Source organism: Chelmon rostratus, chromosome 3 (assembly GCF_017976325.1).
Source record: "Chelmon rostratus isolate fCheRos1 chromosome 3, fCheRos1.pri, whole genome shotgun sequence".
NCBI lineage: Eukaryota > Metazoa > Chordata > Actinopteri > Chaetodontiformes > Chaetodontidae > Chelmon > Chelmon rostratus.
In genome coordinates this window covers 23,161,098-23,305,276 of record NC_055660.1, presented here as the reverse complement: position 1 = coordinate 23,305,276, position 144,179 = coordinate 23,161,098, and the positions used below count along the sequence as shown (strand labels likewise).

General features: G+C 43.2%; 5 protein-coding genes across 6 annotated transcripts in view; 2 read left to right on the top strand and 3 right to left on the bottom strand.

Moving 5' to 3' along the window:
* Positions 1-65,206: 65,206 nt before the first annotated feature.
* nomo (nodal modulator) lies at positions 65,207-104,913 on the bottom strand. The gene is given in 48 exon segments (XM_041933166.1): positions 65,207-66,814; positions 67,116-67,208; positions 67,330-67,449; positions 67,604-67,705; positions 67,832-67,942; positions 69,056-69,139; positions 69,340-69,481; positions 69,603-69,730; positions 69,895-70,008; positions 70,694-70,820; positions 72,062-72,221; positions 72,443-72,525; positions 73,221-73,442; positions 73,575-73,670; positions 73,771-73,834; positions 74,023-74,110; positions 74,234-74,370; positions 75,041-75,172; positions 75,285-75,426; positions 75,751-75,928; positions 76,087-76,237; positions 76,390-76,495; positions 76,623-76,712; positions 77,636-77,773; positions 78,003-78,155; positions 95,545-95,617; positions 95,713-95,819; positions 96,191-96,291; positions 96,444-96,489; positions 96,573-96,662; positions 97,278-97,448; positions 97,450-97,506; positions 98,778-98,969; positions 99,075-99,153; positions 99,256-99,411; positions 99,654-99,784; positions 99,874-100,057; positions 100,351-100,448; positions 100,719-100,833; positions 101,135-101,280; positions 101,423-101,605; positions 102,146-102,293; positions 102,366-102,511; positions 102,599-102,684; positions 102,762-102,917; positions 103,047-103,195; positions 103,355-103,619; positions 104,772-104,913. Coding segments are annotated over 48 exon segments (5,988 nt in total). The 5' UTR covers positions 104,788-104,913; the 3' UTR covers positions 65,207-66,682.
* A 1,922-nt stretch (positions 104,914-106,835) lies between these two features.
* Positions 106,836-116,466, top strand: tmc5 (transmembrane channel like 5). The gene is made up of 20 exons (XM_041934153.1): positions 106,836-106,909; positions 107,366-107,589; positions 107,745-107,816; positions 109,045-109,158; positions 109,289-109,391; positions 109,694-109,775; positions 109,902-110,162; positions 110,376-110,518; positions 110,670-110,814; positions 111,118-111,270; positions 111,539-111,705; positions 112,411-112,486; positions 112,597-112,694; positions 112,790-112,885; positions 113,018-113,093; positions 113,649-113,782; positions 113,979-114,152; positions 115,223-115,301; positions 115,461-115,547; positions 115,630-116,466. The coding sequence occupies exons 1-20, from the start codon at positions 106,836-106,838 to the stop codon at positions 116,098-116,100; spliced, it is 2,829 nt and encodes a 942-aa protein (XP_041790087.1). The 3' UTR covers positions 116,101-116,466.
* Positions 116,467-118,175: 1,709 nt separating this feature from the next.
* Positions 118,176-123,319, bottom strand: LOC121604411 (germ cell-specific gene 1-like protein). Its single transcript, XM_041933916.1, has 5 exons — positions 123,031-123,319; positions 120,474-120,521; positions 119,624-119,776; positions 119,081-119,192; positions 118,176-118,470 (listed from the first exon to the last, which is right to left on the bottom strand). Exons 1-5 carry the CDS (start codon positions 123,317-123,319, stop codon positions 118,176-118,178), a joined length of 897 nt encoding a protein of 298 aa, XP_041789850.1.
* Positions 123,320-129,659: 6,340 nt separating this feature from the next.
* sec23b (SEC23 homolog B, coat complex II component) lies at positions 129,660-140,230 on the bottom strand. 2 transcript variants are annotated; one of them, XM_041933315.1, is made up of 19 exons: positions 140,082-140,230; positions 138,157-138,441; positions 137,663-137,720; positions 137,492-137,578; positions 136,602-136,838; positions 136,117-136,199; positions 135,867-136,011; positions 134,425-134,583; positions 134,196-134,311; positions 133,933-134,056; positions 133,665-133,745; positions 133,468-133,557; positions 133,113-133,219; positions 132,636-132,789; positions 132,377-132,454; positions 132,036-132,197; positions 131,802-131,888; positions 131,413-131,634; positions 129,660-130,712 (listed from the first exon to the last, which is right to left on the bottom strand). In XM_041933315.1, exons 2-19 carry the CDS (start codon positions 138,375-138,377, stop codon positions 130,623-130,625), a joined length of 2,301 nt encoding a protein of 766 aa, XP_041789249.1. In that variant the 5' UTR covers positions 138,378-138,441; positions 140,082-140,230; the 3' UTR covers positions 129,660-130,622. The 2 variants fall into 2 exon arrangements, with proteins under 2 accessions (XP_041789249.1, XP_041789248.1); XM_041933314.1 differs by having other exon boundaries at positions 138,157-138,384.
* Positions 140,231-142,658: 2,428 nt separating this feature from the next.
* The window catches only part of ccdc85al (coiled-coil domain containing 85A, like), a 22,755-nt gene continuing 21,234 nt past the window's right edge, over positions 142,659-144,179 (top strand). Inside the window, exon 1 of the mRNA XM_041933728.1 lies at positions 142,659-143,271. Within this exon, the coding sequence (XP_041789662.1) occupies positions 143,026-143,271 (246 nt within the window). The 5' untranslated portion in view covers positions 142,659-143,025. The remainder of the gene's footprint in view (positions 143,272-144,179) is intronic.

Here is a 144,179-nt window from a genome sequence, read left to right as displayed (position 1 = left end):
GTGAAAGAAACAACTGTAGCAACTGAGAAAAACTTCTCCCCGCTTCAGAAGAGTCTCGATGCACTTAACAACAGCGCACAACACTGTGGACTAATCTGAAGATCAGAAACTGAGAAACACGAATCTGAAATGTCGCTGACTCGGCAGCTGACGTGCCATCTTCAAACAGCGAAACGTCTGTGGGTTTTGTGCGATTAAGCCGCGAGTTATTATTTAATCTTTGCTCATTTGCTGTGAAACACCCACTGCGACATTGTCATTTCAACTTTAAAGTCAGCACTTTCAAGTTGAAAGCTGAAATTCAAATTCACTTTTGCTAAGAAAGTAGTATCTAAAACCTTGTTTGTTTTAAGTTGCATATTTTTATTTTTGTTCCAAATTGTAATTGCAAACAGGAAGACGTTGAAATTCTATATATAGAAATTGTGCACAGTGCACCGTGTTGTGATGTGAATCAGGGGTTAACATGGAGAGCGCCGTGGTCACAGGACTGCCGTTTGCCTATTGCGGTGAGTTTTGACAGCCTGGCCAGTAGCCATCACCACAAGTAACACAACAGAGCCCTGAAAGACAGACAGTTAGCCCACAACACTGAGTATGTGATAACTATGACTAATGACTGAAAGATGACGTCTAATGGGGATCAGTGCTAATGTTAGCAAGCTAGGCTAAGGCTTGGAAAGGCTGTGCAGGCCTCTGAGGCGCTCCAGTCATTAGCGAACCACAGAAGTTAACAGCAGGCTGGATCTCAAATGTCAGTCAACCACTGCTGTGGTCCAATCGGTCTGATGCTCAGATGCTGTTTCAATAAATGTGTCCAAAAATGTTATAAAAAAAAGTGTTATGAAAAATGGAAACATCTGCTCAGTGTCGTTATATTTTCTATTTCTGCACACAGACAGTGAGAACTCAACTTTAATTTAGTGGAGAGGATGCGGGATCAGTATTAAGCGCTGCTGAAAGTGACTCCTGTAACCCTCAGTCTTTAGTTTTCGGTTGAAACCATCCCCGCTCCGATTTGCCAGCTGCGACTTTTAAGGCAGGCTGAGCGCGCGTCGCTAAATTGTTGTTGTTGCTGCTGACTTTGAAGCAAGGTAATGACACAAACATCACTCAAAATGCAATTACACCCCACCCCTTTCTTTTTGAGACTCAATGGAGTGTTAAAGTGAATGAAGGGAAATGTAGTGTGAAACCAGCGAGGCTGCATGGGCCGGGCTAATGGAAGCCACAAATGGTTGGACAGGAACCGGTCTGTCGTCTCTCCTCCACCCTCCTCCTCCGCCTCCCCTTCCTCTTTTAAAAGTCACATCCTGCTGACGGAGTGGGAGAATGATGGAGTGAGGACTCAGTCAAAGTCAGACGGGAAACAGAGAGGAATGGAGGATATTTTACAAGATGACAAGCGCTGTTTATCCGAGCTGGGAGTTGGGGTGAAGTGGTTTGAGAACATCTATCCCGGGGTGTGTTGTTACAAGGGGCGCATGACTTGAATGTGCATGCTTTAAAATGAGTTGTAGAAGACGTGTGTGTGTGTGTTTACCCATCTGCGTGTGTGTTGGGGGCATGTCACTATTAATTTCTTTCACTTTAGTCACCGTTTTAAGTTACAGGCACAAGCAGCCTTCCCTTACATGCTGCAAACCCCTGAGTAAGTGGAGACAGCTTCAGTCGGTTTCTCCAGAGGGACTGAGCGCAGGAGGAGGAGGGATGCAGAGGCAGTGACACGGGAGGAAAGCGTGGAAACGCGGTACGTACAGCGCAGAGGAAAGACGCGCCAGAAAAAGAGACCAAATCAGGAAGGAAATATTAAGAGAAGGCGGCGCATCTCTGCAGAGGAGCCGGCCTCTGAGAACCACCAGGGGAGAGAATGGAGAGAATAGCCTGTATTGTTTTCTCTTCCCTTTGATTTTCTGCCCTCAGCAATAACACCCCCTCCACACACACACACATGCACACACACACACACACACACACACACACACACACACACACATCTACAGTGGCAGAAACACTCAGGGCTTGTTCTTCCTGTAACCAAAGATATTTCCTTGTGATTCTTCTCTCTGTCTCTGGACAGAAATAAAAGAAATGTTTCCCTTCGTGTTTGCTTCTTAAAGTCTGTGATGTCTTCCAGGGATGAAATGAATATCTCTCCGAGCACCATTTAGCGGATAGTATTAAAGACACTAAGGTTTGAGTATGTGACACGGACACTGAAGCTCATCATCCACCGCAGAGCTAAGCATGCCATTAGATTAAATTAAACACATTGTTGTTTTTTTTTTTGAAGAACTCTGAAGGTTGTTCAGCAACACTCAGTGTTGTTCTGGAGGTATTCCAGGAATCCTCACAGACTCCTCTGACCTTCTGGATGAAGAAATATCCAGTCTCTTTTCCCAAACCCAAACAAAGATGGCGGCCAGAAACGTCTCTCCTTGCTCAGTTTGTACAACACGAACCAAAATGAGAGATTTTGCTCTGTATTGATGTTTAACAGGAATAAACACACGTGGTTAACAGCTTGATTCGGTTTAGGCAACAACACTGTTCTGTGAGGCTTTGGTTTGGGTTAAAATAAGATCATTTATGGTGAGTCTGTTAACTTATCGAACTATGTTAAAACTAGTCAACACTAACTTTTGGTTCCACGTGGAACAAGAACAGTCCTGGTTGAAAGTCCTGTGTTTTTCTGAGCCATCAACCCCAACCTTCACCCCCCCACCACCCTATCTGTACTTTCCTGGTCTTTATACTACATACACTGACATTTTGTGGTATTTAGATGCATCTGCTCTCCACAGAGGTTAATGGTAAGGATTGGTGTATCACCTGCATATAAAATTTGACTTTGGGAGTGACTGGGCTGGAAATACAGTCAGAACAGTTAAAACAGACAGACACAATATGCACATGAGTCTTTTCAAAGACATTTAGAAGAAACCTGATATTTATCTCTGTGACTCGAATGTAATGATTACACAAACCGGATCTAATTATCTGTCATTTAAAAACAAAAAAACCAAACAAACATGGTTTCTACTTTGTAGTTTGTTGCAAACTGTTATCCATTCATTTCCCAACTGATGAATGACCAACATCATCCAGGACATGACGTGCAGCAGCATCCTTAAGGCACAAATTTGTCCACCAGCAGCTGACCACATTAAAATCCATCCACATTCTGCATTTTTATGGATTTCCTCCTGCAGACGTGTCAGCTGGATACACCGCAGCACAGAGAAGCTACTTATCAGGGGGATTCTGCAAGTCTTGGAAATTTTGAAGGAAGTTGTGAAAGTGAGTGGAGAAGAAGTGAGTGAGCGTGTGCACCACAACAATAAATAAAGTGAGCAAATACTAAAAACCTTAAATGCAGTAGGGATCAGAAGCTGGTCAAAGTGTAAGTTACTCTGTGGGATAAAAGCTACACAAAGCTACACTGTAATAAATGATTCTGTGGTCATGTAGGTTTTAACTGATGAATTTGGTAAAGTATATTCAATATTAATGTGTCCTTGATTTTGTCGTGATTATTTAAGTAAAATTCAAATAAAAATGTCTTGAATAAAACCAGCGTATTTTGGATTAATTAAATATAAGCTTTCTGTTTATGCAATTCTAAACGGAGAGAAAATTGGATAAATCCAACTTAATTGAACCTGTCAATTTTTAATTGAAAAGCACTTCCTGTTAACTGCGCTTTTTGAATTTGGCAGGCAAAACATGCAGATGGGCAGTTACCCTCCTCCACTTTACTCATCTATGTAATCTGGTTAACTGTGGTAAGTAAACTTATTTTGTCTGTACTGGGATGGTGAAGTCAATACATGTCTATGGTGCATGCTGAATTATAATACAACATGAGCAGAGCATAGCACACAGAGAGAGAGAAACTCAGCAGCAGAAAGCCGGCTTCTGTTAGCTAACTATGTTAACTATGTTAATATAGGCTCGTATTGTGATAGTGTTTCGCTTCCAAAATGGAAACGTTCGTATTGCTGATAAAAGCACAAGCTTTTACTTTGAAAGATGTCGGTTATTATTCCGATATGGTGTTGCCCATGTTGCGTTAGTGTTATTCATATGTCCTCGGCATGTACTTATTAAATCCTGCCGATAATCATGTTGGGGTTTGTGTTGCGATCAGACACTTTTCCATATCGAGAAATGATCAGGATTATCGCGCTAAGTATATTGAGCTTTTATTTCCAAACTCTACTTGCTGCACTTCCGTTAACTTAACTTCCGCGTTGTGTTGGACCGTTTACCACGCAGGTAACGTTATCACTTATCTCTGTTCTTTCGCTGTTTTGTCATAAACGTTAAGTTACCTCGAAAACGCATTAAGTCAGTGTTACGTTTTAGGGCTTCAATTTTATTGAGGTTTACTGTTACTCTTAATTCATAATCTCCCGCCAGCCGCGAAAAGTCGAATCAGGTCGGCGAGCTAACATCACGGTTGCGTCAATAAAATTCTTCTGACAATATGTGAGGAGCAATGTGGTACCATTCGTTTTATGTCCAGCATATGCAGGGTTGATAGTTTAAAAGTTTAGCGAACTTCGTGTGGTGTGTGTGTGTGTGTGTGTGTGGTGGGGGTGGGGTAGGGGGCGTGTCAGGACATGCTGCTGTGATCTGTTTGTTTGTTCTACCTTTGCATAAAACTCAGTAAACATTTAGTCAATCACTTATTATATGATAGTAATTATGTGTTCAAGTGTACAACAATTAGGTTTTGCAATTCATTTAAAATATGAAATATTGAAATAAAGTTAAATTAACAAGGTTTGTTTTTGGAGTAACTCTCACATCTAGAATGTAGGCTATAATTGTTTAAAATTTAATTTCTTGCTAGACTGGATGTCATCAGTGTACATATATGTTGACAATAAAGGGATGCAAATATTGATATACCAACCAGCCCTACAATACACCATATGCATGTGATTGATACATGGATGGTTTTTATTTTATCTGCAATTAAACAGAAAGGCACATTTTGTAATTAACATGACTGTGTTTCTCTTATGTGCCCCCAGATGAGATGGCAGTGTAAAACCTGTGGATACAGAGCAATGACAAGAGGTGATCTTCTGACCCATTACAGGCTACAGCACAGGACATTTGAAACTGGAAATTCGGTACCTTGTCTTGTCCATGATAGGACAGTGTAGCCATGCCCTAATGTTTCTTAGTTCTTCTCGACAGGTACTCTGGCAACTGTACACATTTTTGTTTTCACAAAATAGTGTTCAAGGTCATAATTTGTAAAAGTTTGCAATGAAATGCTATAACTTTTATAATAAAAAATGTTAATTTTGGCAAGCATTTTATGTGTGATTTGTTAATTTCTGAGTTTTATTTCCTCTGTTCTTCCTGGTACCCAGTGTAATCTCACCTTAAAATGTAGATCATGAGATAAACACAATATATCTAAGTAAGAATAATATTTCGATTTAATTAAATCCACTGAGTAAATTCAAATAAATTAACTGATTAAGATATTTCATTATTACTCAATTACATGGTACTTGTATGTAGAATTTAATTATGTTTTATTAATACTTTTTACTAATTTAGACATTTCTCTTTTTGATATATACTCAATATTTTTGTTTAGGTTTTAATTATTGCCTTTTTGTATTTTAATTAAATCTACTCATATCAAATGGTTAACTCCAAAGGGTCTCATTTAATTAAAATTTACTCAATTACAAATCTGATAATATTTAATTAATAATATTGCGTGCAATCTGTTGCCTCAATTTTATTGAGTAAATATGGTATATCTTTCTTTACAGTGTATACACTGATTAAAGCCTCATCTGTACACAAACTGAACTTAACTCAAGTAAACTTGATGCAACACAAAACCAATCATCAATAAACCAAAGAATCATTAGAATTCATAATTCCACTCAGCAGTAACCATTCAACTCATGTCTCAGAGACACCGAGGATATCTGTAAGGATCATTGAAGGACTCTGGTCCATTTCTCAACACCCTGTGAAGGCCTGGTGGACCTCTAAGGGATGCGGGGCACGAGGACTGGAAGCTGTGCTTCTGAATGTCAATCACAGTCTCTGGAGACACCTGATTCCCCCCCCCCCCCCCAAATCCTCCTCTCCCTCTCCTCTCATCTCTCCTTTTTCTCTTGTCAGGCGGAAGCGAACGCTCAGGGCTACATGTGTTAAGCAGATGTGTGGGAATTGGAGAGAACATCAAGGTTAAGACAAAAGGTGCAGAGAAAACCCCAGGCAACTCCGCTACCTGTGTAAGTATTTATGTCTGAGCGTCTCAAGGGGGGACGGATTTATTTGCATATACAGGTATGTGTGTCAGCGAGAAAGGCAGGTGTTTTTATTCACACTGTGTGTGCGCGTGCATTTTTCTGCTTATGCGTGCATATGTTCTGTACGTTCATATGTGTGCACGGGGCTCGTGCATGTGTTATTTTACAGTATGGCTGTTCATATAAATGTGCTGGCATTTTGAATGTGTTTTATCATCAGGCTTGAGTGCCAGGTGGCGCAGTGACAATGGCCTACAGTGATTTTTATATCTGTCTGGTTTCATTTGTACAGCATATTGTAAACATTGTGTTTATGTATAGGTGTTCATCTGTGCTCATGTAATAGTAAATATAATGAATGCATTCACACATGCTTACACAAATACATTAAATATGTGTTTCATATGTAAGCACAGGCTACAGTATATCAATGTGCATGTACGTATCTATTAAGGTAAATATGTAGACAAATAAAGACCAATAATATCTGTCATGCAGATGTACAGCGAGTATACATCTGAAGCCTCCATCATGAGAGCATTTACAGGCTGTTGAGCTGGAGCACTGAGCCATTCATACATCGATCTACCGAAGCAGTGTGAGGCCTGCTTCCCAGCCAGCATTCCTCTGTCTATGTTTCATGAGGATGATGATATGATGATACAACAACTGTGTTCAGCTGTATAATTTTGAACAGCTTCAAAACTTTCCCCACTGTGATGAGACATCCTTTGATGTCTCCACGGCTGCGGGTGGTGGCGAGACGACACGAGGCAGCTGTATGTTCAGTTGTTCTGATTCATGTTGTATTGTCTTCTCTAACTGGCATTTTTTGAATAATTTCCAAGTGCAAAAGTCCCTATGCAAAAATCCTTTTCTTCATCCCAAATCCTGCAAATAATGCAGCCACCGAGGTGGCGCGTAGTGCAGTAGCGTTGGCGGAAACGCTTTGGTGGAACATTTGCATGTGGGGCGACCAGCCATGCAAAAGAAAACGTATCAGCTGCAAGCTTATTTACATTTGTACTGTTTTTCAGCAGGACATTTTCCATGATGACAAGAATTTTGAAACGGTAACAAGCAGATAGTAGAAGAGGAGGAGAATGCTGCCTGAAAATAGGGGAGTCAGATTATTAAGGTTGTAATGACTTTAAATGAAAAGGGTAATCTGTATTCCACAAAGACCCGCCTTACTCTGACTCTGATTGGCTCTGATCTGATCTGATTTTTGATCTGACCAACCAATCTGCCCCTAACCAAGCAATGAACACGATCAGAGGGACATTAGACACTTTTCAGACTGTTGGGATGGTCGGCATCTGGGTGACAGGCATTTCCTGCATTTTTTGGTGAGAGTAACTCTGAAAATGAGGATTAGTGAGGTGAGGAGTTTGTTTTTCCTTCTTTTATCAGATATTTAAAGGCAGAACCAGAGCATGAGAATCAGAGTGCTGGCTAAGACGACATTAGCTTTGAATGGGACAACTGTCAATATACCATCAAAGTAGCAGTCTCAAGAGAAGATAGGAATGATGAGCAAACGTCACACATCTCAACTGCCAGAACTAACAGGACAGCGAGTGTGATGATAAGAGGTTTCATTTGCCACAAGTGGAAAAACCTGTGTGTGTTTACCATTGCTGATTATGGGTTTAATATTCTTACAAATTCATTACAATATTATTCATAATAAATTAGGTATAGATTTAATCTAAAAATGATAATACAAAATACAAATAACCATTCTGAAAAAAGGATTGAAACTCTTCTGGATAATTGGCAGCGCATTTGAATTTCTTCAATTTCAATCCGCAGCAGCATTTTAAGTTGTCATTGTTGTGAAGGGAAATTTTTATTGAAAAGTATGGTGAGCAGGAAACACAACAACTTTTGTGCAAGGGGACATAAAATCCAGTTGAAATCACCTCAATCTGGGCTTAACTGGTTATTAAGAATCTGTGTATTTTCAGTGAGAAAAAGGATTAGTCTATGGTGGCTATAACAACCTTGTAGAAGAAATATATGTCAGGTTTGTTTTGAAGCTCTACTGCCCCCTGGTGGTCACAATCAGTTGACGTAGCTTTAAACTAGATTGCGGTCGGACAGTTCAGCTCATTTCATTATGAGATTTTCAAGCAGAATTTCAGTTTGGAGAACGGAACAAGAGAATAAATCAAAACCTGCGATAAGAACAGGTTTAATTGGTGTCGTAATTTTCAGAGGAGCAATTTTGCAGAGTTTTGACACACACACAAAAACATTTGGGCATGAAAATGTGTGTTTTAAGTAGAACACCTCCTCAAATAACAACTTGAAAATCTAGATCTTATCATCCCTCGCTGTTCTCCTCTTGTTTGCCAGCTTTGACAACAAAATGTTGATTACTGTCGAAATCAATCAATCATGAGGCAGGTACTAAAAGTCTTTTTTGATCATTGCGCCTCACAAATTGGGCAGACGAAAGTGCCTCTGGAACTGGATTACACAGGAAACGTTAGATTAGTTGTAGTACGGTGTTTGCAGTGTTGGGCTTTATCAGTGCAGTTTTTGTTAATTACCAATGCACATTGCCAAGATAATGGCAATTAGTGAATCAGTGAGTCATCGTCAGTCAGGATCAGGAAATGCTTTCATTTTTGGGATATAAAAGTAGAATTTATTATCACATGAACTCAGATAAGATCCCTTTCATTTCCTGACTTAGACTTCCAGATCGAAAATGCATCTCCTTATGTTTTGCTGATTTGGCAGCACCTGCATACACACACACACACACACACACACACACACACAGCATGGGTTATCATGTACTATGTGTATACACAGGAGATGAGATGAGCAATAATTTAAAGCGTTCATATCCTAACACACTCTAAACACACATCTCCTGCCCCTCTTTCCATCCCTTCCTCAAACATACTCCGTCTGATGGCAAATATCCTAGATACACACACACACTTGCAAAGCTAACATCGCTCTCATCCCTTTTGCTGCATTATCAAGCTTGGATGACATATATTCTAGCATAGCATGTAATATTCAGAATTCCTCTAGTGAACATGGTCTACCAAAGGGCATTCATATCTGAGCCATGTGTGAGCCTGACTCCCTTTGCTTCTGTGGAACGCAAAGATGAGTTAAGCCAAAGGAGCCCAACTTTTCATGCCAGACAGACTCACAACCATGCACTGGTCCCAGCTGTCATTCCGCAGTCATGCGTAGCAGAGACAAACAAACAGCGGGGGCTGCTCCGTCTCAGAACGCAACCCATCGATCATAACGCGGCACCGGGCGTTTCCTGGAAGAGGGAGGCAAGATGATGCGGAGCGGGGGGAACGGTGGAGCCGGTGCACTCGTGTGTGTATGTGTGAGCACAGATGCACCAGAGGACTGGGAGACATCCTCTGAGGTACCACCCAGACATCTGCCACCTCCCAGCCCCAGCCTCCTGACGCTTCCTCCAGCCTGTGGTCAGAGCTCTCGTTCCCGCGCCCACCACATCCGGGAGGATGGTGCAGCTTTGGCGAGATGGAGAATAATAGAGTAGGAGGTTCGAATGAGATAGCGGTTGAAATAAATGAAAAATGATGCCAACAGGGAATAAAGACAGGAGGAGACTAAAGGGGGTAAACAATGCAAGAGGGTGGGAAGCGAGGAGGAACAGTGGGATTAGAATTCCAGCTATAAAGCCTTTCTTTTTCTTCTTTCCTCACATCCAGGGGCTATCTTCGCTCTCTGACTCGCCCAGCTCCTCACCTGCCTCTCCTCCCTCCTCACCCACACGCCTCCTGGCTGTCTTTACTCTCATCACCCCACCCTCAGTCCTGGAGAAAAGTTCAATCTTTGCATTTTCATTCTGGTTGCCCACACCAACCCCGTGCCTCATGAAAGTTTCATCCCCCCCCCCCCCACCTCTCCTAGCCTCCTGTCACATATGCATCCGTGGCTGAATCCAGCTCCCCAGGTGAGGAATGATGATGAGAAAATGCGAGGCAACCAGCAGAGATTTGCCATGCTGGGCTGTATGCAGCTCTGCTTGGGGGTGAATGAAAACAGCCTGCATGGAGGAAGACTGGAGCTGCCTTCATATCTGTGCCACATAGCCCAAAGCAAAGGATGCAGCTGGTCTGATTTGAGGCCTTTTTGCTTCACTGGTACAAAGATCTTTTGGGAAAAAGCCTCTAGTGGACAGCGCCGGATGAATCTGCTGTATGCTCGGGAGACATGGCTGAAATAGCTGATATGACTTTGCAGACACAAACAGAGACTATCCGGGTTCCGCCCACACATGCCAAGTGAATGTAATGTATGTATATAAACCTCAGCTGCACAGTCAGCCACACATGCACATGTGCACAATTTATTCATGCTCACGTTATCACAAAACAAACACTGGCATGCCAAGTGCAGGCCGAGGCTGTGGTGTGCCAGCGAGGCTATAAAAAGGCCCCTGCAAGCATGGCAGGCATTCACGTTATGAGAAAAGGTTACAAAGGTGAATAACTCAAGATGCATGATTGTCGGGAAGCCTGACAGAAAAATGCATACTCAGTGAAATCTTTATTCTCTATATTTTCATAAACATTTCTTTTCAGTTCTGCATAGTAAACAGCATTTCCTCCATAGCATAAAACCAGTGTTGATGTCACTGCAGCATATCTTTAACCCAGTGGTTACCAGACTGATCCCACCCTGGGAGATGGAAACTGTCAGGATTCAGATTAGCACTTATTTAGAATATAAAACATGGGAAGAATAAGACTGGCATATTTGTATTAGGGGAAAGAGTAAAAATAGGTGAAACTCATCGAACAAACATCCCAGAACAGGCAAGAAAACAAGACCAAGCTTATCGCTCACTGCCAAAGTAGCACTGCCTTCTGTCTAAAAACTGGGCAAAGTTTAGCTCGCATGTTCAATTTTTACATAAGCAACAATTTAAAGGTGGTCATGCAGATCATGATTCATTTCAGTAAATAAAATGAAGGTTGGCTTGTTTGTTCCTGTTTTAACCGATACTTTTAACATAATGTCGGCATGGTAACATACTGATAATGACAATGCTAACATGGTCAGGTTCAGCATAATGTTTAGTGTAATTACCCTGTTCGCTAGCTTAGGGTAGCATGTTAACATGCTAACATTTACTAATTTACATGAAACAAAATAGAGCTCATGATGATAATGATGGAAATGTTATTATTTTGGCAAGTATTAAGTCATAAATCAAAATATTGTTGGATAAATAAAAAAAGTAATGATGCTGCTAGAATGAAATAAACAAAAGTTTTACAATTTATCCCCCCGTGAGCGTGGATTTTTTTTTCATCCAATACTTCTTGTGACAATTTACTTAAAGCAAAAATGTCAACCTGCAGGTGGCACCAAATGAAACGCCGGGGAGCCATTAAAGTCAGCAGGATTCATCCTCTGGGCAGCATGAATGTTTTTAAACTAACATGGAAATCCATCAAACAGTTGTTTCGGTCTGGACCAACGCTGCCATCCTGAGAGCCACCCTGCTGGTGGTGCTAAAATAGAACTGGTTTGCATCAGGGTGGGGTGGGCATGAATCCGCATCCAGTCCAAAGGGAGGCATATAGGAAAAGTTTGCTGCCTTTTAACCTGACCTCAACTGCAGTCGGTGCTCAAAGCTCACAGACGTCTGAAATAAACACTTAATACTCTCTGTGAGACGTTCACTGACTCCCACACTGGAGTAGCTCCGGCTTCAGAGATCGCTCAAATCGTGCCACCTGTCTGAACAGGCATCGAGATCAGCGGAGCGATTGTCCAGACTGTTGTAGATATTCTTTTGAATCCCTGGAAGCCAGCGTCTGACGCAGCTGCCGGTAGGATCTGATGTCGCTTCACACCCAATAACAGAGAGGCTGCAGCTCAGATACACATACATCCACAGAGACTTTATCTTGCTTATTTACAGTAGCCCCTTAAAGCCAACAGAATGTCAATGTGTAGCTATTACAAGGAGTGGGAGGGAGAAGGAGATGGAGGGAGATAAACATCACTTACTAAATACCAAATTACCGTGGGCTGTCAGAATTTAGGGGGAAACACTGGTATCATATATCAGGGTGACGGCTGAGGTTTGCCCTGTTGAAGCAGGCGCGGTTGCCCGTAATGAATCTTAAATGCCAATGCCTACTGGCGGTACAGCCTTCACTCTTTAACTCAGTGGTGGACTCGGGCTGTCTGAGGGGCAGAAGCAAAAAAATCAGACATAAAAAGGAGTCCAGCTGCATGCAGTGAAGCACCAGCCCATAGAAAGTCGTGATGCATTTATGGTGAAACAGTTCCAAACGCTTGTTAAGATGAAAATTGTTTTATTCTGTAAGTTGGATTTAAAGAGTAAAGCTACAACCTTTGTGTAAAAAAACAAACAAAAAAAGCGTTTTCTCCGTTTTAAGGGAGCCCTTCAGCGCATTGCATCACATTTATCCACTGGAAGGGCGCAATGGAGGGCACTTTGTCACATTTTCTCCACTCGAAGGGCACCCGTGAGAGCTTGTCATCATGTTTTATCTACCATAGGGCATCCAAGAGGGCAACTTTGTGGTGATTTTCAATCATGGGGGTACCAGGGGGTGGGGGTAATTTCCCCCGAGTCTGGCAGTGCCTCGACCCTTCCTTCCTGCCTCTTCGTGTCAGTGTACACTCTCGTTCACATCGTGTCCCACTTCTCCTCGCCCTCAGTTTCTGCGTCTCCCCCTTTAATTATTGTTCAGTTCAGCGTGTCATAGCCGTATCGTCAGACATCCTGTATGACAGCGAGCCGAAGAACTCTGGATGCACCTTTATCTCCCTCCTTGTCTCTTTCACCTCACTTGTTGCTGGTTGCAGTTAAACATTTTTTCTTTCTTCTTTCCATTTGTGAAGTCAAATAGCTATCAAATTGCTTCTTTCTGCATTCCTCAGATCTTTGCCTCCAACCACACTTCAGGGACGGACGTGAGGGGTTGAGACAGAGGGAGAAGGATGAGAGAACTACTGCAGATCCAAATTCCACACGCAATGTTTGGCAAAGCATGAATAATGTGTTTCACACAATATGTATTCCTTTGGCATTTTTTAATGCCCATCATGCTGTACAATGATTTTCATAGTGTTTGATGATTAAAACAAATGGTGACAAGGTGTGTGGAGGTAAAGCTTTTTGTTTGAATTTCCAATTCAGACCAGTATAAAAAATGATAATAAATACAACACAGATAGAATTACTGCAGCTCACAAATCCAGCGAGTTTCCAACAGCCTGGAGTACCTGGTGTTCCTGTGTAGGCTCAGTCAAGGCCATTACCACTACATTTTTTTGTGAATCAGTTAATCGACACAAATTTATACATAAATTCCCTCAGCTCGGCATGAAAGGTGGGAACATTGCTAGTCACAAACGTATGACTTGCACTTGTCCATCTTGGGAGCTTGAGCTAAACTCTAAATGCGTCATTAAATGCGACTGGAAGCCTTTTCGTTTTTGCTTTGCTGTGATTGCACCACAGGTGGGCTGCAGAGAGCGCAGCACAGTGGGCTCTAAAAAGGGCTGCTTTAACATCATTAGTGCACAAATGAAATTGCCGTGCTAGCATATTCGCTTGTGCATCCAGTTTCCAGCACTGGCGCTGCAAATCATCATCATCATTATCATCATCATCATCACGTAGATCATTGCTGATGATGTGACCCAAATATTTTACTTTGTTCACCGCATTTGGAGCTTGGTCAGCCATAAAGAATGAAGGAAAATTTAGCTTCTGATCCTCCTTGAGTTCAGCATTCATGCCCACCCTCGTTTTAGAGTGAAATGTGATGTCATACTGCACACCACAACCTGAGCAGACTCAAGCTGTAAGCCAGCACTCTTCAGCATATCAGATGGTTAATAAGGCTGTCCACCATACATGCAGTTTTACATCCCTTTAACTTTTTAGAAAAATCATCCATATGCAGACTGAAGAGAACAGGTGACAGCACTCCACCGGGTCAGACCCCGTTGGTCAACAGGAAGGGTGCAAATATGCTCTTACCCCATCAGGCTCTTGTCGCTCAGCAAATAATTTACCATGAATAATTCAGTCAAAATCTTTGGACCCATCCAGGAAACACATAAATACTGTAGTGTTATGTCTTCTATACTTTCTAACAATTTCCTTCAGTGCATATATATACATCAATCTGTGCTGTGTTTATTTTTAAAACCAATTATTAGTGGTTATTAAGTGTTCTTGAAGCCTATCCAAGAGAATTTCTTCTTCTAATACCTTGGCGAGGATGCTGGCCAGGACATTTGGTACGTAATTTTCTATGCTGGATATTTTATTGGCTTTGACTTCCACTATACTAATAAGACAGATAACAGAGTCAGGTAGTATGACATGCATTAATAATCCAGAGAAACACACAGCGAGTAGCTCCGAGATCCTGAGGCTAGCAAACTTTCTTAATGGCATCGCGCACTTCACCATAGCCATATTAACTGACGCCATCATTATGAGGAACATCACTTACATGAAATTTGTCACTCTTAAAATTGTCCTTCTGACCCAGAAACCCCATCAATACTGTTTGGCAAGGCCGCCTTACTGTTATTGCTCATCTTCATTTCTTTCCAGAACTCACAAACATGACTCTGCTGAAGCTCTTTGACCTTGGAGTTTGCCCTCATGGCCTGCTCATGTCTTCTAATAAAGCAGACAGCATATTTAAATCTAGCGTTTGCGTGTTTCTTGTGTTGGGCCATGACTCGCTTTTTCAGATAAGACCCAGTTCTTTAAAGCTTCTCTGGCCTCTAAATGGACTTCAGTTGTTTTTTTTAAACAATTCATAAATCTATTTTACATTTAACACATATCTTTATGTCTGATCAGTCAGAGAATTCTAATCCCAAAAGCCATTTTCTGTGAGCCTTGACTTCCCACTTTGTTCATGCTTATCACAACTGGTCGACTCGGATATGCTTTTAATGTCATTTAATGTCATAGAGACACATATGGGATCAGTTGTGGCCAAATCATACAGGATCTCAGCTTTCTCTGGACAACAATGAGCATCAGCTGCACATATAGAGTGATCCAGCCAAGATGTTGTATGCCATGAGTCACTGGTATATTTGTGGCAACAACACTTTACTGGAAAGGACCAACTTGTTATCTTGACAAAACTGAGTGTTGACTAAACGGGGAGTTATTACCTTAAATATGAGTGTTCATATCACCCACAACAAATACACACTAATCTATGTAACATTATTATATAGAAGGTCAATTACTATAAACCAGCTAATAACACTGGTTAGTGGATCAGTTCTTGTGCCAAAGGATGGGCCCTCTCCAGGTCCTCTGCCTCGCACTATTCCTCTGCTTGAATCTGCGGTGGACTCCCCTGCCCCATCAGATCACTGTTAAAACAATGAAGTTTATCGAAATCTTGTTTAGCTGATAAGGTCTCTTGTATATATTACTCTGTCCCAGGCACAAGCCACACGAGTTATATGGTAAGACTTTAATAATGATGAATCCCGATCAGATTTACATTGCAGCAGATGCTCCGGCCTCAGGCACACGCACATTCCCTGCAGCAGCGAGTGTTTTTCCATCCACCATCACAGAAACGACAAAAGTCCCTCCTGGCCCAAACAGTGGCTCATACATCTCGCTCATTCATTACGCTCTGCGGTTCTTTTGGATGAACTGAACCGACTTTGAGCAGCGTCTGTCTTTTGACAAGTTGCATCACGGCACAGTTTGTCTCTGAGGTAATTGGCCAGTGTCTCCGAGTCTAAGTCAGGTGAGATTTTGTTGAAAAACACTCACCAGCTTGGTTAGTTTAACGTGTATTCTTCCCCCGGCACTGGTTCCAACAATGCCGCTTGTCTTCTTCTCTCTGGGAGGATTCAAACAGGGTCTGGGCAGTACAGCAGTATTTCCTGTGACTTGTTTTAAATGGCGGCCCTCTTTTTCTACAAGGCTCCACACAGGTCACTATTCCACCCTTCGTTCAATGCTCCCTCAGCTGCACTCATATCCAGAACCGAGGCTCCGGGCGCCTGCATTACATTCTTCAGATCCATTCTTCAGGGGGAAAGGGCACATCCCCTCTTCCCTTCCCAGGTTGCTCAATCACACACAAGTGTTGGTTTATATCGGCTGTCACCTTATGAAGATCCTTGCAGGCACTCGACTACACAGGCACAACCTGTTTCATGGTAGAAATGTCCACCATGAAAGGCCCTTAGACTTTCAATTTTCCCAAAAGCAGTAGAAATGTCAAGACTGTTGTAATTGACTCGTTTCAAACTGCTTTTACGTTATTTAGGGCTTTTGAGGCTCTTTATGAGCTACAAAGAGTTGAGTGGAACTTGGGCAGAGTTCAAAAAGAACTTTCTTTGAACTCTCAGTGATTCAGTAAAATAATGTCAATCATCATTGACAGATGTGTAGATCTCTGGTTTTATTCCAGATTTCCTTAGAGCAGCAGGATCTCCACCAGCAGCCTCTGCAATCTTTGTAGGAAAACACTTTGAATGCATGAATCAATCAATCAATCAATCAATCAATGGCTGATGCAGAAAAAAAAAATGTTTTCTTGATTTGTTGATGACCAAATATTTTTTTTTTCCTACATGTGGTCTGGTTAACTGATCAGTCAAAAGTGCATATAATGATAGATAAAATAATGTTTTTATTATAGGAATAATATTTCTATTCCTGACACCATGAGGATACAAATATTGTTTTATTTTATTCTGCTTATACAAAAAGAAGAAGATGTTTCTTGCCATGTGTTTATGATGTGGAATAACAGCAATGATGACGAACAATTGAATATCTTGCCATGAAATTTGGTGCGGTTGTTCATGGTCTCCAGTGGAAGACGCCTGATGACTTTCGTGTCACCTTTTATATCTCTAGCACCACCATGTGGTTCACTTTTGTGCTTTTGAGTGAAATGTCTGAGCATCTACAGGATGATGGTAATAACTGTTAAATCCCTTCACTTTTCATCTAGTATCGTCCTCAGGTCAGAGTTCTCATATGAGCTGATTTGAAACTGCACTGCACTGACAGTGTTTGTGCAATAGTGTTTGTAATGTGTCTGTTCAGAACGAGGTGGTTTATGTTGGTAATTGTCACTTCTATTCTGGTTCATATATTTAACCTTCAGTGAGGTGACTGTTAACATTTCTTGACTCCAACATATCATTTACAGATTGATATTACTGAAACCTGCAGCATCCCTGTTTGTTGGATTTAACATATTACTATTACCAGACTTTTATTATCAAATCCCTATGCAACTGTGCTACTTCGTGAAAGTGACATTTATAAAATATTGTTTTTATAGTATATTACCCTTAACTCTGACTACTACAATAAATATAAATTTCTGTCATATGTGTATATTTGATCCAGACTAAAGACTCTTGTGAAGAGCATATCTTTTTTTCTTTTTTTTAATAACTTGTACAGTCGTTCCAAAACGAGTTTCATTTACATGAATCACTGATTAGTACTTTAATGCAAAACCATTTTAAATAATGCATTTTTCCCAAATTTTGCAACCAAGAAATGTATTTTTCAAGCATCTTCTCCATCATCAGTAGTACACACATGTAGCAGACTATAATGTCATAGTTCAGGAAATGAACCTTCTGGCCTGTTCTGACCTGCACACATCACAAACCTGGCAATTTCACACTGTGACATCAATGTAAAGTTAATGATTTCTACTGTTTCAAATGCACAGTGAAATAACATGTGTAGAACAGACTTCAAATGCAGAAGAAGAGCTGAATTCACATAGATTTTTTAAAATGCAACAAGTCCCCTAATCTGCAGTCAGTCTATGTACCCACAGGCGTCTGGATCACAAAGCTACAATCAAATGAAACCTGATAAATAAAGTTGCGATGTCGTGATAAGGTTGAAGACTTTCAGGACTCCAGCTCATAGTTTAGCCTTGCAGCCTCCTGATTTACAGGTTGGTCCTTTTTGACATTCTCCACAAAGTGCTTCATGAACACTGTCCAAGGTCCTGATGCTGCGAGCTCGATGGTGTGGGAGATGTCTGACTGCACTCAGACAGGATGGAGTCCTGACAGCCACCCAAATAGCATCAGTGTTATTTTAGGAAATGTTGCGTTTGAGGTCCTGAGTGTTGTGCTTTTTTTCTTTGGTGCTGTGTAGACTTGTGCTAATCTGAATTTGAGACATTCACATTGCATGTGTTATGACAAAATTTATTAATATAACTGCACCATATTTGTGGTAATTTTCTCCCAAATTGTCCGCAACAGGCCTGTTTATGCAATTCAGGCATCATGTAATTGGTTTATGACATTCAGAAATCTGATCTCATTTGAGCCACAACACAATTTGATGTAATTCATATCAGTTTGTATTATTTGGAATCTGGAGTGGGGCAACAAAAATTGCAAGGCATCTTTGAGTATTTTACTATAATAGTGTCCCTTACAGAGCTTTGTTGTCAAGGTTAATCTCACACCGGATACAGAAGGCATCCAGCAGGCTATGCTTTCTCACAGATTCACCATAGAAACAGTGTTTAGTTGTTGCTGTTGCATTCAGCATCAGCTAATTGTTTCCACAATGCCGTAAGTGATAGCTGCTGCTATGCTGCATCTCATACAAACACTTGTTCCTCTGCAATAATCTTGAGAGGTGTGTTGCATCAAATGACTTCACTTCCATATGGCTATTATGGATACTGAGATATTTTCAGACATTCTTGTGCGGCTCGACAGAAGCTCTTTGTAATCAAATGCTGGAGCCTGAGGCGGAAGGAGGGGGAGGCGAATCAAAACAGCTCCAGTTCCCAATCATTTCAGCCTTTATTGAGAGCAGATATTGACATGCAGTGATGTGTGTGTGTCAATTTGACCAGCGCCCCGTCTCCCACGGCCAGACCGGGAGGCACCCACGGTGAGGGTGAGGAGAATGGGAGGAGAGCTTTGGTCGAGGCGTGGAAGATGGGAGCGGGGTTTAGAGATGGATCAGGATACAGAGAGAAATGCAGCAGCAGGGAGATGGATGAGTATGTAGATATAGGGAAAATGAAACTGTGTGAGATATGAATAGCAGAACTGAAGGAGAGAAAAGAAAATGTGTTTGAGTAACTGAATGGGTGAGGCTGGGAGAGATGGAGAGGGGGGAGATAGCTGGGATGAGATGAGATGAGTCTGTCTGGGCTGGGAGAGATGGATTAGTGTGTCTCCTGCTACCTGTGTGGGGGTCAGTGTTAAACTGCCAGGGCCAGATAAGGGCTTGGCAGTAGCTTGAGTGTGGGCAAGCACGGACTGGTTACCCCATCGATTTAGCCGGGAGTGAGCACAGAGCGATCGCCACAGTTCAGACGTGTACAGCTGTTCATCAATGTGTCAGGGCCCACGGGGCTGCCTCTGCGACCACATTAGACACTGAGGAGGCGCCATGGACCGAAATATGGAGTGTGACATCAACTTTTTTAGCTGGGGAGGCACATGAGAGATATAATGTGTCATCCCAAAACCCCTTCACCCATCATTTTTTAAAATTAGATGCTCACAATTTAACACAGTTTTAGCTTGTGCATGTCTACATCATCCAGCAGTGAGTCGGCTCACTATGAAATCCGATCTTAATTTTATTTATTTAGAGTATTTTTTTATGTCATTTGATATCACTGATTAATGTCTCCTTGCATTCACAAAATCCGACCACTGGGTATTTTTTCAGTCAGTCTTTATTCGCCACAAACAGCCAATGTACCAGCTGTTACAAACGTTAGCTGTAGCCAAGTGCATGTTGCACAGAGGGCACCTGTGGGTGTGTTCACCTCAACTGATCACACAGTTTAGCAGGAAATTTCTGTTATTTTCTTTCCAATTTAGAGGAAATCTTTGCTCAAACGTGCGCGGTTGCTGACGTCCCTCACTGCATCACCAGGGATGACGTCATGGCCTCTTAACTGTGTTTGCATTGACTTTACGTAAAATCATGCATCTACAATTGACTTCAGGATCAGTCTGAACACACCTGAAGAAATGCTGGATGTTCTAGTCTGTTTTTCCTGTTAGAAGTTACTTAAACATGCAGCATGTAAGAATGCGAAGTAATTTACATGTATTAACAGCCAGTGTGTGAGCGGATTATGACATAACTTTTCTGACTCTCTCAGTTGCCTGTAACAGCCTCTGGACTGATGCTCACCAGAAAGCCTCGCTCCTGCACCACTACAGCGATCACCCCCGACTGACGTTAGCTTACTAATGGAGTCTGCCGGCATCAACAAACGAGCGGCACCCACCACAACACAGAGTCCAACACAAAGTCCAAAGTCAGAGCTAACATCACTGCAAAGCATGTGAAATATATTGTGACACTGTGGTTTAGCTAAGGTTTGTGTAATTTATGGGATTTCCTACTACGGCATCAGCATGTTGCAAGACTTTGAGGTACGTGCTGTGAGAAAACAGTCAGGAAGAACAGTGTGTGTTCCCCTTGTTAGCGACACGTTCACGGTGGAATGACTGTGGGGACCTGCAGAGCAGACTGCATTCTGCACCTGTACTCTGTGATGCTACCAGGCCCACTGTGGTGTTGGCTGAGGCAGATACGAGCTTGGAGGGGTCCTGCTGCAGGTGCATGGTGAGGACTGGCCTACTGATCCAGGAGACTCGGGGATGCAGAGACCAGATGTGCCCCAATACAGAACGGGAACAGGACGTGTGTTTGGGCTTGTGAACACTTGAGAAATACATGTTTGGACTTGATCATTGACCACAAACCCCTGGTACCCTTATTGAACAGGAAAGACCATGACAATGTCCCGGTAAGGTGCTAAAGGCTGCTGATAAGACTCATGCTCTTTAATGCAGAAACTGTGTACGCACCACATTAGCAGTAGCCGATGCTACTTTTAAAGCAGTATCTCACAACGTAGGTCCATTACAAGCTTTTATTTCATGCTTTATCTCAGTTTAATCAAACCCAGAAGAAACGAAAATGCAAAATGGCACACACAAAACTCTGCAGGTGCAGACAGTAAACACAGAAAAACACAAGCTGCCCTCACCAAGGAAAAGTCTTTTATTACTTGTTCTTCTTGTTCTGGGCCCAGCGCTGTTCTGACATTTGTTTTGAGCGTGGTGGTGCGGGGTAGGTGGTGGGAGGTGGATGCTGGAAGAGGAACGGTCCAGGGTAGGATGTCTATAATTACATATTGATTTCTCTGGGCCCGCTGTTCAGCTGGTGCTGTGAATGTGTAGAATAAATCACTCGGCCTCTATGATAGCTAAGTATTTATTCTTTTTAATTCTGTTTATGGTGATCTTGATTCATGCCCTGTAACCCCGGCCACGCCTCGGTGGCGCTGCCTCCTTCATGTCAGCGGGAGGTCAGGTATGACTGTGTGCATGCACGAATGTGAGCGTTCAGCAGGGAGAGTGCATCAAGCCCCAGTGAAAATAAAGGCCCTTAGAACAAAGGACATTTTACAGCTACTGATCCTTATCCCAGTCTGGGAGATTATTCGTGGAGGCTTTTCTCTCTTAACTGTGTTTAGTCAAACAGAGTCATCTGCAGAGTGGCACTTCTTCACGAAGAAACCCCCCCCAAAAAAAAAAGAAATCAGAGGGAAAAAGGTTCTCAAGGATAAAACAGGAAGCAAGAACAAAGACAGAGACACAAACAGCATCACTGACCTATTAGACCTGGTTCACACTCAGCATGCAAACATATAAAAACGTGTGCTCCACCTTTAGGGGAGGACTGTGAGTCTGTCAAATAACCCTGATCAGATTTTTCAGAAAAATAGCGTAATCCTGGCGTTTTCAAAATAATGCTATTTATCCCAATTAGGCTGCAAACAGCATGCATGCTGATGATATTTCCGACACAGCAGACTAAATGATGATCAGCTGGAGAAGATTCAACATGATGCATCTCACGGTTTGATTGAAATTACACCAGGACAAATTTCAGGTTCTGTGTTTGTTGTTGATGGACTCGGATGCTGGATCTGCATCACTGGTTGCTGGAGTCATTTTTACTGCTCCGTTGTTGTTAAAGGAAGTAAAGGAGAAGGATGAAATGAACTCTATTGATCCCGGAGGGCGAATTTAGTCATTACTGCAGCAAGAATATGATCTAGATAAAATACAGTATATGCACCGTATTTACTGATCATATTAAAGATTTACGATGCATTTAAAGGATTTCCAGCTAAAAGTAACAATGTACAGATTCAGCGGCTGGTATTTTACAGTGAGCTGCAGCAGCGTGCAGGTTGTGCTGCGTGCAGATGTGTGCCTTAGAAGCTTTGCTGCTGTCTCTGTGAAGACAGCCGTGCAGCGTTGTGAGGGATGAGGTGGAGGCGAACAATGCTTCTTTGGCTCGTCGTCTGACTTCAAATTGACAATTTCATTTTAGCCCGGTCCCTCTAAACTCAAAGGCTGTGGTCGCCGCCACGAGCCTGTGCAGGGAGCAGAGCGGTGAGTAAATGACAGCGTGGGGCATGCAGTCGTGCTTAGACTTATTTCACTGGCTAGTAAAGAGATATGCATTTTATATGTTCATACTATTTTGTAAAGCTGCACTAGTCAGTATTTATTTTGTTTAATGAGAAAAGTGTTGCTCGTAGTCTTGAACAAACAGAGAAATATTACTCATCTCTGTGGTTCCTCTCAGCTCTGCAGAATGTTTTAATGTCCTTCGGCTCATTTTGCTCCCCGCGGCTTTGCTGTTGGCACAGCTCTCATCAACCGTCTTTCCAGCCACAACAGGCAGCTGTCTTCAGAGAAAAAGCCGCCTTATAGCCACAGCATGCTTCCTGCTGTGCACCAAACAGCTGACAGATGAAGCTAGCGACTGGCTGGTGAACATGGGGGAGTATTTAGGAGCCAAAGCCAGATATTTCCCTCTGGAGCTGGTGGAGACCAAAACGAAGCTAAAAGGATAGTCACTATTTGACTTTTGTCAGGGGATGTACACACACCTCCAAATTAATGATAATGTTGCTTAAGGTCTGATGGAATATTTTGGCTAACACATTAGCCATATCAACTGCTGCACCCATCTGGCCAGAAATAATCACTTCATGTGGGTACATATTCGTACATCTGGGTTCTGTAAAAGGAAAGTTAAGATGAGAGGATTTATTTTTCTCATTGCCAGTAGGGGGAAAAGGTTAAATTCTGATTCATTTGAACATTTTAACAGGACATTTTATATTTAGCCTAAGAGTGTCTCATTTTTTAATAAAGCTAAAACACATTAATAATATTTTAAAATGCATTTTTCATTCGCCTCTGTGTTTTTATGCATATCTCTCCTTCAGTCTCAGCATATGAATCTTATACACTGATTGAACAATTATCAGCAACGATGAGAGCACCTGTGAATTTGCTCTTACCACACATGCAGTGATGGGAAGCATCTAAACACAAAGATATTACAGCATTGACAGAAAACCACATGGAACCACCAACTTGTCACCGCGACATGCCGTCATTACTCCTTTTTTTCTGACAGCTCAGGCTGCACTCCGGGCAGGGCCCCGTCATTTTTTCAGCACCTGAATTTGATCAAGATGGAAGCACAATGAGAGGCACCATTAATGTGATTTATAGTTGCCATCAGGGTTGCTGTGGCAACCCAACTTTCAATACTCTCACCTCTGTGAAAGCGGTTTGGATCCCTATTGCTTGGCCACTAATGCACATCAGTGTCTGCGCACATAGAGTACATATGTGGAAACATACAGAGACCATTAACTCCCTCTCACACACATGCACACACACGCCACACACACACACACACACACACAAGGATTGCTCAGTGAAAGCAGCACAGTTCTCCCAAGGCCAAGGAGCTTGTGTAACACACTTCATTTGACGCATTCATCGTGCAGCTTGAGCTAAAAGCATTGCACTCAAATATGAACTGAATTCATTTGCACTAAAATAAGGGAACAAAAACAATTCAATAACCCACTGAAACGACACTCGTCTGCGTCTACCGCGGCTCAGCGGCTGCACGAGCGGAATGAGTTATGGCCGGAAAAAAAGAAGCCGACAAATCCAATCCACCAGAGCTGTCATTGTGCCTGATGAGTATAATGCCACCTCAGCTCATCCCTCAAACTCTCACTTGCTGTTTCTCTGGCAGAGCCACGGCAGCTCATTGCTGTTTTGCTCCTGTTGTGACCCATCAAAGTCAAGGGGGGGTTTCAGTCACGTCTGGCCGTTTTCACCTCGTACGTTTCCGCCAAGGTGAGGTTTAGCAGTCGCCCCCGTTGGCGTTTATCAACTGCATCACGGCAACACAGAGCAGTCAACAGCCCAACGATTTACACATGACGAATAGAGAGATCCAAAGTGGATCGAATGTGAAATCTGTGTGTGTGTGTGTGTGTGTGTGGGTGTGGGTCAAAGCTGACTTTGAGCGTCTCTGAAGAATGAAGGACTATCACGCTTTATGACGGATATCCCGTCAGAGAGAAGGCAGAGCTGCCAGCTGCTTAGAGGCATTACATGTTCCATCTAAACTGATGGCTGATCGACATCACAGTAAACAAAAGGACTCTCCCCTCGCAAAGTTGCTCCCAGCGCCTGTCACACGTCTGTTTTTATGAATCCTTGAGTACGTTCTAATAAAAAAAAGAAACCTGTCAGCTCAAACTCTCAAAACTGAGGCAACTTTTATACGTGTGGAAAAAGTTTATCCCACCATCAGCAGAGGTTGCAGAAACCCCAAGAAATCCAATTAAAACTGTGCAAAACACTATTACAGTTTATTGTTACTTAAAGCAGCAGCCACTTGAACATGAACTCATCCGTGACCTCCTGCCTACAGTTGCAATGGTCATCTTATACAGCTGGTTTTATGCAGCAGAGCAGTGATGTGTACTTGCACTGCAGTGCTGCTAACCTGACTAACGCTGTCTGAAGTAATGGAACATGATAGAAAGCAAATGTTGAATTGATTTAGTGATTTTCATGTCTAATAATACATTAAGTCATTGGAGGTAGCCTGATAATCTGACTGAACTGCCGTTTGGTTTCACTTCGTTTATTCAAACTGACATTCTGTTCGTTAGCTTGGGGGTGGCTTTATTAGCCTCCAGCAAAAGGAAAAATAAAGCAAAAAGTAAAGAAATGTACTTTAAGAGATGTCTTATTTACATGTTGTGTGCTCTTAGCTGGCTTGCTAATGCTGGTAAGCCTGCACTGCACACAGAAATCAGATGGTTTTGTTCAGAGTTGGGGGGGTGTGAGTCAACAGCTCCATTGTGTGGACTTCTTTGGTGCTCCTGCTCACTGTGGCTAATGCCAGGACCTTTTTTTTTTTTTTTTTTGTGTTTTTTGTCTTTGATGATGGTCCCCGTGTCAGATCTAACAATCACAGTGAGTTGCCACAACTCAATGAACTCCTTCTCCTCCTCTTCGTCATATTCGTCCTGACTGCGGAACTGAGGATTTTGAGTTGAGTAACTCAAGTAATTTTGTTGTAATAAATTATAAATTATGAAAGTAATATATTTACTTTTGCTATGAGTAATGTGTAATGAGTGACTACAGTTTCAAGTAACGTACCCAGCCATGGTAGTGACTGATGTACTGTATCACTGAAGAGCAGTGAGCTTAAGCCATAATACAATAAAGAGATGTTGATTTGACTTTTGTTGTTTCTGTGAGTCAACTTACATCAGCCCACAGCTGTGTCATCCCATCCACATTTTTTGGCATTTTTTAATGCCCATTTTTCTGCCGCTTGTTTTCATGGATGTAGATAGTAGCCATGACGATGAGGTCCCCTTTATTAACCTTGCCTAATAAGCTCTAATTGATCATCTGTTTCTCCAGCCAGTGGAAACAGCACCACGGATTGCTGGACAAATCAGACATGTGGCTGGTGATTCAGCGGCGTGGAACCAGGCTGAATCAGAGCTGGATGTGTTCTAACACATAAGCTGGTGATCAACATGCGATGGCAGCCGTAGCAGGTTGCAGTCATGGTTTCTGAGTTTGGCAGTGAGGCAACCCTTTTTCATCAATAGGATAATAAATTGTGTCGTTACATATTCATTTCCCAGCTGCCATGCGTTTATGATTTGAGCAATACAGTATATTAACTAGAGAGCTTTAGACATCTTGAGCATAGTGCACCAGTAGGCATGTTTTTTGGTGATTTGCAGGTCTAAAGAAGACTTCAGTTAGGTTAAATGTTTTAATGACTGTATTTCTATATTGAAGCAAGGTCGGTCTTAATTACAGGCTGAAATGCAACCAAAGAATGGTCATATGGGAAAAAAAAACAAAAAACAAAAATGTAACAGAATTGAGCCCAGTTAGACGGCTAGAGACTGTTTAAAGTGCAGATCACCAAACCTGTGCACAGGACTTGTCTGCATCAGTCAGCTTGAAATGTTTTTTATATGGACATGTCAATGCTCTGGACTCAAATTTTACTCTCAAGAAATAGATTGTTTTCAGGAGAGATGCACATAAACGTGATGATAATTGGGAAATTATTGCTAATAGGTGAATAGAATATTGCTTCAATGTGTAGTGAAGTATACAGGAAATACTGTGCAATAACAGTTTCAGCACTGTAAACCGTATTGTAAAACCTATGCACGTCCACTTTATCTTACAGAAGCCTGGAGTTGCTTGTTGACGAGCTTATGTCCTTCAAAATGTGTGTGTCCTGCACACAAAGATAAAAAAACTTTCAGAACATGGCCGTTCAAATGCTAGAAATTACCATTACAGCTACACATTTTACCATTAAATATAACTAGATATGCTGAGTCGACCACAGCATGTCAGGTTTAGCGTGCTACTGTACCGAGGGAGTGAAACACCCAAAACATCAACTCCAGTGCGGTTTTAAAGGGTGGAGGGCTGATGGTTTAATATTCCTGTAGCAACATTGTGTCTGCCGAGTGATCCATATTATTTAAATGAGTCAACGTTAATGTGAAGATTATTCACTGACACAAGCCCCATGGGCAAACCTGACCTGCCATCGCTCTCCCTCTGCTCTCTGAAGTACGGTCCATCCATCTCACCTCACCCCTCTCCGTCTCTCCCTCCAACTCTATCTCATATCTCGTCTGAAAGTCTGGCTCTGGCCTGTTTTTTACTGTCAGCTTTGGTAGCTTTTGCACCTTTAGCTTCTGGAGTAAAGACAGTGGGTACGCTGTGCAAAAATAGACCAAACATCACAAGCCAATATTAAAAGTAAACAGAAATACAGCTTTTTTTTCCCCATGTGGGGCATCTGACAGCTGTGGGTGTTGACTGGTTGACTGTCACCTCTGGCTTCGCTCTCTCTCTTTGGCCTCTTTCCATATTGGCTTCCTTACCTTTTGTTTTTGCCAGCAGAGTCATTTCACCTCAGCCCACAACTTTATTTACATCTCCCCCGATTCCCTCAACAATAAAGGCCACAGCTCAAGGCAATGGCAAGGACGTACGTCGGGAGTGCGGCCTCGCTTTGCACGTGCATGTGTTTATGCATACCTGTGCGCAGAATGTGTGTGTTGTGAATTCCAAAAAGTCTGCACACACACACACACACACACACACACACACACATGGAATGCAATGTTAAGCGGTGCAGAAATATCTAAAAGGGTGTTTTAGCACATGCAGAAAATTTGGAAAAGCATGCAAAATAAACTCTGCCCTGCACAGACCTTTAGCTGCTCAGTCTGTCTCGTGTCCCTCAACCTCAGCTCTAGGTCAACGCCTCCCCGAAGCCCTATCAGAACTTTACAATTAGTTGATTGAACCTGCCTCCAGTGAGCCATCTGCCTGGGCACACGCTGGAACTGATGTCCTCACCTGCCAGAGGCAATTAACTCTAAATACGACTCTCCCCGCTCATGCACCGCAGTCCTCCTCCCAGCTGAGTATAATAAGGTTGAACTACGTTGAAGTTGAAGAGGGGGCGGGAAACCTGCTCGTGGGCCCCCAGAGGGTGATGGGTAATTACTTCCGTCAGATTTATACTGGCAGTCACGCGGAATGGTGGACGACTGTCTTCAACCCCGGTGGGCAGGGGAAGCAGCAGAGGTTTTTCGGCCGCCTTGGGTCAACGTGGAGGGGGGGTTGGGATCGAGGGAGAAGGGGGGGAGGGAGGGAAGGCGGCTGGTGGCGTGAAGGGAAGGTTAGGTGATTAATTGGAGGAGCAGCTCAGGGTCAGCCTCCATTGTTGGGGTGATGGGTCAAATGAGCGCGGCATTGACGGCGCTACCTGATGCATGGCTCACCCCTGTCCTCGGCTATGGCTGAAAGATGAAGTTGTTACTCCAAGCAGAGAAAGAGACGGAGATGAGGACACCAGAAAAACAAAGACTCTGAGGATCTGGAGTCCCTGTCTCTCCACTGACATTTCAATTAAATTGCTATCACAAGTGCCAAGAGTATTGTTGACTTCATATCTTGTACAGATATTTTTTTTCACCCTGAAGGATTCAAATTACTTTGGAAAGTGTAGCGAACGTCCAACTAAAGCGGGAGAGGATAGAAGTGCCAGAGTCAGTCTCGAGTTTCACTGATAGTAAGATGTATGCCTTTAGAAACGAGCCTGCACAAAGAAAGACAGCTGGGGTGGCTGCCCATTCACAAAAACATCTAAAATCAAAATTAAGGTAATTCCCCTTCATCTAGACACTGACATTTTTTGTTTTTTTTTTGTCTTCTACAAAGTTCTTCTGGGTTTCTGTGATGTGAATGTCACTGCAGCTCCGTCCTCCTGCTAAGCCATTAAAGTCGGCCTGGAACATGACAGATCTTTGAAGCCGCACCCCCACTCTTCCCAGCGATGTTCCTCTCCGCTCCCAGCCTAAAATGACGAGCTGTGCAGTGTTACAGCACTGTATTTCAAACCAATCACGGCAACATTGTTGACAGTGGTCTATTTTTTTTTGGACTATATTCTCTTTATTCCTCCCCCCCTATTGTCCTGCATCTCGCTTTCTATTATTCAGAGACGTCATTTTATATGGTGTTGTATACCCCTGGTGTCCTTGAAGAAAACAGTGAAGATCTACAGAATGCTAAGAGGCACATTGCCGTATCACTGATAGCTGCAGAGAGCTATCAATCTTTGAAACAGATGGCCTATCAGTTGCATGGCTTTGTCCTCGACATGTCTACTACACCGCATAGAGGTGACCTTTCAAAGATAATGCTCGCTGAAGATGACGGTATACGCTTAATTCACTTTACAAATCACTTTTTAAGAAATGCAAATTCCACCTATCTGTCGTACTTCAGTTTTGATAATCATTATTACTGTAGATAATTAACATTATTTCATGCCCTATTTTCAATGGAAGCTAATGAAAGCCGGGATGAAATGTAAAATAAACGATTAGGCTATAACCAGCTGCCCATTGTTCCACCACCACGTCCCGCTTATCAACAGCTCCATGTTGGCTTTCACGGCACAAGAAAGAGCGGCCATGTCAATCCTCATTAATTCTCCCAGTGAATTAGAGGCAAAGTAGATGATAGGAAATTAATGTCTGCAAGGAGATACTTAAATTATTCAACAGTAACAGGATTATGATGAAAGATCACCAGCGTCTTTCTCTCCATCCCCATCCATTCTTCCTCCCCCTCTTCCTCTCTGTACTTCCACCCTCTTTCCTTCTCTTTCTGTCGGATGGCAGCCGTTGCCAGGGATATGTACACATTTTAAACCCTGCCTAATACTTGTGTTATCCCTATTGTTGGTGATGGGGTTGTGCTCACATAATCTGACCATGCATTATGTTAGAATACTTTTGTTTTATTCACCCATCTTCATCTTTTAATCCTTTAAAAAAATCAAGTATATTCGATTTAATGTGTTTAGCGTTCCCTCCGTCAAGAGGATAAAAAAAAAAAAGTGAGCAGCGTTAGTGAAATGTGGTGGAATATACCGTTGGCCATGGGACAAACGTTCAGTTTTTGGTGCTGATCTGGATTCATGTGCTGATCCAGAATATGTCTTGATTGGTGAGATACTATATGTCTGTTGTTTGTATTGTTCGCAATTTTCAAAGATTCTCTGACTGTTAAATTATCTGTATTTTTAAAATGTAGATCAGTTTGCAGCGTAGGGTTTGAATGTTGTCCAGTCAGTTTCTTTGAAGGTTTGACGAGTGTCAATTCTCAGGTCAACCTCCAGACGTTAAGCAAAGAACTCATTTCCAAGAGTTATTTCTGTGGAAAGAGTTTTCACAGGAAAGATGTTTGTGAATGACAGGAATTTGTATCTACAACCAAAACTCTACAACATTTCTACAAGAGCGAGCTGCAGCCTTAGACAACAAGACGATGTCACACAACCGTCAGTAAACTGTATATTATATGCGTTACAGTGAAGGGAGCCACGTACAGCCATTGCTTGATTCTATAGACATGGAAGAACAAAGGTGATTGTGTCTTAATCAGAACTAAAGCTCAAAACCCCCACAATAAAGTGAAACTTAAAGGGAAGCACAGTGACTGGACTGAGAAAGTGAATGAATACACATCTTTTCTGCACTGGCTGTGAAGCGTTTGTGCTTTCTTCTGAGCTGAATGTCACTTTAAATATCACAAGGTGCTTTTAATGAAAGAAACTTCTCGTCTTCTCGCCCAGGGGGGTGTCTGCTACAAATTCCATATTTATTGCCCCGACCTTGAAACTTTAAAGTGCTTCTGATGTTATGCATCCAACAATAACAAAAAAACTTTTGCATAATAAGAAGTTCCTCTAGAAAAACTGGACCCAAATGCTGAACTCAGACACGGAGAGAGGAGTGAGAGTTAAACAACGATCTCATTGGTCCCTGGGTTGAGAGCGAGCAGGACAAACTGGACAAATACTGGACACAGAAAATACTGTGGCAGCAGGTGGGTCTTGACTGCATGAGGGGGCGGGGCAAGCAGAGTGAGCAAAGCTGCCAGCCACGCCCTGCAGTTTCACACACACACATACACATACACACACACACACACTGGGTGAGAGACAGACTGGGGACACATGGGGAGACATGGGAAACATAAAACACACTGCTGATCCCAACATTTTCTGTTATTTCAGCTGAAAATGCACAGAACAAAAGTTGGAGCATTGAAGTTTGGACTTTTTACTATTAACTAGAACAAAGTGTTTTTTACAGCACATTTTATTATTGTAAATATATAGAATAGTTGAAGATTTAAAGGTGTTTAAATTTTTTCACATTTAACAATGAAAAACAACAGCAAAAACTGAAAAGGGAAAGACAGCGGACCAGGACAAAAGAAACATGTGAGCAGACCGGTGAGTGTCGCTCAGGAGGCAACACAGACATGAAAAGTTGACATTTCTTATGATCATTACCTCCTCCAAGTGCATATTTAGAGCAAAGTGTTTGCCATGACACTTATACTTTGAACCTTAGTGGAGCCCCACTACTTGGCGTCCCGTCATATGAGGAGAGAACGAGAGAGAGGAGAGAACACACCAGCCTTGGTTACAAAATCTGGCAATTTAATTGGGCCTGATGGGCAAAACTGGCAGCAGTATATGGTGCCTATTAGAACATGAAGCAAGTCTTTTCATTAGTATTTAGGAGACATTTAACTAGCACACAGTAATCCCCGTCCACTGAGCAGCTCTTTTTGCAATGAATTAGCAATATTTTGTATTTCACCTTATAATTACTGTCACCCAGAGTAAGAGGATGAGTGTAGAAATGAAGGGCAAACAGATTCTTTACAATCAAAAGGTCCTGAGATACAGGATGTGGGATACATACCTGTAACTACAAGGAGAAACATGAAAACTCAAACATGCTATTGGTTGCACTGTACTTAAACTGCACCTTGCTATTACTCAATCTGGAAGAAAGGAGTCCTTAAATGCACCACAGCTGCTTCTGCGGACTGAAGCATGAATTCGTAAAACGTAGCCACAGAGCGTTGCCTTGTCCTCTGCTGGCACTGCAGGATGTCTTCAGAGGAGTAACCTGAGGCAAGGGATGTACAATGACTGTGCACTAATTATCATCTACTTCAGTTAATGGACAATTAATTATTCATCTGTAATGGGTTATAGATACATGACACCAATATGGAACAAATGGTACCCGAGTTTAACCCCCAGTTCTTGACTGGATAAGCAGAACAGTGCGCAGGCTCATGTTTGCTAAAGGACTTGATCACATTCAGCTTTTGCCAAATTTATAGTACCAAGGTACATATTTATTTTTCCCTAAGCCTTCCCCCCACCAATAATTAAACATGATTTTGAGTAATAGCACTTCCATACAGAGTGTGGATTTGGTGTGAATAACTATGAGAACAAAAACAAAAGGTTCTCCTAATGTCAGTGAGCCTGAGGACAGGGTAAATGTGAGGCATTTGATGAATTAGCTCTTTATTCTAAAAAAAAAAAAAGGCAAGTAGAACAAAGGGGCACAGAGCTGTTGATTTTTTTCATTGTCCTTACCGAGGTCAGAGAAAGATGACTGGGGGGAGGGGGGCACAGAGCGGATGTACAATAGGAGGAGTAATTAGACACTAAGAGCGAGGAATCTTTTACAGCGCAGTGAACATGCAGCAAATCATCTCCTCGCCTCAGAGATATCCTGTTTTATTCAACAGTTTTCCTGTTCGTTGACTGAGCGCCGCAGATTGAACTGGAAATAATGTAGGAAGCTGTGAAGGCCGCTTCACGTCAACGAGTGAAAAAGCAGCTTGGTGGCAGTCGAGCCAGGCCGGCACGGTGAAATCATTTTCCCACCGCATCAAACTGCCAGGTAGAGTTGTTTCCCTTGATGAGGTGTTGGAGGTGCGTTAATCACAAACCGTCATGGAGACCGTCACAGGTTGGACATTGGTTGAACCTGCTCCCGAGCAGGAGCACAGCAGTGTGGCTCAGCTGCTGTCGCCTGCTGTGAGGCAGCAGTGGAAATGTCATCTCGGCTTAGTTTGGTAAGGTGCCGCAACCGATGACAGGTGCTCTGCTACATGATAACATGCTGTGGACAGCGAATCAGTAGCAGGGAATCATTATCAGAGCCATATGAAAATATTTGAGTTTAAGTTACATACTGGCATGGACAAACTGGATTTAGGCCTTTTCTTAAACCTGCATTATCTAATAATGATGTTATCCTATAAGAGCAGTGAGAGTGAACCAACACAGAAAACCAAAGCAACAAGCTGAAAGACACTGAAGAGCAGATCATAAGGTCATAATTATCCTTGGATTTGTCAGAATGAGTGAGTCCTAGCACTTCCGCGAAAAGTATTTCTTATCTGAGCTTTAAGCAGAAAAGACTAAAGTTCGTGTGAAAAGAATGTGTGACTGCCATTTGACGCCATGTGTGTGAGTAGACTGCCAGTGAAACATCAGTGTGTGTGTGTGGTGAGTCAGTGTGCAACTGAATGTCTTTTCTGACACAGTTAATGTGTTTTCCATATCTGTTTGTTACCATCATTCCTAGAAGATTTATTCTAGGGTATTATTAGGGGTTATTATCAGAGCACTTTAAAGCTGACACACACCAATAATTAGAATTTATCCACGTCCTTTGTTTTGCACTTCTCTTTTACTATAGTCCTTGTCACTGCTAACTCACTCTGTTGGCCTGGGGAGGGTGAGGAGCAGAGGTTCCCAACACAGGGGATGGGGCTCTGTGATAGTCTCAGTATGATTAAAGGAATAAAACAAAAATGTATGTTTGAAAAGAAACAAAATCTAAAAGTCACTTATGTTGATTTTTCTGACTTTTCTCTAATATTTGCTTTTTTTGTAAACTGCTGGACACAATTATTTCTAGACGACTGAAAACCACTTGAATGAAACAATCTGAAATCGCTCACGTCCACAACGAGGCCACGGCCCGTGACGAGGGGTCGCAAGCAGACTTGGTCGCGAGGCAAAAAGGCTGGGAACCGCCGGCGTGTGTTTGCTCTCATACGCACGGAGGTCATCCGATCTATTTTCATTTGACAGTGAGGCGTTTCACCGGAAAGGCGTGTAAAGGCTCAGCACCCAGGTGACCTGACCAGCCAGAAGGAGCTCCCACTGCAGCAACAAGGACATCATTTCCATTCACTGTTTACAACGCTGTGTGCTTTCACAGGCCACAGCCAAAAACACCACAGCACTTGAAAAAGTGATACGAAAACGGCCACAAATGGCCGCTTATCCATATGCACACATTACACTTTCCGAGCAAATATCACCATCTGAGGCGCTTTTCTTGCATCGTCCCCAGACACTGTGCAGGCAGATGTCTGCCCCCTTAAAGAAAAGAGCGAATGAATGCTTTACCGAGCCAACATCTATTTAAAACCAGCAGATTGAGTAAGCCAGATGTCAGATGTGTTTTCATATTAGTCACAGCTCACTGGCAAAGGGGATAAAGTTGGCTACATCAACAGGACATGCTGGCAAGCAGCCAGAGTTGTCCAGGCATACACAGGCGACAGCCCCATCAACTGAATGACAAAGCTAGGTGGCTAAGATAATGTGATCTAATTCATTGACATCCCATTTTCCCACTGAGCCATTCAAAATGCTATCTACATAAAATGGAGCTACCGGATGCCAGGCGGGAATATTAAGTGGCCCAGAAATGAAACTCTTTGACAGTGTCACATTCATATTGATGTTAAGCTGCATGCATCAGCCCCAAGTTGGGCTATATTCTTTGTTAAACACAGGCCTCTGTTGTGTGAAGAATGAAAACAAAACGGTATCACGCCCGTTTCAAGCCGAAACCTGAAGCAGTTGTCTTCTTCTTCTGCCAGCAGTGCATCACATGTGCTTTCTGCTCTCGCCCTCTTCAGCTTGAGGAGCTTTGAAGAAGTCTGACAGGGTATGTTGAGGGAGTCACCTGACGCAGACCTAAGGGGCTACATGCTAAACTGTCGAGGCATCTCAGCGAAGGTGTGCAGCGCTCTCCTCGTGTTATTTCTGACACGGTCGTGTGCCTGCAGCAACTTGAAAGCGCTCGTTCTGAGAGAACGACGCTACAGCAGAAACATTTGACAACCCGGCGTTTGTTGGCGGGCTTTTGATATCATCTGTGCATCCACGGAGAATCACTGGTCGATGCTGTAAGCTGACAGCCCTTTATTTGTTCTGCGGTAAGCTGCTTATACATACAGCAGGACCTTAATCAACAGTCAAACAAGGTTATCATATTCACACTTAACTCTGTTAGTGTGTTCACCCTGTATTACCTCCTGATACCCAGCGAGGCCATGGAGGAATCTCAAGCCACAGACCAGGCTAAATAATTAAAATGTTCCATGTTTCCACCAGCGGCAGAAGATCCTTCAGCATGTAACCACTCCATGAGAAGGCTGTCAAATTACAGTTAATGCACTTCCATAAAGTCGGGCACTTTGGACAATTTAAAAGAATATGCAAAATCTCAGTAGCAGATGTCGAGACATCCTGGCTGTTAGCCCCTAGCCTGGGTCAAGCTCCAAAAACACTGGATCCTACATTTCCTGTAACTCAGTAGCAGCTGTCATTAGACTTACCTCGCCTGTTAAACGACCTCTTCCTCGAAACTCAACAACCCAAGTTTGCAACACAAGGTTTTTGTCAAAAATCAATGAATTTCGGCGCTGGGGGAGGGGGAGTGAGAGGGCATGCCCCTCGTTTCAACAATAAAAGCCATCCCTTTAGATAGATCCTCTCTCTCACCTTGAGGCTGATCATTTCTGTTGCCTTAACTGAGGCTGTTTAACTTTTAAATGTACACAATGTACATTGTTTCCCATGAAAACCAATGTTCGATTTCTAAGCAGACAAATTAATGCACCACACCCACCCTAACCTCTGTTTCGGCCGCTACAGCCTACTCCTCCAAAGTGCTCAGGTGCAACCACTTCTGGAAAGCAACGTCATATCTGTGTTTGAAGAAAAGGTTCAAAGACACGCCCCACAGCAGTGCCACCATTTTACCAGCAACCATAAAACATAAAAAGAACAAGGAGGAAGAAGAGCGCAACAACATGAATGATCTTGTCGACTGCTGGTGGCTGCTACCTGAACAGGTACTGCACTGTCCTTCTCTTTGCAGCTCGCTCACAAAGTGCTATTAGGACACAGTGTTGAAATGCGGTGTGCTTTCACATCCATGGGTCCTTGAGCCTCAGACTGTCACAAAGCTTTCCAAGAACATTTGAATGTACCTGCTGTAACGTTACAGTTGCTATTTAAGAAGGCGACTGGCCCCTGTACAAGCCCACAGATGTGTTGTGTAATACAGTTAAGGTCTGACAGTACGGATTGTCAGATATAGGAAATGTAGGTTTGCCTGTAAGATGGATACAAATGGAGTGTTAAATACCTACCGTATTATGTTCGCTCTGATGTGGGCGTCCGACTGTTACACGGGGAGAAAAAAGCTCTGTTACATGAAACAAAAACACCATGGCATAACAGTCAGACTGAAAAAAAAAAAACATAAATTACAAAAGCACACAGGGTCAAAGGTCTGCATTTCTACTGGAGAGCAAATTTGGCTTGAAGCAGGAAAAGAAGTGAGGTGAAGACGCGGGTCAGCTCTCCGGTTAACAAGGTCACCAGAAGGCAGACCCGACCGTGCAGCCAATCCGCAGCCAGACATGCACTCCACTTTAATAAAAGACATATATCCAAAGGTCAGATCACTGGCTACAGATAGATTGTCGGCGCTTCATTTTAAAATGTTTTCTATTTTTATGAGAGGAAAAATACCCACACGGCAACAGGCGCGCATTGCACAAATGGGCGAGTTTTAATCTCCTCGCCGCTGGATGAGATGGATGTTTTAAACAGACCTCGAAGGGGTCAGACGGGTCGAGCTTGTCTGGGCAGAGACGCTCGACGAGTTCTCCAACAGAGAACTTTTAATTTCTGCACTGTTCAGGCGCCCTGCGAAGACAGCAGACTCTGTTTGGATGGGCGATTAAGCTGTAGTCTACAGGGCACGCTTTAAAACCTTCAGAGTACATTTCATAACCATAGATCAGAGTAAAGTGGTCTTTGCTCCTGGTTTACACTCTCAGCCATTCAAGCTTCCCTCGCATGCTGACGATACTAACATCCTTGAAAAGCCTCTGTTTCCCATTTGTAACAAAGAGCCCCACTAATAGCTCTGATGCAAGCGCTGTGCACCCATACTGCAATGCAACAGAGACGACATTTAACAAAGCAAGCTGTATTCATCACCTGTCTCCCACTGACATGCAGCCAGTGGTCGTCCAGTTTCAGCCTGAAATCGCTCTTTCATGCACTGGAAATAAAGGAAAGATGAGTCACTGCAGTGGAGGAGTGGAGAGAGCTTTTCGCTTTTGTTCAGAGCAAATGAAAGAAAAAGTGTGATACAGAATGTATAGAAATGCCCGAGACATACGTGTTTTCCACTGAATAGAAAATAAGAAGAGATAGTGAATCATAAAGAGAGAGTGTCTCTTCTCCTCGAAGTAGGAGGGTGAGAAAGAGGCTAATACTGAAAAGCACACCCATCTGTGGTGATTTCAGTGTTTAGACTACACACACACACACACACGCGCCTCTAAACTCGCACATATTCTTAATGATTTATTACCCAGGTATTACCTTATCTCCATATCCGTGACACTGTTCCAGCCTGCCGTAAACAACCTTGTGTCCCCTCATTAGCAGGACAGCCGTGTCTCCCTTGGCCTCATTGGCACATACCCACACACACAAACACACACCATCCCCCCTGAGACCAGGCCAGCCATCACCATCATAAATCCACGGGGCGTACAGTCTGGCAGCGAGGGCCGGGCAGCTAATTATCCAGACAAGTAGAGCCGGGCATGGAGGTGACCCAGACGCACACACTGGGAAATCCACAGATACACTGAGAGATACAGGCTGGTGGCAAGGCACTGTGGGTCCTTCACTTGAGGGGTGGTCTCCCCGCTCTCATTTCATTACTGAGAATTGGTTAATCAATTGCCGTTGCCCACTTGTTGCTAATTAGAGTCATCAGGGGCCAGAACTTAATGAACACCGAGTGGAAGGCAAAGACACAGCCTGGACAGGTTTTCACTCTGTTGCAACATCTCATTGGATGGAGACTGCTGTCATAAGCCTCCCATTGGCTGATCAGTGTCTTTGCGACAACTACCAGGACTCGAGCTAACAAGCTACAAGCTAATGACGGAGAACACAGACAAAGTTTTGCTGCAGTAAAGCCGCACTGCGTCTTATTGATGTGTACATTGATAAGTTTTGTCGATGACTGTCAAATGCAGATTTCAGATTTTTTAACATATTTTTCCTCCGATTCCAGGTCGCCACTGGTTTCCATTTATTTCCTCATAGCATGAAAATCAATTAGCTCTTGAAACCTGCTGGAGTTGTGTAATCCATCACATTGAACATCAAGTCTGCATTCATTTTTTTTTTTCAGTTACATGATCATTGCATGGTTATGCAGATTGATTTGAAACGTCTACGCTGCATAATGATAGTGTAGCTTTGACAAAAATTAATGCAGACCTGGTGGTCGATGTGATGGATTACACTGCTCAGGCAAGTTTCAGGAGTGTGTTGAAGGGGTGTTCCAGCAGTTTTAAAGTTCAGTATACTCATTACAGGACGTGCTACGCTGCATGTAAAAACAGTTGGAGAAAGTTTGAAAAAATGAAAGAAGCTATTGAGTTGCATTATGGAAGGTGTATAATCCAGTGTTACCGGAGCTTGATCCAAACTATGGACTAAAACTCAGGATATCTGTGCCTCTGCTACATGAATCGGTCTCTTGTGAGTCCCCTATACTTTACATAATGGATGCCTAGAACGCTACAAAAAACATGTTAAAGAAAATTGTAGCAGCATGAATTGCAAAATGGTGCAAAAACTGTTTAAAACATGCAAAAAGTCAATTTGCAGTTCGGCTCGAACTTGAACACGAGTGTCTCTGTAACAGTCTTTAGATATTTCAAGACAAAAATGCAGACTTACGGATGAGTCAAACCACTTCCTTTTCGACTTGGCTCTATGTGGATGTCTCCCACCTGGTGTGGTCACGCTCTGCTGGGTCGCCTCAGCGGGCGAGGGGTGGGGGGGGTGGGGGGGCGAGAGCAGAGCTCACCAGCCTCAGCCCGGCTGCTGACGGAGTAATACTACTGCTGCTCTGGGTATGTTTTGGGGGAGGTGCTGACAGACAGGCGAAGGCGACCTGCTGTGCTGCAAGGTGCCGTGGAATGGCGAGGTGCATGATTATGTGTGTGCAGGACGCGGACTTGATGAGCAGACTGTGAGTGGGCTGTGTGAAGTCCCAGCAAGCCTCAGCACGGAGGGGGCGAGAAAAAAAAGTGTGTGTGTGTGTGTGTGTGTGTGGGGGGGGGGGCTTTGGTTCAGAGATGACAGCCAGGAAAAGACAGAGGCCAAAATCAGCTGAATGACATAAAAGACATCTAATATGACAGCGCCTCACGGATACATTTGTCACATAACATGACTTGATATTTTGGTAATTGAGAAAATACAGATTTAAGTTGACATACTGTGCCAAGTATATATGACATTGAGGCTCTGATTTACCATGAAAGGTGCAAACCATTACCAAGCACGAAAAGCGTAACAGAGACAGCTGTCTCCAGTTCTGCATCTATTCACCAGAATCCGTCATAGAAATCTGCTATCAGGGGCCCAACTTGAGATTGGCACAAATGAAAGGGAAAGGTATACATTAGAGAGACTAAGATGCTAAGATTTATAGCTAGATGAAGGTTTTCTTCTCTTTTATATATTTGTTTTGACCTATTATTATTATTAATTGTGTTATTTGTTCCTCGTAAGTCCATTAAAATAGGTGTAACTTTAGAAATCTGCATCAGAATATGTTCGTCTCACAATTTGCATCCCTCAGCAACATTCACAGCCAATTCAGTAATTTGTGCACTCTTTACTTAGTCAGGTGGAATCTAAGGGTGAGGCGGTTCAAACGGTGGTGGATGGGCGTGTAGCTGGTCTTGGATGTGGGCTACCAGGGTTCATGACCTGTCGCATGTCTGCAATTAATGTTTTTTTTAAACCGTAACCATAGTCTTTCAACCTTAACCAACAGTTTTATTTGCCTGACCTTAATCATTATATACGCACAGTTCATCTGCCGTAACGACAGTCTTCACTTAACCCTAATCATACTGTAGCTGCCATGTGCCGATACTTTAGAAAGACACGACGGCACTGAACGTCAAAGCAATGTTGTTATTGAACATAGTCAGCTGTTTTGCAGATGTTTCCAACATCACTATCCTGTCAGATGATAAGCTTGGTAAAAACACTCTCTAGTTATTGCTGTTTAAAAATACATTGGAGTGGGGCTATACTGTAGGTTTCCAGATTTGTCTTTGGTCATTTAAGCCGCATTGCTATGCAAGCAGTTGACTATTTACACATTCAGCAGACACAGAGCAACAGCATCAGTCTTGTTTTTGGCCACCTGACAAATGTAAGTCCAATATTCAGCTTCCTTTTAGCTCTGTTTTGCTAGACACTGACTTTGTCCGTTAGCAGACTGATGCTGGGCAGACAGCATACAGCGATGACAGTCAACAGTAAAGTTGCGGGCTGTAAAACCAAAACAGTGAGCTGAGAGACGCTAAAAGCTCTGTAGAGCCGCAGATAATTCCCACACATTATGCTGTACGTAGTAATTTGACCCACTCTTAAAGTAAAAATACCGATTAGTGCAGTGTTAGCAATTATCACAATTACTCTCCATGATGTTGTGCTGTAATGCCTTTTTCTTCCATCCTCTATCTGAGCAACAAAGCTCTGCTGAGCTTTGTTGCTCAGATTTAGCTGATTTGGTCATTTTTCCTTTTGTGCTTCTACCATGGGTATGTAGGCTTTTTAGTTTAATTTTTTTAACTCTGCACGGGATGTTTTATCTTGAAAATTTAGCGGCTTCTCCACACAGTTCCTTTGTCTGACTTCCTGTCTGTCTGAATCTGCTCTGTGCAGTTGACACAAGTCAAAGACTGGGCATGTAATCTCTGCAGAGCAGAGCGGACAGCTGCGGTGGAATGGCATTGTCTGGAATGGCAGCTAGAATAAAGGCGGCCTTCTTAATTATTGGTTTGTCTTTTAATATTTTGTGCTATTTGTTCCTTATAACGAGTATTTGCCACCATAGTTAGAATTACAATAAGCCCATGTTATCATTCTTAGGTTGAGCTTTCATCTCAATACTCGTCTGTTTGATTGTCCCACCGTGGAGCATGACAGTCTCAGTCATTATTTCATGTCATGTGAAATACAAATGAACCAACAGTGAGATCTCTGAACTTACGAAACCCTGTCCTCTATTACATGTTTCTGTCCCTCCTACCACCCCCTCCACTTGTCATGCAGCGACTGGCTGGTTCTGACAACCCAATCAAGAGCAGCAGCAGGAGCACCAGCACCTAGCCACACTCCAAATGGGATTACAGTCCAGTTAGCAGTAAACCTACAATCAAGCCTTGTGTAATGTAAAGCAACCACAGCACCTTCCCTATTTCTGGTATCAGTGAACTCATTTTCCCGAGGTTGTTTTCGTGCTTTGGCGCAGGATTGGGCTGCAAAACTTTTGTCTAGGAATTAGTTCTGCAAGTGTACAGGTGGTTCAAGCACAGGTACATGCAATTCCTTATGCGGGCAGTGGGAATAAACTCACTGACAACAGCACAGAGAAGCTTTGAATCAAATTGTCTCCGCTCTGTAAAATAGCTGCACCTCAGACTGCAAGTCCACTGAAGCCAAATCTGAAACAAAAGCTGTCTTTAAGGGATATTCTTATAGGCAGAGCAGCCAAGCCTCGGGCATTCTTTGCATAGAGTGTACGTCGCAGTGGGTGGATGGAAAATGGAGGTTTGACTCCTGCCACCCAAGAGGCATCAAATCCATTCCAGTGCCACTGCACTGGACACTGTGGATGGATCTGCCAACTGCCAGCCATCCGCCCCCACACCAATCAGAGAGGAGACCCAGGCTCAGTATTCAGGACAATTAACCAATGGGCCGGGCGTCCCCTGTCGTTGCTCATGGCTCATTTGGTCCCAGTCGGACGACAGTGCCACGTACGCCCAGGCAGCACGTCGCTCAGGTGGCCTGACACAGAAAGACAAGCGGCGGCCAGCACAAGATTGGCTCGGTCAGGAATACAGCCCGACTTGCTCCTGCATGAGCTTAACTGTCCCTTCTTCATAATAGACGTTGGTGCAGAGCATTCATGACGAGATGACAAGGCAATGAGATAATGAGAGGATAACAGTGAGCATCATCCTGTGGGGGGAAATGAAGGTACTGTGTGTGATGCTTCAGGCAGCAGTCATGGGCGTGTATGTATGGACGCAAAACCACACACACACGCACACATGCACACGCACGGATGAAACTGTATGCATGACTAATTCAGTTAACACTCTTCCCCCACCAGTCTGGCATCCAGTAACCCACAAACATGGATGCTCTGCTTGTGTGTGTGTGTGTGTGTGTGTGTGTGTGTGTGTGTGTGTGTGTGTGTGTGTGTGTGTGTGTTTTGCCCATTTACAACAGAGATAGCCTCCAGTTTGGCCCCTTTAAACCCAGGGTGGTTTATGTGTCCGACTTTGTACATCCATTTTCGAGGGTGTGATGTGGGCAAATAAAAGTGTGATTTTTGTCCCATCAGGGCTGCTGCCCGTGCCAGCGCCTGAAATTAATCATCGACCACAGATGCTGCTGAAATATGTGACCAAAGATCCGAAACTTTCTTCTTCTCTGCATTCATTTTTTAAAACAAATAAAACTCCAATCAGTGTGTCAATGAATACATTATACTATATTTATGAATAATATGCTGTATTTCCTCACAATCAAGATATCTCCATTCACATTTTGACTGCAGTAGGTCTTAAAATTAAAATTTAGGAAGATGACCAGTCAGATCTAACATAGTCACAGTAAATTAAGCTGTAGATATTTTTTTTTTAATTCAAGACTTCATACAAGTTAATGGTAGTAAAAGTAATTTTGATCTTTAAACGACATCTTAAAAATCCTAAATAAACTAAACATCCACAATGTGATTCTAGTATATGCTAAAATGGCTTTATGCTGTTAGACTTAGTGAAGACATTTGGAATTGGAAATATTCTTCCCGCATGATTGCGTTTGACATATGGTTAATTATAACCCTGGCACGGCACAGTGTAATTAGGATTCATTTAGATATCTGAATATAATATTTAGGTGATGACAAAGTCAGTCACTTTTCTTGCTAAAGTCATCTCATAATCTAATAATCGTCCACCTTAAATTTATACTGAAACATGAAAAAATGAATGAAGTGAGAAAAAGGGGAGACCTGAGCATGTGTTCAACATCCTGGCTGAAGAACAGTAATATTGATCTCAAATCGAAAAAAAGATTCAAAACAGAATATGAAAAGATTAAAAACAATAAAAATAAGAAAGAAAAAGATTTTAAAGCATGCTTCCAAAATGTCTGAAGGGTACCAGGTTCAGATTTGACCTATTGAGATAAATTGTGAATCTACTGATCAAAGAGAGATAGGTTTCTCTCTACAATTGCATCGGTTGCACTGTATGTACTGTAGCACGCTTAATAAATCCCAGCCTATATAAACACATTTTTCCATTGTCCTTGGATGCTTGGAAGCTACAGGTTTACAGTGACTTGCAACAGTTTGGCTTTTCCACTGCTGATCTTAAAACCATCTTCCTCTGTCTAATGTGAGCAGCAGCGCTCCTGCCTCATGCCTGTGGTCGTTAGCTGTCATGCTAACACTGGCGTTTTCCTGACAGTATACATCCAACACTTAAAGTTCTTTTAGACAGTCTGCATCTGTTGCCATTAATGTTGAGTCTTTTGCTTTTGCACTTGTGTTTTATTAAATAATGATTGATTTTATGATTTATATTCCATATTATCTGATTATATCTGGAAGAATTTGGGCAATCACGTCATTTGACACGTGTGTTACTATCACAAACAATGAATTAACCTTTATCTCATTTCCATTAACATTTAGACAAAGAGAACTCATTTGCTTCATCCATTCCAGACAAACTTGAATCAATGACATCAGTCAGCCTTGGAAAAGGCATCTCCCTTTCCAAAACCTCCAGGTATGCAACAGGTGTCAAAGCCAGGTATATAGACTGATGCAACCCTACAGAGTACACAGTGAAAGTTTGAGACACATTTCTTTAAATGCTTTATGTGTTTCTCCATTTTAGAGAAGTTTTGCATAACACCTTTGTTGGGCGGGTACTGGAAAGCAGGGTCTAATCTGTAGGATTTATAAGCAGGTGAATATATTAAATGACTCCGGTTTCCATTAGGCATGTTGCACCAAATTGTTTATCGACCCATATCTCAGCGCTGACACTCCTGATTAATGATGTTATTAAGGAGAGAGGAGCAGTGAGGGGAAAAAGATGACAGGCCATTCTGAGATTGACCACTAACGTGTGTGTGTGTGTATTTGTGCGTGTAGTTTTGAACAAGTCTGTTCTGTCACATGTGTCTGTACACAAAATTAACATTTTTTATGTGCACTCAATTGCGCCTTTGAGCTCACTGGTGCATTCATGCATGCAGTGTGTCTATGGACGTCTATTAATGCATGCCTGTCTGATGAGCGAGTAAGTGGTATGAGGGGTTGCGTTTTATGTATGTTACATGCATGTACAGCGTGTATTGACAAACTCAAAACAGCAGCGTGAAGCAGCCTGACGGTGAAGCGCTGTGGGGTCATTTCTCCACTAAACACAAAGAGCCAATTACTGCAACAAACGCTTATTTTGAAAAAATGTTTTGCACTTCCTGCCAAATGGAAGTGCTTTCACTCAGGATGACAATGGCTTCAGTCTGGTTAAGTGTTCAGCCGGCGTTTTGAGCAGCCTGCTGATAATGTTAACCACATGCCGAGGTTTTTGAAGTGTGATCCAAATTTCGGCTTTAATGCTCTGTTCCGCCGTGATACCTCCGAGGCTGCGGAGGAGTCATTTTCCGCTGCCGCCATAATGACAGCAAAGGCTCGATGATGTCTCAGAATCATATGTTACGAGACATCAGTGGAAAAAAAACATCACTGGCCAAGCACTCCGCACGTTTGCAGAGCCACCAGCATCACAGAAGAAAGTTTTATACGCTGTTTTCCCCCTGGTGCTCCGAGCGACCCCCATCACTCTGCCTGCTTCTTGAAGTTTGCTGTCAGCCATCAGTCCCATTGGACGGGGCCCCGGCGACTGGCCGCGAGCCCAGCCAGACAGAGATACTGTAGGTCTAGGTGACCTTTGAGCTGTGGCAGGCTGCGAGTCATCTGACACCTGTCTCATTCACATCTGCTCCAGGACCAATGGGCCGCCGATTGGAGCGAATGCGTGCTTGGGCTCACATGGCATGTGTGTAAGTGAGACGGAGTGAGAGAGAGAGAGAGAGAGAGAGAGGCGGCCTTGCCTCACTACACCTACGACGGATCAGTTGGTGGGAGGAGAAAAATGAACTAATCAGCCTCTCCAGTGGTGGAATCTCACCCAATTTATTTCCAAGCTAACAGGCGTTGGTTAATGAGCTGAAGCAAAGCATCCTCTCTCTTCTCCTCTCTCCTCTCCTCCTGTCCTCTGCTGTTCCACTGGTGATTCTGCGGACCGAACCAATTACTTCTAAGCGCATCCATTCATGTGCACACACGTTCACATTTGCGTGTCCACTCACACATACTCACATTCGGCTCAAAATGCACATTTGTATCATGAATAGGCATGCTGTAGTCACACACACACACACACACACACACACACACACGCATACAATCGACAAAAAATCTGTGCACGCACTCTGAGCTCTTTGCTTGGTCTGCCAATTACGTAAAGTTTGTGGACGGGTAAAAGGCACTGTCCAGATCGAACCAGACATCACATCTATCGAGTTAAATTGAAATAACATATTTTTGGCTTTTTGTTGAGGCCAAGGATGCAGCACAGACAGCTTTCTGTCTGGATCTTCGTCGCCATGGTTACAAAAAAAATATATAAGGTTATGGAACGATCATGATCTTGTCAAAAATAAAATGTGTTCTATCTATCTATCTCTATAAATATGTGTGTGTGTGTGTGTGTGTGTGTGTGTGTGTGTGTGTGTGTGTGTGTGTGTGGACAAATCAAGAATTTTTTTTTAAAAAGTGGAACTGGATGTAAAACTATTTATCAATGAAAGTCATCCAGGATTTTGCACAAATGTCCAATAGCGTGCTCTTTTTTGGTTCAGTTAGAATACGCCATTACAATATTCATCATAAAAATGTTTTCATCTCAGACCCATACTGTACATACGCTGTAGTTTCTCAGGAAAACTAATTACTTTTTGAAAAAAGGGATTATAAATCATTAATCCTCCTCCAGTAATTACAGTAATCTGATTTCCTTGTTGTTGTTGCAAAATGAATATTCACAGAATATCCAATATCAAGTTTACTGCCGTCACATATGTATCAGACTAATATTTAAAACTTGTGCTTGTGCTCAAGCTATTTTCCAAATGCATTCTTGGAAATGTAGGAATTAATTCACCAGTGGAGGAAAGCAAAAGCAACACACCAAGAAGGTGAATTCAATCATCGCAGGCTAACAGACTGCACAGAACCTCACACACGACAATGCATTAGTGCCAAACCAGCTTTCCCTCTGTCACCTTTCCTTCAGTGACAATACTGGAAGTTTAAAATGCCTCATATACTGTGCAGGCATCACCTGAACCTGCATCTGCAATCAATAACTATAACACCTGAAGACTCAGTCCACCTATAAGGAGCCAATACTATCGAACATATGGGTGAGAAAGCGTACTCTAAAAGTCAGATAACTGAACAGCGAATGGCCCCCGTGACCTTTGGAGAAAATGCCATTAAAACCCCCCAGCAAAATCCCACATTCCTGGAACAGCAGTCCTGACATTATGGAGGGGATTTGTAAAATCTGTGGCAGTGAAAAGTGGCCCAATCTGGGTTCCAGTGAGGGAACTTAGATGACCAAAAGCCATGGAGGAATTAAAACCCCTACCATCCACCAGTCCAAAACTTCTTTCATGTGGACCAGAGAGACGGCAGACTGGGAGAAGGACCAAGAGACAGATAGCAGGACGTAGACAGAGTGTTCAGCCACACATGAAGCATTAGGTTTGGCTTGCAACATGTGTGTCAACCCTCGGTCTTCACCGTGCGCCGCCGTCATATCATTCAATTTAACGTACAGATGAGAATTAAACACAGTAGCAGGCCGAGCTGGATTTCTACCCAGAAGCTCGAAACTGATGAATGTGCGAGTTCGATTAAAAGTGACAGCGCTTCAGTGTGGGGAAAAGAGGAGTCGTCAAAATTTACATCTGTGACGGCGTTCATGAGAAAATAATCTCATGACCAAAACCATATGCAGCGAGCGCGTGCAGCAAAATCTGTGAGTGCAAAGAAATTGATGTGTCAACTCTGATAAATCATTTAATGATCTCACAGGCCCTGGAGGAGCGTTTAAATGAGGTTACATGGACAGTTTACGCTATTTTTAAATGTGCAGGACGAGTTTCATGTACCCTTGAAACGCAGGTGAGAAGAAGCAGGAAATGGCAGCCATGGTTGTCACCTCACTCCCCTTCCTCGCCTTTGGTATCTTTTATCTCTGTGGCACCAAAACCGAACCTGTTAACCGTGTGATTAAGCGCTCGGGCGTTTATCTCCACATTTAATCTCCGTGTTAACCTGCGATATCTCGTCAGGGCCGATCCAGCTCTCGCCCCCACGCCTGATGCCGAGTCACAGCGGAAAGAAAGGGCCGAGAGTTCAAAGCCCGCAGGCGCCGGCTAGCACCGGGCACCTGCTCGTCACGTTCCCGTGATAAGAGCCTTTTCCCTCGCTGCTGTGGAAACCAGGCTCCCCTCTGGGTGCAGAGAAACAGGAAGTCAGAGGGAGGGCAGCCTGTGCCGACTCAAGATGAATAACTCAATATTCCATCTGAGCTGAGCTTCATGAGGAAATCAATGAAGACACAACATATTTAAGCACATACGCACTGCACAGGGAAAATTCCAAGTGATGGCTCTCCTTCAATACCACGAACTAATAGAGTGAGAATCTAGGGAGCGATCTGCATTCAAATGTGCCCACAGATCGTAGCTTTTCTGGTAACATTGTGTATTTTTGTCTTTGTTTATCTTTTCCTCTCTGGCCCTCTCCAAGCTCCTTTCACACTTAGACAAAAGAGATGCTTCTTCTTAGAGGGGAAGAAATGGCAGCAATTAAAAAGGAAGTGGCTTTAACATTCCAGGCGTATCTCCGAGCGCTGCTTGGGTGGTAATTAAGTCCTCCAGAGTGTTGCAGCCATTAGAGCTCCGAGTAACCAAAGAGGACACACCCGGCCCAGTGTGACCAGATTAAAAGAGGAGAAATCAGCCCCTCGCTGCTCCCAAATGGTCACCGTCGCTTCGGGCTCTCCGTCAGTCTGCAACGACGACTTGAATCACCTTCCAATCAGTATGAAAGTGACATAAACTTCCCAGCTGGCTGCTTAACAACAGCCATATAACTGTATTTACAGCAAGCCGCTCACAGAAAATATTGCCTCAAAGCTTTTCAGGATAAGCGTGTACTTGTCTTTTGGGTGTATTTTGTGGGGTGATAAATCGCTAACAATAACTTGCTGCAATATCCAGCTGCAGAGCAAATGCTTCGAGTTCAGATGATGACACCGCAAAGAAATCTCATCGCCACAGTTGACCCTTTGCTCCCCTCCGAACGGCGACTGTCCTGTAGCAACCATGGGACTCAGTACTGAAAGAGTTTGGAGGATGGTGTACTTTTTCCAGGCTTTCCAAAAACAAAAAAAAACAAAGCAAAACTACCTGGAGTGTGTGTGTTTATCTGCTTGAAGATAAATGCAGCTGTTAGCATGCCTGGCTAACTAGTTAGCTAATTACAGCAGTACCAAAGATAACCGAAGGGTAAGCAACTATTCTGAGACTGGATAAATGGTTTGCCTTGTTAACAGCAGATCGGCTGCAAAGAAGAGTGCACACACACAGTCATTTCTTACTGTGTGTATCATTCATGTCCCACCCGTATTTCTTTCATTTTCCACACAGTTCTGTTAAAGAACACATGTTTTGGTGCTTTGATGACACAGAGCAGACATATAATCAGTAATTGGAGCTGTGTCTCTTTCAGCTTCCAGCTCGCTCCCTAAATTTAAACAACAACCCATATAGTTAAAAAGAAATATCTGTATTGATATTATGTTGTGCACAGATGGCAGCAGGTTGAACGGACTGCATTTACACCTTCCAACCATTCACACGCGGCGTCCATGACTTCCAAAAAGAATTTAAAATTTTGTCTCATCGGACCTCAGGACAGTTTTACACTTCGCTCCAGTCTTTAAATGAGCTCAGGAGCAGAGAAGGCGGCTGTGTCTCTGGATCTGGTTTATATACGGTTTCCTCTTTGCATGGCAGAGTTTCAGCTTGCATTTGTGGCTACAGCGATGAGCTGTGTTCACAGACGATGGGTTTTGGAAGGTTATGTGATGAATCTTGTCTGTTTTCAGTGTATGTCATCCAAGGTCCTAAAGATCACGGCCATCTTATACTGGTTTTCAGCCTTGTCCCTCAAAAATCAATTTTTTTTGCAATTTTCCATGAATCTTAAATTGTTGCACTGTTTTCCAGCGCAGTGTGTCACAGAGTGGTGAACCCCTCCTCATCTTTAGTTCAGAAAGTCTCAGCCGCTCTGGGAGGCTCTTTTTTAACCCAATCATGTTACTCACCTGTTGCCAGTTAACCTCATTACTTGTGAGATTTTCCAGCAGCTGCTTTCTTTTAGCATTTCACAGCTTTCCCAGTCTTTTGTTGCCATGTCCCAACTGTCCTGAAACGTGTTGCTGGCACCAAATTCTAAATGAGGATATCACTTTAAAAAAAAAAACAATGAAATCACCGGCCAGAAACAATAATCCTGCTCTAGTCTGCCTCTGTCTGAAATCAAGAACCCATTATTTCACAACTTGCTGAGACTGTCAGGTGGTAAATGGTTGCCCTCATCATTGTAAACTGCCTGAGCCATGTGAAAACGAAACACTGACAAGTGTACCGACGGTAAAAAATGTTTTCATCATCTGTTCAGCTTGTTGTTTAGAGCACAAGGCACACACCTTATACTGATTACAGCGAGCATATCAGACAAGCTCGGTCTCCTGCGTCAGTGCTATCGAGTCCACTCCTTTCAATTTGTCTTCCACTTTCAGACCTCCTGAAGAAATATGACGCAAGGCTACTTGGGGGGAAGCAAGGAAAACCCTTTCATTATCCCCGGTGTCTGCGGTGTGGGAGAAATCAATAGAGGTGTCCATGCTGGATTCATCTATATTCTGCTGTGTGAACCTAATACCCTCACATGGGGAAAGGAAGATGAGTGGGTGGTTTGAGGGGAAGAGGTGAGGGAGTTTCAGAGGCAGGGAGGTGCACCGGAGGGGAAAAGGAAGTTAGAGATGGAGAGGTGAAAGAGTTGTTTACACACAAAGTTTTTGGTGCGCTCACACAGGTTAGAGCAACTTAGGTTAGAGCGACTTTGGGGAAGTTGAGAGTTTTCTAGATTCGTGGGATACAGTGGCTGCACAAATATCACTTGTGAACAACGGAGGAGATCAAACCCCGGTCATCTCCCAAGTCTAAGAGATATAGATGGAGACAAAAGCGTCTGTGATTTTTCTGAGAAACGAATCAAAGAGGAACATAAGGCTGTTGGAGATGCGCCGGCGAGAGCAACAGACTTTCAACTGTGAAAGTCATGCTAACGAGGCACTTGTTCAACCTCTGTGAAAATCCACACCCACACACACACAATCTAACAACCACATCACCTGTCAGTGGGAGCCTCATTAAGCTGACAGGCGCTGGCCCTTCAGGGCAGGCCAAGACGTCAGAGCCCTCTCCTTCCTGTCATGACATGATGGATCTCTCCGCCACTGGCTGCCAAGCTGCCACTCAAGTCCACCTTCCTGTGGGCGTCCATCAGGAAACACTCGCGTCCTGTTTATCTTATTTGTATATATCCAAAATCGCCATTCACGTCCAAATCTGACTGCATGTCGAAGGGACGGTCAAGACTGGCGCTGTTAGCAAGTTCTTCCCAGTCTGACACTGTCAACCTGTCAATGGTTGTGTATTTATGTTGTACCAATCTTTATCATGTACTGTACAGTAGCATAGCCCGGTTCCAGGCCTCTGAATCAATGCCCACACCTCCGGCTTGTTCAGGGATTCACATGGAGCTGGTGTTGCATAGACAACTGTTTCCCCTCCAATCAGAGCCTAGCTGAATTAAGAACAAATATCTTAGCAGCTCTGCTCCCAACCGTCATCTTAGAATGTTAAGCAGTGCGCTTCCAAATGAGCTCAGGGCGTAAAAACCCGAACAGGTGCTTCTAGATAGTTTTCCAGCTCGGCTCTTCTCGGGGAAGAACTTTTGCCAGTGCATGGTACCAAAACAGAGCCCGGCTCAAGCACTCTGAAAGGCGGCGCTGCAGTCTGCTTCCCTTTTCGACAGTTTGGGGCTCATGCATCATCACATATAACAATTACAGTGAAAGGCTGTGAGAACTTCAAAAAATCTGTTCACAGAGCACTGAGCATGTCACACCCCTGGAAAGCCCACATAGGATCGAACTATTGAATATGAATCTGAGCGTGGATGAGGTGGACGCAGTTACCCAGGTTGTTTTAAGACAATTTACAGAAATAGCTTCCCTTAAATAGCCTTTTTTTTATCATTGTGAAAGATGTTAATTGTTCCTCGCAGCTGCTGCCATGCCACTGCTCCAGCAACCCGTTATTACAATTCCCTGTGTCACTCTCTTGACAGGGTGAAAACAGTTGCCTTGCATTAGCATTTATTTGGATCCCTGTTCCTGGCAACCTGTTAAATGTTAAATCCTTTATTTCCTGTCCTCTGTTTTGGTCTCTACCATGAAAAGTATCAGGCTTTTTAGTTATAAATGTTCAGCTAGTAGCTAATGTTTGCAGCATTTGGTGCTGGGCAGGTATATGTATATGTATAGGTTAATCTAGTTTTATTGTCTTCTTCTGTTCCTCTTAGCAGGTAGCGGTTAGCATTTAGCATTAGCATTAGCTAAATGGTAGCATCGAAACTGTATTGTTTTCTTCTGTTCTTCTTAGCGGTTAGCATTAGCATTAGCATTAGCTAAATGGTAGCATCGGTACTGGCCACTACCTGGAGCATCTCTGGGTCAGTTGAACGTGGCGGTGCTGTTTGGATTGTGTAGGAGCAGTGTGAACTGGCACTAGGGGGGGTGACTCTGGGACGCCGGAGCTCACCGCCTCGCCTCCTGGAGGTGTAGTGGGACTAAGTAGGCGAAAACACTGTTGAAGGGAGGTTTCCACCTGATGACCCCCAGAGACGTGTTAGGAATCACTGCTCTTTGGCATGTATAGAGGCAGATTAGAGCTCCAAGGTTCTTCACTGAGAATGAATCCTGAGCAGAGCTGTGAAACAATGATTCTAAATTTCACTAAAACACCAATGGTGTTTACTATGGGTACGTCATTATGAGCGATCCCTTTCACATGACACATACAGTAATCACTTGATTGTCTGATTGATGATGAAAAGTTGATTAGTGCAGCGTAAAGCGTGTTGAGACTGAAATATCTGCAGAAACATCAACTTCTATGTTTTTTTGGAGCATTAATTCTTCATTCTTTTTGTACACGTTCAAAAGCGAGATCCCCACTACTCCTGTCAACAGCGTCTCGGCGTAGTTTCTCTTTCAGCAGCGATTTATTTAATCTTAACTGTCTGTCAGCACAAGTGTTAAAATAACACTTAAATCCGGAGAAAAGTGAAGGTGGTGGTGTAGATGGGAGAAACGGTCGGCTCAGAAACGGCTCATCGCTAACAACAGTGCTGGCTTTGATGAATTCCCACATGAGTTTTGGTATCTTAAGGTCTTTGAAGAGAACCAATAAACTGTCAGCACCAGTGATTGGGCCGGACTGGACAGCTGTCAGACAGGCAGAGCCGCTTACGGATATTCTGCTGCCTTCTTGATTGTGGGGAGCGAATAGTTCAGTGGTCAGGACACTGACAAGGTGAATCCAGGTACGGACAAAAATCTGTTCCAACCACAAAGACACAAATAGAGAGAATCACATGATTTAAATAAAGGTTTGTTTAGCGTTTAGACAGCTTTTTGGGGGATGCGGAATGTTTATGACTCAAAAAGCTTCAATTTCAGCCTTGATCATGGTTGTGTGTGCAGGACGGCTTATCCAACATCTCACCTCTCATTCACCGCCTCTAATACACAGCTGGCAACAATGTCATGTAACTGGCTGCATACCGCATAATTTATTCTGCTTCAATAAAAACCTTGCATCTATTTTATCATTTGTGTAATACAGAATGTTAAAGTGCACGGTTGGGTGGTTGTTTAGTTCTTGTTTTAAGGATCTCGTTAGTTGTCTGCTTAGAAAACCAAGACCTATCGATGAAAGTCATGCTTCATTAAGTGTGACTTTGTACCACGGCTTGGATCAATTCCACTAAATTGACTTGTGACTTCTGTATGAAGGATTAATGAAGCGGGTTGTTGCACTTTATGTACTCATATAGCCGAGTAGAGAAATCTGCAGTTCAAATTATCAATGTCAAAAAAAAAAGAAAAAAGAAAATACAGGAAAAGAATGCGATGTTGCCTTCATGGACACAGGAAAAGAGGTCACACTGGAGCTCTGTGAAGTTTACAAAACAATCACAAGAAGACAACTGAGTTGCAGCTCAATCAGCGAGGCTAGGCATGAAGCCTTGCAGTCAGTTTCCAACCGCATGAATGTTTCATACAATGGCTCAAAAAAGGAGGGCATGTGTGCCGTAGGCAGGAACTATCAAAGTACTTCTCAATATTACATCTTGCATTGCTCTCAATAAAATCCTGTTTTACGGCGTTCAAGATGTTTCTGCTAATTTCTTTCATTTAATTGTTTTCAGAACTGGATGTGGTGTTTAAGCTGAATTATGAAGTTGTGCAAAAGAAAAGCAAGTACTAAATTTTGTTTACTTGGTGCTATTGAAATACGGTCAAGCACAATGTTGCATTTCAAGCCATGTGTGACTGCTGGATTAATTAAATAGTAAAACTTTCATTTCATAATGTTTTATGGCTTTAAATGCTCTACACTATTTGAATTATCTCATTAAAACAATTAGCCTAAAGGTAAAATTGTAACTTACCGTAATACTTTAGACTGGAAATCTGGTTATTTATATATAGTTTTATATCTATCACCTTCTCTGTGATAATTGTGGTAACACAAGATTCTCACCACAAGTCAGCACGTGACAAAGTAAAACATGGAAAGAAAAAACTGAGGGTGAAGAAAAGTAGAATTTCTGCTCTCTTCAGCTTGACTCAGCCGGCATCTTGTCACTCAATGCTTTTATTTTATGGCCCACAACTGTTATGTTTTGGTTCGCTCTCATCAACCTTGTTCTCAGCTGCAGCAGGCAGCTGTTTTCACACACACACACCCAAACACAAAAAACCTGGTGAACATAGTGGAGCATTAAATAGCGAAACAAGCAGATATTTCCCTCAGGAGTTGGTGAGGACCAAAACAGAGCTAAAAGTGTGAATACTGGAGGTCAGACTCACAACTCCAAATGAATTCTAATGTTGCTCTGTGTCTGTGACTCATACACTGTAAACAATATAGACGTCGTCTCCAGGATGTCACCCACAGGCTGTCAGTTAATGTAGGTCTAACACAAGTAAGATTTTCAGTAAATACAAACACATCCAAACGAAGTAAGCAAATTATTTTGTGTGAAATACTGCTCCACAGTTGTGTGCTTGGAGTCTGTGAACCCACCAAATCTGATATTAGGTTTGTTTATTGGCAGCCTTACACAGACCGCATTAAGCTGTTATGCAAACAATTTTTAACCTCTCACTAAATGACTAACGAAGCTCAGAAGCTGAACACACAAAAGCCCCAGGTCCAGACGTTCTTATCCAGCATCCGTGGACTACCTTCAGAGACTTGTGGGACGCTGTGTAATTTATTTAGTCTTTTCCTTCAAACACTTCTCCTGAAGCCCATCCAGACATCTCACAAAGTGGAAGTACAGAGGCATTGTCAGCTTTGGTGATAACCATCTCAGACACCTGACACCTCCATTGCCAGATCCCTCCGTCCAAAATTCCTGTGTGTCCCTTTCTCTGTTTGTATCATCAAAGAGCAGCTGGTGGCAGGCGGTGCCCCGTTGAGTGTGTGTCTGTCCGGCGGAGCCGTTTGACAGCAGACAGCGAGTGTAGCACGCCGAGGCCTGGCCAGCTTGTACCAATTTAATGCTGGCTGCGCTCATATGTGCGTCCCGGTGGTGACCCAGTGACCCGGGCGCTAAAGAGCGGGGGGCTGTAAATAGCTTGGTAGACATAGGTAATGAGGTTATCAATTAGAGGGAGACTTGCGCTCATTTGTCCCTGTTATGATGTCGTGTTTTCAAAAGGGCTTCTGGGGAAGGGGAGCTAGTTGTGAATTTGTAATTGTCATTTCATTAAAGGATGCAGAAGCCGGTGCTCCATTATGGGCTGTTTTGTTGTGAGCAGATGTTTCCAATGCAAAGAAGGTTTCGGGATTTGCACAATAAATTATCCAGAAGAGACTACTAAGTGATGATGGCGCATTATTCTGAGAAAGATAAAACTGTATCATAACCACGCAGCGGAACATGAAGTTCATACGTTTGATTTGCATTCGGGCCTCATCCTCATGCACACACAGGGCATACATAAATGTTTGCATACGGTATGTGTTTCTGCTCACACTTGGGTGACCGGCCTAGAGAAGTGTGACTATGAGTGCGATGCAGGAGCTCACTCAGTATTCCTCTCAGCAGCTGGCCAGACGGTGCGAGAGTGAGGGTCCCAGGAGGTGAGCAGACAGAAAAACAGCCCAGGCCAGGGAGCTTACTCTCTGTCCACACCCAAAGCCTTGGAGGACATGTATTATTCACATAGGAAGACAAGGGGTAAACCTAAGTATGAGGGATGGCGAGAGGAAAGAGAGAGAGGAAGGGACGGCAGCGGGCAGAGAGATGTGGGGGGGCAGGGACGTGTGAGACATAGATAAAGTGATGGAGGGACGGACAGACATTAAGTAAAAAGATCAGAAGTGGGATGAAGATAGCGTGGTGGTAGGAATAACTGCGCTGTTGAGAGCCACGCGTTTGAAGCAAACACTTGGGTGTTGATTGCACTGATTAGCACACCTTCAGTCAGAGGGGAGGAACTAATCAGCGAAATCACCTGCTCTTGTGTTTGGCTCGAAATAAATCCTGTGTAAACATGATTTCAATGACACAGGGGTGGAGACCGCTGAGCACGACAATAAATGCTCCTATGATTGTGGTAGTTTTTGGAAAACCTGCACAGATACAAGAACGTGGCCACAAACTCACTTTGTGCCTGAGATTATTACCCGTCTCTGCAGTTTATCAAATTCAAGATGATTATTTACCTGTTCAGGTGCGCTCACAGCTTCATTTTCAGCCACAGCAGGCAGCTATATTTAGCAAAAAAGCTCTTAAACCCCTCTGTTAACTACCTGCACGGTGTCAAACAGCAAAGTTTGCGACTAGCTGGTGAACATAATGGAGCGTTTGGCTGCTAAAGTGCCAGATACTTCCCTCATGAGTCGGTGGAGACCAAACATGGAGCTAAAAGAGAGTAAACGTACGTTCATTCATCAGGTGATCATAAAAATGAATGTTGCTCCGTACCTGTTGGATGCTTAATTGATTGCTAACAAGTTTGCCATATCAACTCAAAAGGTCATGATATGTCAGGCATGTATTCACAGCTCGTTGCCACTTCCTCCAACTGGCCAAAAATCAGTTATGGCAGGTTTAGCCTTTTTATAGCCGTAGTTAGACAATTTGGGAAATATGTTCATTGACTGTCCTTCTGGGAGTTAGATCAGATGTTTTAACAGATGTTTGTATGCTAAATAATTAGCCAGTTACTTTATAGCTTGCAAAAAAACCAGAAGCACAGGGAAACAGCTAGCCTGGCTCTGTTCAAGAGGAGAAATAAATCTGCCTACCAACATTTGTACAATTTTCTAATTTAACGTGTGTCTTGTTTGTTTAATCCACACAAAAACAGATACTTAAAAATGACAAGCTGTGGTTTTATGGTTGAGCCACTGATGACATCAACATTCGTACTATGCTAAGCAGAGCTAATCACATGCTAACTCCAGCTGAGTGCACAGATATTAGAATGCCATTGATCTACCTCTCAGCAAGAAAGTGAATAATCCAAAGTGTTTAACTGTTCCAGCAATAAATCGTGATGTGACAGAGTTATCGCTATATATCCAGTAGCTTTGGCAAAAGTTCTTATTTCTTTGTTGGTGAATTTCAGCAGTTTCCTCCCGCTGCAACCTTCCCTGTCACCTCTTCTCTCCCACAATGTTTCACAGTGTTTCACACATCCTTACGTCGTCATCATGTCTGGTATAACATCGTGTTGCTTGAGTCAGCTGTCGGTAGTTGGAGGCTGATCTTTTAAATCGAGATCCTGTCGGTATGTTTTTGAGACCCACTCTTGCACAGCCCACCACTTCCCAATCACGACCACGATCTGAAGATTGTTCCAGAGGATTCAGCCGCTCCACTCCAAAGGGACTCGTTTATATTTAATGTGGTTGCCTTCAGAGTGTTGACTGATCTTCTGGGGACAGGGATTTCCCATTGTTTCCCACTATCTGCCGTTGCAAGCAGTTCTATAAGCTTCTGCTCTGTTCCCAGTGGATGCACGATGTCTTATTTCTGTGCTTATAGAGATTTCAGCACAGCGTTATTTAACATGCAGCACAGTGGCTCGAAGATACTACCAACTGTCTCGGCTTTGATTGTTCACACTCAATATATTAATGTCTCCAAATGAATGTGGTAATGATTTCTTGATGGTAAGAGATGTACACAGCACATTTAAATTCTGACAGTGTTCCATCCATGTGTCTTCCCTCTTGCACCAAAGCCCGCCCACACTAGCTTACCCATTCCCACCGTGTCATCTCTTCATCCTCAGGCTAACCAACAGCGGAGGTCAGCGAGGATTTCACTCTGTCTCTTCTCTCCTCTCTCTCTCTCACACACACACACCCACGCAAAAAAACACACACACACGCACACACTATGTACCTCTTTTTTCTCTGCTGCACACCCACATCTAGACGGCTCTCCTAATTGTATGCACTGCACACCTATCAAATTAAATTTGCGCCAAAAAAACACTCTTATGCTATCACTTGGCTGACTATTCACCCACTTAATTAATCCAATTAATCAGAAAAGGTACATCCGCCTAATTACAACATGTGTGTCGTATCTGGCAGCATCATCTGTATCCTCCCCTGCTCAGCAAAGTGTGAAGGGTGAGACGAGGAGACGATGAAACTTGGATTCTGCTTTTCCTCCTCGTTTCATTATCCTCCATCATCTTTGAATCAGGACGTTTTCCAAAGCCTGACTCCTCAGCTATAGATTCTATAGCTTGTTGAATCAGACGACACTGACACATATGCATATTACTCGCTTTGAGTCCAGCAGCGGCGTCTCTTTTGTTTGTTTAATGTGCGCCGTAGCTGCGCCTCGAAGCTAACTAATAAAAACCTCATTAGAATAGTGTTTTCATCTTCGCTGGCTGTGTAGAACATAGATAACCGTGGCAGGGCACACATTTCACAGGACAGTTTTGGGAATCCATGCGAGGCATGCAGGATATTAAGCAAAACTTTGATTTAGAAACACACTTTTCACACAAAAAACGTATATTTGGCCATCACTATGCTGTGTTTGAATTAAGTCAGGCCCACACCCGGCCTGGAAGGGCAGCTTTAACGACTGCCCGGGCATTAATCGATTCTGGTAGCACTGCAGGCTAATGCTAAATATTTAACATTCAAAGCTCATCCCGCTGATGTACCAAGGAAAGGTCTTAGTATATGGAGGCCTTTTGGTGGAGGCTTCCTCCTGGGTGTCAGCAGCCATGCCCGCCACTTTTGTCCTCCTCCGCGACGTGACTTTGCTCAAGGACTTCTTCTACAACTCCAGTCTGATCAGCTTCCCCCTGTATACACACAGCAGACATCCCTCTGTCTCTCTGCCCCCTCTGCCTCACTCCTCCTCCCCTTTCGTCAGGCTCCGTTGACCGTACAGATGACAGTATAGACTACGGCACCAGTGTGTCGGAACCAAGAGCTGAGGAGAGCGATGAGGGAAGGGGGAGGAGACGGGAGACAAAGCGAGATGGATAGAGTAAGAGAGAGAGAGAGAGAGGAAGAGAGGCAGTCCCTCTCAGAGCCTGTCAGCCTTTTTATTGCCATAATGTCTGTGCTTTTATCACCGTGCCCGCCAACAAAAATCTCTTATAGCCAGTGGGTCGGCAGCTACGGACACCGCACTGAATGGCCTGAACGCTCATTTGATCCGCAAGGTATTTGATCATTGCGGGCGAGGCGCAGTGAGACCTCATGAGGGTCGGAAGGGGCTGGAGGGAGGAGGGTTCACCTTGTTGACCCTGTGCAGGACGGAGGGGAGGGGAGCGGACGGCATGTCGACGACAGCTAGTGGCGGTGGTCAGTGTCACACACGTGTGCAAGGAGAGATTTGTGGACAGGCAGAGGATTAGACGACGGTGTTCGTACCTGTGCCACCTTACAGCGCTGGGAAAGAGGCACAGAGGCTCACACAGAGAGGTGGACGGGGTTTAGATGTCAGTGATCACATGTCAGGGTAAAAATGGAATGACTGACTCTTTGGTGTGGCAGGAGAGATACAAAAGAAAGGTGCGGATAAAACTCAGATATTTTCAAATGAAGATGCCCTTTAATCTTCAGTGGTTTCAAAATGTCAGAGAGAACTGTACGCCTAAAAGGAGAATATAAATTTAAATGTTGCCTTATTTATGTCCATATGATCAAAGATGTTTGATGTAGATGTTCAAAACTGATCGTCAAAGGTGATCCTGATATCTCCAAGGACTTGCTAACATTGTCCAAACAGGAAAGTGTGAAGCACATTGATTACTGATTTAGAGGAGCTGCTGTAACATTAGTAAGGTCCTAGGTCCACCTGAGAGCAAAATTCACCCATGTGTCCTATTGAAACAGATGGTGTCTATGAGTAGCTTTCAGTCACCAGCTGGAAAATACAATAAGATTTTTGGCCATTTGGGGGCAGCGGAAACAATCTGTAAACACTGACACATTACCGCCTTTTCAGTTGGCATAGCGTATTTATTAGCAGTTGCCTCCGACCAATATTCACTCTTTTTCTAGCTCACTTTTTGGTTTCCACCAACTCCTGAGGGGAATTTCTGGCTCTTTAATTGCTAGATATATTCACCAGCTCGTCGCTAACTTTGTCCGTCTGCGGTTTGGTGCTGGGATGGTAGTGTACGATGGGTGTGTAGACCTTTCTGAGAGTGGCGAGAGGGAACCAAAACATTAAGTTGCTGGACATAAAGCCAAAACGACAAGCAGGAAGACGTTATAAAGCTCCGTGGTAGAGCTGAGTGAATGCACATTTTGGTTCACTGTGGGTTCATCGCTACAAGCGACCAATGTCACACACAAGTAGTGAAGTGATGCATTTTTAATGTTCAAATATTGATAATTGTGGCTTTAGGTTTGCTCAGTTAATTCAAGGTAGCGTCATCGTATCACCTTCTCCTGCAGCAGAGCGGGGTTAAATAAAATTGGATGTGCAACGCAGCTAATGCGATACCTCGCTTCATTCTGGGCTCTCTGGCTTTGCATGCCCTCAAAGTGAGCCCTGTCAGGACCATTTACAGTTGATCAGAAGTGCAAATGTACATGTCAGACTTTACCAGAGTTGAATCCTATGTGTTAGTTCAAAACATCGCATCACAAGGCAATGATTGTGAAGGATCAATTGTAGTTGACTGATGTTGAAATGTTGCTGTTATAAAGGCTGGTATGACTAAGAGCACTGTACAATTCTTATTCAAGCCACAGCGTGTGTGAGACTTTTAATGCCTTCTGTACACTCTTGATCTCTCTGCTTACATCGATGTGGACGCGGCCAACTCAGCTATCATTATATCTGGCATACAGTTAGGAGGCATTAGATTTCATAAAAGGGTGACATGACACACCTCTTGCTCTGATAGAAACTGGCACTTAGAGTCCGTCTGGGTCACGTCTCCACACACGCACACACACACAAAAAGCAGCCAGTGGATACTATTACGCGCCATCCTCACCGCTGCCCATCTTGTCATCATCCCCGATGAATATTCAGTTTCTCTCCCCCTCTCTGGCCTTCTCATCAAACGTCTTGTATTAATGTGCCACAGACGGTGTGCTGAGCCCCTCTCCGCCTCCTCCCTCCCCTGCTCTACAATGACTTGTGTCCTGGCCAATGCATCATGACTGGTAGGGGTGACTCAGCGCGGGCAGCAAGCCACTGGAGTGTGGGGTGACATGAATGGAGAGAGGTTATGTTAGGTGACGCACTGATGCAAATGCAACAGACGCAGGATGACGCTTTCCAAACATTTGCATCTAAGACACTCTAAATGAATTCACATACAGTAAGACAACAAACCTTAATTTAGGATTTAGCTGTTTTATTAAAGGTGTGGAAACTTCTCATAAGACAACAAATACTTTGCATTTTCTGGTTTCTAAAGCTTCCACTAGTCCACATTTTGATGAGGACTTCTTATTTGCTCTCAAACGTCCCTGAAGTACAATATGGGAGCTGCTTGCAGGCTGTGTAAGGCTCATGGATCGTGCTTTCAATGTGCCTGTAATGGAAGTGAGAGATGCATGTTGTGAAACAGCTGTTTGCAGAAACTCATGCTAGAACAAACAACAGCAACAAACCGTTTTCTCACGGAGTCATAAATAAGTTGAGAGATGGAAAACTATGACGCACGTCTGCGACAGGCCGCCGTGTGTTCTGAACTTGAGCAGTTGGGTTATCTGATCGGCCTGCCGACCCCGGCGTGCGTTCACGTCGTTTGCTTCGTTCCTCACGTTGCTCCGGACAGAGTGGATCACTCTAATTGGCTGCCTCTCATCGAGATGAAATGCCAGCAGGTGAGCCCAGTCCTGTGTCGCAGCTACCGTCAAAAGGCTGAATTTGGTGCAATATACTCAGTAAAACACACACATTCATCTTTTCATGTGTACACACACATACACACACTGCAGTTCAGATGTGTATCTACAAACTGATCAGAGGATCAGGAATCAGGAATCAGGAATCAGGAATCATTTATTGTCATCACACAAGTTTCCAAGTGCAACGAAATTCTGTTCAGTTACACCGTCCCATATGGTCTGTGTTCCAAATAAAAGATGCTGTGTCATACAGTTTGCATTGGCTGTGAAGTGAATGTAAATGTGAGCTCAGTCTCATGTGGAACTACTATATTTCACATGAGCTGTGTTCATCTGTGGTAAACAACGTGAACATGGCCCTTGAGTGTTAGCCATTGTCGCACCTTCAGCGCTGTTGAATGCAAACGAAATAGGTTCTTTATTTTTTCTTTGTTAAATAGACTAGTGTTCAAATTTTACTATCCAGTATACCAGTGAAAAAATATTCTACTTAAATTAGACTTTTTGAAGAATGTACTAAAGAACCTTTGTGCTATTTTTGTCGCCTTCAAGTATACTTAAGTGGACTCAAGTAGTCCTTGAGTACCACTTGAGTAAAACTTAAGTAAAACTTGAGTAAAACTTCAGTAAAATTTGAGTATACTAGAAGTGTAAATAGTTTAAGTGTGCCAAAATAAACCAGTGAAAATCATGAGCATTCAAAGCACACATGTAGTACAAATGTATTATATCACCAACGTGCTGGAAATATACTCAAATATACTTAAAATAAAGTGAAATTAAAGTAGACTTAAATTAAGCATGCTCATAGTGTATTACAAAGGACTTAAAAATAAGAATACTTTTCATAAGTACACTTCATTACTATTAAAAGTATTTGTTATTTAGTACACATAGGTACAGTTTATAATTTACAATAAAGCACACGTCTTATCAGTACTTTGAAATAACACTTTAAGTACTGCAGAATTAGAATGTTCATTTGAATACATTTAAGTAGAACTTAATGACATCTAGTTAGAAGTACACTTTTTAAACGTGTATTTCAAACATGCATACAAAAAGTAGTTCTTTTAATGACTTTTCTATACTTAAATTCTATTTCTAATACACTTAAGTATACTAATAATAAAATATACAGCAGAGGGGCATTGAACAGCTTTAGCCATCGTGTCCCTGTTTTGACATTTGCATTCAATCAAAAGTGTCCATGTACTGTGAAGGGAAGGCTCCTATCGTCGCAGCTTTAAGGCATTTCTAACTCATTTATTTGTTTTTTGCAGCTTTTTGCAGTTTTTTCCAGGTGGCTGGAAACACAACCACAATGGGATGTTTAAGTTGCTCTATGTCTCTCTTGGTAAAACGTAAACAGCAACAGCTTAAAAAGCCAATGGTGTACCAGGCTTGTGTTTCTGAGAGTGCATTTTAGAGTATTTGCCCCCTGTGGTCAAAAATATACCTTTTTCACAGCAGACATTTTCACGTCATAGCAGGAAAGACAGGTTTAATTACTGCCAATCACAAAGTCCCATCCCATTCAAGTGTCCCAGAATGAGTCCAGCTGGTAGGCCAGCGTGCACAGCACCACGGCCCTGGAAGTGGCACAGCTAAGTGGAATGAACTGAAGCCATCCTTAATGTTATCAGCCACAGCTGAATTTACTGCTACGACACGTCAAAACGCCTGCTCTGAAAAGGCCAGGTGCATTTTTTATAAGGACAAAAACTTTCTCTGCTTAATTCCTCATTCAGGAACTTTTGAACTGCGAACAGTGAGCTCCGACCCAGCCGACCTCATGGCACCACCCAGCTACCACTGAGTTTGTACTTAGTAATTTCCTGTGGTCATACTGCTGATAAATGAGGTGCTTATCATTAGCTGACAATGGAAGCTTTTCAGGAAATTGAACTTTTTTTTTTTCTAAATGAACACTGAAAGCACACAGACTGGCCACTATTTGGTCTTTTACAAAGCCCAACACCTGATCCTGCCTACCTGAAGGTTCGATCACAATGCCACCCTCAAACACTACTGACCAAACAAAGCGGTAGAAAGGCTTTTGCAGCCTCCATTGGAGTCGGGCCTGCTGTGGTTCATTAAGATATTTGCTGTCTGACACGTTTCACATTATCTAGTGGGCAGCACAGAGAGGCAGCGGTCCAAAGCTGTCAAGGCAGAGTGCAGAGGGACTTAGTGTTTCATACTTACACTTCCTCTCCACATTAGAGCGTAATATTCAGGCTGTGGCCCTTTATAGACATCTCTACTATTAGAGCATTTTAACCTCTCTGAACCATCAGCTTGTCATGCTGCACTCTAATATGCCCTTCAGCATTTGGTACCATGTGCAGCTCGGGAGAAGAGAGGGAATAATGAGAGAATTCGTCTGATGTTTATTGATTTTCTAGGGGTAGTCCACATCTTTTTTAACCAAGAACTAATATAGTATATAAGTTCTGTACTTCAGCACAGAATGAGATCTGCAGTCTTTTCTGAAAGTATTCTTGCATAAACTTAGACTGCCCCCTAGAGGCAAAACCAAAAAACAGTCGAGTCACTTTCCTTCCAGTCAAACTTTATTCATCTCAAAAAAAAAGAAAAAAACCCAAAAAAACAAAATTCTGACCAAATGACAATTACAACCCCCCCTCCCACCCCGACCAAACTAATCAACTCCCCCTAAATGTGGACTAATTGGAATATCTTTCAAGTAAGTAAATAATCAGTGGCCTTCTCATCTTTCATCAAAATCCAGCCACAACTGAGGGCAGATGAATTAAATACAGAAAAAATAATTGGGTCCCACAGTTTTCAGTGCATTACACAGCTGGGTGGTAAGACAATGAGCTTAAGAAATTACAAATCCGCCTTAGCTTTCCAATTTTTAACTCGAGGTCATGAGAGACCCATTGTAAATATTCTCATTCATTTTCATTTCTGTGGATGCAAGTCTTCTTGAATTGAATGTTGTCTTCCATCATTCAAAAAACAAGCACACTTCTGAACGTTTCCCCGAATACAAACTAGGTTACCATTCACATCTAATTACAAATATGTTAATAAATTAATCAACTATTAGTTATCCCCTATAGCCCCTACCCCAGTCCACCTCACCCAAAAACAACAGAATTCTCTTCATACGGTATTCAAACCCAAATTTCCAGCATCCTATCGACCACCACTTTCCTGAGCTAATGGAGAAACTGACATTAAGTCAATCTTGCATCACACTTAACAGCTTATAAAACACCATCAGAAGTGGAGTGCATTATAGTAACTCGTGGGTGTTTAGCTTTTAAGTGACGTGACGTAGCTGACAGCGGTACAAAGCATTTATTAGCTCGTCAGCGTCTTTGGCTGTCCCTCAGTCATAGTTAGCAGTCAGAGAATCAATCCCCTGTTTGTGATGGCATCAAACGAGTCAATTCAGTTCTGCTGAATTCAGCTTATATCAAATCTATGGGGTCAGATAAGGGTCAAAAAGATGCTTGAGAGCTTGAGAAATGAAGTTTTAAAAAAGTTTAAACCTCGGTGGTTGGTTGTGAGCACAAATGTCTATGGACATTGTCGAACATTTCTACAACCACAAACTTTTCCCCCACAGGTTTAAGATGGTGATCTATATCCACACACGTTCATTTTCACAAGATCCATGGCTCCCCACAGTCCCAAAAATTTTTAGGACTGATATCTAAAGCATTCAGATGCTTTCACAACACACGCAAAAGGCTTGAGTTGACCTAGATAAATTACAAAGGTATAAAAATGGCTCATATTCTATCACAAATATTGACAATTTTCTTAGACAGTGAGTGTTCTGGAAAAAAAACAGAAGAAAACAACCAGTAAAATGTCAGCTCTCAGTCCGGTGGAACTGAATGGCTGATGAGGTGGTGGTAATGCGCGTCGAGTGGTTCATGTTGGGCTTCACTTGGGGCCAAATCACATCTCAGTGAGCTAAATAGTTCACAGGCACCCATAAATAGCCACAGCGACTCCAAACGCTGAGAGCTTTATCCTGTGGCCCAACATCTACTCTATGAGTGAACCCACAGTGCTCTCTGAGGCTGTGGCCCCGGGTGCAAGTGTACTATTTAGTGTGCAAAGATGTGGTCTGAGGTGAGCCGTGGTTGAGTCCTCATGTGCGTCTGGCCTTCTGTCTCTTGGCCTGACGTTTGGCTTCGTCCAGAGCAGCCATGTCCCCGCTGGCTTGGGCCATGCTCCTCACTCCCTGGATGCGATTCACCACCTGTAAGAGGAGGGGGATTACCTGCAAAACAGGTGCGCAAACGGTATTAAACAAATGCAGTATGGATGAAGTTTCTTACTTGAAACATGAAGAAAAGCCCTGAAAAAACTGATTAACAGCAACACATGGATAAGTGCTGATTATAAAACATCAAAATGACAGGAAGTAGACAATCTTCTTGACATCATTCCAAATTTCAGGCTTGGGCATGATAATGCCAAATTCCAGTGAGGTTTATTCCAAGTAAACAGGCTCAGAAATAAAAAAAGACAGGCAAGAAAAGCTCTTTGAACTTGTGGAGCAGGTGGAGGTGGCTCTGTACCTTCTCATGGTTGTAAGCTGCTAACAGAAGCAGCAGAGTGAGAGGCAGAGCTATGTAGGAGCCCTGGGCAACGTCCTGGTCAGGCACTTTACGCTGTGGGCAAACACACACATAAACACACCACCAGGGATGAGACAAACAGAAATTATATTCCAGCACAGGAAACAGCCGTTGGAATATTCTGCAGGTTAAAGAAAGAGCATCTGCATCTTACGGTGGGGTTGAAGGTGAGCGTGACGTGCTTGTGGTAGCCGCCGGAGGTGAAGGTGACCTGAGGCAGAGTGAAGTCATACTGGGAGCGGGACAGCGTGGAGTACAGCATCAGCACATAGCTCTGCAGCAGAGAGAGAAAGGTGACGTTAGATCCGACAGCAGCATGTCCCCGGGTCACGCTGAAGTCTGAAGCCGTCTGTACTCTTAGTGAAATATACAAGCTAGCCAACACTGAAGAGACTCGAAACCGCTGAAGAATGCAGACTGGTGGATACCTCTCCATCTCTGTCCAGAGGAGGGAAGTGGAAGAAGAGGGACTGTCCCAGAGAGACGCTGTTGATGGGGTTGTCCAGATTGTCACTCTTGTAAAGCTTCACCTGGACAGAGAAATGGGACAAAAAAGTAGTAAAAGTTTTAACAAAACTACAGAGATGTATGTAAATTACAAAGTTGAGGAAAAAAAGGACTGCAATGCAGAGATAATATAAGTCAAGCAGTCCTACCGATAGTGTTGGGAGATGTTCAGGGGACGTGTGGACGTTTCCACTGAGGTCAAACTGATTGATTTGCCTGAAGGCGATGATGTTGACCCCGTCAATGTCGTTGCTGCCCACCTGAGAGGGAAGGCAGAGCTTAACGTACAGATACAACCTTGGACTCTTGAAGAAAACGGCGAATGTGAACAGTGGATAAAGCTTTGTACAAGTCACACGGTGTGATAATAACAGAGAATTAAGTGGAATTAAGGCATTTCCTGCCTTGCCAGAGAGATTAGGGGGTCTGCACTTTTCAGACAAGCTAAAATTATGAACAGAGAGGTTTAAACTTGCAATGGGATTATCGCTGCTTTTGTTCTGCTTATAGAAAGGACTCATGTGATAAGGCCGCTGATAAGTCGTAATCACAGGGTTCCCACAGTTACTTGAACAATTGAATTACAAAAGTTTTCCATACCCTCTTGTATCTGGCTTTCAGTGCTGAGCATGAAACAACCTTTAAAAATGCTCTATGACATTGAAAATGTGTTAATGTTTGGACTGGAGGATCAAGAATGGCATTTCAAAGTCCAACTCTTGACTTCAGAAACAGCCACTGAGAGAGCAATCTGTCTCATAACAAGGTCCATTTAGCAGCTGCTCTGGAGCTTTCGATCATAGCCCATGGTATTCATCAACAGATGGAGATGGCTGCATTTAATGCTGTGTTGTCAGGCAAGAAAGTTGAACAGGGCTCAGCCCTGCAGCCCCCAGCTGTTTTTAGTCTGATTAATCTCAGCTGAAAAGCAGTGAGTTTACCAGAGCTCTGCAGCCCGCTCCTCATCTCCGCTCGAGGCTAGCAGCTCGAGGCTACAATAGCAGCTACTAGCATACCAAAGCCAAATCTATGACTGACTTGTCGGCGGCTGAGTTGGATTTAGGATTTTTACAAGTAAGAGGGATGCATCGAATAAAAAAGACATCAAACCTGCTCTCTAGCTAGTCAGCAATAAACATTACTATTAGATCTGCATGCTGCAACATTAGTTAGATTAGTGTAAAACTGGCCAGGACTGTGTGGAGTCTGACAACTGACATTTTGTGGCATTTACTGAAATTATTCCTATAAAATGTAAATTCTTAGAAAACTTGATAAATTCATGTATCTTTTTGATTTTTTTTAACATTTTTTTGCTGTACACATCATTCAGATGTGAAGCCTTGGGGACCTTTAATACGTTTGCTTCTTACCTCTATAGCTCTGTGTTGTGGTAAGGCCCTCTCAATGTGGTCATTGCCTTCAGCTCGCAGCTGAATGAGATATTTGCAACCCGGCTGCAAGGAAACATTACATCCATTAAGCCATATGAGGTGCACAGTAGAAAGGCTTAGAAAATACAGTTTGAGTACAGCATCTCAGAGATTAAGCATGCTTGCCGCGTACAATCACATATAGTCCATTAGCTTAAACACTGCTTACACAACGTCTTTTGAAAAGGTCAAGTCTGATTTTAACATGCTCCCAGCGTGCTCACCAGCAGACCCCTGAGTCTGAAGCGACCATCCTCATCAGTGACAGTGTCCTCGCTGTAGAGGCTGCACTCTCCCTGTCCCACCGCCTCCACGGCCACGTCCCTCTCTGCATCCCCGCTCAGAGACTGCACCGCTCCGTAGCAGCTGAGGACGACAGTGACGACACCGTGACACTGATCAGACTTCTAGCTCCTTGAGTGACACGCTGCAGATGTTGAAACAGGAAGTTCTACTAAGCTAAAGTGTACAAGGAACATTTGTATACCTGTAAGCAGTCTTGACACCAGTTATATCGATGCTGAGGTTTTGCCCCTCCTCCACTGTGATCATCTGAGACGCCGGCTCAAAGCGGAACTCCTTCATCATGGGCTTGAAGTAGTACTGACCAGGACTCTGAGGAGAGGAAAGCAGTGATTATATCAAATGGAAAGCAGAAAAATATACACATTAGCTCGAGCACAACGCAGGTCAAAGCATGAATACAATCATCTTTACAGCAGACTGATACCTTACACCACAGGAAGGACGTTACAACAGTGAAGGCAAATGACAAATACCAGGTTATTAAAGGTGAGCAGGCCTGTGTCCTGGGTCAGCAGGTTGGAGCGAAACTGTCCTCCACTCAGAGACAGGAGGACACCCGACAGGGGGTGACCATCCTCTGATTTGATCTGAAGCACAGAGGGAAAGAGAGGCAGAGCAGAGGGAAGCTGTTTATATTACACTACATGACGGTGTCAAGATTTAATTGAAAACAGTGTTATAGCTGTGGATGAGATTAAAGTCCTTCAGTCATGTGGACTAAATGTCCACTGTGATGAGGCCAAACTAGCACAGAGAAACCTTGAAATCATTCAGCTATAGTTTAGATTGTGAAATTGTGGGTATAACGAGGCTGACGTGTGAGTTTCGTGTCTCTACTGTTGTATTTCAGAGAGGATTTACAAAAGGTAAAAACTCTGCATTGATGCTGTGCTAAGGATTTTAAAAGGAGTTTATCACAGTCTGAAAAGGGAAACTAACACTGAGCATTTGTGGCAGGATCTCAGAGTTGCTGCAGATTAACTGCAGACGTTTTTAACCGAGGCGACACACACAGCAAAGCAGAAAACTGATTCAACTATCATCATGACGGTGAAAACACACAGTCGAGCTAACAACACTTCTTCATGTCATTTCAGATTCCATTCAAACTACCTAATCAGTGGAAGCAGCAAATGTGCACAAAGAGCTATAATTTTAAGACACTCAGTGTCAGCTTGATAGCAATATATAATAATAATAGCAAACGGCAAAATGGCTGGTGATTACTGAGATGTAACTGGTATGTATGCAAGTCAGGCTGGTCACACGTACTTTGAAGGTGACACCAGCCAGAGCGAACGCCTTGAAATCTCCCTGGGTTCCCTCCACTGGACTCAGGACGAAACCTTCTTTACTGGCGCTGATGTCGTACTGCCGGTCGCTGTGGAGTGGACCCACACTGACAGAGAGAGGGCAGCAAACAGCGGTCTGACTGCATGTCTCCACGATGCATATTGTAAACGATGTACCATGTGATTACAACACTAGCCAGCATATACAACAAAATGACAAGCATATGATAATGACATACAGTCGTACAGAATTCTGTCCAATTTGAATCAAAAATAATTATGGATTATTAAACCTTTAAGAGTGAATAGATAATACTCCTCAAGAAGGGCAGTACTACACATTAACTGGATAATGTTGCAAATTTGACATCTTCACTTTTGATACTGACATTTCAAAGTTGATGAATAATGATTTCTACAGTGTTCCTGCCTGTGAAGAACTATTTTTTGTTCAGGGCTCAAGGCAACTGCTGACAAACCTCATAATACCCATATACAGGAAAGTATAATGTTGCTATGGATTAAGTGAGTTATCCTGGGGCAAAAACTTCTTTTAAGCCGAAATCTGTATACATTTTAGGACCAATAAAAATTGCAGAATTGGCTATTAGCAGTTCCTGTTGGCGACTGACCCATGTCTGTATGAACAGCTATCACGGGATTACTTTGATGCTGAAGAAAACTTTAAAATGTGATTATTCTCAGGCAAGCTCAGGAGTTAGACGAGCATATTTTTTCCTCTATTTCTAAGTGGATTTAGGGATGTTTATTTGCGAGTCACACATGTCTGTGGGTTCAAATATGAGTTCTGACTGCTAGCGTGGCCACCTGTTTGACCTCTGGAGAAGACCAGCCAAACAAGCGCTTGCAAACAGGGCAGGTCAAACTTTTCAATTTGGTTTCCGTGCCACGAGCAGCACAGATGCAGCGCTTCATGAACTCTCAGCCCTTTTGACAGTGTTTACCCTGAAGTCCTTTTAAACAGACTGCACAAACTGGTTGGTCTCTCACGCACAGATTGTGATTTAACAGTCTGTTTGGCTGACCTGCACTAACAGGGTTTTTTTCTTTAACTCTCTGGGCTGGAACAGCAGAGTTTAACTAGGACCCACACATCGCTGCTGTTTGACACTTGTTTTGGGGTTCAAATGTATTTATGGACAGGCCTTTGGTATATTAATGACTGGTAAAGATCTTGACTCTTTTTCCTTTCAGCATGACAAAAAACTCTGATTTAAAGTTATTAAGGCTGTTTTCAGATCCTTGTGTCTCAGGCTCTGTAACATCCTCCCTCTAGTTTTCATGCACTTTATTTTTATCTCTCAATGGAAGTCTGGGTTTCTCATACTTGTATGCGCCCATCTCATTAGTGGCCACAGTAATGAGGGGTGTAGCAGTTCCTCTCTCCGTGATGGAGATCTCCACACCCTGTAGCTCTGGTGACACCTTGCCCTCCAGGAAGAGACCTGCACGCCCCGCGATGTCCACCAGTCGACCCGGACACGACTCTGTCGAGACAGTGTAATTGCTTTAGCTTGTTGGTGTTGCATGCTACAGAATTTAGAGGGTGTTATTTTTGTCTTCTTCCTCCGAGTGACCGGTGAAGTTGGGGCTATGATATTATGAGCATTGAGCATAGACCTCTGCAAGAAATGAAAGACTTAAGAAGTAGCTATAACAAAGCTGCAAACAGACGAAGAAGGGTTGTTGTATGTGTGAAGGAACTTACCTCCAGTGATAGTGGCCTCTACCTCAGGAGGGTAGAACAGCAGTTCCTTGGAAGACGGTGTCACTGTGATCTTCTCTCCAGCCCTGTACAGTCACAATATAGACTGATTCAACACCCTTCACAGACTGCGCGGCTTTGTGGTTATTATTAGTGGATGTCGACCAGACACTGACAATACAGCTACAAAGTGATAGGATTTACTTGGGATCCTGTTCATTTTCTCTGCAGACAACTTCAGGTGACTCACAGTTGGACTCTTCTGGTTAAATCCTCAGTACAAAAGATGAGCCACTGCATCAGAAAATATCTAGGTCTTTGATGAAAAGTCAAAAGCTATGAAGTTTACTTCAACTCCACAGTATGCCCCTCATTCGGAAACATCTAATCATGGAGCTTAACATTCTGCTACGTGTGCAGCTAGACTACACTTCTCAGAAAACTGATCAATTGATTGATCCACCATGGCAAAGTGATGGAACCCCGACACACAAGCTGAAACGATAAAAAGTGATGGCTATAACATTAACCTGTAGGATCCTTATATCACCTGTGAGATTCCTGTATTTAGGAACATTGTGGATATAATGACAAGAAAATTTTGTGGGTAAAACTGCCTCCAAATCAAACAGCTCATCCCACTTTGCAAGGCTGCAAGACACTGAGCACTTAGTATGTGCGAGGGGCCCATTGTCTTTACATGATTGCAGACTCTACTTTTTTATATTGCAGAGCAAAGAGTATGAACTGAAAAATAAAGTGAACAAGCAGTGGCACCGACCTGGCCCAGTAGGAGAACTCATAGTGGAAGGGGCCCGTCAGTTCATCCGCCTTCTCTTGGATGGGAGGGCTATCATCCCGGGCTCCTCCTTCCTCCTCAGCAGCACGGCGCTCTCGCTCCTGACGGCGCAGCTGAATCTCCTGCAGCTGCTGCTCCTGCCTCTGCTCCTCCAGGCTCCGCAGGGGACCCAGCACCAGCGCCGGCTCGCTCTCGATAGATGATCTGCCCGAGGGGAGGGGAGGGGGAAAAAAAACAAAACATTTAAGCTGTGCATTTGCAGAGGGATGCACAGCAGCTAATGTTAGCACACAGGGTCTCTGAAAAATGCGCACAACCACGGTGAGTCTTCATTACTTGATGGTAACTGTGACGTCCAGGATCTTGTCGGTGGTGATGAGCCCGGTCATGTGATGCCGCACCGCAGTTAGGGTCAGGATGCTGGGGGCCGAGCTGTTGGACACAGGTCAACAACGGTCACTTGGTTGAACTCTATAGAGGCAGAACATTCTTTTAACCCAGAAACAAATGGACGCAGCTTCTCATTACTTACGTGTCATAGGTATAGAAGTCCTGCTCAAACTGGTGGCAGGAGCGAGGGGTGACTTTGTAAACACCTGGACAAGGCGTTGTTGGTTGATTAATTACTTTGCTCCAGTTTTATATTTAGGCAAGTCTGACACAAACCTTTTGGCTCAAAACACTGCACTCTAACTATGCACAAGGGAACAGCTGATGTTTTTTTTCTAGATATGCTAATTCATACTATGTTTGGCTAATGAGAGGTCAGCGGAATGAACCTCACCAGGCTTGGAGAGGCAGAAGCGGTTGACTCCCTTTGAGAGGTTGTACACGCCGACATTCTCCGGTTTGCTGCCATCTTGGAAGAACTCCTGTGCAAAAAAAACAAACAAAAAAAACAAAACACGCTAGTAAGAATTGGAATAATAATTGTGGACGAGCCACCATCTGTTACAGCACACACCAGGCGCGGCCACTGTTACTGAAACACTGACCAAAGTAATGGCATGGGAGAGGGAGCAGCGCAGGATGTAGCCAATCTGTCTGAACTCCACCCCCAGGACGTCGGAGTCCAGAACCTCCACTTCCACGGACTTGTGCTTCCAGCACCACTCCTCGTGAGAAATGCTCACTGACGTGCAAAGATGGAGAAGAGCAATTAATGAACAAATAGACTAAAAGCAACAGAGATGTGAGTGTTTGCATTGAAAAGGCTTGAATGTGTCACGCCAGGCAAGGTCGAGGCTCTCGCACGGATGATCTTCTAATTATCTCAACTTCAAACAAATGCCTAAGAAAGTAAACTTCTCGCACTGCTCGGGCCTGGAAACACTACAAGCTGAGTAAACACGGCTCGAAGACACTGTGTGTGCAGATAGCTTGCAGGCACACTAAACAGATTGTGTGTATTGAACAGTGAGCGAGATGGATGGAGCACCAGAAGGTACAGAAACACTGGCTGAATAATGTGCACTTCCTGAAAGCTGCTACTAAATACCAATTATGATCCAAAGCTGGTAATTACTAATTGATTTCCCCACAATCGTTAGACAATAATTAGTGTGGTCTCTGAAAAGAAATGTACATGACATGGAGGAGTCAGTTTATATATGATGGGTGGCTTGGGGTTGCCCGGTCAAAACTTGCTGCTGACTCTGCATTTGTTATCCTCTTAAAACAACTGCAACTAATGACAACCACTGAGTTCCAATTTGTAACATCTCTAACTGCACCAAAATGAATGAAATGTTTATCATTATTACTATAATTATGAATATAAGCTGTAGGCGGTGAGTCCTGACCTTTGTATTTTCCAGGTAAAACACTGTCAAAGGAGAAGCTGAGGGTGTCACTGCTGCCAGACAGAGCCACCGCCCTCCTCTCCCCCTGCCGACTCACTGGCTGCAGGGTTACTGACAGGTCATCGCAGGACGCTGGAGGTCGACCAGAGGTCACAAGGTCAGTTTATGTGGAAATATACGCAAAGATGTAATGTTTGCCTCTAAGACAAAGAAATATTCTGGAAACACATGAAGTGTATGTTACCTAGACAGTACACTTTTCCAGAGACAGAAGCCATGAATTGGGTGAAAAGTAGGTCTGTTAGGGGCCGGTCCACAAGGGAGACCTCCAGGGCCTGAGGCTGCAGAGCCAGGCCTGCTTTCACCTCTGCCTCTGGAAGAGACACCTGGACACGTGGAAATACAAGCAAAGCAATCTTGTAGAAAGCCAAGTTTTAAATATACAAATATATAAGCATCAAAATCAATTATATCTATGGCAATACATTTCAAAGCCTACTGGTATAATATAAACTTATTTTCTGAATACTCATGAGGAAGATTTTAAGCTATTATCTCATACATTACAGTTTCAATAGACAAATATTGGAAATCTGAGAACAGTTGAATGGAAGCTTCTTGAGCATTTACTTAGTGAGCGAAACTGTGGGCAAACTAATAAAATTCTTTTTCTAGATGTTCTAGTCAAACGTGTGAATCTGAAAACCTACCTGCACATTGTAGTCTCCAGGTTTGGCCTGAAAGCAGAAGGCCCCCTGTGGATCCGAGTCGATGGTCTTGCTGGAGGCCTTATCTTGGTCCTGGTGTGTCAGAGTGACCTTGTAGCGGCCCTGCTGCTTCATGCCCTCAGGCAGGCGACTGATGGAGATCTGGCCACACACACTGAACCTGTGTGGGACCGACATCAGACCTTAGATCAAGCTCGTCAGCAGTGTGGTAATATGAAAAGCCAAGCAGAGAGCGCTGACGCTGAATTTTTCCCATTAATTTCGAAACATGTTTAATTTGAAAATATATGCAACTCTGAGTGGACACGCCAGACGAACCCTGCTGTGATGATGTCAGGGAGCTGGGGCGTGTTGGGGGCGATCTTCACTGTGATTGGCTCAAAGAACATGAGCTCCTTGTTGACGCGGATAGTGTAGGTACCAGCCGTCATGTTCTCCAACCGGAAAGAACCGTCCTCCTTGCTGATGACTGTGAGGGCAGAACAGCAAAGCAGGCGAGCGTGAAAATGTGTAAAGGATGGAGAACCACTGAACGTGCAAATTGAGCATTTGCACATTTGTTTAGTTGTTATTTGATTGTTGGCGCTGCAACCAAAGCGAGGAGTCTTCTGCTCTGGTTACCTTTGATCTGGTTGTTGAGGGACACTGAGGCATCAGGGACGCCCTCCCCACCAACACTGTTGAGAACTCGGCCCGTCACAGAGAAGCCCATGACACGGAAGATGGGCTGCATGCGAAGCAACAGAAACAGCGTTCCATGTCAAAATGTGCTGCCATGCATAAAATGTATTCATATTTGCAAGATAAAGACAACATGTTCAAACTAATACTGAAAAACTAATTTAACACTTTACCTCTAGTTTCAAACTGTTGTGTTCCACCTTGAAATTCATCCGAGATGGAGCGACGTCAAATGTGATCCTCTCTCCCCTGTAGAAAGGCACCTGAAGAGAAGGACATCACGAAAGCAGAATTAGAGGCAGAAATAATATTTATTTTTTCAATGCATTGTACAGGTTAAAGTCACAATGTCACAAAATCACACCCCATTTTTTAATACTTTTTATGGTTGGCATTTTTCTGCAATACCCACTCAATCTATTTATATAAGTAATTCTATCCCTATATAGTAGTTTTTAGCGCTGGAATCAAATTGCCTTCTTAAGTCTGGGATGGTAAAGGGGACAGGTATGAGAAACATTCTGCAGTTTTGGTTATAGCATGATGTAATACAGTCCAACACACTTATGAGGTATATAATAATAATTTTTAATTGTAATCTTATGTTCTGTTTGTAAGGTTATCTTGTATCATCTGTCCAGGGATTACATAAAAAATAAGGCTCTCTGCTATTAAATAAGCCAATCAATAAATATTCAAGTGAGTTGTTGTGCATCCATCTGTGATACACTCAGAGAAACAATTGCCTCCCTAAGCACAAGGGATTCACAGGAAATGAGGCATGCATGTAATTCAGTGTAATTTTATGTCACTGATACCAGCTTCACTGTTTAATGCTCACTTTCTTCATACCGTATAAGAGCGGTATTAATTTACTGCTTCATACCGCTTCATAATAAAGGCACTCAACTGCCAAGACTTGGGGCAGCATTTATTGTGAAGTCACAGGAAAAACACTGTATATGTCACAGAGTGAACTGCAAACAGATACACCAGCTATTTTCTGTGCTTCTGACATGCTAGTTGCTCAAGGAAAGTATGGTATTAAAGTGCAGTTGCTGTCACCATGGTAACCACAGGTGTCTCCAAATCAACTTGGACAGAAATCTAGCGGTTGTAAGGACTACAACTGTAAGTGAGATCAGAAATGGGGACAGCCTTCTTTTGGCTTTTACAGAAAGCTTACCACAGTGTACTCGCCGCTGGCCAGCGAGGGGAAGACAAAGGTCCCATCTTCCCTGGACAGAGCGCTGCACATGTAGACCAGGGAGCTGTCCCCAGAATCTGCCCCCTCCACTGGGGATGTGTTGCAGCCTCCAACATCCTGAAAACGCACCGAGAATTGTGGAGCGATGTAACTTCAGTTTAGTCACAATTCATCCAAAAGTCCATGATATGCCACAAATAAAGCAGTAATATTGCTAGAGCGAAAGCTACAGAATAACATATAGGCTTTCAACAAATACTGCAGGATGGATCAGACAAGCCCAATGAAAGCATGATCTAATTCAACTCCTCACCGGTTCTGGAAATGTAAAATAATGTTGGTTTACCTCTCGCTTGACTGTGGCTGAGTACAGCAGGAAGGTGACCTCTTTCATGGGTTCTCCATCACTGCGGACCTCCCCCGAGACATCGTAGCCTCCAACTACCAGATGGTCAGCGGCCGGGGCATTGGCATTGGAGACGTGCACTGAGGTGGTGCTCTATAGGAAGACGGCAAAGGTCAACACGAAAGATACGCTGAGGGTCGGAATAATAGCCCCGTCAGGAGCAGCGTGGCCACTGCTGGAGATCGTTAGTTATAGACCTGCTAACCTGACAGGGAACCTTATCAGCTGAGCAAGTAGGTGAATCATTTTCCACACTCAAAAAAACCTCTGAGATGATGCGTTCTTAATGACACTACTCAGATGGAGAAGTGCCACACTGTCTCAACTGTGTTAATACCTGAGTACGGAAAGAAAATGATGTCAAACACAGGTCTGATCTGACTGCGGCTTGAAATCATTAGTTACAGACCTGCTGATCTGTCCCAGTTCTGCTCCAAATGCCTCAATCCATCTTTTTACATCATCAATATGGGGTGCTCTATTTCTATTCTGAGCCAAATGGGCCTCTACTAATGTCCATTTTTCATGTTTTAACAGTGTCTGTATGGTGATTCAGAGTATACATGTTTGATCTCATGTCTCTCTCTTCCAAATGAAATTATGATCTAAATGAGATTTTATGAATAAACTAGAAAATTCCCTCTGGGAAATTTTGAAAGGGACACGGGGTGTGTTGGAGCCGACAAAATTATCTACGTTTTAAAGTTTGAATGAAGTCTCTAGGACAAAGTATGGCCGAGCAGCGGACAATTGAAAAAGGCTGAAATTTGAGGAAATTTCCCCATTCATTTCTTATGGGAAATTTATCGCAGTTGTTTGCGTCTTACGTCGGCCTTCGATGGTCATAGCTCGAAAACCGTAAGAGATATCAAAATGTGCCGAGGGTCATTTTGAGCCGACAAAATTATCTACGTTTTAAAGTTTGAATGAAGTCTCTAGGAGAAACTATGGCGAAGCAGCGGACAATTGAAAAAGGCTGCAATTTGAGAAAACTGCAGATATCAGAGGTAGTCAGTCCCTGATTAATGAATTGCTCTCAGCTGTGTTTCTGTGGCTTTCTCCTTGTCTGTCTCTGTTGATCACCTCAGCTGTCTGTGTCTGCTTCTCTCCTCTGCTTCATGTCTCTGTTAACATGAATTAATGAACTGAATCAATAAACATGAATGGAGCTAATGCTAACGGAGCTAACAGAGCTAACACTAACTGAGCTAACAGCTAAAGGTGCGAATATAGCTAACGGCGCTAGCGCTAACAGAGCTAACTGTGCTAACAGAGCTAATAGAGCTAACGGCGTTAACAAGGGGGCGGGGGGATGGGATTTTTCATTATGCATTTGTCTGTGTGTGTGTGTGTTTGTGTATCTGTCATTGTGTGTGACTGCGTATGTGTGTGTCTTCGTCTGTTTGTGTGTGTGTGTCTGCTTGAACTACACAAGCAGCCCAACCAGCTCCTACATGGAGATGTGTCTGGTATATGTGTGTCTGAATGTGTGTGTGTGCGTGTGTGCGTGTGTAACTTCTGCCCCACCTGCTGATAATTACCTCTGCACCTCTCCCACTGTTTACCTGTTCCTGTTCAGTTTTGACGTGCTTGTTTTTAATCACTTTTTAGCTGTTGGTTAGCCCTTTTTGTGTGTGCGTTTGTGTGACTACTGTCTCAACCTCTTTGGCAAAGAGCTTTCTGAAGCTGAGTTTAACTGCTTGTTGGACGGAGATTGTTTTCAAACAATGCCCTTGTTTTGACTGAGCTCGTTAAGATAATCACTCTCAGGCTGGTTGTCCTGCAGATGTGTGTGCGTGGGTTATTGACCGGTGTGTGTGTAAATGACAGTTGCACCTGTTAAACTCTTCCCTTGAAAAGCGGCTTTTTCGCTGTCGGTTTCTTCCGAACAACTTGCGATTGTGTCAAAACCGTAGCTGCTATCAAAAAACCGAATACACTGTGAGATGCGGACAAGTCTGGGCCAGATGTACGTGTGTTTTATGTCCAGATATTCTTTAGAAAAATGACAAAATGGTCGACTTAAAAAGACTCTGCGACTCAGAGAACAGGAGTTTGTATTGTATGCAGTGAGATTTGGGTTCGGCGAACCTCCTGAACTAAATCCTCTGGTGAGAGAACCGTGCCTCGTATCAGAGTGTACTATAGATCATCGGACTCCCGAGAACTTCCTGAGTCCGACCATCTCCTCGTTTTATTCCTGACACAACAACTTTTCGTTTTATGGCGATCTAAAGACAGGAGGCATTTCTGCTTTGCTCACAAAACAGCTCTGAATTTTAACATGGGACTTAATGGGAGAACAGGAGGGCGCTGGCTGCACAAAACGTCTCACTATTTAAATTCAGTAAGTCTCTCGGCTTTTTCGAGGACATCACACGAAAGAGGACAAGTTTGTCTACAAACTGATCCCAAAATTATGCGTGTAGAGTGTAATTTGTGGCCGTAGCGACGAGAAAAAGAGAAGATTTTCAGATCGTTTTTAGACTCTGTGCCACTCTAGCACGCACTCTAGCACGAACATTCCGCGCAATACACACCCATTATAATCTCAAAATTTCCCGCCAAACGATCACTGTCATTGAACAGTGACTGATCAAAAACTATAGGACCAATCAAAATGTGGATGAACACACCAATAGACCAGACTTGGGTCTACATTTTAAAGTTGAAATGAAGTCTCTCGGTGAATGTATGCCTGAGCTACAGATGTTTGAAAAACTCCAATTTCAATCTTGTTTTTTTCGCCCGTCCCATTCATTTCTTATGGGAAATTTATCGCAGTTTTTCGCGTCTTACGACGCGAAAAACTGCGATAAATTTGAGAAAAGTAATAGCACACCGATCCCGAACAATACGCACGTTTTGATATACAATTTGCGAGGGTTTTCTCAAAGCTGTGGGGCGAGTTAAGGGACGAAAACTTGGAGGAGGATGAAAAATAACTAGAAAATTCCCCCTGGGAAATTTTGAAAGGGACACGGGGTGTGTTCGAGCCGACAAAATTATCTACGTTTTAAAGTTTGAATGAAGTCTCTAGGACAAAGTATGGCCGAGCAGCGGACAATTGAAAAAGGCTGAAATTTGAGGAAATTTCCCCATTCATTTCTTATGGGAAATTTATCGCAGTTGTTCGCGTCTTACGTCGGCCTTCGATGGTCATAGCTCGAAAACCGTAAGAGATATCAAAATGTGCCGAGGGTCATTTGGAGCCGACAAAATTATCTACGTTTTAAAGTTTGAATGAAGTCTCTAGGAGAAACTATGGCGAAGCAGCGGACAATTGAAAAAGGCTGCAATGTGAGAAAACGGCAGATATCAGAGGCAGTCAGTCCCTGATTAATGAATTGCTCTCAGCTGTGTTTCTGTGGCTTTCTCCTTGTCTGTCTCTGTTGATCACCTCAGCTGTCTGTGTCTGCTTCTCTCCTCTGCTTCATGTCTCTGTTAACATGAATTAATGAACTGAATCAATAAACATGAATGGAGCTAATGCTAACGGAGCTAACAGAGCTAACACTAATGGAGCGAACAGCTAACGGTGCGAATAGAGCTAACGGCGCTAACGCAAACAGAGCTAACTGTGCTAACAGAGCTAATAGAGCTAGCGGCGTTAACAAGGGGGCGGGGGGATGGGGTTTTCATTATGCATTTGTCTGTGTGTGTGTGTTTATGTATCTGTCGTTGTGTGTGACTGCGTATGTGTGTGTCTTCGTCTGTTTCTGTGGCTTTCTCCTTGTCTGTCTCTGTTGATCACCTCAGCTGTCTGTGTCTGCTTCTCTCCTCTGCTTCATGTCTCTGTTAACATGAATTAATGAACTGAATCAATAAGCATGAATGGAGTTAATGCTAACAGAGCTAACAGAGCTAACACTAACGGAGCTAACACTAACGGAGCTAACAGCTAACGGCGCGAATAGAGCTAACGGCGCTAACGCTAACAGAGCTAACTGTGCTAACAGAGCTAACAGAGCTAACGGCGTTAACAAGGGGGCGGGGGGATGGGGTTTTCATTATGCATTTGTCTGTGTGTGTGTGTTTATGTATCTGTCGTTGTGTGTGACTGCGTATGTGTGTGTCTTCGTCTGTTTGTGTGTGTGTGTCTGCTTGAACTACACAAGCAGCCCAACCAGCTCCTACATGGAGATGTGTCTGGTATATGTGTGTCTGAATGTGTGTGTGTGTGTGTGTGTGTGTGTGTGTGTTTGTGTGCGTGTGTAACTTCTGCCCCACCTGCTGATAATTACCTCTGCACCTCTCCCACTGTTTACCTGTTCCTGTTCAGTTTTGACGTGCTGTTTTTAATCACTTTTTAGCTGTTGGTTAGCCCTTTTTGTGTGTGCATTTGTGTGACTACTGTCTCAACCTCTTTGGCAAAGAGCTTTCTGAAGCTGAGTTTAACTGCTTGTTGGACAGAGATTGTTTTCAAACAATGCCCTTGTTTTGACTGAGCTCGTTAAGATAATCATTCTCAGGCTGGTTGTCCTGCAGATGTGTGTGCGTGGGTTATTGACCGGTGTGTGTGTAAATGACAGTTGCACCTGTTAAACTCTTCCCTTGAAAAGCGGCTTTTTCGCTGTCGGTTTCTTCCGAACAACTTGCGATTGTGTCAAAACCGTAGCTGCTATCAAAAAACCGATTACACTGTGAGATGCGGACAAGTCTGGGCCAGATGTACGTGTGTTTTATGTCCAGATATTCTTTAGAAAAATGACAAAATGGTCGACTTAAAAAGACTCTGCGACTCAGAGAACAGGAGTTTGTATTGTATGCAGTGAGATTTGGGTTCGGCGAACCTCCTGAACTAAATCCTCTGGTGAGAGAACCGTACCTCGTATCAGAGTGTACTATAGATCATCGGACTCCCGAGAACTTCCTGAGTCCGACCATCATCTCGTTTTATTCCTGACACAACAACTTTTCGTTTTATGGCGATCTAAAGACAGGAGGCATTTCTGCTTTGCTCACAAAACAGCTCTGAATTTTAACATGGGACTTAATGGGAGAACAGGAGGGCGCTGGCTGCACAAAACGTCTCACTATTTAAATTCAGTAAGTCTCTCGGCTTTTTCGAGGACATCACACGAAAGAGGACAAGTTTGTCTACAAAAGATCCCAAAATTATGTGTCTCCTATTCACCGTTTGGATTTTACGGCAATTTTAGAAACACATTTCAGGCGATTTCTCACCGGCTGTCTCACTCTAACTTTTGAATTTATCCACTCTAGGGGGAGAAATTCTGAGCATTTTTGTGAGAAACTTGATGGTCTTCAGATGGTCGTAGCTCGAAAACCGTAAGAGATATCAAAAAATGTGCCGGTATTAATTTTGAGCTGACAAATTTATCTACGTTTTAAACTTTGAATGAAGTCTCTAGGACAAAGTATGGCCGAGCTGCGGACAATTGAAAAAGGCTGAAATTTGAGGAAATTTCCCCATTCATTTCTTATGGGAAATTTATCGCAGTTGTTCGCGTCTTACGTCGGCCTTCGATGGTCATAGCTCGAAAACCGTAAGATTTATCAAAATGTGCCAAGGGTCATTTGGAGCCGACAAAATTATCTACGTTTTAAAGTTTGAATGACGTCTCTAGGAGAAAGTATGGCAGAGCAGCGGACAATTGAAAAAGGCTGAAATTTGAGGACGTCCCCATTCATTTCTTATGGGAAATTTATCGCAGTTTTTCGCGTCTTACGACGCGAAAAACTGCGATAAATTTGAGAAAAGTAATAGCACACCGATCCCGAACAAACCGCACGTTTTGATATATAATTTGCAAGGGTTTTCTCAAAGCTGCGGGGCGAGTTTAGGGACAAAAATTTGGAGGATGATGAAAAATAATAACTAGAAAATTCCCCCTGGGAAATTTTGAAAGGGACACGGGGTGCGTTCGAGCCGACAAAATTATCTACGTTTTAAAGTTTGAATGAAGTCTCTAGGACAAAGTATGGCCGAGCAGCGGACAATTGAAAAAGGCTGAAATTTGAGGAAATTTCCCCATTCATTTCTTATGGGAAATTTATCGCAGTTGTTCGCGTCTTACGTCGGCCTTCGATGGTCATAGCTCGAAAACCGTAAGAGATATCAAAATGTGCCGAGGGTCATTTGGAGCCGACAAAATTATCTACGTTTTAAAGTTTGAATGAAGTCTCTAGGAGAAACTATGGCGAAGCAGCGGACAATTGAAAAAGGCTGCAATTTGAGAAAACGGCAGATATCAGAGGTAGTCAGTCCCTGATTAATGAATTGCTCCCAGCTGTGTTTCTGTGGCTTTCTCCTTGTCTGTCTCTGTTGATCACCTCAGCTGTCTGTGTCTGCTTCTCTCCTCTGCTTCATGTCTCTGTTAACATGAATTAATGAACTGAATCAATAAACATGAATGGAGCTAATGCTAACGGAGCTAACACTAACTGAGCTAACAGCTAAAGGTGCGAATATAGCTAACGGCGCTAGCGCTAACAGAGCTAACTGTGCTAACAGAGCTAACAGAGCTAACGGCGTTAACAAGGGGGCGGGGGGATGGGGTTTTCATTATGCATTTGTCTGTGTGTGTGTGTTTATGTATCTGTCGTTGTGTGTGACTGCGTATGTGTGTGTCTTCGTCTGTTTGTGTGTGTGTGTGTGTCTGCTTGAACTCCACAAGCAGCCCAACCAGCTCCTACATGGAGATGTGTCTGGTATATGTGTGTCTGAATGTGTGTGTGTGTGTGTGTTTGTTTGTGTGCGTGTGTAACTTCTGCCCCACCTGCTGATAATTACCTCTCTACCTCTCCCACTTTTTACCTGTTCCTGTTCAGTTTTGACGTGCTTGTTTTTAATCACTTTTTAGCTGTTGGTTAGCCCTGCTTGTGTGTGCGTTTGTGTGACTACTGTCTCAACCTTTTTGGCAAAGCGCTTGGTGAAGCTGAGTTTAACTGTTTGTTGGACGGAGATTGTTTTCAAACAATGCCCTTGTTTTGACTGAGCTCGTTAAGATAATCATTCTCAGGCTTGTTGTCCTGCAGATGTGTGTGCGTGGGTTATTGACCGGTGTATGTGTAAATGACAGTTACACCTGTTAACTGAAAAGCGGCTTTTTCGCTGTCGGTTTCTTCCGAACAACTTGCGATTGTGTCAAAACCGTAGCTGCTATCAAAAAAACGATTACACTGTGAGATGCGGACAAGTCTGGGCCAGATGTACGTGTGTTTTGTGTCCAGATATTCATTAGAAAAATGACAAAATGGTCGACTTAAAAAGACTCTGCGACTCAGAGAACAGGAGTTTGTATTGTATGCAGTGAGATTTGGGTTCGGCGAACCTCCTGAACTAAATCCTCTGGTGAGAGAACCGTACCTCGTATCAGAGTGTACTATAGATCATCGGACTCCCGAGAACTTCCTGAGTCCGGCCATCTCCTCGTTTTATTCCTGACACAACAACTTTTCGTTTTATGGCGATCTAAAGACAGGAGGCATTTCTGCTTTGCTCACAAAACAGCTCTGAATTTTAACATGGGACTTAATGGGAGAACAGGAGGGCGCTGGCTGCACAAAACGTCTCACTATTTAAATTCAGTAAGTCTCTCGGCTTTTTCGAGGACATCACACGAAAGAGGACAAGTTTGTCTACAAACTGATCCCAAAATTATGCGTGTAGAGTGTAATTTGTGGCCGTAGCGACGAGAAAACGAGAAGATTTTCAGATCGTTTTTAGACTCTGTGCCACTCTAGCACGCACTCTAGCACGAACATTCCGCGCAATACACACCCATTATAATCTCAAAATTTCCCGCCAAACGATCACTGTCATTGAACAGTGACTGATCAAAAACTATAGGACCAATCAAAATGTGGATGAACACACCAATAGACCAGACTTGGGTCTACATTTTAAAGTTGAAATGAAGTCTCTCGGTGAATGTATGCCTGAGCTACAGATGTTTGAAAAACTCCAATTTCAATCTTGTTTTTTTCGCCCGTCCCATTCATTTCTTATGGGAAATTTATCGCAGTTTTTCGCGTCTTACGACGCGAAAAACTGCGATAAATTTGAGAAAAGTAATAGCACACCGATCCCGATCAAACCGCACGTTTTGATATATAATTTGCAAGGGTTTTCTCAAAGCTGCGGGGTGAGTTTAGGGACGAAAATTTGGAGGATGATGAAAAATAATAACTAGAAAATTCCCTCTGGGAAATTTTGAAAGGGACACGGGGTGTGTTCGAGCCGACAAAATTATCTACGTTTTAAAGTTTGAATGAAGTCTCTAGGACCAAGTATGCCCGAGCAGCGGACAATTGAAAAAGGCTGAAATTTGAGGAAATTTCCCCATTCATTTCTTATGGGAAATTTATCGCAGTTGTTCGCGTCTTACGTCGGCCTTCGATGGTCATAGCTCGAAAACCGTAAGAGATATCAAAATGTGCCGAGGGTCATTTGGAGCCGACAAAATTATCTACGTTTTAAAGTTTGAATGAAGTCTCTAGGAGAAACTATGGCGAAGCAGCGGACAATTGAAAAAGGCTGCAATGTGAGAAAACGGCAGATATCAGAGGCAGTCAGTCCCTGATTAATGAATTGCTCTCAGCTGTGTTTCTGTGGCTTTCTCCTTGTCTGTCTCTGTTGATCACCTCAGCTGTCTGTGTCTGCTTCTCTCCTCTGCTTCATGTCTCTGTTAACATGAATTAATGAACTGAATCAATAAACATGAATGGAGCTAATGCTAACGGAGCTAACAGAGCTAACACTAATGGAGCGAACAGCTAACGGTGCGAATAGAGCTAACAGCGCTAACGCAACCAGAGCTAACTGTGCTAACAGAGCTAATAGAGCTAGCGGCGTTAACAAGGGGGCGGGGGGATGGGGTTTTCATTATGCATTTGTCTGTGTGTGTGTGTTTATGTATCTGTCGTTGTGTGTGACTGCGTATGTGTGTGTCTTCGTCTGTTTCTGTGGCTTTCTCCTTGTCTGTCTCTGTTGATCACCTCAGCTGTCTGTGTCTGCTTCTCTCCTCTGCTTCATGTCTCTGTTAACATGAATTAATGAACTGAATCAATAAGCATGAATGGAGTTAATGCTAACAGAGCTAACAGAGCTAACACTAACAGAGCTAACACTAACGGAGCTAACAGCTAACGGTGCGAATAGAGCTAACGGCGCTAACGCTAACAGAGCTAACTGTGCTAACAGAGCTAACAGAGCTAACGGCGTTAACAAGGGGCGGGGGGATGGGGTTTTCATTATGCATTTGTCTGTGTGTGTGTGTTTATGTATCTGTCATTGTGTGTGACTGCGTATGTGTGTGTCTTCGTCTGTTTGTGTGTGTGTGTCTGCTTGAACTACACAAGCAGCCCAACCAGCTCCAACATGGAGATGTGTATAGTATATATGTGTCTGAATGTGTGTGTGTGCGTGTGTGCCTGTGTAACTTCTGCCCCACCTGCTGATAATTACCTCTGCACCTCTCCCACTGTTTACCTGTTCCTGTTCAGTTTTGACGTGCTGTTTTTAATCACTTTTTAGCTGTTGGTTAGCCCTTTTTGTGTGTGCATTTGTGTGACTACTGTCTCAACCTCTTTGGCAAAGAGCTTTCTGAAGCTGAGTTTAACTGCTTGTTGGACAGAGATTGTTTTCAAACAATGCCCTTGTTTTGACTGAGCTCGTTAAGATAATCATTCTCAGGCTGGTTGTCCTGCAGATGTGTGTGCGTGGGTTATTGACCGGTGTGTGTGTAAATGACAGTTGCACCTGTTAAACTCTTCCCTTGAAAAGCGGCTTTTTCGCTGTTGGTTTCTTCCGAACAACTTGCGATTGTGTCAAAACCGTAGCTGCTATCAAAAAACCGATTACACTGTGAGATGCGGACAAGTCTGGGCCAGATGTACGTGTGTTTTATGTCCAGATATTCTTTAGAAAAATGACAAAATGGTCGACTTAAAAAGACTCTGCGACTCAGAGAACAGGAGTTTGTATTGTATGCAGTGAGATTTGGGTTTGGCGAACCTCCTGAACTAAATCCTCTGGTGAGAGAACCGTACCTCGTATCAGAGTGTACTATAGATCATCGGACTCCCGAGAACTTCCTGAGTCCGGCCATCTCCTCGTTTTATTCCTGACACAACAACTTTTCGTTTTATGGCGATCTAAAGACAGGAGGCATTTCTGCTTTGCTCACAAAACAGCTCTGAATTTTAACATGGGACTTAATGGGAGAACAGGAGGGCGCTGGCTGCACAAAACGTCTCACTATTTAAATTCAGTAAGTCTCTCGGCTTTTTCGAGGACATCACACGAAAGAGGACAAGTTTGTCTACAAAATGAGCCCAAAATTATGCGTGTAGAGTGTAATTTGTGGCCGTAGCGACGAGAAAAAGAGAAGATTTTCAGATCGTTTTTAGACTCTGTGCCACTCTAGCACGCACTCTAGCACGAACATTCCGCGCAATACACACCCATTATAATCTCAAAATTTCCCGCCAAACGATCACTGTCATTGAACAGTGACTGATCAAAAACTATAGGACCAATCAAAATGTGGATGAACACACCAATAGACCAGACTTGGGTCTACATTTTAAAGTTGAAATGAAGTCTCTCGGTGAATGTATGCCTGAGCTACAGATGTTTGAAAAACTCCAATTTCAATGTTGTTTTTTTCGCCCGTCCCATTCATTTCTTATGGGAAATTTATCGCAGTTTTTCGCGTCTTACGACGCGAAAAACTGCGATAAATTTGAGAAAAGTAATAGCACACCGATCCCGAACAATACGCACGTTTTGATATATAATTTGCGAGGGTTTTCTCAAAGCTGCGGGGCGAGTTTAGGGACGAAAATTTGGAGGATGATGAAAAATAATAACTAGAAAATTCCCCCTGGGAAATTTTGAAAGGGACACGGGGTGCGTTCGAGCCGACAAAATTATCTACGTTTTAAAGTTTGAATGAAGTCTCTAGGAGAAACTATGGCGAAGCAGCGGACAATTGAAAAAGGCTGCAATGTGAGAAAACGGCAGATATCAGAGGCAGTCAGTCCCTGATTAATGAATTGCTCTCAGCTGTGTTTCTGTGGCTTTCTCCTTGTCTGTCTCTGTTGATCACCTCAGCTGTCTGTGTCTGCTTCTCTCCTCTGCTTCATGTCTCTGTTAACATGAATTAATGAACTGAATCAATAAACATGAATGGAGCTAATGCTAACGGAGCTAACAGAGCTAACACTAATGGAGCGAACAGCTAACGGTGCGAATAGAGCTAACGGCGCTAACGCAACCAGAGCTAACTGTGCTAACAGAGCTAATAGAGCTAGCGGCGTTAACAAGGGGGCGGGGGGATGGGGTTTTCATTATGCATTTGTCTGTGTGTGTGTGTTTATGTATCTGTCGTTGTGTGTGACTGCGTATGTGTGTGTCTTCGTCTGTTTCTGTGGCTTTCTCCTTGTCTGTCTCTTTTGATCACCTCAACTGTCTGTGTCTGCTTCTCTCCTCTGCTTCATGTCTCTGTTAACATGAATTAATGAACTGAATCAATAAGCATGAATGGAGTTAATGCTAACAGAGCTAACAGAGCTAACACTAACGGAGCTAACACTAACGGAGCTAACACTAACGGAGCTAACGGCGCGAATAGAGCTAACGGTGCTAACGCTAACAGAGCTAACTGTGCTAACAGAGCTAATAGAGCTAACGGTGTTAACAAGGGGGCGGGGGGATGGGGTTTTCATTATGCATTTGTCTGTGTGTGTGTGTTTATGTATCTGTCATTGTGTGTGACTGCGTATGTGTGTGTCTTCGTCTGTTTGTGTGTGTGTGTCTGCTTGAACTACACAAGCAGCCCAACCAGCTCCTACATGGAGATGTGTATAGTATATATGTGTCTGAATGTGTGTGTGTGTGTGTGTGTGCGTGTGTGCGTGTGTGCCTGTGTAACTTCTGCCCCACCTGCTGATAATTACCTCTCTACCTCTCCCACTTTTTACCTGTTCCTGTTCAGTTTTGACGTGCTGTTTTAAATCACTTTTTAGCTGTTGGTTAGCCCTGCTTGTGTGTGCATTTGTGTGACTACTGTCTCAACCTCTTTGGCAAAGAGCTTTGTGAAGCTGAGTTTAACTGCTTGTTGGACGGAGATTGTTTTCAAACAATGCCCTTGTTTTGACTGAGCTCGTTAAGATAATCATTCTCAGGCTTGTTGTCCTGCAGATGTGTGTGCGTGGGTTATTGACCGGTGTGTGTGTAAATGACAGTTACACCTGTTAACTGAAAAGCGGCTTTTTCGCTGTCGGTTTCTTCCGAACAACTTGCGATTGTGTCAAAACCGTAGCTGCTATCAAAAAAACGATTACACTGTGAGATGCGGACAAGTCTGGGCCAGATGTACGTGTGTTTTATGTCCAGATATTCTTTAGAAAAATGACAAAATGGTCGACTTAAAAAGACTCTGCGACTCAGAGAACAGGAGTTTGTATTGTATGCAGTGAGATTTGGGTTCGGCGAACCTCCCGAACTAAATCCTCTGGTGAGAGAACCGTACCTCGTATCAGAGTGTACTATAGATCATCGGACTCCCGAGAACTTCCTGAGTCCGAATATCATCTCGTTTTATTCCTGAGACAACAACTTTTCGTTTTATGGCGATGTAAAGACAGGAGGCATTTATGCTTTTCTCACAAAACAGCTCTGAATTTTTACATTGGAGTCAATGGGAGAGCTAGAGGGAGGTGGCTACACAAAAAGCCTCACTATTTAAATTCAGTAAGTCTCTCGGCTTTTTCGAGGACATCACATGAAAGAGGACAAGTTTGTCTACAAAAGATCCCAAAATTATGTGTCTCCTATTCACCGTTTGTATTTTACGGCAATTTTAGAAACACATTTCAGGCGATTTTTCACCGGCTGTCTCACTCTAACTTATGACATCACCCACTGTAGAGGGAGAGATTCTGAGCATTTTTGTGAGAAACTTGATGGTCTTCAGATGGTCATAGCTCGAAAACCGTAAGAGATATCAAAAAATGTGCTGGTATTAATTTTGAGCTGACAAATTTATCTACGTTTTAAACTTTGAATGAAGTCTCTAGGACAAAGTATGGCCGAGCTGCGGACAATTGAAAAAGGCTGAAATTTGAGGAAATTTCCCCATTCATTTCTTATGGGAAAGTCTTCGCAGTTGTTCGCGTCTTACGTCGGCCTTCGATGGTCATAGTTCGAAAACCGTAAGAGATATCAAAATGTGCCGAGGGTCATTTGGAGCCGACAAAATTATCTACGTTTTAAAGTTCAAATGAAGTCTCTCGGTGAATGTATGCCTGAGCTACAGACGTTTGAAAAACTCCAATTTCCATCTTTTTTTTTTCGCCCGTCCCATTCATTCTTATGGGAAATTTATCGCAGTTTTTCGCGTCTTACGACGCGAAAAACTGCGATAAATTTGAGAAAAGTAATAGCACACCGATCCTGATCAAACCGCACGTTTTGATATATAATTTGCAAGGGTTTTCTCAAAGCTGCGGGGCGAGTTCAGGGACAAAAATTTGGAGGATGATGAAAAATAATAACTAGAAAATTCCCCCTGGGAAATTTTGAAAGGGACACGGGGTGTGTTCGAGCCGACAAAATGATCTACGTTTTAAAGTTTGAATGAAGTCTCTAGGACAAAGTATGGCCGAGCAGCGGACAATTGAAAAAGGCTGAAATTTGAAGAAATTTCCCCATTCATTTCTTATGGGAAATTTATCGCAGCTGTTCGCGTCTTACGTCGGCCTTCGATGGTCATAGCTCGAAAACCGTAAGAGATATCAAAATGTGCCGAGGGTCATTTGGAGCCGACAAAATTATCTACGTTTTAAAGTTTGAATGAAGTCTCTAGGAGAAACTATGGCGAAGCAGCGGACAATTGAAAAAGGCTGCAAATTGAGAAAACGGCAGATATCAGAGGCAGTCAGTCCCTGATTAATGAATTGCTCTCAGCTGTGTTTCTGTGGCTTTCTCCTTGTCTGTCTCTGTTGATCACCTCAGCTGTCTGTGTCTGCTTCTCTCCTCTGCTTCATGTCTCTGTTAACATGAATTAATGAACTGAATCAATAAACATGAATGGAGCTAATGCTAACGGAGCTAACAGAGCTAACACTAATGGAGCGAACAGCTAACGGTGCGAATAGAGCTAACGGCGCTAACGCAACCAGAGCTAACTGTGCTAACAGAGCTAATAGAGCTAGCGGCGTTAACAAGGGGGCGGGGGGATGGGGTTTTCATTATGCATTTGTCTGTGTGTGTGTGTTTATGTATCTGTCGTTGTGTGTGACTGCGTATGTGTGTGTCTTCGTCTGTTTCTGTGGCTTTCTCCTTGTCTGTCTCTGTTGATCACCTCAGCTGTCTGTGTCTGCTTCTCTCCTCTGCTTCATGTCTCTGTTAACATGAATTAATGAACTGAATCAATAAGCATGAATGGAGTTAATGCTAACAGAGCTAACAGAGCTAACACGAACGGAGCTAACACTAACGGAGCTAACAGCTAACGGCGCGAATAGAGCTAACGGCGCGAATAGAGCTAACGGCGCTAACGCTAACAGAGCTAACTGTGCTAACAGAGCTAATAGAGCTAACGGTGTTAACAAGGGGGCGGGGGGATGGGGTTTTCATTATGCATTTGTCTGTGTGTGTGTGTTTATGTATCTGTCATTGTGTGTGACTGCGTATGTGTGTGTCTTCGTCTGTTTGTGTGTGTGTGTCTGCTTGAACTACACAAGCAGCCCAACCTGCTCCTACATGGAGATGTGTCTGGTATATGTGTGTCTGAATGTGTGTGTGTGTGTGTGTTTGTTTGTGTGCGTGTGTAACTTCTGCCCCACCTGCTGATAATTACCTCTCTACCTCTCCCACTTTTTACCTGTTCCTGTTCAGTTTTGACGTGCTTGTTTTTAATCACTTTTTAGCTGTTGGTTAGCCCTGCTTGTGTGTGTGTTTGTGTGACTACTGTCTCAACCTTTTTGGCAAAGCGCTTGGTGAAGCTGAGTTTAACTGTTTGTTGGATGGAGATTGTTTTCAAACAATGCCCTTGTTTTGACTGAGCTCGTTAAGATAATCATTCTCAGGCTTGTTGTCCTGCAGATGTGTGTGCGTGGGTTATTGACCGGTGTGTGTGTAAATGACAGTTGCACCTGTTAAACTCTTCCCTTGAAAAGCGGCTTTTTCGCTGTCGGTTTCTTCCGAACAACTTGCGATTGTGTCAAAACCGTAGCTGCTATCAAAAAAACGATTACACTGTGAGATGCGGACAAGTCTGGGCCAGATGTACGTGTGTTTTATGTCCAGATATTCTTTAGAAAAATGACAAAATGGTCGACTTAAAAAGACTCTGCCACTCAGAGAACAGGAGTTTGTATTGTATGCAGTGAGATTTGGGTTCGGCGAACCTCCTGAACTAAATCCTCTGGTGAGAGAACCGTACCTCGTATCAGAGTGTACTATAGATCATCGGACTCCCGAGAACTTCCTGAGTCCGGCCATCTCCTCGTTTTATTCCTGACACAACAACTTTTCGTTTTATGGCGATCTAAAGACAGGAGGCATTTCTGCTTTGCTCACAAAACAGCTCTGAATTTTAACATGGGACTTAATGGGAGAACAGGAGGGCGCTGGCTGCACAAAACGTCTCACTATTTAAATTCAGTAAGTCTCTCGGCTTTTTCGAGGACATCACACGAAAGAGGACAAGTTTGTCTACAAAATGAGCCCAAAATTATGCGTGTAGAGTGTAATTTGTGGCCGTAGCGACGAGAAAAAGAGAAGATTTTCAGATCGTTTTTAGACTCTGTGCCACTCTAGCACGCACTCTAGCGCGAACATTCCGCGCAATACACACCCATTATAATCTCAAAATTTCCCGCCAAACGATCACTGTCATTGAACAGTGACTGATCAAAAACTATAGGACCAATCAAAATGTGGATGAACACACCAATAGACCAGACTTGGGTCTACATTTTAAAGTTGAAATGAAGTCTCTCGGTGAATGTATGCCTGAGCTACAGATGTTTGAAAAACTCCAATTTCAATCTTGTTTTTTTCACCGGTCCCATTCATTTCTTATGGGAAATTTATCGCAGTTTTTCGCGTCTTACGACGCGAAAAACTGCGATAAATTTGAGAAAAGTAATAGCACACCGATCCCGAACAATACGCACGTTTTGATATATAATTTGCGAGGGTTTTCTCAAAGCTGCGGGGCGAGTTTGAGGACGAAAACTTGGAGGAAGATGAAAAATAATAATAAGAAGAAGAAGAAGAAACGCGCGGGATAGTAATAAGTGACTCGGGGCTACGCCCCGAGTCACTGGCTCCTGCAGCTATGAAATAGCTGTAGGAGCCAGTGACTCGGGACGTTGCCCCGTGTCCCTAATAATAAGAAGAAACGCGCGGGATAGTAATAAGTGACTCGGGGCTACGCCCCGAGTCACTGGCTCCTGCAGCAGAGCACAAATGACAGGCTCCTGCCAAATGGCAGGAGCCTGTCATTTGTGCCTCGGAGCGTGCCCCGTGTCCCTAATAAGAAGAAGAAGAAGAAGAAGAAGAAACGCGCGGGATAGTAATAAGTGACTCGGGGCTACGCCCCGAGTCACTGGCTCCTGCAGCTATTTCATAGCTGTAGGAGCCAGTGACTCGGGACGTTGCCCCGTGTCCCTAATAACCAACGTAACTATCTGTTAGAGGATGTAAGCAAAATCTGAATCGAATCACAGACAGTTAAGAAAGATTTGAACATGATAGCAATGTCTTGCATAGTATTTTGCTCTTGATCAAGAAGACGTAAGCTGAGCTCAATGCTAAAGCAAAGCGATGCAATTCATATAATGACTACAAGAAATCAGTGACATCATCAATGGGTCTACTTTAACCCAAACAATGATCTTTTCCTAAATCTAACCAAGTAGTTTTGTTGCCTGAACCTAGGCAAACTGCTACCAAAATAAATAAACAAATAATAATAATGAGTCAGCTAAGTCTAAAAAAGTTAGCACTGACTTTGGTGTCACGTGGGAAAGATCTGTGTTTGACCCATTCATCCACCACTACCTCCTCCCTACGTGTACTCTGTCGCTCTTTATACTTTGTCACCGGACTCCCTCAAGCCCTTCTGTCAGAGAGGCCTGAAGTCAAACTGTTGCATGTGTGGTGCACCTCAGCCTCTTGTGGCCAAAATGAGTATTAAAATTGTATTATTTATTATTTGATTATATTTTCAGCTGTTTTCACAGATTAAATAAAGTGATTTAGAAAAATTATCCTGACAAAACATTTTATTATTCATTCTTTTGGAAAAGCTTTTACTTCACCTTTTGTTAAGTTGTAAACACGAGAGAGAACACAGTTTAGATCAGACTTGGATGGACCACCAGAATTTTTCTTCCCCATTTGCCTCTCAGGACTTCCATATGCTCTTACACAGATACATACAGACACAAGTCTGCACTGTTGACATGGCCTAATGGAAACTCAAATGAAGGTACCAACCTGCTCCAGAGTCCAGGAGGGATGGGCAGCTGTGATGTCATAACTTCCAGGGAGTACTTTTAAAAAGGTATATCTGTGTTAGGAAGACAAAAAAACAGGTGAAGTCATATGATTACTGCAGAAACACTGGTGTAAAACAGAACCAGACAGAAAGGCTGAGCTGCTTACTTTCCCCCAGGCTGCGTGACGACACTCTGGAGTGTCTCTTCTGTTCCCACTCGGCTGAGTCTGACTTCCACTCCAGCTGGACCCAGGAGATGGCCTTTACTCAGAACCTGAACAATGCACAGTACATTAAATAACATGAAGGATATTTCAGAACATGGATGAATTCCTAGACTGACACTTTTCCAAGAACAAGCTCACAGAGGGGTGGATAATGCAGATTGTTTTTCTGTTCTTTGGTGTATAGATAAGAAGAGGAAAGTTATCTGCACACACACAGACACACACAAAGCACTGATGTGTGAGGAGCTGAACTCATTCTGTTGGACACTTGAGCACTTTTCAACCATGCATAAAGCTCCAAGACCCTCTGATGTCAGTCAGAATGTAATGTTTAACCCCATTTTAGATGCAGCTAAGCTTTTAGGGTCTTCATGACAAAATACTTGCACTAATGACGCAGGGAAGCTTTAATTCTCACCGTTCCCGAGACTGAAAAGCCAGTGAAAACAAAGTTGATGTCCTCTTCCTTTGTACAGATGTCACTCACTCCATCCACATGGAGGTCGACGCTGGTTGGCTCTGATCAGAGTAAAAAAAAAATGAAAAAAGTCAGAGACCAACAGAATAAATAAAGCAAACATCCTCTGATTCTGTTTTCGCATGTCCTGGACAAGCGTGGACATAAATAATATTTAGTGAATTGAGAGGAGGCAGGTGTCACACAATCTTACCAAAGCTCCACCCAAGAGGAGGCTCAATCTTCAACACAAAGTCTCCCTGGGTAACAGATGAGTGTACAGATGACAATCACCATCAGTGAACTAACGACTTAGAAGTATTCAAAGGAGTGAATCTGATACCTTGTCATAGAGTGGGATCATGAAGTAGCCATTGATTGGAGCACAATCCGTTTGATATTTCAAGGAACCTTGTTTGGTGTACAGTTTAATCTGTGCATGAAAAAAAGCAGAAACTGGGCATTAGGTATATTTTCAAGCACTAAACCTGAACTGTTAGGACAGGGGCTCCCTCTCCTGCTGCTGTAAACGCTTTGTTGAACGGCAAGTTGTGTGAGTGAAGCGTTTTAACTGTCATAGACAAACAGACCACTCTATCTGGGATTTAGTTCATTTCTCCAATTAGCCTAAAGGCTAAACCCATGAGCCTGTGAATGAGCAGGATTAGGACCGACGGTTAGCGCCTCACCTGCTCCTCCCAAAACACAGGTTTTTGGTTTAAGAGATAGCAGTTACATGTAACACAAATACAAACACGCTAATGTGAGATAACATATGGGTTTTCAGTCAACCCTGACTGCGTCCAGAAAACAAAAAATAGCAAACTAGCAGATGGCTACATAGACGTCAAAATACATTCACTACTCTCGTTTATGTTTGCAAGCAACAGAAAGAGAATATTAACTGAACGTAAAGTAGCGTTTTCCGTTCTGGTTATTTCATTCAAACTGCCATTCAACCAAATCTCCAGTCTCCGCCTAACCTTTCACCTAGCTTACTGTGACAGACCAGCTAGCCGTTAGCTAGCTGCTAGCGTTGCACTCTCACCTCGATCAGGGAGTAATTGATTTCAACGTCGGATTTCACAAATCCCCCGCATGCCACCACTATGTCGTCGGAGGATACGGTCATGAACTGGGAATAGGTGATACAGAATAACACCCAAAGGGCTCCCATGTCTGCCCGGATCGTAATTCTCAACATTTTGGCTGACTGTCCGATCTCTCGTTGAGCCGAGCAACAGCACGCTGCCTCCGGTTCCGTACCAGCTGAGCTGCTGTCATCCAGCGGGCAAAGCGTCGGGAGCAGCGACGCCTGCTGGGCCGGAGGAGGTACGACTTGATATCGAGACAGTGTCGTGAGAGTAGGAAAGACAAAAGAACAGAAAAAAAGACCAAAAAACAAGGAGTCATTCACCATGTTAAGTTTAATATCAAAGGCCACCACCACAGTCATATAAAAGGCGTCATATTAAAGTACAACAGATTTTCCTCTCACCATCTGATAACACTAACAGCACTATCACACCCACCATCTAAAACTTATTAAATAGCCTACATCCAAGATTTGTGCAAACAACTTACTGTCTGGGGTATTTATATTGGAGAGGGGCACAAAACCGGGTTGCTTACTGTTCCCACACACTTTTTGCTCTTTCAATCGAACCGCTTACAGAGACAATCAAGAGGTTTGTGATTACTGCAAAATTCAAAAGCTTCATTTCGATACAGAAAATTGGCTCTCAGAAGAATTGCTGGTGAATTAAATTGCACGGTAGGATTATTTGTTTTTCAACAATTGCACTTAAGAAACTTTCTATGCAATGGAACAACAATGGAAATACACATGCCCTCCTGGAAAAAAGAAATGTACTGTGTGTATGTGTGTTTTGTTCTGTTTCCCTATCTTGTTTTGCTTTGTCATTAGGACTGTGGTGACGCAGGAAGTGTATATGATGTAGCTTGCATATACGGAGAAATTTTAATAAAACCTTAAAATAACAAAATGGAGTCACAGTAATGTTAAAAGGAACATGGTTACAGTTTAGTATTTGTACAAATGTATCAGTTCTTTGCATTATTATGCAACCTCAGAGTCATTCATTATGATAAATGGTAGATGTAAAAACACCTAAGATGAGCACACTGTCAATGTAAAAGTTATTAAAGTAAGAAAACACTAGTGTTAATACATTTAAAGTGCATAAAATTCAGAAAGTTTTTTTCATCTCCAGTGGTTAAAGTAAGTCCTTCTCAGAAGGAAAAGATAACAGTAGGGAAACACACCACAAAAACATGTCAACAGGAATGACTGTTTTGGTTTAAGAATACTTTGCGGCTTCTAAATAGCTTTAAAATAATCAGATTGTCAACAAAAGAACACTGAGAAGACAAGACACATTAATGTAAGCAGGCCCATAGTAGCTCCCAGCGTATAGTGTTTTCACAATAAAAAAAGAAGAAACTTGAAGATATTAATTCAAACACTTTTCTACTCCAGCTCATCTGTCCAGTCCTGTATCTGTAGTTTCCGGCCCTTGCCTCACACGTGTGTGGAGGAGTCAGGAGGCGGGTGTGCCAGGAACACGCTTTCATTGAAATTGTTGGAGAAGCTGGTGTGGTAGCTGGGGCTGCTTCTGCTGCTTCTGCGAGGCTGGGATTTGGACACCGGGGACTGGACAGCTGAGAGCTTCTGGGCCTGGCACAGCTTCTGGATCAGGAAACGCTTGTCACGGCCCTCCTGGGGAACAAAATGATACACAGATTGTAGATCCCAATTCTGGCGATAACTCAAATGATGATCAAGCATGGTCAACATGTCATTTGGAAAAGAGAGTAAACCTACCATTGCTAGCTGCTCCCTTAGCTGGTTAATAACTCTCTTGTGAGCACCAGCTAGTGCGATCACATAAAACATGGCCAAACTACAGGGGGGAAATGAAAATGTTTCAAATTACAACAAAAGGGAGAAAGAGCATCAATTTTGCAATGATCATCAATGCTGGAACATTGACAGAAACACGCACCATGTAACAACAAAGAAGGAGACAGCGAAGGCCTCTGATGACAGAGTGTAGAGGAGTGTCTGGATGCCGCTGGGCAGCTGGGATACTGTAGTTGGCAGCACCTCCCAGGAGGTGTTGTAATTAACAAACGGTCCACAGGCCTGGGAACAGTTTATTCTGTGTAACAAGGGATGCATGAATGAGTATATATGCCAAGAGAAACATCTATGCAGTAGCAACAAGGGATCAATGCAGAGGAAAGAAATGACAAACATCCTGCCTCTATTTATATTCAGCAATAACACTCATGAGACAAATACTGGCCTCTGATGTCAATTCAACACTCAGGGTTTGATTAAAGCTGCAGAGGAGCAGATTTGATATCACCTAATAGACTGAATCAACAGAGAATTACTCACTGGGCCACACTAACAGTGACAGGCAGACAGGCCAGAGCCAGGCCTATCAGCAGCACCCCCAGGAAGAAGAAGTTGGAGCTGGAGGCCCGAAACGGACGCGTGGCTGGACGGCAGTTGTTTACCAATGAGACCTATAAACAAGCAGCAGAGAGGTAACAGAAACTCTGCCTCTAATTTTGACCCGTGTGTGTGTGTATATATATACACATTCAAAACATACCTTTTTGATATAGAAGATAAAGAAGTATTTAATAGTGCAGATGGCAGGCAGCAAGGGGCTGTAGAAGGTGCCGATCCAGCAGATGGTCTGACCGTAGACGATCTCCAGCACGTTCTGAGGAATAGCAAACTCCTGCTGGCCCCACCACTTGGCCAGACCACAGTCACAGTGCTTCACTATCAGCCTGAGGAGTACGAGGCGACACAGTGACACTGTTACAAATGACTAAAGAACAAACGATGAGACATACTTCCACCTAAAGGTGTTACCAGAGGAAAGCCAGGAACATTAAATGCGATGACACAGAATAAAAAATGCTTGACAAAGGCTTAACTTACCAAGTCATACAAAGACTGACTCCCTTTATAAAAATCTAACTCTTGAAATGCCTTAAGATGATCACATTTCATCCACAAAACCACTCCAAGCTTTAAAGATTCTTTTGCAATGAAGACGATGTTCACTTTGAGGACTTACTTCCTGGGAAACTCCACAAAGATGGTGACTGCAACAATGATGATGAAGTCAAAGATGGTGAGTTTGTACATCTCCTGGCCCACGCGAGTCTCCCAACACTGTGGACAACAACACAGAGGAAGACAGACGCACAGATAAAACATATGTAGAATATATCTCGATAAGACCGGAGGGAAGAGACTCGTCCTGGGATCAGTTTCACCGTGTGGGAACAAAGGACAGAACAAATGCAGCGCTCACTTTTTTTAATCAACATCAACTTATTAACATTACAAAATGACATCTTATTATCTTTATAACACATTAGATAGTTTCAGGAAATTCATGCATGTGGACGCAGAGATAAAAGTGAGTTTTTTATGACTTACAGAGTAAAGCAGGTGGTTATAGCCACAGATGCATGGCTCCTCTTTACATTTAGTGATCTGAGACCAGAGGGAGAAGAGCAAAACTCCAATACTGGTCAGCCGCATGAAGACACACCTGCGAACAAAGGAGGGAGGAAGAAAAAGAGAGAGAAAGATGGAAAGAAAGAAACTGAGTTCATGTTTTTAAAGATGGCTGTTCAGCAGTTTACTGATACTGGCCACATTATCTTTTCTTTTCCTGAGTTTTCCACATTTTTGTCATTTTACTGACTTTATGTATGAAATCCTCCTCTTTAAATGGCAAATTGCCATTTTTCCCGCTAGCATTTGTTTCCTGATGCAATTACTCTTCAAGTTAAACATCGTTGTTAAGAGAAAGGATGAGTAAGCGGTCAATGAGGGGAAATCTATTGTACCTCATGAGAGTGAAGCGGATCTCGAAGGCAGGCGAGTAGTCCTCGTAATTGATGATGATGGAGAAGAGGAGGGGGGTGATGAAGTTGGCCAGCGTGATAACGATTGAGGGTAGATACTCGTAGATGAGATCCACGATGAAATTCTCCTGCAAGCACAAAGTGTCACTGAAAATGTGATCATCTGGACACTTCGAAGTTTGAACAGAGCTTCTAGTCATGACAAGCTGTTACTCAGACAGATAGATAATCGTAAAAGGCCGTCAGAGGGCATCAGCATCATTTCTTTACCTTTTTATTATTCATCTGGGCTTCCTGGGAAAAGACGGTGGCTACAAAAATGCTGTAGAAGCAGCCGGCCAGAACACCGATGACAAAGAGGTTGAGGAGGAGGCGGATGAGGTAAATCCGACACTTCTCTTTGCGGGTGCGATCTGCTATTTTCTGTTTGATCCTCTCCTCCTCCAAATCCGTCTGGGGGTATAAGAACGGGTCACTTTAGAAAGAGGCAGGTTAACATTCGTGGATAACATTTTCAACAAGCAACTCGTTCATAAACAAAAAAAAAGCCAGCGGTCTACGTGACGAGCTTTTTGACAGCGCTGCAAGTACGGATTTTTTTCATGCGATTAATGTGTCGGTTGTTCTCATGATTAATCGTTTAGCTTATAAACTTGCTTCTTTTGTCCAACCAACAACGCAAAGACTCTTCATTTACTATCATGAATGACAAAGAAAAGCAGCACATCCTGACACTGACGAAGCTGGAAGCAGCACGTTTCATATTTTAGCTTGAAAAATGACTGAAAAGATTAATCAATCATCAAAACAGTTAATAGTAAAAATGAAACATCCTGAAGACAGTGAGAGGTAATAATCATATTATAAACCATTAAAAACCATCCCAAACTTCTATTTTGTCTTGGAAACTCTCAGCATGCACGCAGCCACTGATCTTTTTCATGCGCCTGCTAAATTCTGTCCTATAAGACGTCACGTTGGGAAGCAACTAACCCTGAGCTCATAGAGTAAACTGCTTCTCTTCAGCTTCGAGGCGTTCTCGTTGGTGATGCAGAAGTCCCAGCCTGCAAAAATCTTATTGCAAAAGCTCTGAAAGCGATCCTCATCTTGAACCAGGTTGCGTTTGAATCCTGTGGCAGACCTTGAAGAAAAGTAAGTCAGAAACTGATCTGTGGAATAAATTCAATTCCTCACGAGTCTGCCCTTTCGGTACCTTTTCACAATCCAGATGAGACTGAGGAACAGGTAGGCTATAGTGACCAGCAGGTAGGCCAGCGGCACATTGTAGGTGATGTTTGGAAAGTGTATTTTGTCCACCTTGTAGTAGCCATAGAAAAGATAGGTCTGTTCCAGAAAGCCCTGCAGATTGAGCACAGGAGGTGAGTGACGAAAGCAAATGCAAACTGCTTGTCTTCTTCCAGAGAAACGATAAGTGCGAGGACTTACTCCCCCGGACAGCAGATCTGTAATGTGCTCGTGAAAGATGACCAGACCGCGACGGGCGCTGCTTGGATACACGCTGCACACGCTTCCTGTGGAGAAACACGGGAAAGCATAAGCTTCAGAGCACTTCAGGCTTGGTGGGGCAAACAAGCAAGCGTCCTCTCACCATCATTCTGGTTGTAGGTGATATTGCCTGAGGCGCGGGGGGCGACGATGATGGGCAGCATGACGAAGCTGAACATGAGCAGAAAGATGACCAAGTTGAGCATGACCAGGAAGCGCAGGAAGGAGAAGTAAGACAGGATCCCTGTGCCAAACATCCCTATTGAAAGTAAAGGAGAGGAGAGCGAGAAAACTTGGTAAACTTTCTGTTAGAGCAGTTCATGTCGGCCATCCTGAACAGAAATCAATAAAAGTCTCTGCGTCTGAGGATCCAGCTTTCATCTCTCACCCTCTATCAGGTGGATGTCTCCCCTCCACAGCTTCAGGGAGCTCAGCCATTCTTGACCGTCATCCCTCAGCCTCCTCAGATACCTGCGGGTGCTTCGTCTCAACTGGCTCCAACTGCTGAGCTCTCGGGCCTCCTCCAAGCGCTGTGTACTAACAGGTCAAACACACTGATTGTTGAGAATATACGTAATATCATACCTTCTACATAGCGAACAAAAAATATCGATTAAACATTGAACATTTTCAATCCCATCTGTTTAACTTCTCTTTTCAAGAGGCTGGTGAGGATACGATAATGATCTTTCCTACTTGTCTCTGCGTTTCTCGGCCATGGACTTGGCCAGCTCCCGGATGGGTCTCTGCTCCGTCTGACCCTTCTGCTTCTCCTCCTGTCTGCTGATGGTGCTCACGCCCCATTTCCCACTGCCGGTGGAGGCGAGCCGACCTCTAGAGCTGCTTCTTCGCTTGGTGGCACCAGTCGACGACTTCCTGCGGTACAGCAGGGACTGGTAGCTGGGGAGCTGGTCCAGCAGTGGGTTACTGGTGACTCTGCCGCTCCGATCAGTGTAGAAGACTTTTAAAAAGATGGAAAAATGCGTTTGGTAAAGTGGGAGTGAAGGAATTCGCCGTTTAAAACCATCCCAGCTATTCAACTCCAACAGCTGCGATATGGTTACAACTGGAAACGTAATAATCTTCACCTGTGGGAACAGGTGTTAGCTAGACAAGACAAAAACACTGCAAAACAAATCTGAAGGCAATTCAAATCCAGTATCTTAATGTGTTTGATGCTCTCTGAAATCAGAATATGTCTATTTATAATTAATGGTTTTAAAATTCCTCCCCATCCATTATAAGTGTCAATATTTAGTTAATTTATCCTTGAAAGGACACTTCATTTTATCTTGGCCTGTCATAAATTCTGTACAAGGGAGTTTCCCAACAGAAACAGTTATGAATCCAAACACGTGTCACACACGTTTGGATTCAGGCAACTTGTTGATGAGGTAGTCTGACTCGTCTTTGTTTCATCTCTGTCGATCAGAGAGTTCATCCACACTTTAATATCCTGAGTGGGACTGGATATATCTGTTATTAATGAATGCTGGGCAACATGATTGTCAATTCGATCAACTCAATGGACTGGATTTCATTAGTGTAAACTTCACAATGCATAAAAAGACATCGGGTCTATTGTGACATAGCATATGGATCTCAGACTGGACGGAAACGTTTAGGGATACATTTTCCAGACTTTCCAGTATCACAACAAATCTTGGGTAAAGGGATGTGTTTTTTTGTTATGAATTATTAGTTTTTGCAGTCATCACAGCTGACAGAGCAGCTCAATCCTGCTAAAAAGTGGAAATAAGCGCGTCGGTTTCTAAAGAAAAAAAAAGTCTGACAGGGACTATTTTTGACTGCCTTGTTCTTTTCATCCAGACAATGGCTAACCGAGCAGCAGACCCAGCAAGAAAAAGATGCCGACAGCGGAGTTTCGTCACGGTACAGAGCTCACTAAACGCCGTGACTAAAGCTCTTCCACACACCCTTTCTTGTGAAGTCGTTCCCCAGCAGAACAAAGTTGTTAGCCATTGTTAGTGGCTATTTCTTCTAACGTAGTAAGTTCGAGGCTAGCGTTACTAGCCGGTTAGCTAACGCTGAAGTACGTTTTAATTAATCTGACTGGTTAGTGAGGACAGCTACAGACACGAGACAAGTTTACCTGAGTCGACCTCCATAGTCCCCTTTTCCGACAGAAGCAAACACTCTGTTTTGGGTAATATTGTTGTTAGCTAACAATTAACCCCGCGGACTCGGTCGACAGGGAGTTGACATTCCGCCATCAGGAAAGACAACACAACTTTTCCCGGAGACGACTTCCTGGATGTGGAGAGCGCCGCAGGTCTGAGCGCACCGCAGCTCATCATGACACCGGTCATTTATTCTGCTTTCTACGTCATAATTCACTGCTTTTCAAATATATGTAGTTATATTATTTAGGTATTTATTAATACTTGATTTTTAGGAATATGCATCATTTTATTATACGTTTTCCTGTATCATTCCATCATATTATACAGGTTTTTAGAATATGTACAATAGTTATAATATTTCGGTATTTATTAATATTTGATTTTTAGAAATGTATGTCTATGTTTTATTGTACATTTCCCTATTTCAATCTGTCTTGTATTTACTGGTTTCAAAATATGTATCTGAATTATTAAAATGTGTAGCAATGTTTTTAATCCTTTGTCTATAAAGTTGTATGAGATTGTTAAAAAAAAAAGAAAGAGGAAAATTAATTAGCTCCTCTGAAATGGTTAAAGGATACTCAGCGATTTAGTGTTGCTCTTAAATTAAAGGTGAGGGACTTGTGAAATATGCATTAAAAGAAGTCTGGTCAAAACATGATGATGCAGAGTTTGAGTTTTGGTTCCTCCTCCAAAAACACTGCATCCTACATTTCCCAAAATGCCACACAGTCTCATCTTCTGTGAGACTCCCCCTGTGTGGTAAAGTCCATGCCCCCTCCATGTTTGTAACACATGCCTGTAGAGATAACCCAGATGACACCTTCAGTATTATTTTTACTCCAGGTCCAAGGAAGAGGTTGTGCAGCTGTTGTTATGGGCTTTATAACCTCCTCCTAATGACAAGTAACTTCAGGTGTAGAAGCAGTAGAGTTTAAGATAAAAAGAAAAATAGGATTTAGATGTATAACAAGATCTCAAGATAAAGAGCATTAAATAGCCTCCAAAAATCAAGTTAGGAATTGAAAAGGTTTTTTATGTCTATGTGAGTGTTATCTCTGACCTTTGCCAGTTGTGTGAAGCAATGAAATTCCAGCTAAAAGTGCTGTGTGTGGACATTATTTATGTCCGGGCCAAGGGAATTGCCCTTAGTTAATGAGGAGTGCAATCATATCAAGTTAGAGTCAATCAAGTAGGAGTTTGATGTGTTTTTTTACGATGCAAAGTGTCACAGTACCTACTCAGAAGCAGTGGACTTTTACCTTTATGGGTTTAGTTGAGCACACACTTCCTGGTAGCCAAACAATGTCATCAAAGCTGGTTCTTAGGCTGATTCACAGGTTACCACCCCCACCCCTCTGCAACTCTACAGCATTTTGTCAGGACTTCCTTCAACTACCATCACAACACGTCCACCAGGTAAGCAGTGTTTGAGAAGACAACAGAATATACTGTAGTTTATCAAGAGTTTTTATTATCTGCACGGTACAGTAAATTTATGATGTACACTATTTGTAGTCTCACTGTATGAGGGTCGTCTGTTTTGCTTCCATTGTTGACTGTAGTTTTCTGTGAATTGTTACTCAGATTTTCCTACTCCGCTTCCTTCAGTGGCTCTGTGTGAGAACCACAGATAAAGGCTACTACGTGTGGTGGAAACCAAACCTACTGTGTGAATTAATGATGAGCAGATGATGAGGATGGGACCAGGAGATTAAATTACACACGCTTTCCCCTCCTGACAATGTAGCCGCCACTCGGAGCTCGGCCTCCACATGTGATGCTGCTTGTTTGAGCTGTATTAAAGTTGAGCTCGGTGGCAGCTGAAGCCTAAATACAACATGTGATGAAGGCTTACGCTCTTGTCTTTCTTTTGATATCCTATATAGTTGCCGTCATCTGTGTTTTTGTTTGTTGAAAAGAGCAAGAACTGGACTATACAAACCACATACGGAGAAGCGGCTGCGACCAGCTGAGCCGAGGGATCACTGTTGTTTTCAGAGAAGAGTGAGAGGATCCATTCAAAGGGTCTCATGACAAGTTACAGCAACGGGGGATTCTTCAACCATGCCTACCATGACAGCGAGACTCTGGAAATTGATAGAAGGTTTGTGCTAATATAATAATATAAAATGTGCATCAGTGACACATGTCCTGGAAGAAAAAAAAAACTTGCTTCTGTTATTTTGACTGATCAGAGAATGTGAGTTACGTATTTTTCTTTTTTGGGGGTAAGAACTTGAGTGTCAAAAGACTGAAAACATTACAGACAGATACACTGGTCCACTGGTGTCTGAAGTTTGCTAATCCTGCACTTTCCTTAGGATATTGTATTTTTAAAATTACCCAAAGCAGAAAAACATCATGTCCATGACAGTCATATCTACTAGATTTGGTTAATTACTGATAATGATCACATCATTATCATGACTCGGAATTCAAGTTCGCTTTATGAAGCGATAACCCCAGCGCTCTAATGTACCATTAACGCTGATAGTATGACCTCATTGATAAGCAGCGTATTTTTCACTTTGCACATTATTTGTTCCGTGTGGTCTTCTAGGTCTTCCGCCAAAACCCACCACACTAACCCCTATGCCGGGGAAGACCCGGCCTGGTGGGGTGACAGGGCAGACATGCATTCGACCGGTCTGGGGGGCAGGGATGATGCTTTAGGGAGGGTGCCCTGGAGGGGCTGGCAGGAGGAGAGCTGGAGAGGGAGGGAGAGTATCCCCATGGGCCTTATCTCAACAGGCCCCGAGAGTCCTTCATGGCAGCATGACCTCAGTGAGTGACCCACATAAACTTCCTGAACGATGGATCTCTGTGAAAACATTCTCATGTCTATACTGCACTGTGCCGTAGAAGACATTATTTAGTGTTGCTAAGTGACACTTCTGTTGACACTCCCGCTCTCCTTCCTCCTCACCTCGTTTATTCAGATCACAGCACGTTCCAAATGCCCCCTCAGCATGGTCGATCGCCTTCTGTTCGACTTCCTTCCTCAGCGTCAGGTAATGCTTAAACTCATCTTACTCCATACTGCAGATGATAGTTTCATTCGAGTCTTCTGTGAGCGCTCGCTGTGTTGCTGTGGCACCGCTAAACAAACACACAAAGCTGTTCAGTCAAGGCAAGAATTAAAAATGAATGTGACATTCATGTTGACCTACTGACTTTAATGATCAGTCCATCTGGATAATTATTAATGGATCTACACAACAACAAATGACAGGTGACAGAGAAAATAAAACAGAGGGATTGTTGGGACTTTTATTCTTGTCCGGTGTTTGTGACTTCACCGTGACCGACATGTCCTGTAACTCAGTCCTTGTACAAGTACTGACCATACCTTCAGCTTTCAGCTTCAGTTTTCAACAAGGACATCTTTTACATGTTTAGCCATACTAGCAGCATGCATCTGGGGCTGCCAGTATCTGTTGGAAATATTAACATCTGTTGGATGGATTGCAATGAAATTAGATTCAAACAACCACATATTGCTCAGGATGAATTGTGCTAACTTTGGTGATAGCAGGCCCTCCTATCATCAGATCAAATTTTTATTTTGTCCAGTTATGTGTTTTATGACCAAATTCCGGTAATGCCATCAGTAAAATACCTGAACATTAACATTGTCATTCGTTAGCATGCTGACATTTAGCTCAAAGCATTGCTGTGTAAGTACAGGCTCACAGAGCTGCGAGCACGGCTACAGACTAGTCTTGTTTCGATACAGCTTAATTGTATTTTGCGGGATATATCAGTAAGAATCACTGTACTACCTTTGAACAACTGCTGTCACTGTGGTAAAAGAGTTGGCACAGCGGACCCTGACAGCGTGCAACAGCTACAGCTGGTAGAAATAGGTAAAGATGATGGAAACTCAGTGCATGGCAGCACCCACATTATCTCTGTTACACTCTTATTGCACTGCTATCAGCTGGGGTTTCAATCAGTGTATTTGCAGTAGATAATACACACATCTCAAAGTTTATGTGCACTGGTTCATTAGGACATTTTGAACAAAAGATTAAGTAAATATCTGTCAAGCTGTGATGGGAGAGTAAATGTTGAAATGTGTGCGCGGCTGCAGATGCTACATTTAAAAATGCCAAACTTAATGACTGTCATCCTGTTTCTGATCCCTTTTTCCCTTAAATACCAAGCTTGTTCGAAAGTACATGACAATTACACGTTCCCAGCAAAAGCACATTCTTCTCTCCTGGTTTGTTCATCCAGGTAACACAATGAGGTGGAGGGGAATTACAATGAAAAGGATGAGCATGTTCCCCAGCGACGACCCTACCCATCTAGCTTTCACAGAGGATGCCATCAGGGATGAGATGGAGAGTGGTACGAGACTGTGATGGGTGTCCGATTATTCCGTCAATATATGTGAAGTGTGTCATTTGATCTGTACTCTGGATAGTAGCCTGTGTGTAGGTAACAGGTAGGGCTTGTCTTGTCATCTTGTGCGTGACAGAGGAACAGAACCTGGTCAAGGAACTCGTCGCCCTGTCGACACAAGACCGAGTCCGGGCCATTCGGGACCTTCCGATGAGCTTCGAAGAGAAGAAGCTTATCAGGTGGGTTTTGACTGACAATCAGGTAAAGACGATACTCTTCCCTCTCAGTGCTGTTCTCGGCGCTGAGTTAATCATTACGCCCAGCTGAGAACCATAAAACAAGGGTCTGTATACAAAGACAAGGTGGTGCTGTGGTGTTGCAATGCAGATCACTGGGGGAAAAGTTACACTGAGCAGATACATACACATACATACACACTGCTGTCTTGTTTCAAGGTATATAAAACAATTTAAAACAGTTTAAATGATGATGTTACTAATGAAATGATCAAATCAGATTGTGCTCTACTTTACCGCCGCAGGGGCCAAGTACTGGCATTCAAGTCTGCTACCCAGTCTCGCCAGTTCACATGTTTTGCAGATTGCTCTGAGAACATGTCACTGGTGAGTGTTTCATCCATAAAAGCACAAGATGTTGCAACATCACACTCAGATGACTCATTCTGAGTATATCCAGCTGATTCATCGCCTGTGCTAGCGTGCTATACGAGTCACAAGCTGTTCTCTCAGTCCTTCCGCAGGTGCGGCTACTCCATAGGGTCAGCCAGGCAGACCCTGGAGCTGTGGCAAGGCGTCATGAAAGAGATAGGCGGCAAGTTTGGCACCAGTGTCCTCACCTACTTCCTGTTCCTCAAGTGGCTGCTCATGTTCAACATTTTCTCCTTCCTGGTCAACTTCGGCTTCATCACCATCCCGCAGCTCGTTCACGACCCCACACCCAACATACCTCCCAATGTGAGCTTCAGGGGGCTGGAGATCCTCACTGGAGCTGTGAGTGGAGCCTCTCACCACACTGCATACCTTTGTCTTCTTCTTCTTTATCTTCTTATGAGACCCTTGGTATACAGCATACCATACATAATGCATAATGCTGAAAACAGTCACCCATGTTAGATGATATTTGATTAGACTTGAACTCCTCTTTCTGGACAAAGCAGACTGAATGTTTTCCAGCGCATAGTGAATGTGTTTTGGCTTCTCCAGGGTTACTTCAACTCCACCGTCATGTACTATGGTGGCTACAGCAATGAAACCCTGGTGGGTCTGGTGGAGTACAACATGCAGCTGGCCTATTTCTTCACCATTGCACTCTACATGGTGCTGTGTGGTATTGCACTCATATTCAGGTCAGTCTATTTGTCACGTGACATAGATCACACTATTCGGGGCTTATTTATTATCATTTATTTGTCTAATTTTCAGTCAGGTTAACAATACTTTCAATAGAAAAAAAATGCATGCTCCCTATTTTTGCAATCTCTCTCTGTCCTCACGCAGCATGGCCAACTCTTTTAAGAAAAACTATGTCCTGGCAGACCAAGTTTCAAACAGTGCATGGCAGCTCTTGTGCAGCTGGGATTTTAGTATTACCAATGAGAGAGCAGTGAGACAGCGTAAGAACAACCTACGAGTCCAACTGAAGGTGAGTATTACCACTTTTCTTATTCAAGACCAAGACAGGAAAGAGAGCAGTGTTCTGCAGGCACATCTGAGCGGCATCTTTGAATATATACAGCACATATTCACTCATTTCTATTTTTCAATTTGCTGCTCTGAACTTCGTAGTTACATTCTGGAAATAAGCCCTGGCTGCAAATGACACTTTCACAATAAGCTTTCAACAAATCTCAGGCACTTAGCTTTCGGAGGTTAATCCCCGTTTAAAGGCACAACACACATCTCGTTATTTTTTATCAGCAATTTTGTCCCCTTGCCGTCTCTTCAGGAGTCGTTGTCAGAGAAGGCCCAGAGGGAGCTGCTAACCCTCTCTGAAAAGCTGAAGCACTTTGGGGTTCATCTTGGTTCCTGGCTCCTCTCCACCAGCTTGGCTGTTGGCTGTGGCGCCAGCATCTATTATCTCTGCCAATATGAACAGCAGGTACACGAGTCAAGACTGAGTAATTAGTCGTATTGTTAAACTGGAATCATTGCTTTTGCTACAGGGAACAAGTAGTTCTCGTTGTCCCATTAAAACCAATGTCAACAGGACAATGTCCTCGCCTGCACGCTTCCCTTTGTGTGCACGTGCAGAGGAACTGACTGTAAAACATCAGGTCATTTACAGGCGGTGGAGGGTTTGATTAATTTTATTGCACACAGCATTCGTGATCTAACACTATCCTGCCCCCAATCTGTTATCTTTATAGAACACAACAGATGCTGCCAACTGGTCTCTGCTCCAGGAGGCGCAGACTCTCCTGGTCCCCTTCGTGGTGTCTCTAATGAACCTGGTGGTCCCGCTCTTCTACTCCCTCTTCAACAAGTTTGAGCGCTACTCCAGCCAGCGCAGACAGATCTACACTATGGTAGTCAGGTTGGATAGCAGGAACTCTGGTTTCTATTAAGGAGGGAGAAAATTGTACATGAAAAAACACATTAAATTAAGGATTTTTTAAATGAATTCAGAAACTATGCTTCTTTGCTTTCTTGCTGAGAGAAGAAGAAGATTGATACCACCCTCATGCCAGCAATAGAAGCTGGAGTCAGGCAGAGGCTGATTATCTTATCTTGTTTTAGCTTAGCATAGAGATAAGTGATCTATTTTGTTTCTCAGAATAGGAGGAAACAGCAGAACTGGGTCTGCCTGAAGGAAACAAAACCACCTACCAGCATCTCTAAAGCTCACTCATCAACATGTAATACTCCATTTCTTTAATCCGTACAAAAAAGTCCAGATGAGTCCCCCAAAACGTTCATTTTTATCTTATTTTATTTTATTGCAATTTCTTTGTACAGATTAAAGAAACTAGATATAATGTGTTAATTAATGAAATTAAGAAGTGCTGGCACAGTAGGTGGAGTTTGTTACCTTCGGCTGTTGTCCCGTTTCCAGTCTTTATGCTATGCTAAGCTAATCGGCTGCTGGCTCCAGCTTCATATTTAGTGCACAGACATGAGAATGATTTGAATCGTCTCATCTAAATCTTGCCAAGAAAGCAATAAACATATATAAATGTCAAACTATTATTTTCATGATTAAAAATGCTTGAAATCTTTTTTTTTTTATTTCACACTTCAGAAATGTGTTACTCAAGATGTCCATTCTGGCTGTCCTGTGTTACTACTGGATGAATGTGGTGGCTGAGAAGTTTTCGGTACGTTTGACAGGGATTAACCCTTGATTTCTGTCTTTAATCACACCAACATTAGTTTCATCACTGGACGTTGTTTGTAGAGACTCCTTAACTGAACGTGTTCTCCACAGTGCTGGGAGTCCATGGTGGGACAGGCTTTGTACCGGCTGGTCATTGTTGATTTCCTTTTTCTGATGCTGGGGTCTTTCTTTGGAGAGTTTCTTAGCAAGTGAGTCACACACTTGTCTGCTTGTATTCTTCACTCAGTCGTAGAAATGGAAGAAGTTCACCTCAGTTGTAACTCATGTTCATGTTGTGTTACAGCGTGATTGGGACGAGGTTATTTCCACGTCTGGGGGTGCCAGAGTTTGACGTAGCCAGAAATGTCCTTGAGCTCATCTATGCACAGACTCTGGCCTGGTAGGAACAACACGTCCAACACGTCCAACACTTCCAGCATGATCTAACAACTCAGCGGGATTAAAACCAGGACTTGTCTCAACGCTAGTTTACTATTAAAAGTTATTCTTATCTTTAATTTCCTCTCCACAGGGTTGGAATCTACTTCGCTCCTCTGCTGCCAGCCATCCAGATTCTCAAGTTTTTCATCTTGTTTTACTTAAAGAAGGTGAGCACAGGCCCATGAGGTTTAGAGGCCTTGGTGACTGTAAACTGAACTACCATGATGACACACTGCCGTAGGCAGACACAATGCCATCGCTGCCTGAGCTGCTGTATCTACTGTTTTAGGCTCACGTTACTCTATTTGTGCATCTGGTTCAATAATTAATTGAAAGCTTTTCATCCCTTTGACCGCATGCTTTAATTTTCCATTATGGAACGGACAGACAGGGTTTTGGATTTATGGCGCAACCTTTTTGGTTGCACTGAACTAGGCACGGCCAATCAATCCCAGAAGAGTAAATGAACTGAATACAATTGGTAACTTGACCCAGGCTCAGCTGGTGTTGTTGAATGTTTCATGAAAATGCTGAAGGACCTTTGAAGCAATGCTATTCAAAGCTCTGATGAGGCCTCTGTGTTTTCTCTTATGGAGAGAAATGGATATGATGTTTAAACTGAAATGAACTTGTGGTTTAATTATTGCTGGAATAATGGGTGAAAATGGTGTTTGTGCTGTATGTCTTTGTTCACGTTTTCATGTTTTCTACCACTTCCCCAGGTCAGCCTGACCCAGAACTGCCAGCCACCGCGGCGGTCAGGCAGAGCAGCTCAGATGCAAACCATCTTCATCGCCCTCCTCTTCTTCCCTTTCTTTGTGGGAGCCCTGTCCATGGTTGCATACACTGCCTGGAGGTACGAATACATGACCTGTTTTGACCATTATAAACTTTAATGTCATATAAATGGCCTGGAGAAAAAAAAAAAACATTGAAGGACATAAAAAACAAAACAAAACTGGTCCTCGACACATGCTGCATTCTTAACCAGTGCAAAAATTCCCCCAAAGCAAACCTCAGTCTCGTTCTGTCCATCTTGTCCTGCTCTGTAGCCTGACTCCCTCACAGCAGTGCGGTCCTTTTCGGACACTCAACAATACCTTCAGTGTGGTCGGAGTCTGGATAGATGGTCTGGAGGAGATCCCTGGTTCTCAGTGGGTCATCTGGATCTTCGAAAATGTCATCAGAAGTGACATCTTCTACTTTTTTATCACGCTCATCATCATGTGAGTTCACTGTGCAGATGCTATGCTGTGTGTATGTTGTGTGTGTGCTGCATGTATTGTGTTGACGCAGATAAAATCCAGTTGTGAATCAGTTTTTCCAATACACATTTCCACCGGGCCTAGAGGTCAAACACAACAACCACAAGTTTTGTCTAGTCTGCTGCTCAGAAGTTACACTTAATGCTCCCCTCAAGGTCCATTTGGTAGCTCTTCTGAAGCTTTCAGTCACATGATATTTATCAGCAGATAAGGATCATGTCTCATGGAGTTGTAGATTTACAAGTTAATTTTTAAAAAAAAGTGAGATCTCATCAATTATGCCGTAGAAGTTGAGACTGAAAGTTCATTATTGACTCTGAAAACAAAAAAATCTCACCCAAGGGTTCATTTAGTAGCTGTACACGCGCTTTCGATCATATCACATGGTCTTCACCAGTGAAAGATTTGTGCATGTTTCGCAGTTGCAGAGCATCAACTAAATGTCTAAATGTACAGTCATGCTAGTGGCTCTATGAGGCTGTACTCTGAGCTAAATGCTAATGTGCGCATGCTACCATCTTCTCAATGACAGTGCTAACATTCACGTTTCGTGCATGCTAACATCAGCTGCTTAGCACTATACACAACGTATACTGGAGGCTGATCTGAATCTCATTATTTTTGTCAGTGTTTGGTCATAAACTGAAGTAAACTTTGACATCATGGTGGCGCTCAAGTTAACGGATCACCATTTTCATTAGGATTCATCCTCTGGACAGTCCTTTGAAGATATTTCAGTTTTTTTAAGTTTGTGTCATGTCCAAAGCAGTCACCTGTCAGATCAGTGACTTTCAGGTGTGATGGGACACTATGTGCTCTGAACATCAGTGAGTCAGCCATGCAGGGTAACCATGGTGCTCAGTTCAGCAACATAACAATAAAAGCCTGTGGTGGTGCCTTTACTGACTGCAACAATGACAGTGAGCGGTCGTGGCTCTGTTCGTGTACGTGGATTCATCTTTATGAAGCCTAAGTATGCAAATGTCGTCTGTGATTTTATGTCATGTATGCTGTCATGTTTTCCTACTCAGAGTCATTATATACATCTTCTGGCAAGTCACTCAGGGCCGCAAGCAGCTTATTGCTCAACTGAGACAACAGATTGTCAATGTGAGTGTGGTTTGAAAACTATCCTTTAAAATGTGCTTCTGTCTGTTTTTTTCTTTATTTGGTTTGTCTGTTTTGCCTGTGGCTGCATTTGAAATGTATTTTTTATTATTATATTATTCTGTTTCATCTCTCTTCTTCTGTTTCTTTTCTTCTCTCCAGGAGGGGAAAGACAAGTCCTTTTTGTTGGACAAGCTCCAGAACCTCCAGAAATCTAACAAAACAAGCAAACAGAAGAATCAAAAAAAGGTTTGCTTTGGGAAATTTTTCATGCTAACATGCTGACAAGCCTTGTAATTCACCTCACTGCATATTTTCTCCTGTCCTTCAGTACACCAACCGGCGTTCAGGTGACCACTCCTCGGGCGGGCAGTCCAACTCCAACGCCATGGTACAAGCTTTAATCGCTCGCCAGCGGCTTGAAGAAGAGGAGGAGAGATACAGCGCGGGTGGAGTGCCCGTTCCCTCAGACATCACCACCTCCAGCGCTCTGGTTCAGGCCATGTTGGCCCGCCAGAGAGCTGAAGACCAGGATGAAGATTTGTACCACATGGATGACCCTTCACCCTCCAGCGCCCTCGCACTGGCCATGCAAGCCAGGCAGGTGGCGCAGGTTCGCGACAGGGGTGACAACTATAGTACAGGAGGTTTCTCTGAAAACCCTGTCAACACACCGAGCGCTGTCACACTGGCGATGCAAGCCAGGCAGAGAGCAGAGGAACCTCCACAGAACCCCAGCGCTCTCATACAGGCCATGTTGGCCCGGCAGCAGGCCCAGAATGAGTACGATGACGGTTACTAAACTTCATCTTAACGTGGGAGAGGAACAGAACTGAAAAGACCAACAGAATGGATTCCTTTAAGATTACTGCAATCACACTTAAATCAGGTAACCATTTCTGTTGTCACCCAGAGACGAATCAGCAGCAGTAGCAATGGGATGATTGTTTTTTTACTTTTAGAACTGCAGTACATTCAGTCCTGTTGTATATGCAAAAGAACAAAGTACTAAAATAGCTCCTGACGCAGGACTAGGAGAGAGTGCCGGTCCACCTCTTCATGCACCTTTTTAATGAATATATTTTCATATATAGTGTTTTTATGACTGCATATAAGCCTTGTAAGATAAAAAAAGTACTATAGCATGATATAGACTAGGTCATGTCTTGTGCCATTTATAATGTAATTTGATCATAAACACAAGTTATTAATTATGTATATATTCTCACCACAGCATAAGAAAATGAATAAATAACACAAATAAAACCACCACTGTCCTTTACATTACCTTGCAAGAAATTTCTTTTGAAACCAAAATCATACCAATAGTAAGACAGTGTTTGCAAGCAAAAATAGCCACCAGCATTACTTGAGTTGAATGTTAGAGTCTGTTAGGACAACACTGCCCTCTGTAGGGATTATACATACAGAGCCACAGATCAGGCAAAGTGACTGTTCTGTCAAACTTGGTCCAGTGGTTCTACAGTCATATTAAATATCCCTCCAGACACATTTTAGACAGTAAAATAGACAGAATAACTATCTGCTTTGAATAATAATCTGCATGGTTTGTTTTTTTCCACAGAAAAGTTTAATTGCCTTTTTAAAAATGAATTGAAATTACACCTTCTCCTTTTCCCAGCTTCAAAAATCCCAAATCATTGACTTTGTAAATATATTTAGTAACTTAAGTTTAACTTCTGGACACAAGATAACTCCTGGTTCCCTGAAAAGTTCATTCTCAGTGTATGTTTCCACATCATAATTGCACAAGTTGCATATTGAACCTCGAGTGGCTCTAGTTGTGCTAAGTATTTGTGATACCACAAATCCTGCTGGTGCGCGTACAACTCAAAATTTAAGGTGATCACGGAGAAACGTTTAAACGCTGTGCATCTAAATGAAGCAGCAAGTGAAGTAACAACATGTGTGTCAAACAGCACAAAGACAGTACTGCCCTTTTCTGCCACATCTTTGAATGGTGTCCAATTGTCCTCATGGCACTTGCCACTACTCATAAAGCTGACCTGCTGTGTGGGGAATAACAGAGAACACATTTTTGAATGGAGACATCTTCACAGCATTGATTATTTATTTACCTCCAGTCAAAGCAGAAACATCAAATGAAAATGACATACTGAACTGGAAATATGTGATTCTATAGTGACTGCTGGTCATTCCTATCGCGCTGTTAGAAGTGTTCATACTGACTTTCATGCTACGAAGGTCCGTGTTCTAAGTTTCAGTTTGTCCTGATTTGGTTCGCACTGTTTTAATGAAAAGTTTGCTGCAATTTCTTCTTTTTGAGACAATAAAACTGATTATGAACATCCAAAAGAAAAATGACAATTTTCCACAACCATCCTATGTACAAAAATACTGCACACCTACATTCCAGAACGTATTTACAATTTCTCTACGCAGGCACGTCATTTGCAGGAAGAATATGTGGCTTTATTTCACAATGAATGAAACCCTGTCACCCCGTCTTTGCACTGATTTATTGATTAGATGTTTAATAAGGCTGTTAGCATCTGGGAGTCCCTCACTCTATTTCTATGGGTATACTGAACAGTTTCTTTTAAATCTACATCATGGTGGGTTATACAAACAGAGAATCTCATCCATGAGATTTTTTCCAGTGATCAGCTAGTTCGGAGCTCCTGCGTGACTTGAAGCTTTGTGACTTCGATGGCAGCGACACACCACAGTTAAGGCAGTGTTAAAATATATCAGATGGGGCTAATGATGTAGCCCGATATCCTGTTAGGTGTTCATCCCGTGTTGGACGCAGACTAGACACAGACAACAGGGCTTCCTCTGTCAAGCTGCCACGCTGACAGAAATGCCACCAGCTGCTGTCCTGTCCTGCTCAGTTCAGCACTGTTCCTCCCCCAGAGATGCTGCAATGTCACTCAGGTCCAGGGAGTCAGCGGGTATGGGAGTTTTCCTGCCACTTTTTGGGGTCTGGCTGGAATAAACCTCCACGGATTTGGAGATGGAGTGCACGGAGCGTTCCCGGAAGTATCCGAAAGCCTCCCGTGCGTGCTCCTCGCGGATGCTCTGCTCAAACGTCTTGCGCTTGTGCCTGAACTCGATGACGGTCTTCGTGTAGGAGTTGAGGGTGGTGACCGACGCGCCCATGCAGCAGGTGAAGGATGCCCAAGCCATGCTGATGGAAGGCAGAAAAAAACAAACAAACAGAGAAAATCAGCACATGCGGGGGTGAAAGGGACAGGGAGCGCCCGTGTAGGGACACAATCCAAATTGTGACATTTTTTTTTCCCCTCGATATTTTTGTTTGCTGAGATTAGTGTCAATCACTTTAAGTCCTTCTGCTCCTCTCAAGCTCGCCGGGCCACATGTGAGATGAGACATTCAAATCAGCGTCTCGTGTACTTTTCACGCAGGTTGGTTAATGCCCACAAAAGGTCAAGAATTGTTTAGCCTCTAAAAGGAATTTTCAGCATACTGTGCATATTGTAAAGGAGTGAAATATTATCCCCTTATGCAATTCCAATCACGCCTGTATTGGAGCTTTGGACACCAAAGCCTAATCCTCCCATAACATGAGAGCTTTGGGCTTTTTTCATTAGAGACAGTGATGCTGGGGAGAGGTGAGAGCAGGGCTACAGCCGACTATTTGGGGCTGCTACATGCAGAATGGATTCCCTCCTCTGGTGAGTAAAAACTTTACTCATGTGGCAGCACTTCAGCTGATATTAGTGAACAAATAATAACACATATGATCTATCAGTTCTGTTGCAACTGCGGAGCCATACCAGAAGGACCAGCCGTAGTCCCAGTTGTAGGGCCTCCAATCGGGTGGGCCGAGGCTGACGGTGACCTGGAAGACCTGTGTGTACATCACATGGGCCACCATGCCAAGAAGACCTGAAATAATATATGTGGTTAGTTAGCTGGCTGCAAGAATTCTTCAGAAACAGGATGATGGGGCCTTTTTATGTAAGCAAACTGAAATAATGCAATGCTGATGTTGATTCTGACATGTTCTGAGCTTAATATCCTCTTTCATTCTATCAGAACTTGCTTTCATCTCGTCAGGCACTGAAACACACTAAGCTTTCTTCACCTCATTCTGTTGTTTAGTACTTATTCCTGATCACTGCAGGAATAAAGAAAACAGAGGAAAAGCTGAATGCCTTTTTCAGTGAGAGTGAGCCTCTTTACTCCGCCGCCACGTCCTGCTCACCGCAACATGTTGTGGAAACTGGATTCTCAAACACTCGACTGCAGTGCATCACAGGCAAGAAAAACAAACAGTCACAGCCCTTCAGTCAATAACAGGTAGAATCGGAGCCGACCTGAGAGCACCGTGAAGACGGCGGCGAAGGCGTTGAGTTTGAGTCCGTCAATGACGTTGCTGGAGTGGACCAGCTCTAAACACATGAGGCTGAAGCCCACCACCAGCAGAACAATGTACAGCATCTCAGACACCAGCGACAGCCACAGCATCCCTGCAAAATGACAACATCTGATTACGACAGCGTCAAATCATCATCACAGTGTATTTTAGCTGTACTTCAGCTGATGTCAGAGCAGTCAGAATCGAGCCGAGTGTAGCTGCATCTCGGCTGAAGTGTTTCTTGCTATTCAGTCGCTTCACAGGGTGAGAGGAAGTGAGCATTTCTCAAATGACTGAGTGTCAACACAGCTGAAAACCCTAAAAGTGTGTGGCTGCATCTGCGTCCCCTTAGTGTTATATAAAAAAGCCAGCGCCCACAACGAAAGGCAACTTACTGCAAACCAAACACGTCAGTTCAGTGTTTACAGTACAGGCTAACAGTCGTCCTCCGTAGCTGAGTGGATGAAACTTAATTATTGTTAATGTTTCATATCATACAGTCGCAATCAGTGTTCGGCCTAAAGTTTGAGCTCTGGCTTTAGAGGCTGTGCTACACTGTCTGATAATCAAGATTTTAAAGGAAATTTCCCAAAGGATTTCTTGATAAGACAATAAACCTGATTTACAGAACCGCAGCCTCTTTCAAAGCAGGCCTCAAGCACAATGGCTTTGACAGAATTACATTTAGAAAGTGCATCAATCATGTCGCATTTCCTGTGAATATTTAACTATAGAGGTAGGAGGAAACGTCTTAACTGTGTCATGAGCGGTCGGTGGGAACCTCCTGATGAAGACCAGCGGACACTCACCTTTCTCTGATGCAGGGGCCAAGTCGATGAAGCTTCGGCATCTCTCACCTGCAGCACAAAAACAGCATACTGTCGTGATTTAGCACAGCACGGCAGCAGTGGCTTCTTTAGCCAACACCTTGTGGTGCATTCACTCTAATATAGCACTAAGTAATACGATTGTGGAAGAGTTTGGAGGAGGCAAGGTCAGAGGGGGCTGGTTAGGGATTAACAACAAAAAATTGAATCAATAAATTTCTCTCAGTACTGCACTGATACAGGCCTCAGTCCAAGTCCTAATCTGTGTTTAATTCCCAATTTCTGTCCAGGTGTGTTTCACTGGATCGGCTCAGAAGAGAGTGTGACCTCCTGCCCAGTGAGCACACGGCAACACCAAATGCAGGGTTCATAAGTTCAAAAATGAATAAACAGAATGTTGAATAAGAGGCAGATGTGTCAGAATCGCAGCTTTTTGGGCTTCTGATTCAGTGTCACCAGCTGGCGCGTGGCAAAGCCTGCTCAACATCTGCTTCTTGTCCTATTGAATTACAGGCACTTTGCAGAGAATCCCGATGATGAATCCGAACAGAGATATTATTCTGGAACAAAAACACGCGCCGGAATGACGCTCGCGCCAGTCAAACCTCGCACACACCGGGAGACGCACCGAGGGCTTGTGTCAGATGAACAAACGGGATATCAAAAATGACCCTTGACACGGCACATTCTCGCAGATGCGATGCCTTCCCTCTGTCATCTGTCGAGCCGAGCGTGTCACTGGATTTGTTGTAAGTGGAACAGTTTAATCAGGTAGAAGAAGGGTGGCAACAGCTGTTTTGAGGAAAAACTCATCAAGGCCCCTGTTACATAATCCTTATTAACTCAAGCTGTCTCAGCCCCCCCCTCCATCGCACAGCCACTTGATGAGACAGACATGTGCTGGCAATTCCTTCTTGAATAATCCCAATGTGTGTTTGGTTTGTCGTCTTGTGCATCATTAAAAATATGTATTGTGAGCACAGATAACACAGCACTGTGCTGATGATGACTTTCAGATGGAGGGAAAAATGATTGATCGAGCTGCAGTGAAGTAACCAGAAAGGACTTATCTGGCCCGATTACACCTTTGACCTGAACTTTCCACAACCTCGGTTAGCCATGTCCCCTTTAGGCCCCTTGTCATTAAATGACCACACTCCAACGTAAACTATCTCCTTTTCCATTTTCCTGAGGGAGGAAATGAAGCTTGTGCGCACATCATCCACTGTTCCTGTTATCTTAAGCTGTGAGGCGATCACATTCTGCCCCTTCCAAGCGCTGGGCAGCCACCCGCTCAAAGCCCTGGTCCGAGCATAATACTGAACCTGGAGCGTGAGCGTCCCCCCTTCTCCTTTTTTTACTTTGGTGCTGCTTTGGCTATGTGTTTCATACCAGATAAAACCAGATAAATCAATTTCAGCAGTGCTCTGCAATTTGATAAGTAGACTGATATTAATGGAGGGCGTTTATACTAAAATACTCACGACACAGAATGAGTCTTCCATTATAACAAATGAGGGACTCAGAATGATGAATACTTGTTGTTTTGAATTGTGAGTGGTCGTATGGTCAGACGACAGCCTGCTGACTGTTTCAGCGAAGTGTGATGATGATGATGATGACAATGATAATCTATTCTGTAACAATCAAAACAAAAGATGGGTAAATGTAAGGAGTGAAACGTGAGGGGAAAACGCAGTCTTAAATCATTAGTTCAGTATTTTCATTGTGTCCCTCCAAGGCCTCACTGAGCATCAGTTGAAGTTGAAGTTCAACTCGCTCAGCAGCCACACACACACACACACACACACACACACACACACACACACACACACACACAACACACCAGTGGTGGAACAAGTGTTTTGATCCTTCACTTAAATAATAGCACCAATACTACACTGTGGAAATACTCCACTACAAGTCCTGCATTAAAAACCTTTCTTCAGTCAAAATATGTAAGTAAAATATGTAAGTATTGTCAGTAAAATGCAAACTACCAAAAATAAAAGCAGTCATTGTGCAGTAAAATGGTCTCTGTCAGTGTCAGATTAATGTCACTGCTGCATTAATGTGGATGTTGCACTTCACTGCTGCAGCTGTTGAAGGCTGAGCTGATTTAAACTACTTTGTGTGCTGTTGGGTAGTTTAATCTACAGCAATGCAGCATGTTCTATAGGATCATCATGTGTTTGCTGATGTCCTGTGAGAACCACGCATCTCTAACAAGTCTTTTTACAAGCTCAGAAAAACAGCCTGTTTTCAGCTGTGTGACAATACATTTTCCATCTGACGCAAGAGGGTTTAAAAGAGTTTATTTAGAACATTTAGGGAGAATGTTCTCAACCAATAAAGGAACCTACTCAGTTAATCAGAAAAAAATCACATTGAAAGTCAACTAATTTTGAGATTGATGGTTTTCACTGGAAGGAAGGGTATAAAATTGTACTCTGAAAACTGACTAGTAACTAAAGCTGTCACACTACTGCCACACGCACGCGCGCACACACACGCACACACACACACCTTCTCCTCTTACTTTCATCGTGGATGTTTTCCTCGCATGAGAACCAGATTCCGGTGTGGAACTGTCGGAACAGGAACCTGTCGTCCCCGGTCTCCCAGCTGTACACCACTTTGTTGGGGTCCGTCTCGTTCACTCCGTAGTCTATGCACTGGTGTGTCCGCAGCTTGCTGCACTTCGGCTTCGGGACTCTCTGGGTCCCCACGCACCAGTAAGTCGTTATAAACGCGGTAATGGAGAAGAAGAGGGCGAAGAAGTTCAAGCTAACCGACAGGAGGGTCCTGCACCTGCGAGTCGTCTTCATTGTCCGTGAGGAGGGTGCAGAGGCGCGCGGAGGACCGAAAAGTTCATGGGTGCGAGGCAGAGTAGGTGCGCGAGCCCCGGCTAATTTCCAAACACACCTGGTGAGGTACAGGTCCCGTCCGGCGCTCCACTGTGACCAAACATCTCCATCGACGCGCAGAGGACCGACAGCATCCCCACACTGAGCGCAGCTGTGTGCCGAAGTGTCACATTTCCGTCACTGGACTTTTCCTTTTTTTCTCTTTCACACGCGGGGCCCCACGAGCGTCCAGCCTATAGGATGTCACGTTGTCAAAGGATTTGACGCTCACTCGCATCAAGTGTGGGATTTTCTCATGATGCGCTCTCTCCCCCCTCTGTCTCCCTCATGCCTCCCCTCCTCCCTCCATCGCCCACAAATGCAAGGCGATTATCAGCCTGGCGATATGCAACCACAAGTTTCCGATTCAAAATCAAAGCAGCAGCACCAGCATCTGCAGCCAGCTTCAGCTGCAGGATTCCCCAACGTAAGACAGCTGATCGCGGATGCTGATTAAATTACAGGGCTGTCCCTGCACACTTTCAAAAAGTTGGACATTATCCCGCTTAAAACTCTGCTCACTACTAAAGCATTCAACAAAGTGACACAAAATAGTGATCAAAACATATTTTAATGATTTAAAATGAGCCTACTCTTGTCTGTCACCGCTCTCACTGCGCAGCGGCTCTGAAAGTAAACACGGACGTTGCGTAGCAACCGCCTCCTACTGTGCGCAGGCCGGCAGGCAGGAAAACTTATTTCTTTACAGATATTCAGCGGAATCATGTCAAATGTGGAGAAGTGACGGAATATCTCAGAGCTGAGAGAGACATAGCTGGCGACAGAGTTTGGTTTACCGATTTTGTACTGATGGTCCCGCTGCAGCTGATTTCTGCGTTCAGCATCATGCATTAAAAATCTCACTAAAAATTCTCCAGTTTTGTCTCCACTAAGCAGTCTTTTAGCACGTTGATCGCCCTTTTTTTTTTTCGTGTCTGTCCCCTTCAATCCGGTCAGTCTCTGTGTCCTCAAGTCGCTCGTGCCTTAATATCGCTTCTCCTGTCGGTCCAGCGTTGTTCTTTACTTTTCTTCTTTCTACTTCCTCTCTTGAAAAAGACATCTTGATCTCAATGATGACACGTGTTCAAGTGTGTAAGGTTTAGGGACCTAGTGGCAGAAAATGGAATATAGTGTTCATCAGCATGTTTTCATTGATAGAGTCATTGTGTTTTTGTTTCTTTAGAATGAGAGTCTGCCTCGTTGCAGTGCAACATTGCTGCAGCATCCCTGAATGAACAAACCAAATACTGGCTCATTAAAGCACCTTTCGTATTTTTTGAAAGTTTCACAGCTACTGAAGTTTCTCCAACATGCTTAGTAAGGGAGGTGTGAAGAAAGTGGTTTTCAGCTGGTTGCAATGTGCAAACTCATTGCTAGATGGCACTAAAACCTACACACTGGTCCTTTAAATAAAGTTCATAAATGTTAGTTAACTAACATTATTCAATGGCTGTTAGTGTTAAGAGGAAACTGCACAAATTTCATGCATCAAAGTCTGTTTTAGCTCTTAGGGAGCATGACTGCATATGCGAGAAAAGTTGCATAAAGGCTTTTGTGGCTCCGGAGGGAGCCGTGTGAAGTCTGATAAACTACCTCAAGGGAAGAAACTAAAATGCAACATCATCTGGGTCTAAAGCATAAATGCATTCACAGAGCTCCTCTGATACATTCAAGGACTGAGCACGACAAGTTTGAAAGTGAAAAAAAAAAATCTGGTGGTTAAAAAGTTAAAAAGTTAGAAAGAAGTGATCTTAACAAACTCTGTAGCCCGCTCCTCATTTCACATTAGCACAGCCAAATCTCAAACTGACAGTGATTGAGTAGCATTGTGGGTAATTTAAACAACTTTTTTTTAATAAACTGTTCAATTGTTGTGTGTATTATACATGAGTGTAATGCTAAATCAGAGGAGAACACTCTGAAGGCGTTCAGGGCCGCTTTAAAGAATACTGATCTAGTCCAGTATTGATCAATCCATACGTCTTACACAGGGGCATGTATTTATGAACATAGGCCGACTGTAAGTAGCCCAAGGCCTGGAACAAGGAGCACAGTCTATGTACTGGATAAACCACTGTACTGACTTTGAATGAATGAAGTGTTTTTTTTTTTTCATTAGTCCTTGGCTTTGCTTCTGAGAGCTGTTTGTGTTTTCAGAGAAGCTGATTTGTGCTCTCTTGTTCAGAGGGAGGTCATGGAGAGGATGAGGAGCTGCTGCTGCTGAGCGGGCTGATGGTGATCTGTTGAGCTCTGCACACTGTGAGAAGCACACATGACTCCACAATACCGGGAGTCTGCAGCGAGCGTCTTCGAATCTGAACCGTGCTGCAGCACAGACAGCACAGAGGTTGGCATTTCAAAGACGTTTCCCATGAGGGATGCGATTCTTCTGTGTGAAAATGAGCTAAAAATACAAACCGTTTGAGCCTCTGTGCAAACAGTGTTTAAAACCTTGGAGTAAATGAGGCCAGATAGGCCTGACATCTCTGTTACCTCAGCAGCACGCCTTCATGTTCAGCCCCGGAGGCTAAGCCGCACTTCAACATGACTCTGAAAACTGACAAATCAGGCCAAGGCTCTCCGCCAAAGTGCCCCAAATACTGTTGAACAAGCTGCTGGTGATACTGCAGGTAATTACCACCTCGGCGTGGTCTTCCACATTAAGGTGATCAAGAGGTGAGGGGCGCATTTGCTGTTGCAATTACACAGGATTAAATCTCCCACTTCAAATAACAACTGGAACTTGATGAACTGCTTTGAACTGGTCGAGAATAAAACCCTCTGCACATCTGAGAGCTTCAGAAAGTGCTGTGTCCTGAAAGCACCCAGTGGTTCGTGCCCACGGCTGACAAGAGTCTTATTGAATATCAGCAGTATTGGAAGTCAGAGCACTTGGCTGCAGTCTGGTAAACACTGCTTATGACGTCCGTGTGGATGGTGATAGGCTGTCTCCTGAGTTTGTGGCAATAACGAGAAACTAATCCCTGCTCTCAAGTTAACACATTGTAAATCCTTCGCTGCAGCGTGGAGGAATGAATGTTCAGCCATCCTGCAAAGCCTATAGCAGGAGCATAATTCAGCTTGCCACACATCAGGAGAAGCACTTCTACTGTATGTACACAGCTACACAGGGATGGACTGAATGTGACTCTCAGACTGTTTGTGTCAATCGAAAGTTTTAGTGTGAGAGCCACAAATTACTGCTGTTGAACAGATGACAGACACTCTCAGGTGTTGGTGGAGACCAAAACGGAGCTAACAGAGTGAATTTGAATCCAGTGTGCAGAGTTCTTCTTCGGGGATGCTTGTTGGATGGTCGATTGGCCTCAGAAACCCCCTCCTTTATGGGGGAATGTGTTCAACCATTTCTGTTACTGTCCAAAACTAACAATCCAACATTCACCGACTTCATGCCGTGATTGGCCAGCTGTGCGAAGCTGAGAAGGGATACAACTTAACTATTCTTGATACAACTTAACTATTTCTGTCAGCTTTCATGTGAAATGTGAGCAATGAATGACAGATGTGCGCCCACATGCCCCCATATTTCAAACAATACGACCGGCTTTTCACATATGATCCGACATTGATGCAGTGAACTTGTTTGCGTAACACTGACATATTATCAGCTTGTTTCCGCTGTCCTAAAGTAGCCAAAGCAATCTGTTATTGCAGGTTTTAAGTGAGACTATGTAACTTCAGTAGAAACAACACAAATCTTTCACTTACAAATGAAAACTTGAATTCAAAAGCAATTTGAGATAAGAGATAAAATAAGATAATCCGTTATTAATCCCACAGCAGGGAAATGTGCAGTGTTACAGCAGCAAAGGGATATTGTAATGTAAGAAACGTCCATAAAAAAAGCTGGAGATGGTAAAAAAAAGCAAACAATATGGTCAGCAAAACAGACAGTGATGGAGTTTTTATTATTCTACCTAAGAAACACTGGCATGTCCCTGTTTAGTATACAATGATATTGCACGAGTAAACTTGTCGGGTTTAGTCTGTGTAGTCTACCGAGAGTAAAGTCTGACAGCAGCAGGAAGGACCTGCAGTATCTCTCCTTCACACACTGCGGGTGAAGCAGCCTGTCACTGAAGGAACTGCTGTCAGAGAGTCCTGCACGAGGTGGAACATGTTCTCCATCGGGGATCTCCATCATTCTGCTTTCTCTCACCGCCTCCACTGGGATGAGGGGGCATCCCAGGACAGAGCTGGCCCGAAAAACATGAACATGTCATGAAATTTGGATTCCTAACACACTCTTTCTCAGTTTAGTACATTCCTGGATTTTGTAGCAGACATTACTGAGACTGCTTGCTGACTTCTCTAATTATACTACTGGTACACAAAGTTTTAATATTTGCAATCATCTGGAACGTTAGATCTTTTTTTTTTTTTTTATCTGCTTTGAATTTAATCAAGAAGTCGCCAAAGCCATTTGGTTCAACTTTTTGCTGATTCTTTATGTCACTTTCTCACCATTTACCTCCCATATGTTGTCAGTGCACAACATTGTAGCAGTGAACACATTGGCTACTGTTCAGAAAAGGTTACATAGTCTTAATAAATAATTATATTGTAACAAAAGCTGACATTTTGGGTCAGATCACTGTGTTCCACATGTTCCTCACTCCAGGTCTACAGTCTACTGAGATGCTGCATTTAGATCTTCCCCAAAGGTCAGAGGGTGTGTTCTGTTCTTTTGAAACTTAAAACATGAGTTTCTAAACTTGCTTGTACACTACCTGTTGCTTAAGGAATTTTCTATCTATCTATCTATCTATCTATCTATCTATCTATCTATCTATCTATCTATCTATCTATCTATCTATACAAACTTCCCTACAATTCAATATTTTCTGTATTGTTTTCTCAGTTTTAATAGTAACTTTTATATTTTCTTTAAAAGGTTTCTATTCCTTCTCTGCATTATGACCACTACCTTTCTTGGTAGTAAAACATTTTACATTCATTCAGACAAACACATTTATTTTGTTTTAGTTCCTATAATCTAAATCCCTGAGAGGAACAGAACAATACTATGTATGGTGCACTTCATCTGACTACAGTATTGTGTCAGTCCGAGTTATATAAACATGCTATGACATATTCTATATAAAATCTTATATAAGTTATCTGGGACAGAAGCCAGAATGGATTTTGTCTGGCTGAACTGATCCGTTTGGATTTGATAGGAGATAATAAGACAACACATTTCCTTACAGCTTTGCATAAGCCTGGGAATCACATGGACATGAGCATCATGAATGATCACCGAAGAAATAAATAAATAATAGTGGTCTGAGAGAATTTAAATGTTCTTTTGTTCCTCTGAACGTCACTGCGCACGCACAGCTGTAGCCTTTACATGCATCAGGATAGCCTAGCATAAAGACATACAGATTAAAATGATGACATGATTATTTTCCCTTTATGAGATCATTTCATATCCATGTGCACTATGGTATCAGATCACACGCGGCTGCACCACCCTAAACTGAAAAATGCATGGACCTGAAAGGAGCTTTTGGCATTGTGCAAGCGTATCCATGTCAAAAGAGATTAAGAGCCATTGCATTGCATCTTTCATTTGGCCTTGAATACCTTTGGAGCATATGTGGCTTCAGAGCGCAACACTGTAAGGCCTAAGCTCTTGATGGACACAGACTTCATTTGTATTTCAGTGGCAACTTCCGCTTAAAGCTGCTAAGAGTAGAATTTGCCTCTAAACAGATAGCCCTTAAGGATTAGTCTTCATAATCTGCCATTCACTGATCCTCGAAATCATACTGTCTGGGTGCTCTAAAATCAGCTTACAGTAGTACAGACAGTAGATGGTGTGTGAGTGGTTTTATGATTGGGATTGCGTGCTGTGCGGGCTTTATGTACAGTCAGACTGAATGAAAAAAAAAACAATTGTTTATGGAGAGTGATGGTTCCAATCTGCATGGAGGATGTGTCACCTATTGTTGTAGCAACATGCTGTGTACTAGTCTCTTACATGCATGCACGCACGCACACACACGAATGCAATCAAATCTCCAATGCTAGACACTAAAAGTTCGACCTTTCCTTCTGCTGCACAAAACCAAACAGATGCCTGGTGTTTGAACTGAGCATCTCTGGTAACCTCTGTGACTTTCACCTGAAAATCCAGAGCAGGAGTCACAAGTGCAACGGGCTAAAAATGCTTTGTGAATGTGGCGTTCGTACACGCTGGTGCGAGGACAGACAACACAGACAGAATCCATTTCCTGCCAACAGACCTTTATATGGATAGCATTAAGAATGCAGACAGGATATGAATCAAACCACTGTCCCTTTTATACAGTCTCACAGTATGTTAAAGTTTGATTACAAAGACACTTGGGCAGTAATCGGGTGCAAAATACCAGATGGTGAACGAGACAGGATGAGAGGACTGGACTATAGAGAATGCCCTATAAAGTGGAAGTTAAAAATAAATCAAATGTTCGTCATTGAAAACAGAGTCAGTCTCAGTGGAGTTGATGTGATCGACCTCCATTCCTCGGAACATTAATCCTCATTATTCAGAAGGAATTTTCTTGGAAAACACTTTAGGTATAATCCATGAAGGATTTTATCTTTATATGTCATTGTCAAATAAACTGTGATTAACAAGGCATCAGTGTGAAGACTGATTAGCCCTGTGAACATCTCTCAGCCAGCAACAGAGCTACCATTATAATTTATTCATGAGAAAAAACTAGGCATGCCATCTTTAGCTATAGACAAAGCAAACACATATAAGCATTCTATTAAACAGCACCTTTAACCAAGTGTGATGCATTCCATACACATATGGGACAAACAAAAAATGTAATTATTAGTCTAATCATCTGCATGTCGGAGGTAATATAAAAGAGAAATAGAGAATTTGATATTGATACATGAGGACAGTCATGTTCTGAAGTACTGGAGCCATTTTTCATAAATAACAAGTAAATGAAAATTAGTACAAACGTCACTTATTTTCTTAACAGGAATGTGGTGTTCGCCCCCTTTTTATGTTCCTCTCGCAGCATGGAAATGTCACACGTGACTCCATTAAGGGCACACTAAAAATCAAGCACGCACATACAGTAGACTCCCTGGTTTTGGCTCCTTTACAAAAACAGGGGAAATGTTAATGGATCCCGATATGAGAGCAGGAACATCTGATCACTCCTCCTCTCTCTTTGTGGTGGAACAGCAACGTCTAGGAAGAGCTGGAAACGGCCAGTTTTTTCAAGTGGTCCATGAAGACCTGCAGACTGACATCATCAGTGAGGATCGGCGCTCCGGTCTCCTGCAGATGCACCAGAAGGGAGGGAAGACAAAAAGAGTGGTCAGTGATTTATGGACAGATCTTTACCTGACGTAACTATGGTCCCATGAAGCAAACACATTTATCACTAAGATTGTTTTATGTAAGACCCTCATCTGCTGATAATCTCAAATTCAGACTATTTGAGATCTATTCACAGTGTTTGCAAACTGCAGGTTAGGGTGCAGCGCTTCCTTGACTTGGGAAAAAAGGGATTAATGTTATTTTCAGTTTTCAATCTTCCCCATTTAGAATCAGAGGTTAGCTAATCCAGGACCTGTGTTTGCTAACATTCTGAATTAAAATCTTCTGAGTTGTCAGCACAGATTGTTTTTCACCCCGGACACACACAGTCCTCGGGTTTTAAAGTCTCAATCTGGGCTCAGGAAAGAAGTGTACTTGTATGTGGTTCTGACAGTTCTGTAGGGGGTTGTGCATAACCGCAGCTCACTGCAGCTGAGCAAATGTTATAGCTTTACATGTTTAAACACTGCCTTAATTATATAGGAACCGGGCTGAAAACCTGGAAACCAAGCATCAATTATCTGCATTAAACTAGACAACAACCTGAAAGAACTTATGGAACTTTGATACCCATGGTCTATTTCTCCTTTGGGTGAAGACTTTGACCTCTATAATCAATCTATTCTCAAGTATAAAAAGCTATCTTATAATACTGTACCTGTCCCCAGGCGTAGAGGTTGTTGTGGGTCTGTGACGGGTTGACCTTGGAGAGCAGGAAGCGAGCCTGTGAGCCTCCGTGCTCTGTGTCGATGTAGCGCGGCATGGGGAAGCGCGTCTGCAGGATCTCCTGGGCATCATCCAGTGGAGCCTGCAGCAGCTGTTTGAAGTTCTCATACTCTGCCATTTCCTGGTAGCCTGCCTTTCTCCACTGGGCTATGGTCTGGGAATACAAAGGAAAACAAAAGAACTAAGAAATGTTGTATATATCACCAAATGTGCTGTCATCTCTAGAAAGAAACTGGAGAGATTTCTGAAACTCAAGTAGTCTATCAGAGGGTAATCGAAAGCTGCCCTGCTGGAAATCTAAAATCCTAGTCAGTGACTCACCTCCCCATGGAAGATAACCAGCTGGAAGAAAGTGTCCATCAGCAGGATCCGATCGGGCAGGATACTGCTGCTGTCCAGGAGAACGGGCTGTGAGAACACATAAGCCAAGGACACGGTTTGGAACAAGGGCCAGAAACATCAGCACTGACAAACATCAAACTCTCTGAAGCTTCTGGTAAAGGCCAGATGTTCCTACGACATGGATAATAATGGTGTGGAGGGGGTGAGGCTGACCTCTGGTGGTCCATAGAAGGAGTATGAGTAGAGGATGGGCTGGACCATGATCAGGGACTGGGTCAGGTCCTGCCTGACAAAGTGGTGCCTGTAATAGGACGACTCATCCGGGCTGTTGTTGAACACCTGCAGGAAGGGCGACCGCCGCAGGTGGAACATAAACTGCAGGTGGAAAAGAAAGATTTATTGAAATGAGTAATCAGTAATCAAAAACCTTCTAACAGTTTCACTTAAAATAGGAGAGATTGTTATAATTAGAACTAATTAGGTTGAATTGCACTCATTTACATGAAGATCAGATGTGTCTTTGCAGATTCACATTCATGTATTTGCAGATTTACCTGTGGGTAGAGGGACAGAGACTCTGACAGTTTGAAGGATGTAGGATCATCTTTATTGAACTGGCCGAACTTCTGACACTGAAACCAAGTGAGACAAAATACTGTTTAAACACTGGACGTATCACGGAACAAACCTCACATCATACACATAACACAATACGTGGACAACCGCAGAATGACGTTCCACTGCACAGTGCTGACAATGCCAACTATGCATTGTTCTTCTCCTCACAAAGGGAGTAACTGGTGTGTCACTCACCAGGCGGATGAGCTGCCTGTCAAGCCAACGCAGGACATCTGGTCCCTCCTCTGACTCGGCCCTGAAGACTCCCAGACGAGCCATGAGCACAGCAGCCGCTTCCTGGTCGAACGACGACTCGATGTGCTGAATCTGGGACTGTGCATCTGCCCAGCTTTGGTAGGGACAGAAAGAAAGAGGAGAAGAGATGAAGGAAAGCAGGAGAGGTGCAGGTGAGCGTGGGTGTGGTGTGAATGACGCACACAGGACTCTGAAGGCGTTGCCACAAAGTGCAGGAATGTAAATATCTTCACTAGTGAGGCTATTACTGATTCCAGCTGTCACTCTCTTGATAACACAGGCTCATTATTAACACCAACTTACACTTGTAGGTGCATTAAGTGAATATTCACTATGGACAGTCTTCTACATATAACTACTATAACTACAGTTTTAGGTACAGTCTTGTCCGAAACAACAAGAAATCTGGAGTCTTACTTCCTGGCGATGGTAGAGACCCGTATCCTCCTCTGTGTGTTGGAGTGCTGGTACTGGGTCACAAACTGGATCACCCCTCTGCCACCCTGGGGGACTGGTGCATTGTGCTACACACACAAACACACAAGACAGTAAGATCGCAGTTGTCAGTCCCTTCTCTAACTGCATGAGCCGAACAAATGGCCCTCTGCTACAAGAACAAATACACAAAAAGCCATTGTTTGCAGACTTTTGCTAAACAAAGGCTTCATCACAATAATCCACTTGTTTGACGTGATTAGCGACTGTACTTTCATCAGCCTACAGTAATCCTATCAGAGCATACAAGGTAAGGATCAAGGAAGTGTTTTTTTACCTGATTCACCACCTCAAAATACATGGCCAAAGTGGTGGAGGGGTTGAGACTGCACACTTTCCACTGGCTTGTGCCACCAACACCCATCTCCTACACAAAACAGAGACCCATTGTGATGAATGGCAGTGGGTAACAGCTCCAAGATTGAAAATTCAATTGTGAGAAGGAAGGAATCTGAATGTGGGGCAGGGACTCACATTCTCTGAAACACAGGAGCCCTTGGAGTTCAGTGAAATGCACGGTCCAATGGCCCCGCAAACCTTCAGTTCCCTTGATGTCTACACAGCCACAAAGACACAAAACTTAAATTCAACTTGCACAACAGCTAATGTCAGGTTTAGCCAGCAGAAATCTATTCTGTGCTCAGAATAGAACAATCACGGAATTTAAGCAATTGATCCCTGATCGGTGACTCTTTTTCAAGCAAAAACAAAACAAACAGTGATGCTCATTCCGATTCTTTACCTTGACTTCCAGGACGCCACCGAAGGCCATGCGGAAGTCTCCATTGTAGTCTTTGCTAAAGACTCTCTGGAAGGTCTGCTTGAACAGGGAGGTGTTGAAGGAGTCTCCCATCACAATGTGCCCTCTGTTAATACATCACAACAAATCACTGACCATTGCAATTGTTCCTAAAAGGGGTATTAATGTGTTAAGAAACATACAATCCTAATAGATCAATATAATCCCACACCCTCAACTAATGAGACAGTGATGTGCTGACGTACCCGGTGAGATTAGATAAACACTTCATCTCCAGAAGTCCGGTCTGGTCTAGAGCACAGGCGTAGATATCTATACTGTGGCCATTTACTGCTGAGCGGTTAGCCATGGCTTCATAATACTGTGTGACACAAGACATGAAACAACGACATAATGTCAGTGAACACAACCTCAGTACGTTGAAAGTAATGCAGCAGGGGCCAAGATCTGCTGACGGCTCACGCATTCGCTCACCTTGGTGGCTTTCTTCAAATGGCGCGCGTTGTCTTTCTGGATGTCGTGCCAGGAGCGGATGGGGGTTTTCAGCTCGTCTCCCACCACCATGCCAGGACCCTGGGTGGGGGGGCCTCCGATGAACAGCATCACTCGAGCCCCTGTGTTGGGGAATGTACCCTGAGGATAAAGAGAGGAGGAATTGGGTTTCAATGAAGCGTAAGTATCATTGATTGTTATTTGACTATATTACATAGTAGTTATATACAAAAGTATACAGTACAGTCCACAGTGATATCTTTGTTGAATTTCAGTACTGCTCATAAACTACAACATGGGTTATGAAAGTGGATAATGAGCAGTAATGGATGAGTGACCTAGTCTAATTTGCACTTTAAGGGGAGTGTTAAGCCTGCCTTATTTAAAGAATTCAGATCATCTGTGCAAATACAGCCTCAGTAATCCATAACGAAACCTTTAAGTAAAAAAACTATAATATGATTTGATAGCATGGGTACGTTGGTCTCACGTCAGCAATAAAAATTGAAACACAAAAAGGCATTCCCTAATTATTTTATCAATCCATTGAAAGTGATTTTCTAACAATGTAGTTTTTCACACTATATGACAAAAGCAGAAATCAAGTAAAACTGAATGTATGTGCTCTATAAAGTGTACAACAAGTCTGAATGAGAGCTTTTAGGGATTAAGCGTCAGCAAAGGTCCAACCTCACAGCCAACGCTTACAACAAAGTCCATAGTCCAGGAGTCTGGGAAAGGCTGAGACACTGAGACATTTGGAATCAGGCCACGTAGTAACAAAGCCACTGTGAAAAGCTTTCAATATACCAGGGCCATTTGATTAGAGGTTACAGGTATGTGATTCATTTATAAAGAACACAGTGCACTATTGACCATTCACAGTGAACAATTAAATAAATAAGCCCGCTAACAGTAGGTGCTAACCACAGTTGCAGTTCGTCTTTCAAAGGCCCATTCATCAAATTCATCAATTAAATGCCTCCTGATAAATTAGTGAATCTGGAGTCACTGAAAGAGCTGAGTTTGTTCTCATCAGGCCTCATCTCCTATCTGCTAAAGGAGAGTACAGGGGGAATGATCTGTTGCATCAGTTATATAACCACGCAGATTAGCAGTAAGAGAAGAGAGGATAATGATGGTGGGGAGAGAAGACAGAAGGCAAACAAGAAACCAGCCTTTGAACTAACAAAAGACACACACTGTTCCTGCAGAAGATAGTTATCAGGCAGTTTGCACGTTTCTGAACCATTACATGTGGCACTAACGGCTAAAAGAGGCTAAAGTTCAGGTTACTGTGTGCGCATGTGTGTTCGACAATAATATTAATATTCTGTAATGCACAGCACATTCATAGTCAGGCATTATTTGTATCCACCTTAAGTACACTACTATCTGTGTGTCTGCAGGTGTGTGTATTTTACCTCCAGCAGACCGACAGCAACAGACAGCGCAACACCCGTAGAGCGGAGGGGCCGCTTGCCCTGAGGGACAGGCCACGGGTCTCTCTGGAGCTCACCCAGCAAGTCAGTTAGATTCATATCAACTCTGTGGACAGGCTGCAGGAACCTGAATAGGAATACAAACACACCTTAGACAACAAAAGCAAACTGCCAAAGGATCACCCAGACTGAGAATTTTTAAGCTTCTCTCCGTGTTAATGCTCCTCCATACCTGCAAGAGGCTGCAGCCTCCTGAGGTGCCTGTGGGCGACCTTGTTGTCCTGATGCCGCTGGCTTCATTAAACCCAGCATCTCCTGGAACACACAAAAAAGAAAAACAAACTAATGAGCTAAACGGAGAGTTTTCACATCTTCTGCTTTGTTTATCACGAATTTCCCAGGAGAAAACAGATTAAGGAGACTATTTGAAGTAACTAGTCATTTAAATCCATCTTAACAAAGTAGCATCTGTATTGTCTTAGTTAAATGATGAACAAATACCGAACCATTAGTAATGTGATTTGTCGACAGTCTTACCAGTGTGACATCCATTTTGGCTTGGAATCATGTTTGCTTTGTACAAACACACATTTTTCCTTCAAAATATTTGTAATGCTGTACTCCAGAAGGCTTTATAATTGATTTTCCTATGTGTACAAATTCATCCCTTCCTTTTTCCTTTTTTCTCTGTTTTCCCACGCCTTTGCCCCCACTCACTTGGATCTGTTTGGAGGAGAGGTCCTTGGTGCCCCTGAAAACGTAGCTCTTGGCGATCCCCTCGCAGCTGAGCTCGTGAACCTGAACCATGCGTCCGAATGTGATAAGGCCCACCAGGGCGTTGGGTGGCAGCAGGCTGAGGGACATCTGCAGGGACTCCTTGAGGGCCTGGAGGTCCTCTTCTTCCAAACATGTGTCCACCACATACAGGAAGATCAGAGGGGCTGGGGGTCCACGCTGTAAAGGGGGTGGAGAGGAAGGTTACGCTCGCTGAAATCATAAGCCTTGTTTCTACACGTTATCACAAACATCGAGGAGCGGGCACTGATTTTTTACATATTTTTATTTGTTTCTTTTTCTTGTCTGCAAAATGAAAAATTCTTCACCACAAAGAAATGAAGAAAAGACTGAATTAATGTTTAATATTTGCTTTGTTGTTTTCAATTTATGTGTCTAAAATACACTCCCTTGAACAACTAGACACTTGTGTAATTTCATCAGCGGCTCATATTACTCTTGAACCCTATGCATTATTCATGAAGCTACAGTGGTCAGACTCTTGTTGGTTGCAAAGCCAAGGACGTTTCAGTACAGTTTCAATTACAAACATTTATTACAGCCAACTGTAAAAGTACATGATTATGACAAACCTTTTTCACTAATATATCAACTTAGGTGCACCTAATTACAGTGTTGACTACTTGTCCAGATGTGTCAGTGTTGCTGGATGACACTGAACACATTGATTAGACACAAAACTGAAAAACTTTCTACCTATAAAGGTAATTATCAGATACTGTTCATATTTACCTTTGCACAGTACACCTTAGTATATACCATCTCCATTCATGGCGCTATGGTCAGAGTGCAGACATATATGTAGTATTTACCTGGACTATGTACTCGATAGTAGAAAACTGTGGCATGAGTTCAGCTGGCTGGTTCACTTCTGATATGCCTGCATAAGAGGGAGGAAACTGCAGAGACACAGTTGTAGGTTACTAGAAGTTATGGTAACTATTCATGTCAAACTAGATCATGCTGTGAATATCAGTACTTACTGGGTTTCTCTGGAAGCAGAAGTTGCATGCCCATATTTTAGCCCTGAAGTCAACTTGACTGTAAAAAAGGGATCAAAACAATTTAGGGTTTGCATCCAATTGGCAGGATAGTCACTGTGACTGATAGTGGGCTGCACATGGTCTATTTGCAGCTCTTATGTACCACACCCAGAACATATAACACCTCAGCATTTCCAAATGCTGAGGTGTTAAAATATATTCAAACACAGCACCAAATTCAAATCCCACACTCCAACACCTCCTTTAATCCCAATTACTTAAGGAATACTACAAAGAAGAAATGTCCAGAAGAATATAGTTGGCAGTACAAAGTTAAACTCAATGTATTCAGATATAAAAAAGAAAAATAAAATATATCATGAGACAAAATAAAGGACGAATATGAAATGCAGTAAAATTCTTGCTTTCCGGATGCTTTGCAGATGAAAGGTACACATCTGCAAGCAAGGGCACTGTTGTTCAGATCTACTTACCATAGTGGGTTGAGCACTGCCTTGCAGTTGGCCCGACTGCACAGAACTGGCTCGTACTGGACTGGTGGCAGGTCAGGCCGCTCCTTGAGTGGTGTGAAGAGGCAGGAGACCGGGACCACTAGCCTGGTGGCTTCCAGACGGCTGGAGGGCCAGAGGTTCCAGCTGAATCTCACCCCATCCCGGTCCTCGTTCTGTTGAATGAACTCCTGGTAGGTCGCCATCGCAGCGCTTCAGCAGAGAAAGAGCCCAACAGACCACAGCAACGTTGTAAGTCTAATAGAAGAGCTGGATAAGGTGACACAAGCAGTCTAAACTCATTACTGCTTTTCTCTAGTTACTGTGGATGTCTTTATACAGGCACTCCTTTCTTTCCTGTGCTAAAATAAGACATAGACATTCGAAAGCATGACGCACAAATATGCCATCAGGAAACCTGACCAGCAGGTTTTGACGAGAAAGAACAGTGCAGAGGAATCCCAGTGGTATTTTTAGACTCCACCTCTGTTGACGTATCAGGGAAACATCAATGACAGCTTTAGTAAAGCATCATCAGGGAGTCTGTTGTACTATACTCTCCATCTTTCTCACTAGAGACTTTATATTCCCTGAACAATCCAACAGTATTTCAGTAAAGTTACAGGTTGCATTTGAACATGACAAGAATGACAAGAACAAAAGCTACAATCTAGGCATAAACTAGGCATAAGATTTCAGAGTGTACAGTATTCTGCAATTTCCCTTAGGGGATCAATAAAGTACTCGATATATGTATCTATATGATCTATACTTCTGTAAGAAAGACAGCTATATACTGGGCAGGAGTCCAACTACTGATTATCGCATTAGATGTTAATCTACCAACTTTGAGATGAGACAAAAAGAAATTTTAAATCTTCATTTGTGCTTGATAAATTTGTGTTAAATGATCTGTTTATTATCAATATAGTTGACAATCTAACTGAACAATCAATTTATGAACTAATGGTTTCAGTTCTGGTAGTACACCAGACTGTTCCAAATTGTGGATTTGTTTCATTAAAACAGATAAAACCTAAGTATGAAATTACTGCAGATGACATTTAGAAGGCCTGAGACAAGAAGTAATTCATTTCTCAGTAGCTAAAAAACAACCCCGCTTTGCTAAAACAATCACCCACACTTCAATTGTATGAAGCCTTGTATTTAAATAAGCTATTGATCGTTTAAGTACAGCACATTTTCAAACACAAATGCCAAACATTCCCTTTTTCCTGATTCTTGAATGTGAAAGATTTTTTATGCTTTTCTCGGTCTCATGTCATTGTAATTGTAAATTGAATATATTTGTGTTTTGGACTGTTTATCGGACAAAAGACGGACGCAACTTGAAGGCATCACCTTGAAGAGATTAATCGACAACAAAAATAACGGAAGGCTGACCTACGGCCAATGTTTTTCTTAATGTGACCTTTGCCTGGCCATATGATGTGATGCTCTCTGGGGGTATCCGGTTGATGGAAAAGTTTTCCCTTTCGCTTTCTGTGGGAAAGCAACGTTAGAGGGCAGCCTGTTTTCGATCGTAGAAATTAATCACTTTTTTGAGCGATTTATAAAGTGACTAAGTTACCTTTAAGTATAACATATGTCACAGGCCACGTATCATCACTGATGAACCCACCAGTGAAGGTTAGTATATGTGAACATTTCAAATCAATCAGTGAAATATGATCGTTGTCGAGGTTTCTAAGTTAGTCAATAAGCGATACGAGAGATTTAACAGCAAAATGTATTGTTAATCATCGTTGCAAATATCTCTCAAGCTAACGCTAGGTTGTACAGCTGTCTGTTAGCTAACGGATTGTAGCATTAACCCACTTCCTGTCCCTTCTTGAATGGAAGCAGAAGCGAGCGGCCTACTTTCGAGCAAAATTAAGTCGAATGCTTACCTTATATATCAGGTTGGCTTCAAGAGCTAAACTGTCTGTTGTCTTCAAAATAAATTACAGCATTTGGAGATAAAAGCAGACGGATATACAGGACAGAAGGACGACGTTGAGGGGCTCTCCCTGTCAGCCGGCTTCTGCACTTCACTAGAGCGACGTGTTACTCAAAGCTCAGGCTTTTTCTATTGGCTCTTCCTTCCATGACGTTGCTAAGACGTGTGGTGCGTACGCACGAGAGGAGTGTGGAGGAACTATGGGAAATGGAGTTTACAGTATTGCAAGTCTATCTGCGGACACACAGCTCTACAGGACACAGCACGCCTGCTGCGTGATACACCCACTTTTTTTTAATTTTTTTCTTACTCGCTGCTATCTCAGCTGTTATCCACGGTGTGGAGAACAATTATCAACCGAAATATTTGGCCTTTGACCAGACCAATAGTGGAAGGTGAGGTAATTTAATTTACTTCATCAAGTGGACCTACAACCTTTAGTGTAGGAAAAATTTAGAGGGAAATTGTGTACTTTTGACCTCGCACATTTATCTGAAAGTTATTGTGAGTAGCCTAGCTAATAGAATACAATGGAACTTTACTGCAATCATCAATAATTACGTTTCTCTTCCCCTAGCCTCTTTTACTGCAGAGGAGAAAATAATTGTTTATTTTGTTTTAACGTAGTTAGTCCTAATAATGATAAAATGTAATGCTTTCAATATTTATTTCTTCCTGCACTGTTTGTATTTGTTTACAATTTACAGAAACACTTGACTCTTATTTAGACACACACATGCATGCACGCACACATGCACACACACACACACACATATATTTCTATGCTCATTTTTTTTCCATTTTGACCTATCTTAGTTCAGCTTTGTTGTCCTTTTTTTAACTGTACGTATATTTCTATTTTTCCTTTAAATTGGAAATGTAAGTATCGACAGTTGGAGTCACATTTCTTGTGTGTGTCTGTTCTTTCTTGGCCGATACAGTTGATTCTGATGATCAAAAATGTAGCTTCACTGTACCTAAGTCTGCAGATCGGATTTTACATGCAAAACTTCTGATCCATACATGCACCCGTACATCCATATGATCATCTTAAATACTGATGGATTATGATTGGCAGTTGTAGCCCGTAACAGAAAATTGTCTCACAAATTCCAACCCACAGACAACTTTTTCATATACCTTGATGTGTTTGGATAAACAGAGGGCGACAACAAAAGTGACAACAAAAGCCTATAGCCAGCCTTACTAATTAGTGCTCATTGAAATAAGTCATGAATGATATGTCCTCTATTAACTGCTCTATGTTTTACACAGTTTCATATCCCAAGGTCACTGTGCTGCCCATTAGCAGTTGTCCATGTTACTGGGGTGGAATTGTGGCCGACTGCTGCTTGTGGTCATGCTGCGTTCAAGGCTCACATAGCGGGACTTTTGACATACAGTATGTCTGCCATTCATATAGGCCTGGCCAACAGTATATCTGAGGAAATACATTTGTGACTGAAATTTCAGTGATTGATGACGAGGTGTGATGAACTTGTCATGGACGCAACTTCAAATGCTACACTGTGATGCACTTAGAAACACATAGGGTACCGTCCCAGCTTAAACACGAAAAGTAGCCTAGATAAGAGTAGGCTACTTTTGGTGTTTTTTATAAATGAAGAGACATTGATACCCTGTTGCTAGCTTATTTGATGCTATTAAATCCATCCATCCATTATCTATACACCGCTGAATCCTTTGCAGGGTCACGGGGGGGCTGGAGCCTATCCCAGCCGTCTCTCGGGCGAAGGCAGGGGACACCCTGGGCAGGTCGCCAGCCTACCACAGGGCTACATATACAGACATACAGACAAACAACCACACACACCACTCATTTACACCTACGGACAATTTAGAGTTATCAATTAACCTCAGCATGTTTTTGGACTGTGGGAGGAAGCCGGAGAACCCGGTGAAAACCCACGTTGCACAGGGAGAACATGCAAACTCCACACATGCAAACCCCACACAGAAAGACCCCTTCTAGCTGTGAGGCGACGCTGCTAACCACCGAGCCACCGTGCAGCCCTGATGCTATTAAAGTTGATCTAAAAGTGGTAATGCAGTGGTGGAACATCACTAACCCTGCATAACAAGCTTTTACTTTTGTCCTGCGCCTCAGGACATTTTTTTTTTTTATGGGCTTGAGTGCAGGACTTTTACTTGTAACCACATATTTTGGTGTTGCTTCTTTCACACAAGCAGCTAAAAGATCTGATCACTTCTCACACCACTGACTGTAGGCCTAGCATTGTAACAAAGCGTCAGATGGGAGAGATACCGGGAACCTGAGGGAGACAAGCATCACTTCACACAGCTTGTTTAGTGCGTCTTTGAACATTAAGTGGCGCTGTAACCAAGCTGTATTTTTGGTGGAGCATAAACCCCTGGAGGGGAGAGAGAGAGAGAGAGAGAGAGAGAGAGAGAGAGAGAGAGAGAGAGAGAGAGCTTGCTGCCGTGCACAGCGGACTCTCTCCTCTCTCTCTCGCACAGTGCTGAACATACAGGCGGCAGGTGTGTGCACCGACCGTCCGCCGAAGCTTTTTCTCACTTTGACCGCGTTTGGGACCGGATTTGGATACTAAACCGAGCAGATAAGTCACGGTGCGTGTCGGCTGCCTGCGGTGCCTCCCTGGCTGTGAGGATGTTGCAGTGATAAGACAGCAGAGCATCTTCTCCTCCGTATCGCACTCAGCCGGCATCGTCAGCTGTTGCTCTGGCAGAGAGTGGAAGAGTCGGGAGCGACAGAAAAGGCCACACTATGCGACTGACTTTCTACCGGTAACCGTTTTCCACCTCCAGTCGACCGGGGAGCGGATGCGAGCAGAGGTCGCCAACGAGCCTCTGACTATTTTCTGCGCTTTGTCGGTGCCGGAGGAGCTGTGCCAATGGAGAAAGCGACTCCGCCGCCCCAGCCCCAGCTCCAGCTGTCGATAACAAAGACTGAAAGTCCAGCGGAGGACATCTCCGGCCTGACTGACGAGGAGCTGCTCAAGTGGACCAAAGAGGATCTGGTGCGGCGGCTGAGGCGATCTGAGGCCGACAAGATGAGCGTGATTCTGGACCACGGGAATCTCATCCGAGAGGTCAATCGCAGCCTCCAGCTGCATTTGAACGAGATCAGGGGGCTGAAGGTGAGGGGGCGCGCATTGGTTAAGGATGAGATCATAGGCTCGGAGCGCACCTGAGAGCGCGCATAGCGGGAGGGATGTTGCACTGTTTAGAGAGCGCCTCTACAAACATGGTGTGAGGATCGATGGTATCATTGAAGTTCGTTGTGCAACTGTGCAGGCCTGTGTGGCAATCGGATGTGGATGAATGCGGACCCTGTGTGCACGCTTGCTTTATGGCAATTCTCAACCTAAGGCAGGCTTATAGTTTTCACATAAGTTGTGCTGGGAAAGAAATTCATGGTTTAAAAAAAAAAAAACAAGACGAGTTTAATTAACAAGAGGAGAGACACATATGACCGAATCAATGATAAAATGTGTCCCTGCAACTCAGCTCATAAAACACAGAGCAGGGGAGATTACAGTGCAGGCCGGTGAGGTAGAAATTCATCCTGGAAGAGGAGGGCCTGTCTCTCTTTAAATCTCCTGCTCTGTTCATATGCCAGGTCTCAAATCTGCTGTCCAGATCTCTCTCTGTGTTTTAGCTACACACACACCTCACATCCCTACACCATTCCTGCTCATAAATCTACATTACGTGCAGTGCAATTTGCAACGTGGCATTTGCTTTGAAAGTATATGCAAGTAACCTTTACCTGCTGCCTTCAGTTTCTGCACTACTAAGACGAATATGACACTGTCCACAATGTTTTCAGTTAAAGCTGAGACCCAGCCTGAGGTAGCCTCAGATGAAGCACTTGTGGATCATTTGCCTTTCTTGGAGACCTCGACACCTCTCCACCCATGCAAGCTACCTAATTACACAGGAAAGAGCTGGAGGGTAAGAAAGGGAGAGAGAGCGGGAGAGGGAGTATAGGGGAGAAAGAGAAGGAGCTCTCGGGGAGGTGAGGAAGGGATGTTTAAGCAAACGT

Bases quoted from the DNA above. Each gene is read 5' to 3' on its own strand.
- sec23b (XM_041933315.1), bottom strand. From the start codon at position 138,377: ATGGCGACCTACCAGGAGTTCATTCAACAGAACGAGGACCGGGATGGG. The intron at 133,558-133,664 runs GTGAGTCCCTGC...TGTTTTGTGTAG, and splicing joins GCTCCTGTGTTTCAGAGAAT to GAGATGGGTGTTGGTGGCAC. The intron at 132,198-132,376 runs GTAAATCTGCAA...TTCCACCTGCAG, and splicing joins CTCTGTCCCTCTACCCACAG to TTTATGTTCCACCTGCGGCG.
- LOC121604411 (XM_041933916.1), bottom strand. From the start codon at position 123,319: ATGAAGACGACTCGCAGGTGCAGGACCCTCCTGTCGGTTAGCTTGAAC. The intron at 119,777-120,473 runs GTGAGTGTCCGC...GTCATTTTGCAG, and splicing joins GGCCCCTGCATCAGAGAAAG to GGATGCTGTGGCTGTCGCTG. The intron at 119,193-119,623 runs GTCGGCTCCGAT...ATATTATTTCAG, and splicing joins CGTCTTCACGGTGCTCTCAG to GTCTTCTTGGCATGGTGGCC.
- tmc5 (XM_041934153.1), top strand. From the start codon at position 106,836: ATGACAAGTTACAGCAACGGGGGATTCTTCAACCATGCCTACCATGAC. The intron at 107,817-109,044 runs GTAATGCTTAAA...TTGTTCATCCAG, and splicing joins ACTTCCTTCCTCAGCGTCAG to GTAACACAATGAGGTGGAGG. The intron at 111,706-112,410 runs GTTGGATAGCAG...TTCACACTTCAG, and splicing joins ATCTACACTATGGTAGTCAG to AAATGTGTTACTCAAGATGT.